The sequence below is a fragment of the Microcaecilia unicolor genome, unplaced genomic scaffold, assembly GCF_901765095.1.
Source record: "Microcaecilia unicolor unplaced genomic scaffold, aMicUni1.1, whole genome shotgun sequence".
Taxonomy (NCBI): Eukaryota; Metazoa; Chordata; class Amphibia; order Gymnophiona; family Siphonopidae; genus Microcaecilia; species Microcaecilia unicolor.
In genome coordinates, this window is record NW_021963233.1 from 1 (window position 1) to 139814 (window position 139814).

At 41.1% G+C, this 139814-nt stretch overlaps 1 protein-coding gene and 1 long non-coding RNA gene across 2 annotated transcripts; both read left to right on the plus strand.

Moving 5' to 3' along the window:
* Window positions 1–260: 260 nt before the first annotated feature.
* Window positions 261–101884, plus strand: LOC115459093 (mucin-5AC-like; the record flags this gene model as incomplete). Its single annotated transcript, XM_030188959.1, has 87 exons — window positions 261–293; window positions 636–668; window positions 982–1014; window positions 1329–1361; window positions 2463–2495; window positions 2733–2774; window positions 3078–3110; window positions 3425–3457; window positions 3773–3805; window positions 4176–4208; window positions 4551–4583; window positions 4897–4929; window positions 5244–5276; window positions 6378–6410; window positions 6648–6689; window positions 6993–7025; window positions 7340–7372; window positions 7688–7720; window positions 8090–8122; window positions 8465–8497; window positions 8811–8843; window positions 9158–9190; window positions 10292–10324; window positions 10562–10603; window positions 10907–10939; window positions 11254–11286; window positions 11602–11634; window positions 12005–12037; window positions 12380–12412; window positions 12726–12758; window positions 13073–13105; window positions 14207–14239; window positions 14477–14518; window positions 14822–14854; window positions 15169–15201; window positions 15517–15549; window positions 15921–15953; window positions 16296–16328; window positions 16642–16674; window positions 16989–17021; window positions 18123–18155; window positions 18393–18434; window positions 18738–18770; window positions 19085–19117; window positions 25875–25907; window positions 30440–30472; window positions 30999–31031; window positions 31607–31639; window positions 32266–32298; window positions 32690–32722; window positions 33842–33874; window positions 35378–35410; window positions 36782–36814; window positions 37183–37212; window positions 37994–38026; window positions 40711–40743; window positions 41861–41893; window positions 42448–42480; window positions 43734–43766; window positions 44476–44508; window positions 44864–44893; window positions 45949–45978; window positions 46429–46461; window positions 46830–46862; window positions 47568–47600; window positions 48041–48073; window positions 48650–48682; window positions 50828–50860; window positions 52243–52275; window positions 53435–53464; window positions 53822–53851; window positions 55585–55614; window positions 57127–57159; window positions 60867–60896; window positions 63310–63342; window positions 67423–67455; window positions 69744–69776; window positions 70962–70991; window positions 76334–76366; window positions 83096–83128; window positions 84820–84849; window positions 87048–87077; window positions 88774–88803; window positions 90920–90952; window positions 99956–99982; window positions 101173–101190; window positions 101838–101884. Coding segments are annotated over 87 exons (2876 nt in total), but the record flags the coding sequence as incomplete, so codon positions are not given.
* A 4357-nt stretch (window positions 101885–106241) lies between these two features.
* On the plus strand, window positions 106242–106589 carry LOC115459095. Its single transcript, XR_003940203.1, has 3 exons — window positions 106242–106276; window positions 106382–106414; window positions 106566–106589. It is a non-coding gene; the product is annotated as an uncharacterized LOC115459095 (long non-coding RNA).
* Window positions 106590–139814: the final 33225 nt, after the last annotated feature.

Sequence of the window (139814 nt, forward strand, 5' to 3'; positions counted from 1 at the left end):
ATTTTTTTGAAATAGAAATTATTTTCTTCAGTTTTATAGATAATTTTGATATTCATTAAAAATTAGCTTTATAGAATAGAGAAGTTGCCATCCAATACTTTACTAATGTTTAAGAAAAATTCTGTATTATTTATATAAATATTAACCATACATTAAGTGGTCTTTAATAGATAATTTGTAAAAAAAAAAAATGTAATTATTGTAAGGTCAAAACATATTTTTGGAATAGTTTCTAATTATCACATCTTTGGTTCTTTTAGGACCAAGTACCACTGCAGGATCTACAACAACAGGTAATATTAAACAACTTCTTTTTAAAACTCTGTTCTCTTTCCTCTTAATGTAGCCCAAAATTCAGAAGCAAAAGGTTCTTTTTCCTTTGCAGATTTCTTATCCTGCTTGAGTTTTAAAAAATATATTCATTAAAAATTCACTCTATAATGCTTTGTAGAATAGAGAAATTACCATTCATCATTTTACTAAAATGTTTGATTGAAATTAACTATGATTTCTATAGATTTTTAAAATAAAGTAAATGGATATTCATTGTTTATTTGAGAAAAAAAAATAATGATAATGAAGAGAAGTAATCATTTTGAAATCAATTCCAATTAATACATCTCTGGTTCTTTTAGGCCCAAGTACCACTCCATGGTCTGAAACAACAGGTAATATTAGAAACCTTCTTTCTTGAAAATTTGTGCTCTTTCCTCTTACTGTAGAGGAAGTGGTGAAATTGTGAGTTATCAAATGCATCTTTAATGCACTCATTTCTTCCTTACAGATTCTTTTAAATTACAAATTGTTTGTTTTAAGTTTAGATACGATTGTGATATTCTTTAAATATTTTACTCCTTAATACTTTCCCAGATAGGGAATTTACAATATATTATTTTATCTATTTGTAAAAAAAATAATTATAGTAAAAACAAAAGATCTTTTGAGAATAAATTCTAAATAAAACATATCTGGTTCTTTTAGGACCAAGCACCACTGCAGGATCTACAACAACAGGTAATATTGGTAACTTTCTTTCTTTAAAATTTGTTCTCTTTTCTCTTTCTGTATAGGAAGTGGTGAAATTATGAGTCATCAGTTGCTTCTTTCATGTACTCTTTTCTTATCCTTACTGATTTTCTTAAATTACAAATTCTTTGCTTCAGGTTTACATAAAATTGTGATATTCATTAATAATTTTAATTCTTAATGCTTTCCCAGATAGAGAATTTCCAATATATTATTTTTTTTATTTGCGAAAAATTAATTATAGTAAAAGCAACAGATCTTTTGAGATTGCATTCTAATTAACACATCTTTGGTTCTTTTAGGACCAAGTACAACTGCAGGATCTACAACAACTGGTAATGATAAATACCCTCTATTTTTTAAATTTGTTCTTTTTCCGTACTATAGACCACGTGGCAAAATTATGAGGCATAAACTCCTTGACTCTATGTAGCGCCACGTAAATTGCACACGCAAATACAGGCCCTGTTTGCTAAGGTGCGCTAGCGTGTTTAGGGGCTCTTTTTTAGAGCGGCGATCATATTCCTTTGGGTGTTTCTAACGTTAGAGTGTGCTAATTATTAGCTCACACTAAAAATGCTAGTGCGCCTATAGCGTGGCTTAGTGAAAAGCGCCCTCATTTAATAATCCATTCAGCATTGGTAATTGCCAGTTAACAATGATTGACACAAATGAGTATTAAGTAGAATTTACGTGTACAAGTCTCTATGCATATTCTATAATGTGATGCACTTAATTTCTAACAGGGCGTGTTATAGTTTTGGAATCGGCGTGTCATGGGTGTTTCTAAAATCAATGCGAACTGTTATTGAATATACCCACCCTGCTCCTAAGTTAGGTGTTGGTATTTACACCAAGTTTTACTTGGCGTAACTGCCCACTACTAAATTTAGTCATGTGGATTGGCCCTCGATTTATTCTATAAACTGCATGGAAATTCAGGCATACTTTAGATATTTTTCATTTTTGCACCAAATTTTAAGGTGTGATATAAAGAATCTATCCCTAAATGACTTTTCATTTACTAGTTTCTAACCATGATTGATTTTCTTCAAATATATTTTGTTTTCTTCAGGTTTACCTATGATTTTGAAATTCCTAAAACTATACTCCATGAATCTTTATGGGATAGAGATGTATCATTTCTCTAATAGTTCATTAATGTTCAGAATGTTGTGTGTAGAGCCTTCTTAAACATTTAATACTTCTTCATATTTTATTTGTGAAAAACAGAGGGGCCCTGTTTACTAAGGTGCGTAAGCGTATTTAGTGTGCGCTAACGTTAGAGACACCAATTTATTGCTTTGAGTATCTATAGTGTTAGCAAATGCTAGTGCGCTTATACCACGGATTAGTAATCTTGGCCCTTAATTATAGTAAATACAAAAGATCTTTTTTGGAATAAATTCTAAATAAATCATCTCCGGTTCTTTTAGGACCAAGCACCACTGCGGGATCTACAACAATAGGTATGAGCCATCAGTTGCTTCTTTCTTGTACTCATTTCTTATCCTTACTGACTTTCTTAAATTACAAATTGTTTGCTTCAGGTTTACATAGGATTGTGATATTCATTAATAACAATAATCCTTAATGCTTTCCCAGATAGATAACTTACAATATATTATTTTTTTATTTGCGAAAAATGTAAATATAGTAAAAACAAAAGATCTTTTGCAAAAAAATTCTAAATAAAATATTTCCAGTTCCTTTAGATCAAAAAACCACCACAGGATCTACCACAATAGGTACATTTAAGAACCTTCTTTCCTTAAAATTTGTTCTCTCTCCTCTTACTTTAGAAGAAGTGGTGAAATTATGAGTCATCAAATGCAGCTATCATGCACTCATTTCTTTTCGTTATGGATTTCCTTAAATTACAAATTGTTTGCTTTAGGTTTACAAACGATTATTTTATTAATCTAAAATTTTAGTAGGTAATGATTTCCCAGATAGAGAATTTACAATATATTATTTTCTTAGTTGCAAAAAAATATTTATAGTATAAACAAAAGAGTAAATTCTAATTAAAATATATCTGGTTCTTTTAGGATCAAGCACCACTCCAGGATCTACAACAACAGGTAATATTGATAACTTTCTTTCTTTAAAATTTGTTCTCTTTTCTCTTTCTGTAGAGGAAGTGGTGAAATTGTGAGTTATCAAATGCATCTTTAATGCACTCATTTCTCCCTTACGGATTCTCTTAAATTACAAATTCTTTGTTTTAGGTTTAGATACGATTGTGATATTCTTTAAACATTTTACTCCTTAATGCTTTCCCAGATAGGGAATTTACAATATATTATTTTTTCTATTTGTAAAAAAAAATAATTATAGTAAAAGCAAAAGATCTTTTGAGAATAAATTCTTAATAAAACATATCTGGTTCTTTTAGGACCAAGCACCACTGCAGGATCTACAACAACAGGTAATATTGGTAACTTTCTTTCTTTAAAATTTGTTCTCTTTTCTCTTTCTGTATAGGAAGTGGTGAAATTATGAGTCATCAGTTGCTTCTTTCATGTACTCTTTTCTTATCCTTACTGATTTTCTTAAATTACAAATTCTTTGCTTCAGGTTTACATAAAATTGTGATATTCATTAATAATTTTAATTCTTAATGCTTTCCCAGATAGGGAATTTACAATATATTATTTTTTCTATTTGTAAAAAAAATAATTATAGTAAAAACAAAAGATCTTTTGAGAATAAATTCTAAATAAAACATATCTGGTTCTTTTAGGACCAAGCACCACTGCAGGATCTACAACAACAGGTAATATTAAGCAACAACATTTTTAAAACTCTTTCCTCTGCATGTAGCCCAATGTTGACATTCTGAGGCACTAGATAGTTTTTTTCTTACCTGATTTCTAAACCTGATTGATTTTTTGAAATAGAAATTATTTTCTTCAGTTTTATAGATAATTTTGATATTCATTAAAAATTAGCTTTATAGAATAGAGAAGTTGCCATCCAATACTTTACTAATGTTTAAGAAAAATTCTGTATTATTTATATAAATATTAACCATACATTAAGTGGTCTTTAATAGATAATTTGTAAAAAAAAAAAAATGTAATTATTGTAAGGTCAAAACATATTTTTGGAATAGTTTCTAATTATCACATCTTTGGTTCTTTTAGGACCAAGTACCACTGCAGGATCTACAACAACAGGTAATATTAAACAACTTCTTTTTAAAACTCTGTTCTCTTTCCTCTTAATGTAGCCCAAAATTCAGAAGCAAAAGGTTCTTTTTCCTTTGCAGATTTCTTATCCTGCTTGAGTTTTAAAAAATATATTCATTAAAAATTCACTCTATAATGCTTTGTAGAATAGAGAAATTACCATTCATCATTTTACTAAAATGTTTGATTGAAATTAACTATGATTTCTATAGATTTTTAAAATAAAGTAAATGGATATTCATTGTTTATTTGAGAAAAAAAAATAATGATAATGAAGAGAAGTAATCATTTTGAAATCAATTCCAATTAATACATCTCTGGTTCTTTTAGGCCCAAGTACCACTCCATGGTCTGAAACAACAGGTAATATTAGAAACCTTCTTTCTTGAAAATTTGTGCTCTTTCCTCTTACTGTAGAGGAAGTGGTGAAATTGTGAGTTATCAAATGCATCTTTAATGCACTCATTTCTTCCTTACAGATTCTTTTAAATTACAAATTGTTTGTTTTAAGTTTAGATACGATTGTGATATTCTTTAAATATTTTACTCCTTAATACTTTCCCAGATAGGGAATTTACAATATATTATTTTATCTATTTGTAAAAAAAATAATTATAGTAAAAACAAAAGATCTTTTGAGAATAAATTCTAAATAAAACATATCTGGTTCTTTTAGGACCAAGCACCACTGCAGGATCTACAACAACAGGTAATATTGGTAACTTTCTTTCTTTAAAATTTGTTCTCTTTTCTCTGTCTGTAGAGGAAGTGGTGAAATTATGAGTCATCAGTTGCTTCTTTCATGTACTCTTTTCTTATCCTTACTGATTTTCTTAAATTACAAATTCTTTGCTTCAGGTTTACATAAAATTGTGATATTCATTCATAATTTTAATCCTTAATGCTTTCCCAGATAGAGAATTTCCAATATATTATTTTTTTTATTTGCGAAAAATTAATTATAGTAAAAGCAACAGATCTTTTGAGATTGCATTCTAATTAACACATCTTTGGTTCTTTTAGGACCAAGTACAACTGCAGGATCTACAACAACTGGTAATGATAAATACCCTCTATTTTTTAAATTTGTTCTTTTTCCGTACTATAGACCACGTGGCAAAATTATGAGGCATAAACTCCTTGACTCTATGTAGCGCCACGTAAATTGCACACGCAAATACAGGCCCTGTTTGCTAAGGTGCGCTAGCGTGTTTAGGGGCTCTTTTTTAGAGCGGCGATCATATTCCTTTGGGTGTTTCTAACGTTAGAGTGTGCTAATTATTAGCTCACACTAAAAATGCTAGTGCGCCTATAGCGTGGCTTAGTGAAAAGCGCCCTCATTTAATAATCCATTCAGCATTGGTAATTGCCAGTTAACAATGATTGACACAAATGAGTATTAAGTAGAATTTACGTGTACAAGTCTCTATGCATATTCTATAATGTGATGCACTTAATTTCTAACAGGGCGTGTTATAGTTTTGGAATCGGCGTGTCATGGGTGTTTCTAAAATCAATGCGAACTGTTATTGAATATACCCACCCTGCTCCTAAGTTAGGTGTTGGTATTTACACCAAGTTTTACTTGGCGTAACTGCCCACTACTAAATTTAGTCATGTGGATTGGCCCTCGATTTATTCTATAAACTGCATGGAAATTCAGGCATACTTTAGATATTTTTCATTTTTGCACCAAATTTTAAGGTGTGATATAAAGAATCTATCCCTAAATGACTTTTCATTTACTAGTTTCTAACCATGATTGATTTTCTTCAAATATATTTTGTTTTCTTCAGGTTTACCTATGATTTTGAAATTCCTAAAACTATACTCCATGAATCTTTATGGGATAGAGATGTATCATTTCTCTAATAGTTCATTAATGTTCAGAATGTTGTGTGTAGAGCCTTCTTAAACATTTAATACTTCTTCATATTTTATTTGTGAAAAACAGAGGGGCCCTGTTTACTAAGGTGCGTAAGCGTATTTAGTGTGCGCTAACGTTAGAGACACCAATTTATTGCTTTGAGTGTCTATAGTGTTAGCAAATGCTAGTGCGCTTATACCACGGATTAGTAATCTTGGCCCTTAATTATAGTAAATACAAAAGATCTTTTTTGGAATAAATTCTAAATAAATCATCTCCGGTTCTTTTAGGACCAAGCACCACTGCGGGATCTACAACAATAGGTATGAGCCATCAGTTGCTTCTTTCTTGTACTCATTTCTTATCCTTACTGACTTTCTTAAATTACAAATTGTTTGCTTCAGGTTTACATAGGATTGTGATATTCATTAATAACGATAATCCTTAATGCTTTCCCAGATAGATAACTTACAATATATTATTTTTTTATTTGCGAAAAATGTAATTATAGTAAAAACAAAAGATCTTTTGCAAATAAATTCTAAATAAAATATTTCCAGTTCCTTTAGATCAAAAAACCACCACAGGATCTACCACAATAGGTACATTTAAGAACCTTCTTTCCTTAAAATTTGTTCTCTCTCCTCTTACTTTAGAGGAAGTGGTGAAATTATGAGTCATCAAATGCAGCTATCATGCACTCATTTCTTTTCGTTACGGATTTCCTTAAATTACAAATTGTTTGCTTTAGGTTTACAAACGATTATTTTATTAATCTAAAATTTTAGTAGGTAATGATTTCCCAGATAGAGAATTTACAATATATTATTTTCTTAGTTGCAAAAAAATATTTATAGTATAAACAAAAGAGTAAATTCTAATTAAAATATATCTGGTTCTTTTAGGATCAAGCACCACTCCAGGATCTACAACAACAGGTAATATTGATAACTTTCTTTCTTTAAAATTTGTTCTCTTTTCTCTTTCTGTATAGGAAGTGGTGAAATTATGAGTTATCAAATGCATCTTTAATGCACTCATTTCTCCCTTACGGATTCTCTTAAATTACAAATTCTTTGTTTTAGGTTTAGATACGATTGTGATATTCTTTAAACATTTTACTCCTTAATGCTTTCCCAGATAGGGAATTTACAATATATTATTTTTTCTATTTGTAAAAAAAAATAATTATAGTAAAAGCAAAAGATCTTTTGAGAATAAATTCTTAATAAAACATATCTGGTTCTTTTAGGACCAAGCACCACTGCAGGATCTACAACAACAGGTAATATTGGTAACTTTCTTTCTTTAAAATTTGTTCTCTTTTCTCTTTCTGTATAGGAAGTGGTGAAATTATGAGTCATCAGTTGCTTCTTTCATGTACTCTTTTCTTATCCTTACTGATTTTCTTAAATTACAAATTCTTTGCTTCAGGTTTACATAAAATTGTGATATTCATTAATAATTTTAATTCTTAATGCTTTCCCAGATAGGGAATTTACAATATATTATTTTTTCTATTTGTAAAAAAAATAATTATAGTAAAAACAAAAGATCTTTTGAGAATAAATTCTAAATAAAACATATCTGGTTCTTTTAGGACCAAGCACCACTGCAGGATCTACAACAACAGGTAATATTAAGCAACAACATTTTTAAAACTCTTTCCTCTGCATGTAGCCCAATGTTGACATTCTGAGGCACTAGATAGTTTTTTTCTTACCTGATTTCTAAACCTGATTGATTTTTTGAAATAGAAATTATTTTCTTCAGTTTTATAGATAATTTTGATATTCATTAAAAATTAGCTTTATAGAATAGAGAAGTTGCCATCCAATACTTTACTAATGTTTAAGAAAAATTCTGTATTATTTATATAAATATTAACCATACATTAAGTGGTCTTTAATAGATAATTTGTAAAAAAAAAAAATGTAATTATTGTAAGGTCAAAACATATTTTTGGAATAGTTTCTAATTATCACATCTTTGGTTCTTTTAGGACCAAGTACCACTGCAGGATCTACAACAACAGGTAATATTAAACAACTTCTTTTTAAAACTCTGTTCTCTTTCCTCTTAATGTAGCCCAAAATTCAGAAGCAAAAGGTTCTTTTTCCTTTGCAGATTTCTTATCCTGCTTGAGTTTTAAAAAATATATTCATTAAAAATTCACTCTATAATGCTTTGTAGAATAGAGAAATTACCATTCATCATTTTACTAAAATGTTTGATTGAAATTAACTATGATTTCTATAGATTTTTAAAATAAAGTAAATGGATATTCATTGTTTATTTGAGAAAAAAAAATAATGATAATGAAGAGAAGTAATCATTTTGAAATCAATTCCAATTAATACATCTCTGGTTCTTTTAGGCCCAAGTACCACTCCATGGTCTGAAACAACAGGTAATATTAGAAACCTTCTTTCTTGAAAATTTGTGCTCTTTCCTCTTACTGTAGAGGAAGTGGTGAAATTGTGAGTTATCAAATGCATCTTTAATGCACTCATTTCTTCCTTACAGATTCTTTTAAATTACAAATTGTTTGTTTTAAGTTTAGATACGATTGTGATATTCTTTAAATATTTTACTCCTTAATACTTTCCCAGATAGGGAATTTACAATATATTATTTTATCTATTTGTAAAAAAAATAATTATAGTAAAAACAAAAGATCTTTTGAGAATAAATTCTAAATAAAACATATCTGGTTCTTTTAGGACCAAGCACCACTGCAGGATCTACAACAACAGGTAATATTGGTAACTTTCTTTCTTTAAAATTTGTTCTCTTTTCTCTGTCTGTAGAGGAAGTGGTGAAATTATGAGTCATCAGTTGCTTCTTTCATGTACTCTTTTCTTATCCTTACTGATTTTCTTAAATTACAAATTCTTTGCTTCAGGTTTACATAAAATTGTGATATTCATTCATAATTTTAATCCTTAATGCTTTCCCAGATAGAGAATTTCCAATATATTATTTTTTTTATTTGCGAAAAATTAATTATAGTAAAAGCAACAGATCTTTTGAGATTGCATTCTAATTAACACATCTTTGGTTCTTTTAGGACCAAGTACAACTGCAGGATCTACAACAACTGGTAATGATAAATACCCTCTATTTTTTAAATTTGTTCTTTTTCCGTACTATAGACCACGTGGCAAAATTATGAGGCATAAACTCCTTGACTCTATGTAGCGCCACGTAAATTGCACACGCAAATACAGGCCCTGTTTGCTAAGGTGCGCTAGCGTGTTTAGGGGCTCTTTTTTAGAGCGGCGATCATATTCCTTTGGGTGTTTCTAACGTTAGAGTGTGCTAATTATTAGCTCACACTAAAAATGCTAGTGCGCCTATAGCGTGGCTTAGTGAAAAGCGCCCTCATTTAATAATCCATTCAGCATTGGTAATTGCCAGTTAACAATGATTGACACAAATGAGTATTAAGTAGAATTTACGTGTACAAGTCTCTATGCATATTCTATAATGTGATGCACTTAATTTCTAACAGGGCGTGTTATAGTTTTGGAATCGGCGTGTCATGGGTGTTTCTAAAATCAATGCGAACTGTTATTGAATATACCCACCCTGCTCCTAAGTTAGGTGTTGGTATTTACACCAAGTTTTACTTGGCGTAACTGCCCACTACTAAATTTAGTCATGTGGATTGGCCCTCGATTTATTCTATAAACTGCATGGAAATTCAGGCATACTTTAGATATTTTTCATTTTTGCACCAAATTTTAAGGTGTGATATAAAGAATCTATCCCTAAATGACTTTTCATTTACTAGTTTCTAACCATGATTGATTTTCTTCAAATATATTTTGTTTTCTTCAGGTTTACCTATGATTTTGAAATTCCTAAAACTATACTCCATGAATCTTTATGGGATAGAGATGTATCATTTCTCTAATAGTTCATTAATGTTCAGAATGTTGTGTGTAGAGCCTTCTTAAACATTTAATACTTCTTCATATTTTATTTGTGAAAAACAGAGGGGCCCTGTTTACTAAGGTGCGTAAGCGTATTTAGTGTGCGCTAACGTTAGAGACACCAATTTATTGCTTTGAGTGTCTATAGTGTTAGCAAATGCTAGTGCGCTTATACCACGGATTAGTAATCTTGGCCCTTAATTATAGTAAATACAAAAGATCTTTTTTGGAATAAATTCTAAATAAATCATCTCCGGTTCTTTTAGGACCAAGCACCACTGCGGGATCTACAACAATAGGTATGAGCCATCAGTTGCTTCTTTCTTGTACTCATTTCTTATCCTTACTGACTTTCTTAAATTACAAATTGTTTGCTTCAGGTTTACATAGGATTGTGATATTCATTAATAACGATAATCCTTAATGCTTTCCCAGATAGATAACTTACAATATATTATTTTTTTATTTGCGAAAAATGTAATTATAGTAAAAACAAAAGATCTTTTGCAAATAAATTCTAAATAAAATATTTCCAGTTCCTTTAGATCAAAAAACCACCACAGGATCTACCACAATAGGTACATTTAAGAACCTTCTTTCCTTAAAATTTGTTCTCTCTCCTCTTACTTTAGAGGAAGTGGTGAAATTATGAGTCATCAAATGCAGCTATCATGCACTCATTTCTTTTCGTTACGGATTTCCTTAAATTACAAATTGTTTGCTTTAGGTTTACAAACGATTATTTTATTAATCTAAAATTTTAGTAGGTAATGATTTCCCAGATAGAGAATTTACAATATATTATTTTCTTAGTTGCAAAAAAATATTTATAGTATAAACAAAAGAGTAAATTCTAATTAAAATATATCTGGTTCTTTTAGGATCAAGCACCACTCCAGGATCTACAACAACAGGTAATATTGATAACTTTCTTTCTTTAAAATTTGTTCTCTTTTCTCTTTCTGTAGAGGAAGTGGTGAAATTGTGAGTTATCAAATGCATCTTTAATGCACTCATTTCTCCCTTACGGATTCTCTTAAATTACAAATTCTTTGTTTTAGGTTTAGATACGATTGTGATATTCTTTAAACATTTTACTCCTTAATGCTTTCCCAGATAGGGAATTTACAATATATTATTTTTTCTATTTGTAAAAAAAAATAATTATAGTAAAAGCAAAAGATCTTTTGAGAATAAATTCTTAATAAAACATATCTGGTTCTTTTAGGACCAAGCACCACTGCAGGATCTACAACAACAGGTAATATTGGTAACTTTCTTTCTTTAAAATTTGTTCTCTTTTCTCTTTCTGTATAGGAAGTGGTGAAATTATGAGTCATCAGTTGCTTCTTTCATGTACTCTTTTCTTATCCTTACTGATTTTCTTAAATTACAAATTCTTTGCTTCAGGTTTACATAAAATTGTGATATTCATTAATAATTTTAATTCTTAATGCTTTCCCAGATAGGGAATTTACAATATATTATTTTTTCTATTTGTAAAAAAAATAATTATAGTAAAAACAAAAGATCTTTTGAGAATAAATTCTAAATAAAACATATCTGGTTCTTTTAGGACCAAGCACCACTGCAGGATCTACAACAACAGGTAATATTAAGCAACAACATTTTTAAAACTCTTTCCTCTGCATGTAGCCCAATGTTGACATTCTGAGGCACTAGATAGTTTTTTTCTTACCTGATTTCTAAACCTGATTGATTTTTTGAAATAGAAATTATTTTCTTCAGTTTTATAGATAATTTTGATATTCATTAAAAATTAGCTTTATAGAATAGAGAAGTTGCCATCCAATACTTTACTAATGTTTAAGAAAAATTCTGTATTATTTATATAAATATTAACCATACATTAAGTGGTCTTTAATAGATAATTTGTAAAAAAAAAAAAATGTAATTATTGTAAGGTCAAAACATATTTTTGGAATAGTTTCTAATTATCACATCTTTGGTTCTTTTAGGACCAAGTACCACTGCAGGATCTACAACAACAGGTAATATTAAACAACTTCTTTTTAAAACTCTGTTCTCTTTCCTCTTAATGTAGCCCAAAATTCAGAAGCAAAAGGTTCTTTTTCCTTTGCAGATTTCTTATCCTGCTTGAGTTTTAAAAAATATATTCATTAAAAATTCACTCTATAATGCTTTGTAGAATAGAGAAATTACCATTCATCATTTTACTAAAATGTTTGATTGAAATTAACTATGATTTCTATAGATTTTTAAAATAAAGTAAATGGATATTCATTGTTTATTTGAGAAAAAAAAATAATGATAATGAAGAGAAGTAATCATTTTGAAATCAATTCCAATTAATACATCTCTGGTTCTTTTAGGCCCAAGTACCACTCCATGGTCTGAAACAACAGGTAATATTAGAAACCTTCTTTCTTGAAAATTTGTGCTCTTTCCTCTTACTGTAGAGGAAGTGGTGAAATTGTGAGTTATCAAATGCATCTTTAATGCACTCATTTCTTCCTTACAGATTCTTTTAAATTACAAATTGTTTGTTTTAAGTTTAGATACGATTGTGATATTCTTTAAATATTTTACTCCTTAATACTTTCCCAGATAGGGAATTTACAATATATTATTTTATCTATTTGTAAAAAAAATAATTATAGTAAAAACAAAAGATCTTTTGAGAATAAATTCTAAATAAAACATATCTGGTTCTTTTAGGACCAAGCACCACTGCAGGATCTACAACAACAGGTAATATTGGTAACTTTCTTTCTTTAAAATTTGTTCTCTTTTCTCTGTCTGTAGAGGAAGTGGTGAAATTATGAGTCATCAGTTGCTTCTTTCATGTACTCTTTTCTTATCCTTACTGATTTTCTTAAATTACAAATTCTTTGCTTCAGGTTTACATAAAATTGTGATATTCATTCATAATTTTAATCCTTAATGCTTTCCCAGATAGAGAATTTCCAATATATTATTTTTTTTATTTGCGAAAAATTAATTATAGTAAAAGCAACAGATCTTTTGAGATTGCATTCTAATTAACACATCTTTGGTTCTTTTAGGACCAAGTACAACTGCAGGATCTACAACAACTGGTAATGATAAATACCCTCTATTTTTTAAATTTGTTCTTTTTCCGTACTATAGACCACGTGGCAAAATTATGAGGCATAAACTCCTTGACTCTATGTAGCGCCACGTAAATTGCACACGCAAATACAGGCCCTGTTTGCTAAGGTGCGCTAGCGTGTTTAGGGGCTCTTTTTTAGAGCGGCGATCATATTCCTTTGGGTGTTTCTAACGTTAGAGTGTGCTAATTATTAGCTCACACTAAAAATGCTAGTGCGCCTATAGCGTGGCTTAGTGAAAAGCGCCCTCATTTAATAATCCATTCAGCATTGGTAATTGCCAGTTAACAATGATTGACACAAATGAGTATTAAGTAGAATTTACGTGTACAAGTCTCTATGCATATTCTATAATGTGATGCACTTAATTTCTAACAGGGCGTGTTATAGTTTTGGAATCGGCGTGTCATGGGTGTTTCTAAAATCAATGCGAACTGTTATTGAATATACCCACCCTGCTCCTAAGTTAGGTGTTGGTATTTACACCAAGTTTTACTTGGCGTAACTGCCCACTACTAAATTTAGTCATGTGGATTGGCCCTCGATTTATTCTATAAACTGCATGGAAATTCAGGCATACTTTAGATATTTTTCATTTTTGCACCAAATTTTAAGGTGTGATATAAAGAATCTATCCCTAAATGACTTTTCATTTACTAGTTTCTAACCATGATTGATTTTCTTCAAATATATTTTGTTTTCTTCAGGTTTACCTATGATTTTGAAATTCCTAAAACTATACTCCATGAATCTTTATGGGATAGAGATGTATCATTTCTCTAATAGTTCATTAATGTTCAGAATGTTGTGTGTAGAGCCTTCTTAAACATTTAATACTTCTTCATATTTTATTTGTGAAAAACAGAGGGGCCCTGTTTACTAAGGTGCGTAAGCGTATTTAGTGTGCGCTAACGTTAGAGACACCAATTTATTGCTTTGAGTGTCTATAGTGTTAGCAAATGCTAGTGCGCTTATACCACGGATTAGTAATCTTGGCCCTTAATTATAGTAAATACAAAAGATCTTTTTTGGAATAAATTCTAAATAAATCATCTCCGGTTCTTTTAGGACCAAGCACCACTGCGGGATCTACAACAATAGGTATGAGCCATCAGTTGCTTCTTTCTTGTACTCATTTCTTATCCTTACTGACTTTCTTAAATTACAAATTGTTTGCTTCAGGTTTACATAGGATTGTGATATTCATTAATAACGATAATCCTTAATGCTTTCCCAGATAGATAACTTACAATATATTATTTTTTTATTTGCGAAAAATGTAATTATAGTAAAAACAAAAGATCTTTTGCAAATAAATTCTAAATAAAATATTTCCAGTTCCTTTAGATCAAAAAACCACCACAGGATCTACCACAATAGGTACATTTAAGAACCTTCTTTCCTTAAAATTTGTTCTCTCTCCTCTTACTTTAGAGGAAGTGGTGAAATTATGAGTCATCAAATGCAGCTATCATGCACTCATTTCTTTTCGTTACGGATTTCCTTAAATTACAAATTGTTTGCTTTAGGTTTACAAACGATTATTTTATTAATCTAAAATTTTAGTAGGTAATGATTTCCCAGATAGAGAATTTACAATATATTATTTTCTTAGTTGCAAAAAAATATTTATAGTATAAACAAAAGAGTAAATTCTAATTAAAATATATCTGGTTCTTTTAGGATCAAGCACCACTCCAGGATCTACAACAACAGGTAATATTGATAACTTTCTTTCTTTAAAATTTGTTCTCTTTTCTCTTTCTGTAGAGGAAGTGGTGAAATTGTGAGTTATCAAATGCATCTTTAATGCACTCATTTCTCCCTTACGGATTCTCTTAAATTACAAATTCTTTGTTTTAGGTTTAGATACGATTGTGATATTCTTTAAACATTTTACTCCTTAATGCTTTCCCAGATAGGGAATTTACAATATATTATTTTTTCTATTTGTAAAAAAAAATAATTATAGTAAAAGCAAAAGATCTTTTGAGAATAAATTCTTAATAAAACATATCTGGTTCTTTTAGGACCAAGCACCACTGCAGGATCTACAACAACAGGTAATATTGGTAACTTTCTTTCTTTAAAATTTGTTCTCTTTTCTCTTTCTGTATAGGAAGTGGTGAAATTATGAGTCATCAGTTGCTTCTTTCATGTACTCTTTTCTTATCCTTACTGATTTTCTTAAATTACAAATTCTTTGCTTCAGGTTTACATAAAATTGTGATATTCATTAATAATTTTAATTCTTAATGCTTTCCCAGATAGGGAATTTACAATATATTATTTTTTCTATTTGTAAAAAAAATAATTATAGTAAAAACAAAAGATCTTTTGAGAATAAATTCTAAATAAAACATATCTGGTTCTTTTAGGACCAAGCACCACTGCAGGATCTACAACAACAGGTAATATTAAGCAACAACATTTTTAAAACTCTTTCCTCTGCATGTAGCCCAATGTTGACATTCTGAGGCACTAGATAGTTTTTTTCTTACCTGATTTCTAAACCTGATTGATTTTTTGAAATAGAAATTATTTTCTTCAGTTTTATAGATAATTTTGATATTCATTAAAAATTAGCTTTATAGAATAGAGAAGTTGCCATCCAATACTTTACTAATGTTTAAGAAAAATTCTGTATTATTTATATAAATATTAACCATACATTAAGTGGTCTTTAATAGATAATTTGTAAAAAAAAAAAAAATGTAATTATTGTAAGGTCAAAACATATTTTTGGAATAGTTTCTAATTATCACATCTTTGGTTCTTTTAGGACCAAGTACCACTGCAGGATCTACAACAACAGGTAATATTAAACAACTTCTTTTTAAAACTCTGTTCTCTTTCCTCTTAATGTAGCCCAAAATTCAGAAGCAAAAGGTTCTTTTTCCTTTGCAGATTTCTTATCCTGCTTGAGTTTTAAAAAATATATTCATTAAAAATTCACTCTATAATGCTTTGTAGAATAGAGAAATTACCATTCATCATTTTACTAAAATGTTTGATTGAAATTAACTATGATTTCTATAGATTTTTAAAATAAAGTAAATGGATATTCATTGTTTATTTGAGAAAAAAAAATAATGATAATGAAGAGAAATAATCATTTTGAAATCAATTCCAATTAATACATCTCTGGTTCTTTTAGGCCCAAGTACCACTCCATGGTCTGAAACAACAGGTAATATTAGAAACCTTCTTTCTTGAAAATTTGTGCTCTTTCCTCTTACTGTAGAGGAAGTGGTGAAATTGTGAGTTATCAAATGCATCTTTAATGCACTCATTTCTTCCTTACAGATTCTTTTAAATTACAAATTGTTTGTTTTAAGTTTAGATACGATTGTGATATTCTTTAAATATTTTACTCCTTAATACTTTCCCAGATAGGGAATTTACAATATATTATTTTATCTATTTGTAAAAAAAATAATTATAGTAAAAACAAAAGATCTTTTGAGAATAAATTCTAAATAAAACATATCTGGTTCTTTTAGGACCAAGCACCACTGCAGGATCTACAACAACAGGTAATATTGGTAACTTTCTTTCTTTAAAATTTGTTCTCTTTTCTCTGTCTGTAGAGGAAGTGGTGAAATTATGAGTCATCAGTTGCTTCTTTCATGTACTCTTTTCTTATCCTTACTGATTTTCTTAAATTACAAATTCTTTGCTTCAGGTTTACATAAAATTGTGATATTCATTCATAATTTTAATCCTTAATGCTTTCCCAGATAGAGAATTTCCAATATATTATTTTTTTTATTTGCGAAAAATTAATTATAGTAAAAGCAACAGATCTTTTGAGATTGCATTCTAATTAACACATCTTTGGTTCTTTTAGGACCAAGTACAACTGCAGGATCTACAACAACTGGTAATGATAAATACCCTCTATTTTTTAAATTTGTTCTTTTTCCGTACTATAGACCACGTGGCAAAATTATGAGGCATAAACTCCTTGACTCTATGTAGCGCCACGTAAATTGCACACGCAAATACAGGCCCTGTTTGCTAAGGTGCGCTAGCGTGTTTAGGGGCTCTTTTTTAGAGCGGCGATCATATTCCTTTGGGTGTTTCTAACGTTAGAGTGTGCTAATTATTAGCTCACACTAAAAATGCTAGTGCGCCTATAGCGTGGCTTAGTGAAAAGCGCCCTCATTTAATAATCCATTCAGCATTGGTAATTGCCAGTTAACAATGATTGACACAAATGAGTATTAAGTAGAATTTACGTGTACAAGTCTCTATGCATATTCTATAATGTGATGCACTTAATTTCTAACAGGGCGTGTTATAGTTTTGGAATCGGCGTGTCATGGGTGTTTCTAAAATCAATGCGAACTGTTATTGAATATACCCACCCTGCTCCTAAGTTAGGTGTTGGTATTTACACCAAGTTTTACTTGGCGTAACTGCCCACTACTAAATTTAGTCATGTGGATTGGCCCTCGATTTATTCTATAAACTGCATGGAAATTCAGGCATACTTTAGATATTTTTCATTTTTGCACCAAATTTTAAGGTGTGATATAAAGAATCTATCCCTAAATGACTTTTCATTTACTAGTTTCTAACCATGATTGATTTTCTTCAAATATATTTTGTTTTCTTCAGGTTTACCTATGATTTTGAAATTCCTAAAACTATACTCCATGAATCTTTATGGGATAGAGATGTATCATTTCTCTAATAGTTCATTAATGTTCAGAATGTTGTGTGTAGAGCCTTCTTAAACATTTAATACTTCTTCATATTTTATTTGTGAAAAACAGAGGGGCCCTGTTTACTAAGGTGCGTAAGCGTATTTAGTGTGCGCTAACGTTAGAGACACCAATTTATTGCTTTGAGTGTCTATAGTGTTAGCAAATGCTAGTGCGCTTATACCACGGATTAGTAATCTTGGCCCTTAATTATAGTAAATACAAAAGATCTTTTTTGGAATAAATTCTAAATAAATCATCTCCGGTTCTTTTAGGACCAAGCACCACTGCGGGATCTACAACAATAGGTATGAGCCATCAGTTGCTTCTTTCTTGTACTCATTTCTTATCCTTACTGACTTTCTTAAATTACAAATTGTTTGCTTCAGGTTTACATAGGATTGTGATATTCATTAATAACGATAATCCTTAATGCTTTCCCAGATAGATAACTTACAATATATTATTTTTTTATTTGCGAAAAATGTAATTATAGTAAAAACAAAAGATCTTTTGCAAATAAATTCTAAATAAAATATTTCCAGTTCCTTTAGATCAAAAAACCACCACAGGATCTACCACAATAGGTACATTTAAGAACCTTCTTTCCTTAAAATTTGTTCTCTCTCCTCTTACTTTAGAGGAAGTGGTGAAATTATGAGTCATCAAATGCAGCTATCATGCACTCATTTCTTTTCGTTACGGATTTCCTTAAATTACAAATTGTTTGCTTTAGGTTTACAAACGATTATTTTATTAATCTAAAATTTTAGTAGGTAATGATTTCCCAGATAGAGAATTTACAATATATTATTTTCTTAGTTGCAAAAAAATATTTATAGTATAAACAAAAGAGTAAATTCTAATTAAAATATATCTGGTTCTTTTAGGATCAAGCACCACTCCAGGATCTACAACAACAGGTAATATTGATAACTTTCTTTCTTTAAAATTTGTTCTCTTTTCTCTTTCTGTAGAGGAAGTGGTGAAATTGTGAGTTATCAAATGCATCTTTAATGCACTCATTTCTCCCTTACGGATTCTCTTAAATTACAAATTCTTTGTTTTAGGTTTAGATACGATTGTGATATTCTTTAAACATTTTACTCCTTAATGCTTTCCCAGATAGGGAATTTACAATATATTATTTTTTCTATTTGTAAAAAAAAATAATTATAGTAAAAGCAAAAGATCTTTTGAGAATAAATTCTTAATAAAACATATCTGGTTCTTTTAGGACCAAGCACCACTGCAGGATCTACAACAACAGGTAATATTGGTAACTTTCTTTCTTTAAAATTTGTTCTCTTTTCTCTCAACTCGTGCACTCGGCACTTGCTCCGCCTCACTCGCAAACACTACACCAAAACACATCTTAAAGAATGTTGGATTTATTTTGGCCGCAGCCAGGAACGTTTTACATTACAATTCAAAACAACATTATAACATATTACAACATAATTATTGTCATAACCACATAACTAACATTTATCATCAATTAATAACTTGGGGGTACACAGCTTCGGGTCTCGCAAATGCTTAGTATGCCCCACAGGTTGCCGCCCAAGCAGCCTGTGGGTTCCCTGTGCCAATTACCAGCACCCGTAGACTCCTGGCGCATCCCGCTTAAGGATGCCCAGCCATAATATCCAAAACGGCGTTCTGGCCCCCCGGCCGCCTAAGCCAGGAGACACGCTGTCCAGATTTTCCTGCTGCCACTATGCAGCCGTACTGTTGCTTATGCTTATCACTTTGCAAGAGGTCTTTCTGCCCCTGTAATCAGCATCTCAGTTAGTACTGTTACTGGTATGTTGCTGTGTACCCCCTGGTGTCATTGCGTCAACCTCTCCTCTTACCGCCTGCTGCGACAATTAGTGCCTTCTAACTGGGTGGGTGGGTGGGAGAACGCTGCTGTCTCCTTGCTGTCCCGAATGGAAAGGAAATTCCCCTTTCCTTCCCTTCCTTTAACTTTTCTTTTCTCTCTGCCCCTCCCCTCCCCTTCCCTGCTTTAACCCTTTGCCTGCCTATCTCTACCTTTCTATCCTCACTGCACCCTCCTCCCGCCTCCCCCCTCCCTCCCCCACGTCGCAGGCCATCGGCCCGGTTGTGCCCAGCCTCCCTTTAGGAGGTGTGGCTGGGTTCTCAACTCGTGCACTCGGCACTTGCTCCGCCTCACTCGCAAACACTACACCAAAACGCATCTTAAAGAATGTTGGATTTATTTTGGCCGCAGCCAGGAACGTTTTACATTACAATTCAAAACAACATTATAACATATTACAACATAATTATTGTCATAACCACATAACTAACATTTATCATCAATTAATAACTTGGGGGTACACAGCTTCGGGTCTCGCAAATGCTTAGTATGCCCCACAGGTTGCCGCCCAAGCAGCCTGTGGGTTCCCTGTGCCAATTACCAGCACCCGTAGACTCCTGGCGCATCCCGCTTAAGGATGCCCAGCCATAATATCCAAAACGGCGTTCTGGCCCCCCGGCCGCCTAAGCCAGGAGACACGCTGTCCAGATTTTCCTGCTGCCACTATGCAGCCGTACTGTTGCTTATGCTTATCACTTTGCAAGAGGTCTTTCTGCCCCTGTAATCAGCATCTCAGTTAGTACTGTTACTGGTATGTTGCTGTGTACCCCCTGGTGTCATTGCGTCAACCTCTCCTCTTACCGCCACTGACCACGGCCACGACACCTCGTTCGCCGTGGTCCCCCATTGTTCCTGACTGCGACCTGCTCAGAACATAAGCGCCTCGATATAACCCTGTAAGTCAGAATTAAATATATCGAGCCCTATGTCTGACAAGTGTACTCCATCTGCCCTGTATAATCCTGCACATGACTCTTTGATCAATTCGTGCGTTATCGTATGCCCTTTAATTGATATCATAAACTTAGCCATCCCAATATTAATTTTCTTTCGCACCCTATCCACTGCCTTGTGTGATCTTTCCTCTCTCCATACCCTCCGTGGAATGATGCTGGACCAGCCCAAACGCAACCGTGGGAACCAGCCTGCCAACTTCGCTAAGTCTTGCTGCATATTTTTCCATAGCAGCACACTATTAACCATGGCCAGATCGTTGCCTCCTAAATGCACAATGAGCACGTCCGGCTGCCCGATGGACCTTAACGTCCACAGCACGGTTGGGATGAGCTGCGCCCAGCACATTCCCCTTTTACCCAGCCAAGTTATCGCTATCTTATTAGTGTTAAAACCCAGATTCAGTCCAGCGGGTCTTGCTGCCGCCCTCTTATGCGCCCAGTGTACATAGGAGTGACCGCATATCCAAATCTGCCGTGGCTCTCCCTGGTGACCTGCAAACGCACAGGGGAGAATGAGACGTTAGCCCAAACTTTAAAAACATTAACATGTGCATACCGAATATACCTACACATTGCCATCTCAAGCGCATCAGAACAGCTGCCTCGGTTGCACCATCTGCGCGGGCCGAACGTATCGCTTATATACGTCTGACCTCCACCGCCCCAGCTGCCTGATGCCCTCCGGGTGCATGCCGCCAGCTGCTGCTTCGGTGGCTGCTCCTATCCGGAATGAGTGTGTCTTAATGACATCCGTTGGCATGCCTGCCCATTGCACACACCGCTTCAAGACGGCTGTGAATTGAAAGCGGGTCAGCGGTGTCATATCTGCGTGAACCAGCAGCCAACCCTCCCCCCTGGGCCTATCTGCTAAGTAGAGGCTCAAATTCAATACTGGACATGTTATATCTTGGCTCTTCCGGCCTAGCCGGATCCGGGTCCCCTGCGCCAGCTGATCGGTCTTGGATTTGCGTATCAGCAACTCAACGTTTGAATCCGTGATGGTGACATCACGCATAAGAAGACCGGTCTCCGGGCTGGCACTCTTTGATCTAGCTACTACCTCGCTGACGCGCAAGGCACCATGGAAAGCCAGCGCAAAAGCACATCTGAACAAGCGGACCTCCGGGGCACTGGCGCAAATCGCCTCTAAAGCAGCAAAAAGACTGACCAGTTGATGATGTAGAATTGGTTGCCTTCTATCGGCTGTCTTCCCTGCTGTCCTGTGCCAACCTCTCATCATCTGGGTTATTGCGAAATGCTTTGTTGGGTTAGCTATTCCCATCGCTTTGGTAAAGAATGTGATGCTAGCTAGAGTGACTAGTACGTGTGTTCTACTGAGCCCCTGTTTGCGTGATGCCATGACAAATTGCACTACCGCTGAGGACGTGAAGAAATCAGCGCGTCCGATCTCTGTCAGCTGCTTAATATAGGACCGCAATGCCGCCATGTACCTCCTCCGCGTGGCATCTGACAAGGATTGCAGAATCAATTCCCAGACGTCCGCGGTCCAAAACTCCATACACTGTCTGGGATCGGGGTCTGGAACGGTTCCGCACCGGGAGCCCGGGATCTGAGGTCGGCGAACTTGAAACGAGAGAGAGCGTCAGCTAGTACATTCTCCTTACCCGCAATGTGTTTTGCTTTTATGGCCACATTATGTACCAAACACTGCAGAACTATCTCCCGAATCAGATTAATGGTAGGGATTGTGTGCGCGGACAGGCCATTTATGGCGTGCACTACCGCCATATTATCGGAATGAAAAATAATCGCCCTGTCCGCCAACTCGCATCCCCAAATGTGGAAAGCCGCCATTATCGGGAACAGTTCTAAGAATGTTATATCGCGAGTAGTCCCAGCTGCCACCCAAGCTTCTGGCCATCGCGCCGCACACCATGCCCCTTGGAAGTAAATGCCGAAACCTTCCCCCCCTGCTGCATCTGTGAAGAACCGTAACGCATCTGCTTGGATGGGGGCATCATGCCAAAATGAAATCCCGTTGAAATTTACTAAAAACCGCCTCCAGACTTCTAGATCCTGCTTAATGGCTTTTGTTACTCTTATGTGATGATACGGGCGCGATACTCCGGCGGTCGCTAAGGCCAGCTTTCTAGCGAATATACGCCCCATAGGCATCACCCTTGTGGCGAAACATAATAGCCCTAAAAGCTCCTGAAACTGCCTCAATGTTGCTTTATTGGCCTGCATCATAGCATTAACTGCGTCAGTCAGCTTAGCAATTTTGTCTATCGGCAATCTAGAGCACTGTTCTCTAACGTCGAGCTCGATCCCTAGGAATGTAATTACCTGCACTGGGCCCACTGTCTTATCTGCCGCTAAAGGGATGCCAAATTTCTGCGCCACCTGCATAAAAACCTGCAACACGGCAGCGCATTCCTGCGCATCCGTGCCGCAGAACAGGAAGTCATCCAAGTAGTGCACCACCGCTCCCTCTGTGGCTATCTGCTCTATTACCCAGTGTACAAATGAGCTAAACTGCTCAAAATACGCGCAAGATATTGAACAACCCATCGGTATACACTTATCAAAGTAGAAGCGGCCTTTAAAAGTAAAGCCCAGCAAGTGGAATGACTCTGGATGCACTGGCAGCAAGCGGAAAGCAGACTCAACATCGGCCTTTGCTAAGTGTGCCTGCCTTCCCCGCTGCCTGACTATTTGAATAGCTTTATCTACTGACGCATAATGAACCGTACAGCTCTCAGGGTCCAAATAGTCATTGACAGAGGTGCCTAGCGGATAAGAGAGATTCTGGATCAGGCGGAACTTTCCCTGCTCTTTTTTCGGAATTATCCCTATTGGAGATATTATCATGGGCGAGAATGGCGGGTCCGTAAACGGGCCCGCCATTCTACCCAGCGACAATTCTTTAGCTATCTTTTCTTCCGCTACCTGTGAATGCGTGTTAATGGAGGCTGCATTCTTCGGGCACGTGATGGACATGGGCTTGGGACCTCTATAAGGAATTACGTAACCTGAACTGAAACCTGAAGCTATGGCTTGCGCACTGGCCTTATCCGGGTAGTGTGATAACCACCACTCCATGGCCTCAAGCCTGATGGGGGATGGTGCCATTTGCGTCTGACCCGTGTCCTGACTGGGAGTTCTGTTGTCTCCTATTTTTTGTGCTCCTGCAGTATGTAGCTGGGTGGCCTCCCCCACAGTTTGTGCAAGCATGCCTGAATTTACAGGGATGCCACGTACACGTCCCACTATTAAATTGCCTGCATATTCTTTTTCCTGCCTGACCGCTATATTGGCGCTGCCCTGATGGAAATGCCTGAAAGGGCTGCCCCTGCCGATTCCCTGTGCTATCGGCCATATTGAAGCCCTTGTCTTGTGCAAAAGGTCTATTGACTGCCATCTCATCCATCCACAAGTCAAATACTCTGTGTTTCCATGAGATAGCGGGGTTTTCTGCCATACTCTTACGAAATTTAATATCATAATTGAGCCAAGCCCAACCCCCATAGCGCTTATGAGCTCTGTTAATGGTATCCATATATCGTACTAAGTATGGTCCCAATTCTGGCTCCCTCTCAATTATAACCGTCATAAATATGTGAAAAGCCGATAACCAATTGCTAATGGATTTATAATTTTTGGCTTTCTTTCCCTCTCCCATGGCGGGATAAGGCTGTCTTTCCCAAGGCTATTTTCTTCGTCGATATCCCGTAGCAACAGAGAAAAAATGTCTATAAACTCATTCCTCCAAATTTTCTCTTTCATAGCCTTGGGAACACAGGTGGAAAGGGTAAAGACCCCACATAAAGCATCACTGCTAGGATTGAATACTTGGCCTACCCCTTCATGTGGGACTATGGACTGTGCCCCAGACTCGGCGGCGCTCGGCGCGCTACCCATCGCTGGGTGCCCGCCCTGCTGCGCCCCAGACTCTGTGGCACCCAGGGCACCCGCTTGTCCACTCTGCACTGTTGCCGCAGGAACGACCAGTGCTGCCTCATAATCTTGTACAGCGTTTCTAATGACCTGTAAGAAGGCCGTGTGTTGGCTCTGTGCCATGTGTAGTACGGCGCTGTCCAGCGACTTACCCCCTGCAGGAATTTGCGGGGCATTCTGAATCGCCGCCGTCTGTGCTGGTGTCCGTGCCTGCATATGCTGCAACCTGGCATCTTGCAGCTGCGATGCCCGCTCCATATCAGCTCTGTCCTCAGTCGACTCCGGTACGCCCATGTCCCTCAATTGCTGCGTAACCGTGGACACGCCATGCTGTTCTATCTGCCTTCTGAGCTCGACCATCAAAGCATCCATGTCTGTTGCTGGTTGTGCTTGTGTTGCTGGCGCCTGCTGCGTAGTTCCTGATCGACTGCTCCGTCGCGGCATCGCTCGGCTCGCCTCTCCATCTCGCTCCTGGATAGCCTTGCTCTTCTTGTGCGATGCTGCCTTCGTGGCGGCTTTCCTCGCTGCCCCTTGCTTCTTGTCGCGTTGTGATGGCATAGTTGCTCGCTCACCACGTCGCGAATCGCGATGTCGGTACTCGTTGCCCGCCTAGAGGAGCGACGACGGGTTTTTTCCAGGCACGCTTGCGCTGCTCCCTGCCTGCCTCGACCTTGTCTACCCACGCGGCGACGGGGGATCAAAAGGAACACAGCGGTACTCTCCGATGGATCAAGGTAAGAACGCTGCTGTCTCCTTGCTGTCCCTGCTGTCTCCTTGCTGTCCCGAATGGAAAGGAAATTCCCCTTTCCTTCCCTTCCTTTAACTTTTCTTTTCTCTCTGCCCCTCCCCTCCCCTTCCCTGCTTTAACCCTTTGCCTGCCTATCTCTACCTTTCTATCCTCACTGCACCCTCCTCCCGCCTCCCTCCTCCCTCCCCCACGTCGCAGGCCATCGGCCCGGTTGTGCCCAGCCTCCCTTTAGGAGGTGTGGCTGGGTTCTTTCTGTAGAGGAAGGAAGTGGTGCAATTATGAGTCATCAGTTGCTTCTTTCATGTACTCTTTTCTTATCCTTACTGATTTTCTTAAATTACAAATTCTTTGCTTCAGGTTTACATAAAATTGTGATATTCATTAATAATTTTAATTCTTAATGCTTTCCCAGATAGGGAATTTACAATATATTATTTTTTCTATTTGTAAAAAAAATAATTATAGTAAAAACAAAAGATCTTTTGAGAATAAATTCTAAATAAAACATATCTGGTTCTTTTAGGACCAAGCACCACTGCAGGATCTACAACAACAGGTAATATCGGTAACTTTCTTTCTTTAAAATTTGTTCTCTTTTCTCTTTCTGGAGAGGATGTGGTGAAATTATGAGTCATCAGATGCATCCTCCATGCACTCATTTCTTTTTTTTACAGATTTCCTTAAATTACAAATTGTTTGCTTTAGGTTTACAAACGATTGTGATATTCATTAAAAATTTTGCTCCATTATGATTTCCTAGATAGAGAATGTACACTTTATTATTTTCTTATTTGTGAAAAAAATATTATACAGTGAAACCTTGGTTTTCATTGACTTTGGATTTCGTCGGTTTCAGTTATCGTCGATTGTTTTTGCGAAATGTTTGTCTCGGTTTTCGTCGATCGCCTCGGATTTCATCGGCGTGCCCACACAGCTAATCTTGCGTTCTCATGTGTCAGTCTTCTTGGGCGTTCTTCTGGGGCGTTGTTTCCGGTTGTGGGATCACACTGCTGCTGTTTTCGGACTCAAATTTTGTCGTTCTGCCACAACTAACTGCTGCTGCTGGTTGAGTGCCTGTATCAAAGTCCCTGCAGGTTTTCGGACCCAAATTTCGTCGTTTTGCCACACTACTGCTGCTGCTGGTTGAGTGCCATGTTAAATGTTCATTTATTCTCAACGCAGGCATTCGGCACACACTCAGACCTACCATCCCATGCCCCCCAATACTACACTGTACACCATGGCTTCGTTCCATTTGGAATTTATTTGGCCGCAGCTGGAACATTGAACATTACAAATTAAACGCAGTACATTACAACTTCCAATATACATTGTGTTACATTTCTACCCGGGTACACAGCTCAACTCTTAACATAGTTTCATCTTCTGAGCCACAGGTCCAGCCCTCACATGCCCCTGTGGCTCCCGTTGTTACTTGGGCGCCTCCCGTTGAAGGAGGCACCTACCACATCACATTACCAGGCTACGCTCTAGGCCTCCTGGCCATCTAAGCCAGGAGACAAACTGTGCCCCCGTTGGTTGCTTGCTTGGAAGCCCAACATTAATATCAACTTTATAACTTTATAACTTTCCACAACAATTGCTAATGCCGCCGTAGTTTCCACACTACTTGTAACTGTTAGCTGTGAAGCTGCTGTGTACCCATTGCTGTCTGTGTGTAACCATTGTAGCTTAAGGCCACTGACCACGGTAGCGAAACCTCGTTTGACGTGGGACCCCATAAATCCTGGCTGTGGCCCTAGCCTAATGTTATGGCCTGTATGTAGTCTTGGATATTGGAATTAAAAATATCTAGCCCAATGTCTGACAAATGTACGCCATCGGCCCGGTATAAGCCAGCATATGACTCTGTCAGCAGGTCGTGCAATATGGTATGGCCCTTTAACGGTGCCATGAACCTTGCCATCCACCTATTAATTTTCTTCCTGGTGTTCTCCACTGCCGTATGTGATCGCTCCCCTCTCCAAACTTTTCTGGGAATGAGGTTGACCAGGCCAAACGCGAGCGCGGCAACCAACATGCTAGCTGTAACATATCGTGCTGTATATTTTTCACTAGCAACACGCTATTCACCAACGCCAAATCATTCCCTTTGAGATGAACTATTATCGCATTTGGCACGGGTGTGGACTGTAATGCCCACAGCACAGTGGGTATGAGCTGTACCCAAGTCATCCCTCTCTTACCTAACCATGTTATGGCTACCCTGTCAGCCTGGAAGCCCAAGTTCTCCCCTTCCGGTCTCATCACTGCCCTTCTATGCGCCCAGTGCACATAGGCGTGACCTCATATCCAAATCCGCAGCTGTTCACTCCGGCTCCCTGCAACAAATGTAAGAGGAAGTGACAAGTTAGTAGTTGCAAGCGGATAATGTTGACCCCTCCAAGTTAGTAGTTGCAAACGGGTAATGTTGACCCCTCCAAGGGACTCGGTAGGTAATTAGTGTGCCCAGCATCAGTTCCCAAATGTCGGGGGGGGGGGGGGGGGGGCAAATTTCCAGACCGAGTCCGGAATCATGGTTGGTGCTGCCTCCGCCCCGGGTGCCCGGGATCTGAATTCTGCAAACTTGAAACGAGACAGTGCGTCGGCTATGACATTTTCGTTGCCTGGTATGTGCTTGGCCCTAAGCCAAACATTGTGCTGGAGACATTGGAAGACGATCTCTCTAAGCAAGTTAATTGTGGGAAGTGTATGAGCAGACAGCCGATTAAGGGATTCCACTACTGCCATATTGTCTGAGTTAAAGATAATAGTTTTATTCGCTAGGGCCTGACCCTATATGTGCAATGCGGCCATTATCGGGAATAGTTCCAAGAACGTGATGTCATGCGTGGTCCCTGCTGTAACCCACGCGTGGGGCCAACGGGCTGTGCACCACGCTCCCTGGAAATAAATCCCGAAGCCGTCCCCTCCAGCTGCGTCAGTAAAGAACTGTAGAGCATCCGCAGTAGTGGGGAAATCGTGCCAGAAGGAAATGCCGTTAAACCGTGTTAGGAAGTTACTCCACACGTCTAAATCTAGCTGAACGTCAAGTGTGATCCTGATATGCAAGTGTGCTTTTGTCAACCCTGCCGTTGCTAGAGCCAGTTTCCTTGCGAATATGCACCCCATGGGGATAACCCTAGTAGCAAAGCTTAGTAAACCGAGGAGTTCCTGCACCTGCTTCAGTGTAGCTTTCTTACAGTGTTGCATGGCAGTCACTGCTCTGCTCAGCCTATCAATTTTGTCTAGCGGCAGCCTGGAACATTGATTAATCACATCTAGTTCAATACCTAAAAAGGTGATGGTCTGATTGGGGCCTACTGTTTTTCCCTCTGCTAATGGGAGGCCAAAGCTGTGAGCCACGCGAGTGAAGGCATCTAAGACCTCGGTGCACGCCGTGGCGTCCCTGCCAATGAAAAGAAAGTCATCCAAGTAGTGTACTAGCGCTCCTGTGTGTGCTAATTGTTCTACCACCCAATGGACAAAGGTGCTGAACTGCTCGAAGTATGCGCAGGAGATCGCACAGCCCATAAGGACGCATTTGTCGAAAAAGAATTGCTCTTGGAACCTAAAATCTAATAAGTGGAATGGCTGCGGGTGTACAGGTAACAGTTGAAAAGCTGATTCTACATCCGCTTTCGCTAAATGTGCCTGGATGCCATGACTCCGGATTAACTTAATGGCGTGATCCACAGATGCGTACTGTACTGTACAGTTAGCCGGGTCAATATAATCGTTAACTGAGGTTCCCGTGGGGTAAGACAAATTATGGATCAGTCGAAACTTGCCCGGCTCCTTCTTTGGTATAACGCCAATCGGAGACACTGTCATATATGTGAATGGCGGGTCGGTGAATGGTCCCGCTATTCTGCCTAACACCATGGTAGCATCGCCTCAAGCTTAATTGGGGGTGGGGGCCAGTTCCCTCAAGACCCTGTCCTGTGTGCATGGCCTGCTGTCTCCCATCCCTGGGGAGTCTGCATTGCACGGATGCATGTCTGCCCCCACACGCCGAGCAGGCGTGTCGGAACTTACATGGGTGCCAGGTGCAATGGCCGTTTACAACCACCACGCATGTACCATTCCCCCGTAGGCGCGGGCAAGGATGGCCATTATTGCAGCGCTCGGTGCTCCCTTAAACTTTGGGATGGCCAGCCAACATGCTCACTTGCCCTTCCAAAACCATGTTGACGCGTCCTGGCACTATCCTGCAGGCTCTGCTAATGCAGGATAGTGTGGCCGGCCAATTGCTAAGGCGACTAAACCTAATTTGTGCGGCCAGCCAAAAGGAAGGCTTTTGTGCCGCCGTTAATGCGGTATGCGCGGCTTATATGGATCACATTTTTGGCCCCTTTTTCTGGCGGCTAAACCGCCATACACGTCCGCACTCCAGGTGCGGGCGACCGACGGTGGCTGTATGGGCGACGTAAGGGGGTGGCTTGTACAGTCTTTGTTTTTCCCCTTTGTAGCATTATTAATAGTCGGCCTTTAAGGGCGGCTAACCCGCCGTGGACGGCCTTTAAAGGCGGCTAACCCGCCGTAGAGGCAGGAGAAGAGCGAAAGGTAAGATCGACATACCGTTATAACGTTGGTTGTGTTGCTCCTGATGTAGCTTGGACTGCTGTGCCGTGCTATTTTCTGAATCGACCAAAAGGGAAGGATTCCAACACGTTTGCACTGGAAAATTCAGGAGCTGCTAGCCAACGCTGCTCTTCTCCTGCCTCCAGATTCAAAATGCTTCCCTCGTGTCTCTCTTTGTTCTCATTTCACCTCACTTCCTCCTCCCTATCCCCTCCCCCCCACCCCTGTCGTTGCCTCACTTCCTCCTCCCCTTTCTCCTCCCTCCCCCCTCCCTTGTCTTCGCTGGCCTTCAGCCCTGTTGTAGTCGGCACCCCTTAATGTAGAGCCTGGTTCTATACACTAGTCTTTTTTATTCATTTAAAAGAAAAATTGCTTGTTGCCTCGGTTTTTGTCGGTTTCAGTTTTCGTCGATAGTTTTCGGATGAATTATCGACGAAAACCGAGGTTTCACTGTAGTATAAACAAAAGAATAAATTCTAATTAAAACATATCTGGTTCTTTTAGGACCAAGCACAACTGCAGGATCTACAACAACAGGTAATATTAAACAACTTATTTTTAAAACTCTGTTCTCTTTCCTCTTAATGTGCCCCATAGTTGAAATTCTGAGAAAATGGACAATTTTTCTTTGCTGATTTCTAAACCTGATTGATGTCTTAAAAAGAAAAAAGTATTCTTCAGTTTTCTAGATAATTGTGAAAGTCATTAAAAATTCACTCTATAATGCTTTGTAGGATAGAGCAATTACTATCCATCATTTTACTAATGTTTGAGTAAAATTCAGAATGATTTCTATAGACCGTTACAATTTATTAAATAGTTCTTCATAGTTTATTTGTAATATATATATATATATATATATTTTTTTTTTTTAACAAATAAACTATGAAGAACTATTTAATGAATAGGGGTCTATAGAAATCATTCTGAATTTTACTCAAACATTAGTAAAAAAAAAAATATATATATATATATATATATATAATTATTATTATTATTATTTTTGTACAGACAAAGATCTTTTTGGAATAAATCCTAATTAACTCATCTCTGATTCTTTTAGGACCAAGTACTACTGCAGTATCCACAACAACAGGTAATATTAAGCAACTTCTAATTTCTAAAACTCTGCTCTCTTTCCTCTTAATGTGCCCCGTAGTTGAAATTCTGAGACACTGGACAATTTTTCTTTGCTGATTTCTAAACCTGATTAATTTCTTTAAAAAAATTATTATTCAGTTTTATAGATAATTGTGAAAGTAATTAAAAATTCACTCTATAATGCTTTGTAGGATAGAGAAATTACCGTCCATCATTTTCCTAATGTCTCAGTAAAATTCAGAATGAGTTCTATAGACCCTTACTATTCATTAAATAGTACTTCATAGTTTATATGTAAAAAAAAAAAGAAATTAAATACTATTATTATTATTCTAAAGACAAAGATATTTTGGAATAAATTCTAATTAACACATCTCTGAGACACTGGTAGTCCCGGAAGAGCGAGTGGTATGCCCAAGTAGGGCTTACCGCTGCTTTGTAAAAGGCCCCATAGATCCTTCTTAAACACTAAATAGTTCTTCATATTTATTGGCAAAAAACGTTTTGATATTAAAGGCAAAATATTGTTTTAGTATAAATTTTTAATTACAGCCTTTCTGGTTCTTTCAGGACCAAGTACCACTGCATGGTCTACAACAACAGGTAATATTAAACTTTATTAATTATTAAAATCTGTCTTGTTTCTCTGAATATAGCCCAAGTGGTGCAATCAAGAGGCACCAGGTTTTCATTAACTGCTTACTAACCCTAATTGATGTTTGTAGTGTAAGGAAGTGCTTGCTTCTTGTTTACATGTGCTTTTAATATTCATTAAAAATTCACACAATTAATCTTTTCATGACAGAGGATTACTACCCAAAAATCTTACAAATATAAATATAATATATTTATATAAATTAGCTATATTTTGTAAGCCGCATTGAGCCTGCTGACAAGTGGGAAAGCGTGGGTTACAAATGTTACAATACAATACAGTACAATATTGATTGAAATGTATAATGATTTTGAAGGATCTCTACTAATATTATTCAGTTTTTCATTGTTTGCTTCTGTAAAGCCTAAATACGTTTTCATAGTTTATTTGTGAAAAACTTAATTATAGTAAAGACATCTCCCCGTTTACTAAAGCTTAGCTCAAGTTATCTGCAGCAGGGTCCATTTTAATACTATGGTCCCTGCTGCAGATAACTCAAGCTAAGCTTTAGCAAACAGGGGGGAAAAGGTCTTTTTGAAATAAATTCAAATGAACACATCTCTGGTTCTTTTAGGATCAAGTACCACTGCAGGATCCACAACAACAGGTAATATTAAGCAACTTCTAATTTCTAAAACTGCTCTCTTTCCTCTTAATGTGCCCCGTAGTTGAAATTCTGAGACACTGGACAATTTTTCTTTGCTGATTTCTAAACCTGATTAATTTCTTTCAAAAAATTATTATTCAGTTTTATAGATAATTGTGAAAGTAATTAAAAATTCACTCTATAATGCTTTGTAGGATAGAGAAATTACTGTCCATTTTCCTAATGTCTCAGTAAAATTCAGAATGAGTTCTATAGACCCTTACTATTCATTAAATAGTAAATCATAGTTTATATGTAAAAAAAAAAAAAGAAATTAAATATTATTATTATTATTCTAAAGACAAAGATATTTTGGAATAAATTCTAATTAACACATCTCTGGTTCTTTTAGGACCAAGTACCACTGCTGTATCCACAACAACAGGTAATATTAAGCAACATCTAATTTCTAAAACTCTGCTCTCTTTGCTCTTAATGTGCCCCGCAGTTGAAATTCTGAGACACTGGACAATTTTTCTTTGCTGATTTCTAAACCTGATTGATTTGTTAATAAATTTAGGGCATAAGTATCTACATGTGCCAAAATCGACTTACCACAGTGTGGCTCTTATGGTAATTTAATTTTGGCGTGTGTATTATATGTGCGTCTGAAAAATAATTTTTACTTTCAGGCGCACATAGTAGAAGCATGCCAAGTGGCATATGACACGCGTAGGTCCTTACTGCCCAAATTCTTTACTGGTAGGTCTACTAAGCCATACTGTAGGCGCACTATTTAGTGCACGTTAAAAATTAGCGCATTCTAATCTCTAGTATTAGTGCGCACTAAGTTTTAGTTGTTTTGAGGACACTGTTTATACTCTAAAGAAATGATTGCTTATTTTCTACATATGATCTTAATATCCATTCACTTAATCAATTTTTTCAAGATAGAATATTACTATGCAAATAAATTACAAATATTCGAGTGTAATTTAGAATGATTAGAATGGATATTTTGGTAAACTTCATTAAGGAGTTCTTTTACTAAGTCATGCTAAAATGTGGCTGGTGCTGTTGTCATCATGTTGGTTTCCCATGCACTGTGGCTACTTTTAGTGTGGCAGCAAAATGACTGCATTTCCATATTTTGATTTAATGCTTTCACTCTAATTTCCCAATTAATATGTAGCCATTGCCATGGGACCCTTATCAACATCTACTTTGCAGTTGCTGAGGGCTCCCATGCTAACCCTGCGGTATTTGGGCAGTGTGCAGCAACTGGTGCAAGGCACACCTACTCTCTGCCTTTAGTCACCCCTCCAGTGCTGAAATATAAAAAATACTGAAGGACACCTCAGCTCATCCTATGGCACTCTTTTTTTCAATGTGGTAGGCACACGCTAGTGCTTAGCAGGGGTTAGTGGCACTCTCCCCCCCCCCCCTAGTTTTGAGTGAAAACATTAAATAGTTGTTCTTATTTTATTTGCTAAAAACTTTATTGTAGCAAAGACAAAATATCTTTCTGGAATAAATTCTAATTATAATATCTCTGTTTTTTTAGGACCAAGTACAACTGCATGGTCTACAACAACAGGTAATATTAAGCATTATTAAATATTAAAATCTATCTACTTTCCTCTGAATGTAGCCCAAGTGGTTCAATCATGAGGCATCAGTTTTTCATTTAGCAATTACTAACCCTATCCATGGCATTCACATGTGATCATCCCAAAAACATAACTCAACCATGCGCTGAGGGGGTCTTTTACTATGCTGCCGTAGCATTTTTAGCTCACAGTGCTAAAACTGTGCCAAAACATTTCATAGGACCCCACAGTCATTCACAAAGGAAAAACATTCAACATAAAGGAACCTTTCACATGCTCATCTTCCAATGTGGTATATATCATTCAGTGTAAAAAATGTAACGAAGGATGCTATATTGGAGAAACAGGCCAGATGCTTAAGACAAGATTCAATTTACATAGACACAACATGAAGAAAGCTGGTGCCAGTCAGGTTCCTACCCCTGTTGGCCAGCACTTTACAGGACCAGGACATTGCACCAGTGATTTCACAGTAAGAATCCTGAAAGGTAACTTTAAAACAATACAGGAGCGCAAGACCTTTGACGTCAGAATGATTGAATATTTTGACACCCAACAGACAGGACTTAACAAGGACCTGGGTTTTCTAGCCCATTATAAACCATAAAGTTGTATTTCTCTGTTTATCACCCTCCTCTCACCTACCCACACCCATCCTGTTAGACTATGAATGAAATGAAATGCTTTGATGTCCCCATGCATACCTCCTACCCATCCCCACCCTGCTAGACTGTCATTGAAATGCTTGGATGTTTCACATATATTCTGATTATACCATATTATGAAGGAAATCTCCTTCTCACTCTTCTATCAACATCGACAATCACAATAGTGAAGGAGATTATGGAAATTCACTTATATATTCTATCAGCTAACACATTTGCTTATTTCTGATCTGACGAAGAAGGGCAACCTTCGAAAGCTAATCAAGAAATGTGTTGTTATGTCCAATAAAAAAGGTATCATCTTATTTTCTTTTCCATGTTTTATTTTGTTTGATTTCTATTGCTAACCTAGCTCACAGTAGAAATCAACTGGCGGTAAACGCCAAGATGTTCCTTATATTCCCATGTGCATCTTGGCACTTACCACCATTCAGAGATTTCTTACCACATGGCCATTTTGTTTTTGGGGCTTTTTACCCGCTGCATTAAAAAGGGCCCTGGAGCATGGGAAAAATGGTCCCTGCTGCTTCCGCAGGGCCCTTTTTCCTGCAGCTTGGTAAAAGAACCCCTTAGGACCAAGTACCATTGCAGGATCCACAACAACAAGTAATATTAAATGCTGTCTTACCTCCGAATGTAGCCCAAGTGGTGCAATCATGAGGCACCAGTTTTTCATTTACTGATTTCTTGCCCTAATAGATGTTTGTAGTATAAGGAAGTGCTTCTCCTTGTTTACATGTGAGTTTAATATCCATTAAAATTTCACTCAATGAATTAAGGACCTTTTATAATACATTCTAATTAAAGCATCTCTGGTTCTATTAGGATCAAGTACCACTGGAGGATTTACAGTAACAGGTAATGTTAAACACCTTCTATTTAAAATTTACTCTCTTTCCTCTGAATGTAGCCCAAGTGGTGAAATTAGGGGGCACTGCTTTTGAACCCTAGTTGATTTTCTTTATATCAAGAAGTGTTTGCTTCTTGTTTCCATGTGATTTAAATGCCATTAAAAATTACTCAATAAAGCTTTTCTTGATTGAGAAAATTGGAACTGACCATTACTAAACATTACGTGGAGGGGCATAATTGAACGGAAACGCCTATCTCCATGGGCGTTTATCTCCAAGAATGGGTCCGTGAAGGGGCGGACCGAACCTTATTTTCAAAAAAGATGAATGTCTATCTTTAGTTTCGAAAATACGGTTTGTGCCAGGCAAATGCTTTGGATGTGGGCGTTTTTTGAGCTGGGCGTTTTCGTTTTTCAGTGATAACTGAAACCGAAGTGGACCAGCTCAAAACCGACCAAATCCAAGGCTTTGGGTCGTGGGAGGGGCCAGGATGCGTAGTGCACTGGTCCCCCTCACATGCCAGGACACCAACCGGGCACCCTATGGGGCACTTTTAAAAAATAGAAAAAAACATTAAATTACATCCCAGGTGCACAGCTCCCTTACCCAAAACCCAGTCCCCACAACTCTACACCATTACCATAGCACTTAATGGTGAAAGGGGGCACCTAGATGTGGGTACAGTGGGTTTTGGGGGGGGGTTACACGGCTCCCATTTACCACCACAACTGTAACAGGTAGGGGGGGTGGGCCTGGGTCCACCTGCCTGAAGTCCACTGCACCCACTAAAAACTGCTCCAGGGACCTGCATACTGCTGTGATGGAGCTGGGGATGACATTTGAGGCTGGCATACAGGCTGGCAAAAATTTTTTTTAAGTTCTTGTTTTTGTGGTGGGAGTGGGTTAGTGACCACTGGGGGAGTCAGGGGAGGTCATCCCGATTCCCTCCGGTGGTCATCTGGTCATTTAGGGCACTTTTTGGGGACCTGTTCATGATAAAAAGGGTCCAGAAAAAGTGACCTAAATTCTTGGTAAAAACGCCTTTCTTTTTCGATTATTGGCCGAGCGCGCCCATCTCTGTTCAGCCGATAACCACGCCCCAGTCCCGCCTTCACCACGCCTCAGACACGCCCCCATCAACTTTATTTGTTCCCGCAACTGAGTGCAGTTGAAGACGCCCAAAATCGCCTTTCGATTGTACCAATTTGGGCACCCATGCAAGAAAAACGCCCATCTCCCGATTTGGTTCGAAATATGGGCGTCTTTCGAAAATAAGCTGGATAGTTCTTCAATTTTTGTTTGGGAAAATTCTAATTTTTGAAAACACAAATGATCTTTTTGGATTAAAATGTATCTAAAACATCTCTGGTTCTTTTAGGAGCAACTACTTCTGTAGGATCTACAACAACAGGTACTGATAAACCTCTTGTGTTTTAAAAATATGTTGTTGTTTTTTTTACAGCTGAATGAAGCATAATTGTTTAAATTATCAGGCACCAGATGATTCTTCATTTATTGGTTTAATAGAATAAATTGCTTTACATGTACATGTGATTATAATATTCAATATTAACTCATTCTATAAAATGTATTGTGATAGAGAATGAGCCACAAATGATATTACTAATATTAAAGTCCTATACAGAATGATTAGAACAGATCCTTGCTAATCATTACCTTGTTGTTGATTAGTTTTTTGTTTGGGAAAAGCCTAGTCTTTCTAAAGCAAAAGGATCTTTATGTAATAAATTCTAACTTAAACGTCTCTGGTTCTTTTAGGACCAAGTACTACTTCAGGATCTACAACAGGTAATGTTCTGCTCTCTTTCCTCTGGATGAAGATCAAATGTAGAAAATTTGAGGTACCAGATAGTTTTTCATTCTTGTTTACATGTGATATTAACATCCATTTATAATTCAGTCAATGAATCTTTTCCTGATGGATTGTTAAAACCCTATGAAATTACAAACATTTAAATGAAATTTAGAATAGTTAGAACTGATCCCTACTAATATTACGTAGGGGCCCTTTTACAAAGCGGCAGTAAGTCCAACGCAAGCTTACCACTCGCTAAAAAGAAGTACCGCTGGGCAACCGCAACCGCCCAGTGGTAGTTCCCACCTCCAGCACACCATCATATCCAGCTCGACAAAAAATGTTTATTTTTGTAGTGCCAGTGTGTACCCGGTGGTAATTGGGCAGTGCTGCATGCTGTCCGGTTACCACTGGGTTAGCGTGGAGGCCCTTACCGCCACCTCAATGAGTTGCAGCAAGGGCTCCCCCCGAAATGGCCATGCTGCAAGTGTTTCACTTGCTGCACGGCCATTTCCTGAAGAAAAGAAAGACCTACCTTTTACCCGCTGCAGTAAAACAGGGCCTCAGTATACATCAAAGACATGCAATGACGCCAGCGCAGGCCCCCTTTTGTCGCAGCTTGGTGAAAGGGGCTCTTAGTTTTTCATAGTTTGCTAGTGAAAAGGGTCCTGTTTACTAAGCTGCTTTGTAGGCATGCAAACCTTTAGCCCTAAATTGTGTAAAGGGAATGAATCTATTAGTCATAAATGGTAAATAAAACATCTATTTTTTTAGGACCAAGTACCACTTCAGGATCTGCAACAACAGGTAATATTGAACAACTTATTTTTAACAATTCTGTTCTCTTTCCTCTAAATGGAGTCTAAGTGGTGAAATTATCAAGCATCAACCAATTATTGAGGGGCCCTTTTACTAAGCCGCGTGGAGGGGCATAATTGAACAAAAACGTCTATCTCCATGGGCGTTTATCTCCGAGAACCGGTCCGTGAAGGGGTGGACCGAACCGTATTTTCGAAAAAAATAGACGTCCATGTTTTATTCGACAATTTGTGAGCTGGGCGTTTTTGTTTTTCAGCGATAATGGAAAATGAAAGCGCCCAGCTCAAAAACGAATAAATCCAAGGCATTTGTTCGTGGGAGGGGCCAGGATTTGTAGTGCACTGGTCCCCCTCACATGCCAGGACACCATCCGGGCACCCTAGGGGGCACTTTTACAAAGACAAAAAAAAAAAGGTAAAAGAGCTCCCAGGTGCATAGCACCCTTCCCTTGTGTGTTGAGCCCCCCAAATCCCCCTCAAAACCCACTGCCCACAAGTCTACACCATTACTATAGCCCTAAGGGGTGAAGGGGGGCACCTACATGTGGGTACCGTGGGTTTGGGGGGGGTTGGACGACTAAGCATTAAGCAGCACAATTGTAACAGGTAGGGGGGGATGGGCCTGGGTCCACCTGCCTGAAGTCCACTGCACCCCCTAACAACTGCTCCAGGGACCTGCATACTGCTGCCAGGGAGGTGGGTATGACATTTGAGGGTGAAAATAAAAAGTTGTGAAACATAATTTTTTGTGGTGGGAGGGGGTTAGTGGCCACTGGGGGAGTGAGGGGAGGTCATCCCCGATTCCCTCTGGTGGTAATCTGGTCATTTAGGGCACTTTTTGGGGCCTTATTCGTGAAAAAACAGGGTCCAGGAAAAGTGCCCTAAATTCTAGCTACAAACGCATACTTTTTGTCCATTATCGGCGAAAGGCGCCCATCTCTCCTCGGCCGATAACCACGCCCCAGTTCCACCTTCGCCATGCCTCCGACACGCCCCTGTCAACTTTGTACGCTTCCGCGACGGAGTGCAGTTGAAAACGTCCAAAATCGGCTTTCCATTATACCGATTTATTCGTTTTTGTGAGATAAACGTCTATCTCCCGATTTGGGTCGAAATCTAGGCGTTTTTCTCTTTCAATTATAAGGTGGATAGGCACCTACACGTGCCCAATGTGTTCCAATTCAGAATTACCGCCCAGCTACCGCATGGCCCGTGCTGTAATTTCATTTTTTATGCATGTCCACTATGCAGAAAATCGGGTGGTAACTCCAACTTGACGCATGTAGGTGATTACCGCACAGTTAACGCAAAAGACCTTACCGCTGTCAATGGCGGTAAGGTCTCAGACCCAAAATAGATGTCAATTTTTACAGGCGAGCTGAAAAAAATGGATCTGCGCATGCCCAAAACCCACACCTACATTACCACAGGCCATTTTTCAGCGCTCCTTAGTAAAAGGACCCCTGTATGTAATTTTAATATCCATTTAAATCACTCTATAAAAATTTTCTTGATAGAGAACTAACACTAAGGCACTCATTTTTGAAAGAGAAAAATGTCTAAAAAGTGGCATAAAAGCAGCATTTGGATATTTTTCTCACAAAAAAGTCCAAATTTGTATATTTGAAACCTGTTTTTTTACATATTTTTCTATGCTGTTCATCTGTAGTGCATCCAAATCTCATGGGTGCATGTCAGGGCACGGTGAGGGCAGGATTTGGGTGTTCCTAGGACTTTTTCAGCCATAATGGTGCAAAACAAAATCGTTCAGGACTGAAACATGTTTTCAGTTACACCTGTTTTTATAACGAATAAGGCACAAAAAGGTGCCCTAAATGACCAGATGACCACTGGAGGGAATCAGAGATGACCTCCCCTTCCTTCCCCAGTGGTCACTGACACCATCCCACCCCCCAAAAATTTGATTAAAATCATTACTTACCAGCCTGTATGCCAGCCTCAGATGTATTACTCAGTTCCATTACAGCAGCATGCAGGTCTTTGGAGTAGTCTAGTGGTGGGTGCAGTGCACTGCAGACAGATGGACATAGGTTTATATGTCCTCCTACCTGTTACACTTGTGGTGGAAACTGTGAGCCCTCCAAATCTCACCAGAAACCCATTGTACCCACATAGAGGTGCCCCCTTTGCCTATAAGGGCTATTGTGGTACGTTTTGGAGGGCTCAACAGACAAGATAAGGGAACAATGGTGAGATGTGTATCTGGGAGCATTTATAAGTAGTCCACTCCAGTGCCCACAAGGGTGCCTCATTGCTCTCCTGCGATGTTTGGGGGACCAGTCTAGTAAAAATGCTGCCCCCTCCTACATCCCAATAGGATGATTTTTTATGTTTATCATATGGACCTTTTTTTGAAAAAAATGTACACAGTACGAAACCTTGTTTGAAATAGTAGTTTTGAAAAAAAGAAAGCCATTTTTCTTTTTTTTGAAAAGGGCCTTCTTTTCTATTCAGATTTTGGACGTTTTGTGCAAAACGTCCAAAGTCAGACTTATACGTCATATCGAAAAACCTCACCAAATAATTTTACTGAGTGAAATTCAGAAAATATTACATAGTTCTTTGTTTTTTTATTTGGGAAAAGCATAATCTTTAAAAAGATAAATGATCTTTTGGAATAAAATATATCTAAAATATTTCTGGTTCTCTTAGGATCAACTACTCCTGTAGGATCTACAACAACAGGTAATATTAAAACCTTTCTTTTTTCAACATCTGTTCTCTTTCAACTGAATGTAGCCAAAACATTGAAATTATCAGGCACCAAAGAGTTCTTTATTAATTGGTTTTATAGCATAAAGAAATGCTTGATCATGTGTACATATGATCTCAATGTCCATTATTAAATCATTTTATAAAACTTTTCTTGATAGGATAGTAGCAACAAATAATGGGCCCTGTTCACTAATGAAGAAAAGGCTAGACGAATTTCATATTTAATATAAAAAGTTTATTTACAATTCTACCGGGTACCTTCAATGGAGGTATCCAGGAAGCATATCTAGACAAAGCAGAATGCTTAATACATATTCCTTTCATCCTGCTTAAATACTGTTTTTCCCTGCTCTTTTTTCTAACATCACGTGCAGGCTATATCATACCATAAATCCTTTAACTTAAAGCAGAACATATGCCGCATCTGCTTCCCATTATTGCTCACTTTTCTTTTCTCTTACAGACACTCAGGCGCCTTGCCCTTGCCCGTTCTGCAGCACTCTCGCTCAAGACATGGGGGGGAGGTTGCATTAATCAATCACTGTCAGCACTTCCTGCTGCTGTGAACTTTTTTCAACTCTTTATATTTCTTACACTAAGCCACACTGGAGGCGCACAAACATTTTAGCGCGCGCTAACATTAGAGACCCCCATAGGAATATAATGGGTGTCTCTGTCGTTAGTGCGTGCTAATTTTTAGGTCTTGTTCAGAATGTTTAAAATACATCCTTGATAATGATTACCTATGCTCTTCTCCTGCTTCCAAATTCAAAAGGACTTCCTGTGCAGTTCAAATTCCTCTCTCCTCCTCCCTTGCTCCTCCCCTTTTTTCCTGCCCCCTCCCCTTGCTACCCCTTGTTTCCCTCCCACTACTACCTCTGCTCTCTAGCTAGGCCCTCCCCGTACCCTCCCCCACACTTCTGTCTTTGCTGGCCTTCAGCCCGGTTGTGGTCGGCCCCCTTTAATGGGTGTGCCTGGTTCTTTCTTGATTTTTTAATTTTTTTTCTTTTGGGAAGAGACTAATCTTTCTAAAGAGAATGGGTCTTTTTGTAATAAATTCTAATTTAAACATCTCTGGTTCTTTTAGGACCAAGTACCACTGCAGGATCTACAACAACAGGTAATATTAAACATTTTCTTTCTTTAAAATCTGTCCTCTTACCTCAGAATGAAGCCCAAGTGATGCAATGATCAGGATCCAGCTTTTCATTTGTACCCTGTGCTTTCCCACTCATTGCAGCTTAGGTACTTATTTGTACCTGGGGCAATGGAAAGTCAAGTGACTTGCCCAGAGTCACAAGGAGCTGCCTGTGCCTGCAGTGGGAATTGAACCCAGTTCCCCAGGACCAAAGTCCCCCACTCTGACCACTAGGCCACTCCTCCACTCCAATTTACTGATTTCTAACCCTAATTGATGTTTGTTATATAAGGAAGTGCTTGCTTCTTGTTCACTTGTGAGTTCAATATCCATTTAAAATTCACTTAACCTTTTCATGATAGAATATTACTACTGCAAAACATTATAAACATTTAGGTGAAATTTAGAATGATTAGAATGGATCCCTACTAATATTATTTAGTTTTTCATACTTTGCATGTGAAAAGCCTACATTGTATAAAGGAAATGAGTGTATTAGTTATAAATATTAAATAAAACATCTCTGGTTTTCCTAGGAACAAGTGCCACTGCAGGATCTACAACAACAGGTAATATTAAACACCCTCCTTCTTTAAAATCACATCTCTTTCTTCTGAATATTACTCAGCTTGTCAAATTATGAGGCACTAGCTTTTCATTTACTGATTTCTATCCCTAATTGATGTTTGTAGTATAAGAAAGTGCTTGTTTCTTGTTTACATGAGATTTTCAATATCTAACAAATATTCACGCGGGGGTCCTTTTGCTAAGCTGCAGTGAAAGGGGACCTGCACTAGTGTCAGTGTTAGTTGTTGATGCTCACTGAGGCCCCCTTTTACTGCAGTGGTTAAAAGGCTGCCTTTTTTTCTCGTAAAGAAATGGCCTGGAAAGTGAACCACGGCCATTTCGGAGGGACCACTTACCGCCACTCATTGAGGTGGCAGTAAGGGCCAGGGCAGGGGTGACAGGGGAGATTGCACAGGGCTTCACGTTCCTAGAGGCCCCACATCTCTGGCATGTCTGTCCTCCTGTCTCGGAACACCTCTCTGCTCCATAACTTAATGAGCATCCACATTTCAGTAGAGAGCATCAGGCAGCGGCAGCGATTTTCATATCCTGTCAGCTGCCAAGCCCAGAGCCTCCTCTCTGCTACGTCACACCCCCTTTTGATGTAACTTCCTGCTTCTGCAAGGGCAGGATGTAGCAGCGAGAAAGCTCTGGTCTTGACAACTGAAGGGATATGAAACTTGCTGTCACTGTCTGCCGCTCTCTACTGAAACGTGGTGGATGCATATCAAGGTATGGGGTGAGGTGGCTTATGGTGGCGGGCACGGGTGGATGGACACGGGCAGAGGGGGCCCACGGATCTGGTCTGCACAGGGCCCTGCAATTACTAAGACCAGCCCTGGTAAGGGCTCCCGCACAAACCCTACGGTAACGGGACAGTGCTTTACTGCCGGGTATGCACCATCACTACAAAAATAGAAAATATTTTTGTAGTGCCGGAAATGGCTTGTGTTGGGGGTAGGAACTACCACTGAGCTCATGCGGAAGCCCGGCGGCAGTCATGAGTTGGCGTGCAGCAAGCCCATTGCCGCGCGTCAACTCTTTAGTATAAGGGCCCCTCAATGAATCTCCTCATGATAGAGTACTAAGAAAAAAAAATTACAAATGTTTTAGTGAAAGTTAGAATGATTAGAACAGATTCTTACTAAATATCACATTAGTTTTGCATATTTTGCTTGGAAAAACGCATAAACATAGTAAAGAGAAAGGACCTTTTTATAATACATTGTAATTAAAACATCTCTGGTTCATTTAGGGCCAAGTACCACTGCATGGTCTTCAACAACAGGTAATATTGAACAATTTATGTTTTTAGGGCCTGTTTTACAAAGTGGCGGTAAGCCCAACGCGGGCTTAGTTTGCTAAACAAAAAGTACTGCCAGCGCACCGTCATATATTTTGTTGCGCCAGGGTGTACCGGCGGTAATCGGGCAGTGCTGCATGCTGCCCAGTTGCCGCCGGGTTAGCACAGGAGCCCTTACCACCATGGCCATTTCCTGCAGAATAGAAGGACTACCCTTTTACCAGCTGCGGTAAAAGGGGGCCTCGGCGCATGTTCAAAACATGCGCTGACGCCAGTGCAGGCCCCCTTGTGCCGCAGCTTAGTAAAAGGGGCCCTAAAATTCTTCTATTTTTCCTCTGAATGTAGCTGAAGTGGTGAAATTAGGAGGCACCAGATAGATCTTCTTTAACTGCTTTTGAGCCCTGGTTGATTTTCTTCATCTAAGGAAGTACTTGCTTCTTGTTTCCAAGTGATTTAAATATCCATTAAAAACTCACTCCATAAAGCTTTTCTTGATTAAAAAAAAAGACTAACACCCAATAAATTTACTATTTCAAATACAATTCAAAAAATTAGTACTGACCCTTCTGAAACATTACATATTTCTTTTTTTTTGTTTGTTTGTTTGATTGTTTGCTTGAAAAAAGTGTAATCTTTAAAAAAACAAACAATCTTTTGGAATAAAATATATCTAAAACATCTCTGATTCTCTTAGGATCAACTACTCCTGTAGGATCTACAACAACAGGTAATATTAAAACCCTTCTTTTTTCAACATCTGTTCTCTTTCAGCTGAATGTAGCCAAAGCATTTCAGTTATCAGACACTAGATAATTGTTAATTTATTGGTGTTGTAGCTTGCTTCATGTGTACATGTGATTTTAATATCTAGTATGAAATCATTCTATAAAACGTATCTTGATATAAAAGTAACAACAAATAATATTAATAATATTTAAGTCCTCTTCAGAATAATTAGAACAGATTCTTGCCAATCATTACCTTGTTCTTAATTAGTTTTTTGTTGGGAAAAGCTGAATCTTTCTAAAGCAAAAGGATCTTTATGTAATAAATTCTAACTTAAACGTCTCTGGTTCTTTTAGGACCAAGTACTACTTCAGGATCTACAGCAGGTAATGTTCAATCTTGCTCTTTTAAAAAATTCTGCTCTTTTTCCTCTGGATTTAGACCAAATGTAGAAATTTAGATATTTTGAGGTACCAGATAGTTTTTCATTTTTGTTTATATATGATATTAATATCCATTAAAAATGCAGTCAATGAATCTTTTCCTGATGGATTGTTAAAATCTACTACTACTACTACTACTATTATTTAGCATTTCTATAGCGCTACAAGGCGTACTAATATCTGAGTAAAATTTAGTATGGTTAGAATAGATCCCTACTAATATTAATTTATTTTTTCATAGTTTGCTTATTGTAAGCCACATTGAGCCTGCAAATAGGTGGGAAAATGTTGGATATAAATGCAGCAAAATAAATAAATGAATAAAAGTCTAAAGGCCCTGTTTACTAAGGTGCGCTAGCATTTTTAACGCATGCTAAAAATGAGCTCACACTAACACTAGAGACACCCATATATTCCTATGGGTGTCTCTAGTGTTTTTGCATTCTAATTGTAGCACACACTAAAATTGTTAGCACACTTAGGGACCCTTTAACTAAAGCTCATAGGTGCCTACGTGCGTATAACATGTGTCAAATTATAACTACCACCCGATTACTGCATGCCCCTGGTGGTAATTTTAATTTTGACTTGTGTCCAAAACACATGTCAGAAAATAATTTCTATTTTCTACCGTATGGAGCTAACCGGGCGGTATTCAGCAGTGTACACACGTTGACAATTACCTCCTGGTTAACATATGAGACCTTACCGCTAAGTCAATGGGTGGCAGTATGGTCTCAGGCCCAAAATAGATGTACGCCAATTTTTATTTTGCCGCATGACCATTTTCAGCCACAAAAAGTCCTTTTTTGCAGGCGCACTGAAAAATGGACCTGCGCGCATCTAATACACGTGCCTACACCAGCACAGGCCATTTTTCGGCGTGCCTTAGTAAAAGGGCTCCCTATAGTGCAGCTTAGTAAACAAGGCCTTAAATTGTAGAAAGGGAATGAATCTATTAGTCATAATTGGTATATAAAACATCTGTGTTTTCGTAGGACCAAGTACCGCTGCAGTATCTACAACAGGTAATATTGAACAACTTCATTAAAAAAATTCTGTTCTCTTTCTTCTGAATGTAGTCTAAGTGGTGACGTTAGTAAGTACCAGCTAGTTCCTGCATGTGATTTTAATATCCATAAAAATCACTCTATAAAAATGTTCTTGATAGAGAACTAACACCAAATAATATCACTATTTGAGTGAAATTCAGACTGCTGGTACTGACCCTTCCTAAACATTACATAGGGCCTCTTTTATTAAGTCGCACAAGGGGTTCCCGTGCGGCAATGCTAACGAATGCATTCAATGCATTCAAAGTCAATGGGTTTTCGGCATTACCGCAGCAGGAACCGCTAGCATGATTTGATAAAAGAAGCCCATAGTTCTTTATTTTTTCTTTGGGAAAAGCATAATCTTTGAAAAGATAAATGATCTTTTGAAATAAAATATCTCTAAAACATCTCTGGTTCTCTTAGGATCAACTACTCCTGTAGGATCTACAACAACAGGTAATGCTAAAACCCTTCTTTTCTTCAACATCTGTTCTCTTTCAGCTGAATGTAGCCAAAGCACTGAAAATTACCAGGCACCAGAGAATTCTTAACTTATTGGTTTCGTAGCATAAGAAATGCTTGATCATGTGTATATGTGATTTTAATATCCATTCTTAATCATTCTTTAAACCTTTTCCTGATAGAGTAGTAACTGTGAATAATGATACTAATATTTAAGTCTTATTCAGAATGTTTAAAACAGATCCTTGCTAAATATTACCTGGTTTGTGATTTTTTTGGTTTGTTTTAGAAAAGCCTAATCTAAGAGAATGGCTCTTTCTGTAATAAATTCTAACTTAAATGTTTACCTCTGGTTCTTTTAGGACCAAGCACCACTTCAGGATCTACAACAACAGGTAATATTAAACGCCTTTTTTCTTTAAAATCTGTCTTCTTACCTTAGAATGTAGTCCAAGTAGTGTAATCAAGAGGCACCAGTTTTTCATTTACTGATTTCTAACCCTAATTGATGTTTGTTGCATAAGGAAGTGTTTGCTTCTTGTTTATATGTGATTTTTATATCCATTAAAAATTCAATAATGAATCTTTTCATGCTAGAGTATTACTACCCAAACAAATTACAAACATTTAGGTGAAATTTAAAATAATTAGAATGGATCTCTACTAATATTATTTACCTCCCTGTTTACTTAGTCTTGCTAGCGGCCGCCTCACAGCAATGCCAACACAGCACATCCAAAGTGAATGGTCTGTGTTGGCATTAGTGCACAGCAGCCGCTAATGCAGTTGTTCCCAAGCCTGGCCCTGGAGGCACCCCAGCCAGTCACGTTTTCAGGATACCCACAATGAATATTCATCAGAGAGTTTTGCATGCACTGCCTCCACCTCATGCAAATCTATCTCGTGAATATTCATTGTGGATATCCTGAAATCCTGACTGGCTGGGGTGCTTTCAGGATAGGTTTGGGAACCACTGTTCTAGTGTAACTTAGTATACAGGGAGGTTAGTTTTTCGTACTTTGCATATGTTAAGCCTACATTGTGTAAGGAGAATGGATCTATTAGTCATGTGTTAAATAAAACATCTCTGGTTTTCTTAGGACCAACTTCCACTGTAGGATCTACAACAACAGGTAACATTAAACAATCTTGTTCTTTAAAATCACATCTCTTCTGAATATCGCCCAAGTGGTGAAATTGTGAAGCACTAGCTTTTCATGGAAATACTTGCTTCTTTTTTACATGTGATTTCAATATCTAACAAATATTCACTCAATGAATCTATTAATGATAGCGTGTTAAGAAAAAAATTACAAATATTGTAGTGAAATTTAGAATGATTAGAACAGATCCTTGCTAAACATCAATTTTCCTCCCCCCCCCCCCCCCCCCCCCCCGTTGACAAAGCCATGCTAGCGGCTGCCGCACATTAATTACTAAGCAGTAGCCGCTAGCTCGGCGTTGCATAAGTGAGGGTTAGTTTTGCATATGTTGCTTGGAAAAACCTAAACTGTGTAAAGAGAAAGGATCTTTTTATGATAAATTCTAATTAAAACATCTCTGGTTCATTTAGGACCAAGTACCACTGCATGGTCTTCAACAACAGGTAATATTAAACTTTATGTATCAACATTTTTATTGGAGTCATTTCAATTCTGTCACAATTAGACTAATTACATACAGCAGTTAAAGAAACAGTTATACAATTTTCTTTCCATACTCCCCCAACTTTATTCCTCCCCCCCCCCCCCCCCCCAGGTTATTTCAACCTCCCAGCTTCAATACCAACTCCCACCTTAATATATGTACCTGCTCATCCTCGGCTGAACTCCTGTATTAAACCTCCTTTAATTATTTTAACAACATCTTCCCCTTCCTCCCAACCCTTCTCCAATGGTCAACGAGCAACAGGTTAATATTTTAATTCTAACAGAACAATACCTGCCCACAAATCATATCACACCAGGTAATATTAAACTTTATTAAATATTAAAACTGGTCTTGTGTCCTCTGAATGTAGCCCAAGTGGTACAAATAGGAGGCACCAGTTTTTCATTTACTGCTTACTAACCCTAATTGATGTTTGTACTATAAGGAAGTGCTTGATTCATGTTTACATTATAGTAAAGACAAAAGACATTTTTGGAATAAATTCTAATTAACACATATATGGTTCTTTTAGGATCAAGTACAACTGCAGGATCTACAACAACAGGTAATATTGAAAAACTTTAATTCTTCTTTCTTTGCTCTAAATGTAGCCCAAGAAGTGTAGTCAGGGGGCACCAGTTAGTTTGTTATTTACTGCTTTTGACCCCTGGTTGATTTTCTTCTTATAAGGAAGTGCTTGCTTCTTTTATCCAAGTGTCCTGTTTATTAAGGCGCACTAGCGTTTTTACTACGTGCTACAAATTAGCATTTGCTAACTGTGTAGATGCCCGTAGAAATATTATGGGCACGCACTAAGGGGGTTGTTTACTAAAGCTTAGCTCGAGTTATCTGCAGCAGGGCCCATAGGAATAAAATGGGCCCTGCTGCAGATAACTCGAGCTAAGCTTTAGTAAACAACACCCTAAAAACGCTAATGCACCTTTAGCGTGGCTTAGAGGGGCATAATCAAACGGCGCTGGCGAAATTGATCGCCGGCGATCTATTTTGGCGGCGCCGCAACAGCTGGCCGGAACCGTATTATCGAAAAAGATGGCTGGCCAACTTTTGTTTCGATAATACGGTTGGGTCCGGCCAAATGCCACAGATCACCGGGTTTGAGATGGCCGACTTTGTTTTTCAGCGAAAATGGAAACTGGAACCGGCCATCTCAAACCCGGCCAAATCCAAGGCATTTGGCCGTGGGAGGGGCCAGCATTCGTAGTGCACTGGTACTTCTGGATGTTTAGATCTTGCTGATCAGTTATGTTATGACTTACTTGTTCAGGAGTGCTGTATTTTGTGATATTGTTTTGAGAAATGTCCAAGAAATACTTTATACATATGAAAAAAGTTCCTGCCATGCATTTTCCCTTGATGACCGTCCCTGACGTGCACTTCCCTTAATAGCCGTCTTTCTCTCTGAAAGTGCACTTCTCTTAATGGCCGTCTTTCTCCCTGAACAGGGAAATCAAAAGTTTTTGCATACTGCTTTTTTTGTAGTAACAGTGGGATTTGAACCAGCCACCTCTGCATTACAAGACCAGTGATATAACCACTTGGCCACAGCTCCACTTACTTGGGTGTCCCTCCCTTTTGATTATACCCATCCAGGTCTCTCTCAGCCACTCACAGACAGCTTAACGCGCTGTGATTGGCTGAGAGAGACCTGAAGGGGTATAATCAAAAGGGAGGGACACCCAAGTAAGTGGAGCTGTGCCCAAGTGGTTACATCATGGTTCTTGTAATGCAGAGGTGGCTGGTTCACATCCCACTGTTACTACTAAAAAAAAACCTGCGAGCAAAAACTGTTTTGATTTCCCTGTTTGGGGAGAAAGCCGGCCATTAAGAGAAGTGCACTTTTGGAGAGAAAGACGGCTATTAAGGGAAGTGCACGTCAGGGACGGCCATCAAGGGAAAATGAACGGCAGGGACTTTTTTCATTTGTATGAAGTCTTTCTTGAACATTTCTCAAAACAGTATCACAAAATACAGCAGCACTCCTGAACAAGTAAGTCATAACATAACTGGTCAGCAAGATCCTTTTTTTTTTTACGAGCTGGCCGACTGCCTTTCCCTCCTAGGAAGGAAATGTTTTAAAGTTTTTTTTTGGGTGGGAGGGGGTTGGTGACCACTGGAGGAGTATGGGGAGGTCATCCCCGATTCCTTCCGGTGGGCATCTGGTCAGTTTGAGACTTGGTCATGAAAATAAATAGACCAAGTAAAACCGGCCAAATGCTCGTCATCGCCGGTTTTCTTTTTTCCATTATCAGCTGAAGCCGGCCATCTCGTAAGCACGCCCACATCCCGCCTTCACTACCCTGACGACATGCCCCCTTGAAGTTTAGCCGCCTCCGCAACGGAATGCCGGCGAGTGTGTCCAAAAATCGGCTTTCGATTATACTGATTTGGCCGGCCATCTCCCGATTTGTGTGGAAGATGGCCGGCTATCACTTTCGAAAATAAGCTGGTTAGTAAACAAGGCTCCAAGTGATTTAAATATCCATTTAAAAATCACTCCATAAAGATTTTCTTGATAGAGAAATAACACCCAATAAAATTACTATTTTAATAAAATTCAGATAATTGGTACTGACCTTTCTTAAACATTAGATAATTCTTGATTTTTTGTTTGGGAAAAGTGTAATCTTTAAAAAAAAAAAAAACAATCTTTGGGAATAAGATATATCTAAAACATCTCTGGTTCTCTTAGCATCAACTACCCTTGTAGGATCTACAACAACAGGTAAAGTTAAAGCTCTTCTTTTTCTGCAATCTGTTCTTCAACTGAATCTAGCCAAAGCATTTAAATTATCAGACACCAGGATAATTCTTCATTTGTTGGTTTTGTAGCAGAAAGAAATAAATGCATGCTTCATGTGTACGTGTTTTTCTTGATAGCGATGTAACAACAAATAATGGTGTCATTTTACTAAGGTGTGCTGAAAAATGGCCTGCAGGAGCATAGGTGCGTGTTTTGTGTACGCACAGATCCATTTTTCAGCGCGCCTGCAAAAAATGCCTTTTTAAAATTTTTACCGAAAATGGACATGCAGCAAAATCAAAATTGGCGCGCGTCCATTTTGGGTCTGAGACCCTACCGCCAGCCATTGACCTAGCCGTAAAGTCCCAGCCTATATGTCGGATTTAATAGACTTACCACCAAGAAACGCCAAAAGATCATCCAGAACTTTCCTCAACCTCCACTTCCCTAATTGCAAAGGCTTGAAATACAAAACACTGCACGCGTCAACCTTTTCCTACATGAGCACGCAGTACTGGAATTCATTGCCACGCAACCTGAAAACGATTCAAGAGCAAAAAACCTTCCGCAAACTACTGAAGACCCACCTCTTTGAGGAAATTTACGGAAAGAACCATAACACATAAAACCGCACTCACTGTCCAACAATGCATCACTACAGCCACTCCGAATTCCCTTCCCCTACCTCACCTTCTCATCTCCCGCAAACTTACCTCACTCATACCTGTTTCCCTCGGGTTCCCTCCAGTGTATCGCCCCTCTTAGTTTCCCGTTCTTTCCTTCCAATGTCTCAATGATCTTTTCCATTATTATATTCCTTGTTAAAAAACTTGTCTCATAACACCTCATAATGTAATCCATAACTGAGCTGTAACAAAATGTACTTCCAGTCTTCATAACGTAATGTAAGCCACACTGAACCCGCAAAAAGGTGGGAAAATGTGGGGTACAAATGCAATAAATAAATAAATAAATAAATAAATCACATGGTAACTGGGCGGTAATGACCTACACACGTCAAATGCCACTTGGTGTGTGTCCAATACATTCATGCAAAAATAAAAATTATTTTTTGGACATGTAAATCAGACATGCGCCAAGAATAAAATTACCACAAGAGCCATGCGGTAGCCAGGCGGTAACTCCATTTTGGCGCGCGTTGGGCGCACATAGACACTTACGCAGCTTAGTTAAAGGGCCCCAATATTACTAACATTTAAGTTTTATTCAGAATGATTAGAACAGGTCCTTGCTAAGTATTACCTCATTCTTGATTTTCTTTTTTTGGAGAAAAGCCTAATCTTTATAAAGAGAATGGATTTTTTTGTAGTAAATTCTGATTTAATCATCTCTGGTTCTTTTAGGATCAAGTACCACTGTTGGATCTACAACAACAGGTAATGTTCATTCTCGCTGTTTTTTAATATTCTGCTCATTTTCCTCTGAATGTAGACTAAGGGGCCCTTTTACAAAAAGGGGGCAGATGTAGTGTTGGTTTCGCGTGCAGCAATTCAGCTCTACCGCCAGGCTCCTGGGAAGCTGAGCGGTAGTTCCAACTCCCGCCACAAGCCAATTCCTGTACAAGAAAATATTTTTAAAAATTTTCTAGCAACAGGGGCATACCTGGCGGTAATCGGGTACTTCCACGTGCTGCTCGTTTACTTTCAGAGCCCCTTACCTCCTCCTAAATAGAGGAAGTACGGGCTCCCCCAAGAAATGGCCACACAGCAAGTGTTTAATTTACTGCATAGCCACTTCCTTTTTTATTTTAAATAAGGAAGTGGCTATGCCACTGGCAGCAAAAGGGGGCCTCTGCGCAGAGCAAACCCGCATGCCCACCATTTGGTAAAAGTGGCCCTAAATGTTGAAATTAGGATGTACCAGATAGTTTGATTTCTAACCTTGACTGATTTTCATATTATAAAAAAAAGCTTCCTTCTTGTGTACATAAGAATTTAATATATCTTAAAGATTAACTAAATGAATGTTTTTCCTGATAGAATAGTAACAATCAATAAAATTATAAATATTTAAGTAAGATTTAAAATGATTAGAATGGATCCCTGCTAACATTACTTAGGGCTCCTTTTACAAAAGGGCAGTAGATCTACTGCCGGCTAAGTGCTCTTCAAATCGGCCCTACCACTGGGCTCGCCCAGCGGCAGTTCCAGGTCTTCTGAGTGCCATTTCCAGCATTAGAAAATACCGTTTTATTTTCTGGTGCCAGGGGGCATACCTAGTGGTAATTGAGCACCGCGTATGCAGTTCGATTACTACCGGGTTACCGCCAGAGTCCTCACCGTCTCCTGAATATTTAAATTCCCACTGCCATTTACTGGCCCTTTTAAAAAAAGGCCTTTTTACCAGCAGCAATGCCAGATGGCCTCGGTGTACAGCAATCCCACGCACCAACGCAACTGCAGGCCACATTTTATAACCGTTTGGTTAAAGGGCCCCTTAGTTTTTCATAGTTTGCTTTTGGAAAAGCTTAAACTTTGTAAATGGATTGAACCTATTAGTAGTAAATGGTAAATAAAACATATCTGGTTTTCCTAGGACCCAGTACCACTGGAGGATCTTCAACAGGTAATATTAAATAATTTTTTTTGAGAATCTGCTCGCTTTCCTTTGAATGTAAACCCAGTGTTGAAATTATGAGGCACCAGATAGCTTTTCATTTATTGATTTCAACACCTGATTGATTTTCTTAGAATAAAAATTGTTTGCTTCAGGTTTGCAGATGATTCTAGTATTTATGAAAAATTCACAGTATAGAAGAATAAAAACCTTTCATTTTACTAGTGTTTGAGTGAAATTTTGAATGTTTTGATCCTTGCTAAACATTACATAGTTCTTCATATTTGTTTATGAAAAGCTTTATGTTTGTAAAGAAAACTATCTTTCTAGAATAAATTCATATTAAAACATCTTTGATTCTTATAGGACCTTCTACCACTGCAGTATCTCCAACAGGTAATATTAAACACCCTGTTTCATTAAAATCTGTTGTCTTTTCTCTAAATGTAGCCCAGGTGATGAAATTATTTGAGACACCGGTTCTTTATTTAGGGCCCTGTTTACTAAGGTGCACTAGTTTTTTTAGCGCATGCTAAAAATTAGCACACACTAACCGTGTAGACACCCATAGGATTATTATGGGCATCTACATGGTTAGCACATGCTAATGCTTAGCATGCACTAAAAATGATAGTGCACTTATAGCACGGCTTAGTAAACATGGCCCTTACTGATTTCTAACCCTGATTGAGGGGTCCATTTACAAAGGTGATTAACATGAGTTAAATGCTAGAGATGCCCATAGAAATATATGGGTATCTCTAACATTTAGAGCCCTGTTTACTAAGCCGAGCTGTAGGCGTGCAGACTTTTTAGCGCGTGCTAAAAATTAGCTAATGCTAGAGACACCCATAGGAATATAAAGTTAGCACACCTACAGCGTGGTTTAGTAAACAGGGCCCAGAGTATGTTCTTATTTTTAAGTAAAAAGAATTATTTACCTGTGATTTTTATATCCATCGGGCCATCGTTAGTTAACTTTAAAACTTCAATAAAATTGAAGTTTAAAAAAAAATTCAAACAATGAATCTTTTCATGATAGACTATTTTCACCCAATAAAATGCTAATATTTGAGTTTTATTCAGAATGATTACAACAGATCCTTGCAAAACATTACCTAGTTCTTGTTTTTTTTTTTAATTAAATCATTCTGTATAACTTTTCTTGATAGAGAAGTAACAACAATAGCTACTAATATTTGAGTTTTATTCAGAATGATTACATCAGATTCTTGATAAAATTAACTTGTTCTTGGGGGGGGGGGGTTTGTTTGGGAAAAGCCTTGTGTTTGTGAAGGGAAAGCGTAATTTTTCTAAAAGAAAAGGAGCTTTTTTGTAAGAAATTCTAATTAAAACATTCTGGCTGTTTTAGGGGTCCATTTACTAAGCCATGCTAGAAAGTGGCCAGTGCTGCAAGTAGTGCAAGGGTTTGCCACGTGCTCTGGCCACTTTCTAACGTGCCTGAAAAATGGCCACGGTCAGGGTTTTTTTTAATGGACACCCACTAATTTTCCCATTAGCAAATTGTCTTTATAGCCTGGAGCCCTTACCACCACCTATTTAAGAGGGAAAAAGGGCTCCCATGCTTCTCCTGCACTAATTGGGTAGGCAGTGGGCTCAGGCCCATCCAACAGTAACACATGGTAATGAAAATGCTGCTGTCCACAATACTGGCACCTTCGCATGCTCAGTTTTCAGCGCATGCCTGCTGCAGACTACCAAGATGGAGACTGGAGAGAAGCATTTTCCCACCAGCTGAGATATTTTTTTAATGTGGTAGTGGGGGAGAGAACATTTTGTGCCCACCCACTTCTTGCCTAGGCCCACCCAAAATCTGCTGTCTGGCTACGCCCCTGTGGGTAGCACACGGTAACGTGTCCATGCGACCCGATTAGAGCAGGCATACCTACTCTTCACCCCCAGACATGCCTCCCGTGGCAAAAAAATATATATATTTTTTACCACGGGAGTAGCAAGCACTTCTACCCAAACTACCATGGGATACCTCAGTGCAGGCCTACCCCGTGTTAGGCCTAAGTTATGTGCATTGTTATTTTAGTGCGGATCTCTAGGGGGTGCTACATAGAATTTTGGGGAAAATGTAACTAAAACATCTCTGGCTTTTTTAGGATCAAGTACCACTTCAGGACCTACAACAGGTAATGTTAAATACCTTCTTTTTTAAAATCTGTTCTCTTTTTCATGAATGTAACCGGTGGCGAAATTATGAGGCCGCAGATAGATCTTCATTTACTGGTTTCTAACCCTGATTGATTTTCTTAGTAGAAAGAAGTGCTTGCTTGATGTTTACATGTGATTTTAATGTCTATTAAAAATAACTTTATCAAAACTTTTATTGATAGAGAAGTAAGTAAGGGGCCCTTTTACTGACGGGTTGCCTTGTGACAATGGGCTTGCCGTGTAGCAACCTGGAACTACTGCAGGCCCTACGTGGTTGGTGGCAGTAGTTCTGCCTCAAGCATGCACCATTTCTAGCGCCACAGAAAATAATTTCATAATTTCTAGAGTGGCACTAACCTGGCAGGAATCGCATCCTGGTTACCGCTGGGGTACCACAGGAGCCCTTACTGCCACCTCAGTAAGTGGTGGTAAGTACTTCCACCCCTCCCATGGCCATGGTAAGAATAATCTTACCATATGGCTACGTCTTTTTTAGGGGCTTTTTACCCGCTGCGGTAAAAAGGACCCTTGTGTGTGGCAAAAACGGCCCCCGCCACTATTGCAGGGCCCTTTTACTGCAGCTTGATAAATGGGCCCCTAATAATATTACTAGTAAAAGGACTAGTCTTTGAGTCTTATTCAGAATGATTAGAACAAATCCTTGCTAAACAGTACCTAACTCTTGGGAGAGATTGTTTTGTAAATGCTAATCTTTCTAAAGAGAAAGGATCTTTGTAGAATAAAATCGAACTAAAATATTTCTGGTTCTTTTAGGACTAAGTAGCAGTGCAGGATCTGTAACACATGGGCATTCTAAAATTTGCATGCATAGTTATAGAATATATATATATATATATATATATATATATATATATATATATATATATATATATATATATATATATATATATATATATATATATATCTTGACCTTATAATTAAAAAAACGCAATATAGTTTTTATGCAGTAAAAATCAGTAGTCTGTAACTCTAATATAAACCAAACTATACTCTGTGCTAAAAGAAAAGAGATGGCAGGTGCTTACATACAAAAGAAAAAAAGTAGAAAAAACAAGAGCCAAGCATAGTTTTTAACATCAAAATGAAATTATCAAATCGTTTATCATATATTTGTATTTGCTAAAATCGCCTTTATTATATTGCAAATCAACATGATGTACAACAAACTACATGAATTTTGGTTTTATAAATTGCACTGTTCTCACTTTTTATTTGTTGAACATGTTTTCCGCCCATCATTGTATCTAATTCTCTAAATGTTTCACTAGTCTTCTAGTTCTATAAAACTCAGCCCCCCCCCCCCCCCCCATTTACTAAGTCATGCACAAATGCCGACATGGCCCATTCACTTTGAATGGGCTGTGTTGGCATTGCCGCGCGGCTTACTAAACGGGGGGAGGGGGGGGGGGTAATCCTTTCAAAACATGTGTTCTGATTAAATTTATAATAATACTGTCTGATTTTCATAGGTTCAGAAACCACCACAGCAGTAACTACACCAGGTAATTTCAATTTATCTCTCAGGATCCTTTTTCCATTCTCATTCTTCCTCATAATTTTGATGATAGTGCTTAAAGGTTAAACTGAAATAGATTTTTTGAAATGTAAACCTTTTGATTTTCTCACAACAAACTACCTTGTATGGAGCTTCAGCCTCAGGTATTTTAATTTCCATTTCTGATCTGTTTTCAAATGCTGTCATATGACCGCAAATCAGGCAATCGTGTTCATTTCTCTAATGAGGGATACTTTCTCTTATTAAAATTCTATATGCTAAGACATCTGCTTTGTATAGATTCACCATCCAGTTCACAACTGGTACAGCGAGAAATTCTATATTGTGATTATTTACAATCTCAATGTACTGGACCAGCTCAAGTGGTTTTAGCAGCCAAACCCAACTTTTGCTTTGGTGCTCACATCTTGAAGCCAATCATCTAGAATGAACCACACAGATATTTGGTCTTCTGTGGCAACTAAAAGCATTCTGGGGCCCTTTTACTAAGGTGCGTAGGCACCTATGCACATATAACATGCGTCAAATTGGAACTACTGCCCGGCTACCGCGTGCTCCAGGCGGTAATTCCATTTTTGATGCACGTCCAAAACACACGGTAGAAATTTTCTACTGCGTGGCGCTTACCCAGCGGCAATTGGCAGTGTACATGTGCTGACAATTACCGCCCAGTTAACATGTGAGTCCTTACCGCTAAGTCAATGGGTGGTGGTAAGGTCTAGGCCAAAAACAGACGTGCGCTGGTTTTAATTTTGCTGCACGTCCATTTTCGGCCACAAAAAAGGCCTTTTTTACAGGTGAGCTGAAAATTGGACTTGCGCACATCCAAAACACGCGCCTACACCAATGCAGGCCATTTTTCGGTGTGCCTTAGTAAAAGGGCCCCTTTATTGCCTGAGGTTAGGGATGAGCTGATGCACTTTCTCCCACACCATGGCATCCAAAATAGGGGGGGTGGTCATTCTCAGAGTTCCAATCAAAGAACAAGGGACCCCTGTCACTCAGAGCATTGGTCTACTGGTTGTCCCAAGAACAAAGAAAGTAAAAACATTCCCAGGCTACACAGAGGTAAATTTTCCAAAGGTACTTGTATCATCAGCATATCACAAAATGCCCAAGCATTTTTCTATAATCCTTTTTTGCAAAAGTAACACATTGAGTATCAAATGTCAGGAAAATGTGGCATGGAAGGGCAGTTCTAGGGGGCACCAAATACAAGTATACTCTATACGTGTAGACACTAATACTCAGACTCTACACATGTAGCTTAAACGTTTGGCATGGACATGCCAAACTCCAACAAAACTAGATATAACCTGAAGCATCTGCACCAAACAAATAAGCTACAGATACAGGTGCTGAATAATGGTGTCTACACATGTAGGGCTAGATTCTATATATGGTGCCTAAAAAATCCACACAGAAATAAGTGTATTCTATAAAATTAAGGCATGATATATAGAATACGTGTTATCAATACTGCAGCACCTAAAGCTATGCGCTTTCATTTACGCCAATAAAAACATGGTGTAAATCCATGTGCGTATTTAGGCGTACTGAGGTGTATTCTGTAATTGCGCCTGTAACTGTTGGAACGCCCATAAACATGCCCGTAATCACACCCCTTTTCAGCTTCGCGTGTTTATTTTGAACTGTGCGCTTTGCAATTTATTCACAGTTCTTTATAAAATACGCTTACTGATTTCCACACATAAATTGTAATTATTGCCAATTAGCACTCGTTATTGCTTGTTAAATGCTGTTATAAATGCTAATTTATCTTGTTCCGCCAAATAAGTTACGTGCTTATCTCCACCTGAAGTTAGGCACCATATATAGAATCCATGGGATAAAGTATATGTGTAAATGCACATGTAGCTTATGTGGTTATTTTCAGTGGCACAAACTACACAGACAGTGTCACTTCAAACACACCTAAGCTACACACGTACTTTCATGTATATATTGACCTCATAATTTTAAAAAAGAAAACAATCCACAATACTGTTTATATGAAGCAAAATCATAGGAGTATAATTATGCAGCCTGTGACTCTAATATAATACGTTGAGTTGGTCTTTTACATATGTGTGGTAGTGTTTTTAGCGTGCACTAATGATGAGCGCATGCTAAACACTAGAGATGCTGATAGGAATATATGGGGAAGCCAAATTCAGTTAGAGATAGAGGTGTACAAGAGAGAAGCAGCAAGTCTACTACTACTACTACTACTTAACATTTCTAAAGCGCTACTAGGGTTACGCAGCGCTGTACAGTTAAACAAAGAAGGACAGTTTCTGCTCAAAGGAGCTTACAATCTAAAGGACAAAAGGATAAAAAGTGCAGTCAATCAAAATTGGGGCAGTCAAGCAACACAGTGCACTTTGGAGAGAACGTTAAGAGATACGTTCACGTTTTGAGTTATTTGGATTAAGCACTATACTATAGGCTATAGCACATCCTATATAATAATTCTCACCTCCAATGTTCTGAAGCTGCCTGGGACCATGGCTTCTGCCGGAGGTGGTCTGCATCATAGAGTAGATAACACTGACGTCACTGGCCTGGAAGCATTGAAGAGCGAGCAGGCTCAGCGAGTCTGCTGCTTTCCCTTCTCTTTGAGCTGTGACTCTGGTCCCGCCCTTGCGGAAACAGGAAATGAGGGCGGGACCAGTCACAGCTCAGAGCAAAGAGAAGGGACGGCAGCAGACTCGCTGAACCTGCTCGCTCTTCAATGCTGCCGCCGGGACCCTGGTAAGAGAGGGGGAGAGGGGGGTTGGCGATTTTGGAGGGGGGGGGGCGATGTGCACATTGGGGGATGGGGAGGGAGGGATGGGGACTGGAACTCAGAGGAAGGACTGGAACTTGGAGGGAGGACAGAGTGAAGGACAGTGACAGAGGGAGGGAGGAAGCCATGGAAATCGGAGGGGAGGAAGGGGGCCGTGGGACTTGGAGGGGACACAGGGAGAGAGCGAGGGAGAGAGCAAGGGGGGGGGGGGAGGAAAACCTTGCTAGCGCCCGTTTCCTTTCATACAGAAACGGGCCTTTTTTACTAGTAAAAAATAAGAGTGACCCGATGAAAGAAGTGCTAGACCACTTGGCATTGAAAATATATTCAGTGGCTTTTTTGCGGACAGCACTCTGTAATATAAGTAAGAAAAAAGAAAAAGAAAAAAATGACATACTTAAATGCTGGTAGCCTTATTTATATTTCAGCATATTCAGTCTTGGTTTTAGTAGTTTATGATAGGAATATATGGGCATCTCTAGCATTTAGCGCACACTTATTTTTAGTGCACCTTTGTAAAGGGCCCACTGAATATACTGCACACTTAACCACGAAGGTGTTATATATAAATATATATTCTGCAAAAGGAAAAGAGATACACGGTGGTCTCATACCAGGGACCCAAAACGATAAAAGCAAGAACTAAGAACAGTTTATAATACCAACATGAAACTATTAGAACTATTTGAATATTGGTGTTATATAACCTGCACTAAAGATTCTTACTTTTTCATTGTGAATGTATATTCTGCACAGTATAGTACACAAGAGTGTGGATTCCAGATGAACACATCTATTCTCTAAATATTTCACAGCTTTATTTGTCTATTACTGGACAAAACCTAATCCTTTCAAAACATATATTCTTAGTAAAATTATAATCTAATTGTCTCTGATTTTCATAGGAGCACCCACCACTGGAGTACCTACTTCAGGTAATATCAATTTATCCCTCAGGATCCTTTTTCTCTAATCTTTCTAACTAATAATCAGATGGTTATGCTTAGTTACATTTTGCTAAAAAGGTTAATTCTAAATAGAAGCTTTGAAATGTAAAACTTCTGATTCCCCAACGACAATCAACGCCTCAGGCATTTCCATTTCTGTTTCTGATCTTTTTTCAAATGCTCAGTTATATGACTTCAAATCAGGAGGTAATTTTCAATTATAATGAGGAGTACTGTTTGATTAAAATTATATATGTTTATTTTCTATAGATTCACCAAACATTTCAGGAACTACCACAATAGTAATTGTATATCTTAATCAGATTATTTGTAAATTCAACATACGGGTTCGGCTTAAGGGGTTGTGGCTCCTTGAGCCAAGCTTTGCTTTGGTGTCCCCATCTTAGGACAATTCTGGTATGAACCACGCATATATTTGGAACTTAGTGGCAACTGAAGGTAATCTACTGCCTGAGGAGAGGAATGAGCTGATGCAGCCCCTCCCTCACCAAAGCATCCAAAAGTGAAGAAGCTAATGAGAGTTCCAATCAGGGAGCAGAGGGATCAACAATAACGACTCTGGACAACATAATGACTCAACACAGTCTGTTTCGGCCCATCGGCCTGCCTCGGGTGTCTTCCTGTGTTGTACAGATGAGTACATAGATGTTGTTAGCTGTATATTTTTCTCAAGCAAAATTGCTATGGAGCTGCTCAAATCTCATAGAAACTGACAGAATCTAGTACCAGTTTCTATGAGATTTGAGCAGCTCCATAGCGATCTAGCTTGAGAAAGATACATAGCTAACACGTCTATCTACTCATTTATACAACACAGGAAGACTCCTGAGGCAGGGCAATGGGCTGAAACACGGCTGTGTCAAGTCGTTGTGTTGTCCATAGAGTTGTTATTGTTGATCAATAAACCTTCTAGACCACATACAGCATCATCATCTCTTTGATTCACCTTCGCTGTTCTCTGTCTGGATATAGGAAAACCACATATAACCTGAAGCATCCGGGCCTAACATATGAGCTATACATATAAATAATGGCACCCTTACATGGGTATTTTCAGCAACCCGAAGTGGCAAATTAGACGTGTATTTACGTGTATATATTGCCCTCATATAATAAAAATCAAACTGTACAATGATGTTTATGTGCAGCAGTGAATCATAGCAGTTTAATTAAGTTGTGTCTCTAATTTAAACTGCACTGTGGTTCTCACTTTTTCTTTCTGAACATATATTCTGCACAGCATTGTACATAAGAGTAGATTCCAGCTTATTTTCGAAAGAGAAGGGCACCCATCATTTGACACAAATCGTAAGATGGGCATCCTTCTCACAGGGTCGCCCAAATCAGCATAATGGAAAGCCGATTTTGGGCATCCTCAACTGCTTTCCATCGCGGGGATGACCAAAGTTCACGGGAGCGTATCGGAGGCGTAGCGAAGGCGGGACTGGGGTGTGCCTAACACAATGGAAAAAAGAAGGGCATCCCTGGCAAACACTTGGACGACTTTACCTGATCCTTTTTTTCTTACAACCAAGACACAAAAATGTGCCCTAAATGACCAGATGACCACCAGAGAGAATCGGGGATGACCTCCCCTTACTCCCCCAGTGGTCACTAACCCTCTCCCACCCTCAAAAAACATTTTTAAAAATAATTTTCCAGCCTCTATGCCAGCCTCAAATATCATACCCAGCTCCATGACAGCAGTATGCAGGTCCCTGGAGCAGTTTTAGTGGGTGCCGTGCACTTCAGGCAGGCGGACCCAGGCCTATCCCCCCCCCCCACCTGTTACACTTCAAAACCCACCACAGACCCACTGTACCCACATGTAGATGCCCCCCAATGGTAGTGGTGTACAGTTGAGGGGAGTGGGTTTTGGGGGGCTCAGCACACACGGTAAGGAAGCTATGCTCCTGGGAGCAATTTGTGAAGTCCACTGCAGTGCCCCCTAGGGTGCCCGGTTGGTGTCTTGGCATGTCAGGGGGACCAGTGCACTACGAATCCTGGCTCCTCCCACAACCAAAGGGCTTGCATTTGGTTGTTTCTGAGATGGGCGTCCTCGGTTTCCATTATTGCCGAAAATTGGGGACGACCATCTCTAAGGTCAACCTAAATTTTGTGATTTGGGCGTCCCTGACCATATTATCAAAACGAAAGATGGACACTCATCTTGTTTCGATAATACGGGTTTCCCCGCCCCTTCACCGGGACGTCCTGAGAGGATGTCCTCAGGAAAATTTTGGCAGCCCTTTTGATTATGCCCCTCCATGTGTTTCCTCTAGATGTTTTACTAAATTCTTCTATTACTGGAAAACACCTAATCCTTTCAAAACATGTGTTATGATTAAAATTGTAATCTAAATGTCTCTGATTTTCATAGGAACACAAACTACCACAGGAGTAACTCCAACAGGTAATTATCTCTCAAGATCCTTTTTCTTTCCTCTTTCTTCCTCATAATCCTGATGGTTATGTTTAGCTCTGATTAAAGAGATTAATTCCAGATAGAATTTTTTAAATATAAACTTTCTGATTTTCTCACAACAAACAACTCTGTATGGAGTTTCAGCATCAGGCATTTTCATTTCTGTTTCTGATTTGTTTTCAAATGCTCAGTTATCTGACTGCAAATCAAGATGTAATGTTGAATTATAGTAAGGATTTCATTTTAATTAATATTATAATGCTTAGACATCTGTTTTATATAGATGCACCAACCAGTTCAGGAACTATCACAGTGAATAATTTTATATCTTGATCAGATTATTTATAAACTCCATGGGGGGCACCCTGAGCAAACATTTGCTCTGATACCCCCCCCCCCCCCCCCCATATTGGAGCCAATCTTCCAGTTTGAACCACTCAGATATTTAGACTTATTGGCAACTGAAGGCAATCTGAAGGAAGAACGGATGCACCCACTCCCCCTCCAAAACACCCAAATTGGGTGGCCTAATCAGAGCTCCAGTCAAGGAGTAATGGGTGCCCTCACTCAGAACATTGGTCAATTGGTTCTCTGAAGAAAAAGGAAAGGAACATATTCTCAGGCTGCCCAGGAGTCAATTTTCAAAAGGTTCTTTAGACAGTCAGCACAGTGACAAAGGTCCAAGTACCTTTGTCTAACCATTTTTGACAAAAGTACAAACAGAAGTGGCATAGCCATGAGGAGACCTGATGGACCTGGGCCACACCACTTTGGTGTCACACACTCCTTCAAGCCTGCGACACCTTCTCCTGCTGTGTCTGGCCAGGGTCCCAAAGTTCTACCCACAGCATAGTTCCTCCAGCTGCAGCCTGACAGTTGTCAAATCTTTTCATGGGCTGCTGCAGCATTGCTCCCTCCCCACTCGTGCTTGCTTGAGTTTTACTTAAGCATTAAAACTGAGCGTGTGCAGGAAGGATCCAGCCAGCAGCGGCCCATCAAAAGAGCCGCCGACAGCAAGTCTGCCAATAGAAAACTACTTCCACTGGCAGGGATTCAGGAACCCTACCATCTGAGATATTTGGGGGGTCACGGGGGAGATGGAGAGCAGGGTGGGGTGAAGAACGGGGTTTGGAAGCAGGGCAAAATTTTGTGCCCCTCCTCCCACTATGAGCTCAAGTCCCACCCAAAATTTAAGATTATAGCTACTTGACTGACACTGTTTCATATGTCGAGAAAATGAGAAATGGTAAGGGCAGTTTAAGGGCAACACCAAGTTCACACGTGTAGGCACCGCTATTTAGCATCTATCACCTGGATTCTATGTAAGGCTCAGTGAGTAGTGTGCATTAAATTGGGCATGCACCCAATTTATGCGTACTACTTAATTGAGTAACGCGCCAATCAGTGATGATAATTGACCGATAACGACCAATTATCATCATTAATAATTGGAATTTGTGTGTGCTTCTTTTTAGGCATATTCTAATAAGTGGTGCATTAATCAGATGCATCTAGATTTTAGACGCCATTTACAAAATCTGGCCTTATATGTGTGAATAGATATACAGCTTACATAGGTATTTTCAGCAGCAGTGTGAAGCACATTTGCAGTACCATTGAAAATACAGCTAAGCTACATGTGTGCTTACATGTGTACATTTGCCTCAGAATTAAAAAGAAAAAAACCCTCCATAATGGTGTTTATATGTACCAAAAATCAGCAGCTTAATTATGTAGCCTGTGATTCTACTTTAAACATTCCGTACCCTGCACATTGAAGCAGGATGATGTTAAATATTAATATATATTCTTCCAATTCTTCTAAAAGAAAGGAGATGCAAGGTGCTCACACACCAAGGAACCAAAGCACAGTTTTTAACACCAAAATGAAATAATTATAACTATTTTAATCTTGCGGGTCATGTTATTAAGCTGTGGTAGAATCTGGGCTTAATGATGATTAAGAGAGTACTTTAAACTAAATAATAGTTTCGGGGGGTGAGATACCCATGTCTGCCATCATGTACAATCAGTATATGGGGTTCTCTTAATAAACAATGGATGCACAGATTGTTACTGGAGGAAAAGCCTTGAGAAGCTCCTAGACTTTTAAAATGTCTTCAAGGAGCAGGACTTCCTCATCATTGGCAAAAACCTCCGTATAGCTTACTGCTTACTGCTATCAGAGTAAAGAACTTAGCTTAGTAATAAACTTAGCTTAAATTGACAGGGTCCCTGAGAAGAACACAGAGACCTGCCAATTTAAGCTAAGTTTATTACTAAGCTAAGCTCTTTACTCTGATAGCAGTAAGCTACACAGAGGTTTTTGCCAATGATGAGGAAGTCCTGCTCCTTGAAGACATTTTAAAAGTCTAGGAGCTTCTCGAGGCATTTCATCCAGTAACAATCTGTGTGTTCATTGTTTATTAAGAGAACCCCATATACTGATTGTGCATGTAAGAGGGTACTTTCACATGCGATAAGCCCAGATTGAATACGAGATACTTGCTTTTCTCCTTTGTTTCAACTGCAAGTCATGTGCTAATTTTCCAATTAGTGAGGAATACCTGCAAGGAATTAACGCAAGAGCATGTACCACCTCTTATTTAGGAGGCAGCAAGTGCAGCCTCGTTAAATTTGTGTTATCTCTTTTGAGCACCTTAATCATAATGCCTTAATCTCAGCACTTAAAACTATGTGCATCCATTAATACCAGCAAAAATGTGGCGTAACTCCCAGCATATAGATTTAGGCGCACTGAGTCACATTCTATAACTTTGCACATAAATTTCAGAATGCCCACAAAAGGCCCATTTTTTTGTTACATTTGTACCCCACGCTTTCCCTCTCATGGCAGGCTCAATGCGGCTTACATATTGTATAAAGGTACTTATTTGTACCTGGGGCAATGGAGGGTTAAGTGACTTGCCCAGAGTCACAAGGAGCTGCCTGTGCCTGAAGTGGGAATTGAACTCAGTTCCTCAGTTCCCCAGGACCAAAGTCCACCACCCTAACCACTAGGCCACTCCTCCACTCCACGCCCCCTTTGCCTGCATGTGTTAGAAGTTTGACACACTTTGTTACAGAATATGCTTAGCGAGTTGTGCACGTAAAATTCTAATCAGGGCAAATTAGTGCTCATTATTGCTTGTCGAATGCTGTTATCAGTGCTCATCAGCTTGTCAAGTTATGTGCATTGTTATAGAATCCAATTGGATTTCTGAGTGGATCTGTAGGTGCGCTATATAGAATCTGGAGGTAAGGGCTTAAAGTCCCTTACTAAAAGGACCCGTTGGTGTTATAAACTATACTGTGGTTCTCACTTTTTCTTTATTAATATACTGACACAAATGAAACGGGCGCTAGCAAGGTTTTCCTCGGAGTGTGTATGTTTGAGAGAGTGCATGTGAGAGTGACTGTGTGTGAGAGAGAGTGAATGTGCGAGTGTGTATGTGTGTGAGAGAGAGAGTGAGTCTGGGTGCAAGTGTGTCTGTGAGAGCGAGTGTGTGTGTGAGAATGAGAGTGTGTGCAAGTGCGTATGTGAGACACACTGTGAGAGAGAGAGAGAGTGTGTGAGAGATAGTGTGTGTGTGACAGAGATACCTCCCCCCCTCTCTGGTGTCAGGCCCCCCTCCTCCCTCTCTCTGGTGTCAGGCCCCCCCCCCCCCTCTCTCTCTCTGGTGTCTGAGCGTTACTGTGCAGGACGCTGAGCTATGGCTGTGCTTCAAGGAACTGGCCAATCCTATTTAATAGAATGCACCTCCAACATTCTGAAGCTAAGAAACCTCGTGTGGTTGGTCACTTTTGCTTGAGACAAACCTGGAAGTACGTGATGTCAATTCAGGAGATGGATACAGAAAGCAGGAATGCCTCAGCCATGCAGTCAGCTTCAGAATGTTGGAGGTGCGTTTTATTATATAGGATATTCTGTACAAAATATATTGGATTCCAGGGGAACATGCGTTTCCTCTAGATGTTTCACTACATTCTTTTTCTATTGCTAGAAAACACTTTAATTCTTTCAAAATATGTGTTCAGATACTATTAAATTGTTTCTGATTTTCCTAGCACCAAAAACCACCACAGGAGTAACTTCACCAGGTAATTTCAATTTATATCTCAGGATCCTTTTTCTCTTCTCTTTCTGTCTCATATTTGACCCAAATACTTCCAGTTATACATTGTTTTGTCTTTGGTTATGCTTAGCTATGCTTAGTTAGAGAGGTTATTTACAAACACAATTTTTGAAGTGTAAACCTTCTAATTTTCTTTCAAGAAACAACCATGTATTGAGCTTCAGACTTTTGTAGTTTCAGTTTCATTTTCATTTCTGATTTGTTTTCAAATGCTCAGTTATCCGATTGCATTTCAGAAGGTAATGATATATTTGAATAAAGAATTCATTTTAATTAAAAATCTATACACTAAGACATTTGTTTTATATACATTCACCAACCAGTTCAGGAACTACCACAGTGAATAATTCTGTATCTGGATAAAATTACTTGTAAACTCCATATACAGAAGTACTACTCTACTACTACTACTACTCATCATTTCTATAGCGCTACTAGACGTACGCAGCGCTGTACACCTGAACATGAATAGACAGTCCCTGCTCGACAGAGCTTACAATCTAATTAGGACAGACAAACAGGACAAACAAGAGATAAGGGAATATTAAAGTGAGGATGATAAAATAAGGGTTCTGAACAAGTGAATAAGGGTTAGGAGTTAAAAGCAGCATCAAAAAGGTGGGCTTTTAGCTTAGATTTGAAGACGGGCAGAGATGGAGCTTGACGTACTCAGGAAGTCTATTCCTGGCATACAGTGCAGCAAGATAAAAGGAACGGAGTCTGGAGTTAGCAGTGGAGGAGAAGGGTGCAGATAAGAGAGATTTACCCAGTGAACGGAGTTCCCGGGGAGGAATGTAGGGAGAGATGAGAGTGGAGAGGTACTGAAGAACTGCAGAGTGAATGCACTTATAAGTCAATAAGAGGAGTTTAAACTGTATGCGGGAACGGATAGGAAGCCAGTGAAGTGACTTGAAGAGAGGGCTAATAGCTGAAGGGGTTGTTGCTACCCTGAGCCAATTTTTGCTTTGGTGCCCGCCATCTTGAGACCAGCCATCTAGAATGAACCATGCAGAAATTTAGGCTTCAATGGCATCTCAAGGCAATCTGCTACCTGAGGTGAGGAATGAAATGATGCAGCCCCTCCCACATCAAGATTCCCCAAATGGGGGGCTTACTCGGAGCTCTTGTCAGGGAGCAAGAGATTCCCTCACTCAGAAGACTAGCCATGTCCTTGCCCCATGGACGGTTGGCATAGTGCCAAATAGCCAATGAGCTTTGTGTGGCCATTTTTGGTAAAATTACATGTAGCATTTCATATGTCAGGAAAATGAGGCTTAGAAGGGGCTATTCCAGGACAGCATCAGGCTCACTTATAGTCTAGGCTGAAACAAAAAAATTGAAGACCAGATAGATATTCACCAAAACAGGAAATTTATATAAAAGTAATAGCACCTGGAAAGTAAATAAATTCATGCATATGGTTGGCAAAGCGGAAAAGGTCTCATCAATTGCCCAGTGGATTACTCCATTCTTTCAACTTAAGGAGCCAGATTCAAGACTATGGGTGATAAATGTAATCATTGACCAAATACCTCCACCGTCCTATAAATCATTTGATGTGCACAAAGTGTTAATTAGACAAATGAAAAGCTGTGCAAAATAACTAGCGGTGCATAAAAAACAAGACAATGTGGTACTTAATTCCAGCTCAGACACTCCCAACGGACATCAGTTTCATCGTCGCTTTATCAAGGGAAAGAGCTTAACAGTCGCTTCACATGCCTGCTATTGCCACCGCACTTATAGTCTATACATGTAGGCACCAATATTCAGCTTCTATATATGTAGCTTAAACATTTGGCCTGGACATGGCAATACCAGATGTACCCTGAAGCAACTGCACCAAAGGAATAAGCTTCACTATAGGTGCTGTAGAGTACATGAGCTGTGCCATGAAAATAAAGAAAAGCTACATGAGTACTCATATGTATATATTGACCTCATAATAATAAATAAAAAAAAACACCATACTGTATACAGCAAAAATTATTGCAGTTTAATTATGCTGTTACACTAATGTAAAACACTACATACTCTGCACATTTAAGCAGGATGATGTTAAAAAGAAAACAACAGGAACAAAGCACAGGTTAGAACACCAAAATGAAAGAAGAGGGGGGTTTTCAGATGAACACGTGTTTCTTCTAGATGTTTCATTAAGTTCTACTAAAGGAAAACACCTAATCCTTTCAAAACATGTGTTCTGATTTAAATGTTATTGTAACGTAATTTTATTGTCTCTGATTTTCATAGGACCAATAACCAGCACAGCAGTAACTACATCAGGTAATTTCAATTTATCTCTCAGGATCCTTTTGCCCTTCTCTTTCTTCCTCACAATTCCAACGGTGATGCTTAGCTAAGGACGTTAATTTTAAATAGAATATTTGAAATGTAAACCTTCTGATTTTCTCACAACTATCAATCGTGTATGAAGGTTCAATGCAGGTATTTCCTTTTCATCTCTTAGTTCTTTTCAAATGCTCAGTAAATATTTAATTATTATAAGGCCATTTATATTTGTTTAGCTGGCTCTAAAGAACTCCTGATGAAGGCTTTTTTATGTCAAAACATGGCCCGTGTTGGGTTGCTGTGTCAGCACATCTCTTTTGAAGAATAAGCTTTGGTCTTCTTGGACACTGTGGTTGCCTAATTCAACTCTTTTTGCAGTCTGTGCAATGTTGTGGAAGATTTGTGTTCTCTGTTTTTTAATCTCTTAGGGGCCCTTTTGCAAAGGCATGTAAGGGCCTTTGCGCATCCAGCATGCGCCAAATCGGCATTACCGCCCGGCCACCACATGCCCCAGGTGGTAATTCTGAATTTGGCATGTGCTGAAAACACGCGGTAGAAAATATTTTCTATTTTCTACTGCGGGGCGCCTAACTGGCGGTAAACAGCAGTTGGCACACACTGCATGCTTACCGCCCGGGTAGCACATGAGACCTTACCGCTAAGTCAATGGATAGTGGTAAGGTCTCAGGCTGAAAATAGGCACGCGCTGGTTTTTATTTTGCTGCATGTCCATTTTCCGGCCCATTAAAATAATCCCTTTTTTCCAGACACGGTACAATTAGGGTCCAGCGCACACCAAAAACACATGCCCACACTGCCGCAGGCTAGTTTTTGGTGTGCCTTTATAAAAGGGTCCCTTAGTTTTTCATTGTGAACATATATTCTGCAAGTATTAAGTATACTTCATTTCATCATGTTAGTTTACTGTTATGTTTTATTTTGTCTGTGTATATATTTTATTATGAGTGTAGTTTGGAAACTGCTCAAAATGGTAGATGATGTGAGACAGACATTTTTTAAATAGATAGATAAGTATGGTATGAAAAAGAATGTATTCCAGATGAACATGCTGATCCTCTAGATGTTTCAATAAATTCTTCTTCTATTAGTGGAAAACACCTCCTTTCAAAACATGTGTTCTCATTAAAATTATAATCTAATTGTCTCTAATTTTCTTAGGAAAACCTACCACAGGAGCGACTTCATTAGGTAATTTCAGTTTATCTCTTGGGATCTTTTTTCCCTTCTCTTTCTTCTTCATAATTCTGACGGTTATGTTTAACTAGGCTTAGTTAAAGATAGAATTTTTCAAATATAAACCTTCAGATTTTCTCACAACAAAGAACCATTTCTGATTTATCTTCAAATGCTCAGTTATCTGACTGCACATCAGAACGTAATATACTGCGCCTAAATCTAGATGCTGCTTATAGAATACGCATAGTTGGAAATGTTTACCGCATGAATTTTTAAGGTGCCATATACAGAGTCTGGCCTTATCCACTGGATTCTATATAGTGCGCTTAGATTTAGGCACCAAAATCGGTACGGATTCTATAGCCCCGCATGTAACTTAATTGGCTTAACAAGCTGAGTGCTGGTAACAGCACTTCAGTAACAATGAGCACTAATTGGCACTGATAAGAATTTAGGCGCACAATTCGCTAAGCATATTCTGTAATGATGTGTGCGGAACTTCTAACACACAGAGGCAAAAAGGGGAATGGTTATGGGCGGGAAAATGAACGTTTCATGTGCATTCCAAAATTTAGGCGCCTAGTTATATAATATGGCCCGTTGTGGCTAAATCTACATTATGAGATTTACACCAGGTTTTCGTTGGCGTAAATGAATGCATGCAGATATCGGTGCTGAAATATCAACTAAGCATATTCTATAATCAACGCTTAAATCTAGGTGCCAATTATAGAACTACTACTACTACTACTATTTAGCATTTCTATAGCGCTACAAGGCGTACGCAGCGCTGCACAAACATAGAAGAAAGACAGTCCCTGCTCAAAGAGCTTACAATCTAATAGACAAAAAATAAATAGAGTAAGCAAATCAAATCAATTAATGTGAACGGGAAGGAAGAGAGGAGGGTAGGTGGAGGCGAGTGGTTACAAGTGGTTACGAGTCAAAAGCAATGTTAAAGAGGTGGGCTTTCAGTCTAGATTTAAAGGTGGCCAAGGATGGGGCAAGACGTAGGGGCTCAGGAAGTTTATTCCAGGCGTAGGGTGCAGCGAGACAGAAGGCGTGAAGTTTGGAGTTGGCAGTAGTGGAGAAGGGAACAGATAAGAAGGATTTATCCATGGAGCGGAGTGCACGGGAAGGGGTGTAGGGAAGGACGAGTGTGGAGAGATACTGGGGAGCAGCAGAGTGAGTACATTTATAGGTTAGTAGAAGAAGTTTGAACAGGATGCGAAAATGGATAGGGAGCCAGTGAAGGGTCTTGAGGAGAGGGGTAGTATGAGTAAAGCGACCCTGGCAGAAGATGAGATGGGCAGCAGAGTTTTGAACCGACTGGAGAGGGGAGAGGTGACTAAGTGGGAGGCCAGCAAGAAGCAGATTGCAATAGTCTAAACGAGAGGTGACAAGGGTGTGGATGAGGGTTTTGGTAGAGTGCTCGGAAAGAAAGGGGCGGATTTTACGGATGTTGTAAAGAAAGAAACGACAGGTCTTGGCAATCTGCTGGATATGAGCAGAGAAGGAGAGAGAAGAGTCAAAGATGACCCCAAGGTTTCGAGCTGAGGAGATAGGGAGAATGAGAGAGCCATCAACAGAAATAGAAAACGGGGGGAGCGGGGAGGTGGGTTTGGGGGGGGAAAATGAGAAGCTCGGTTTTGGTCATATTTAATTTCAGGTGGCGTTGAGACATCCAGACAGCAATGTCAGACAAGCACGCTGAAACTTTGGTTTGGATGCAAGGTGAGATATCAGGGGTAGAAAGGTAGATTTGGGAGTCATCAGCATAGAGATGGTAGGAAAAGCCATGGGATGAGATTAATGAACCAAGGGAAGAAGTGTAGATAGAAAAGAGGAGGGGACCAAGAACAGAACCCTGAGGTACGCCGACAGGCAGAGGGATAGAAGTAGAAGAGGAGCCACCAGAGTGAACACTAAAGGTGCGGAGGGAGAGGTAGGAAGAGAACCAGGAAAGGACAGAGCCCTGGAATCCAAGTGAGGACAGGGTATCGAGAAGTATGCTGTGATCGACAGTGTCAAAAGCAGCAGAAAGATCAAGAATGAGGATGGAATATTGACGTCTGGATTTAGCCAGTAATAGGTCATTGGAGACTTTAGTAAGCACAGTTTTGGTTGAGTGGAGAGGGCGAAAACCAGATTGTAGTGGGTCAAGAATAGCATGTGAGGAGAGAAAATCAAGGCAGCGGCGGTGAACAGCACGCTCAAGTAATTTGGAGAGAAAAGGAAGGAGGGAGATGGGTAGGTAATTAGAGGGACAAGTAGGGTCGAGTGAAGGCTTCTTAAGGAGAGGTGTGACCACAGCATGTTTAAAGGCAGCAGGGACAGTCGCAGTGGAAAGTGAGAGGTTGAGAATGTGACAGATAAAAGGAATAAGAGCAGGAGAGATAGCATTAAGAAGGTGGGTGGGAATGGATCAGAGGAACAGGTGGTACATTTTGAGGAAGAAAGGAGAAGTGTAGTTTCCTCAATAGTAACTTCAGGAAAGGAGGAAAGGGAATGAGGGGAAGGAGAGAGAGGGGAACGGACTAGTGGAGGGAGAGGTGGTGAGGTAGAGAAAGCAAGGTTTATCTTTTGAACCTTGTTGCGAAAAAATTCAGCAAGGGTCTGAGGAGATACCTTGAGGAGAGAGTTCAATGTGGTGAAGAGAAGTCGAGGATTAGAGCCAAGAGAGTTGGTCAGTTGGATATAATAATCCTGTTTGGCACGTAAAAGAGCAGATTGGAAGGAGGTCAGCATGAACTTAAAGTGTAAGAAATCAGCAAGGGCCCGAGATTTCCGCCAGAGGCATTTGGCGGAGCGGGTACAGGAACGTAGGTAGCGGATATTAGAAGTCAGCCAAGGTTGGGGTTTTGTACGCCTTACAGGGCGGGTCATCAAAGGTGCAAGAGTGTCTAAGGCAGAGGATAGAGTATTGTTGTAAGAAGAAACAGCCTCGTTGACAGACGTGGATGGTGCCACAGTACGGAGGAGGTTTGAAACATGGGAGGATAGAGATGAAGGGTCAATATCGTGAAGATTCCTAGATAAATTAGATAAGATAGGACGGGACTGGGAGGGAGGAGATTTAAGTGTGAAAGTTATAAGATGGTGATCAGAGGAGAGAAGATCAGAGGCAAGGAAACTAGAGGGTGAACAGTTGGAGGAGAAGATGAGATCAAGACAGTGACCATTTTGATGAGTGGGGGAGGTGGAGCATAGTTGGAGATTAAAGGAGGACGTTAAAGCGAGTAACTTGGAAATATAAGAGTTGGAAGGATCATTAGCAGGAATATTAAAGTCACCAAGGATGAGAGAGGGGGAGGAAGGATCATGGAAGAAGGCAAGCCAGGCGTCAAAGTCACTGAGAAAGGATGAAAGGGACTTATCAGGGGGACGATAAATGACCGCTATTCGAAGAGGCAGAGGAGAGAAAAGGCGGATACAGTGGACTTCAAAGGAGGAAAAACAGTGAGACTGAGGTGGAAGAAGGGGTTGAAATCTGGAGGAGGGAGAGAGAAGTTGTCCAACACCGCCCCCACGGCCAGCAGGGCGAGGAGTATGTGAAAATAGATAACCGCCATGGCACAGGGCTGCGACTGAAGCAGAGTCATCAGGGCAGAGCCAGGTTTCTGTTATGGCGAGCAGATGGAGGTGACGCGAGATAAAGAGGTCCTGGATATAGGCAAGTTTGTTACAGATAGAGCGGGCATTCCATAGGGCACAAGAGAAGGGCAGAGAAGAGGAGGGGAGTAGAGAAATAGAGATGAGGTTAGAGAGGTCGCGGTGAGATCTGTAGAGTTGGGATAATAGTTGGTGAGGGGGGGCCAGGATTGGGATTGATGTCACCGGCTGAGAGTAAGAGAAGGAGTAAAAGAGAGCGGAGGAGAGTAGGAGAGGTGTGGCCACGAAGGCGTCGAAGGCGAGAGGTATTTAGGTGGAATGGGGGAAGGCAAAATGGACGGAAGAAAGAGGCGGAGATTAAAAGCCAAGAGGGAGGAAGAGGGTAGGAGAGAAGGTGAGGTGATGAAGTCGATGGATGGGCAGTGAGTTCCTGTAGCGGAGAGAGGTAGGGGGTGAGGGAAAAGATTAGGAAGAGACAGGGCTAGGAAGAGAATGTGAATAGGGGCCATAAAGGACTGAGGTACTTTAGCAGCTGGGAAGAAGATTAGATGTAAAGAGAAAAATGCCCAGTGCGCCGTTAGGCACGCGGCACCTAGAGCGGAGGCCCTGAGTGGATCGGAGTGGACCTGGGTGTTACCCCGGAGAAGGCTGTAAGGATATGCAGATGAGCTGCAAGTCCTCCATAGCACCTGAAAGGCAGCCAGTGGTAGAGCTGGGCACCTCTCAGCTGAAGAAAGGCTTACCAGGGGTTAGGCCGAAGCCAGCATTCCTCCCCCTGAGGGTCGCCTGAATACAATTAGTTGGCACAGCGCCAATTTTTTAGGCGCCATATATAGAATTTCCTATATGTGTAAATGCACATGTAGCTTACAGGGGTATTTTCAGCGCCATGAAGTACGCTTGCAGTGCCATTGAAACTATAGCTGAATTACACGTATACTTATCTGTATATTCTGACCTCATAATTTATAAATAAAACTCCGTAATGCTTTACCTATTGATGAATGTTGTTACTAAGGCTTCAGAGGGCAACCCTTCTGGTCTCATTAGTGGCTGAATCTGATAAGAGTGTTATAATAAAGGCTTATTTTCAGAAGAAAGATGTTGCCTTTTGTAGTAAAAGGGTACAGCTGTTCCCAGATGTAACCCAAGTAATTCAGTTTAGGCGAATGCCTTTTTGGCTTTGAAACCTCAATTGATTTCAATAGGTGTTATTTATTTATTTATTTATTTTCATGGGCATTCCAAAATTTACGTGCGTAATTATAGAATATGGCCCAGCGAGTGTAAATCTACGCACTTGTTATGTCAGATTTCCCTGTAAGTGTTTAATTACATATTCTGGGAATCAATTTGTGTTTTTGAACCACATCAGTTAGAGTTCTTTATTGCTAATAAGGGGAAATAATGGAAAATTAATATTATGATTAATTTTGGTGTTATAAATTTCACTGTGGTTCTCACTTTTTCTTTTTGAACACATATTCTGCACATTATGGAGTGCAGCCTGGCTTTCCTGTACATGTTTCACTTAATAATTCTTCTATTACCAGAAAACACTTACCCCCCCCGTTTACAAAGCCACGCAGCAATGCCGACACAGCCCATTCAAAGTGAATGAACTGTGTCGGCATTACCATACCGGCTGCCGCTATCATGGCTTTGAAAATGGGGGAGAGGGGTTAGTTCTTTCAAAACGTTTTCTGATTCTATTAAATTCTTATTGTCTCTGATTTTTATAGGACCAGTAACCACCAAAGGAGTAACTTCATCAGGTAATTTCAATTTATCTCTCTCAATCATCTGATGGTTATTCATAGCATGGCTTAGTTAAAGAAGTAGAACAGAAATAGAATTTTTAAAATGTAAACCTTCTGATTTTCTCACAACAATCAACCATGCATGGAACTTCCACCTCAAATATTTCCATTTCTTATTTGTTTTCAAATGCTCAGGGCCTCTTTTACAAAGCCACGCTACCAATTATCGGTGCGGCAAATGAGAGGAAGCCAATTCCATTCCTATGGGCTTCCTCTTATTTGCCACACGGGAATCGCTAATGTGGCTTTGTAAAAGAAGCCCTCAGTTATCTGGCTGCAAATCAGGAGGTAAAGATAAATTTTAATAAGGAATCCATTTTGATTAAAATTCATTGTGGTAAAATATCTGTTTCATGTAGATTCACCAACCAGTTCAGGAACTTGTAGGTATAATAAATAACTCTTATGGGAACAGCTCCCCACAGATTACTTATGCCAAGGTCCTAATGTGCAGAAATCTGGCCAAGCAAATTTCCAGACTCAGTCTAGGGGAATATACAAGAACCTTGCTTCTGGCAGCTAGCCAGGTTTCCATTAGAGAAATGAAACCAAAGTCACAGCTGATATATATATTAGCTTTATTATAGATAAGAAAATATACAGATATAGAAACTCTGCAACAAGGCTTAGCGAAGTACAAAAATATAACTTGCTGATAATAATAACTAGATTGCTACTGAATACAGACTATACACAATGATTCTTATTAGAATACTAGGTAACCTGATTTGTAACTGAACATTCTTACGCCAAATACACAACGGTTAGCAGCTTATTCTATGACCATGAGTTATGACGTAACCAGTCTTATTTCTGATCACAACCAATCACTAATCCCAGATCTATAGAAGTAAATTCTGTTATCTCACCATGTGGTCTCTGAAGCAGACTCTCGATAGTAAGTGCAGATTTCTTCTTAGACTCCAGCTGTCTTACAGCGAGTCAGTCTTGGATTTAGTGCCGGGTCTCTCTCTGCAGAAAGCAGGTGTCCGTCACTCAGTGTTGCTTCACAGAGCCGATATATCTGCCACCCGGTATTTGCACCAGTTATGCAGGACACAAGGTTAGCACCACACACAGTCTCTGGCTCTCCCCGAGCCTTGCTGGGTTTCTCCGGTCTTCTTGCCAGTCCCCCTCTTCCGATGGTCTCCGACTTTCTTCAGTTCCCGCTTTCTTAGTCCCTCTCCCTCAGGTGACACAAGGAACCAATCCTGAAACCTGTCCAGCTCACTGCATGGGCAAGAAGCGTCTTTTGTGTGACCCTGAAGTGGATACTTTGTGGTCTGCATCTCTGTCTCTCACCAGGCTTTTTGGAGCCATGGGTCTCACTCCCTTTTCAGCTTCTCAGGGAGACAAAGGGGTGGTTATAACACAGAATGTCCTTGGATGAGACATGCCAGCTAGTGATTTTCCAAACTGAAAAGCTGGATCTTGCTGACACAGAGATGTTCAGGTCAGAGGTTATAGAATCCATCTTGATGTATTGTGATGAATTAGGCTTGTATGAACCAAGACCAGCTCAGGTGCGATCACAGGGAAATACCCCTACAAACTACCATAGCAAGTCATTTTATATCTTGATCAGATTATTTGTAAATTCCATATATGGGGTCAGCTCAAAAGATTTTAGTATCCTGAGCCAACTTTTGCTTTTGTGCCCTATCTTGGAGCCAGTCTTCTGGTATGAACCAGGCAGATATTTAAGACTCAGTGGCAGTTCAAGGCATTCTTTCTTACCAAGGCCCCCAAAATTGAGGGGCCTAGTCATAGCTTCAGTCAGGGAGCAATGGGTCCCCTCACTTAGAAGACTAGTCAAGTTGTTGTACCAATAAAAAAAAAAAAGCAACAGATTCTCAGGCTATCTAAAGGTCAGTTTTCAAAATTCACTTATACAGTCAGCATAGCGCCAGATGTCCATGGACCTTTGTGTAACCATTTTTGGCAAAAATACACATAGAGGGGTCCTTTTACAAAGATGCGCTGAAAAATGGCTTGTGGTAGTAGAGGCGTGGATTTTGGGCGCATGCCAATCCATTTTTCAGCGCGCCTGTAAAAAAGCCTTTTAAAAAATTTTGCCAAAAATGGACGTGCGGCAAAATGAAAATGGTTGCGTGTCCATTTTGGGTCTGAGACCTTACTGCCAGCCATTGACCTAGTAGTAAAGTCTCACGCTGGAACCAAGCTGTAATGACCTATGCGTGTAATGACCTATGCGTGTCAAATGCCACTTAGTGCGCAGCCAGTACGCTTGGCCGAAAATAAAAATTATTTTTCAGATGGGCGTATCGGCCATGCGCCAAAAATGAAATTACTACTACTACTACTACTACTACTTAACACTTCTAAAGCGCTACTAGGGTTACGCAGCGCTTTACAGTTTAACAAAGAAGGACAGTCCCTGCTCAAAGGAGCTTACAATCTAAAGGACAAAATGTGCAGTCAATCAAATTGGGGCAGTCTAGATTTCCTGAATAGAGGTATAATGGTTAGGTGCCGAAGGCGACATTGAAGAGGTGGGCTTTGAGCAAGGATTTGAAGATGTGCAGGGAAGGGGCTTGGCGTATGGGCTCAGGAAGTTTATTCCAAGCATAGGGAGAGGCGAGGCAGGAAGGGCGGAGCCTGGAATTGGCGGTGGTGGAGAAGGGTAAAGAGAGGAGGGATTTGTCCTGTGAGTGGAGGTTTCAGGTAGGAGCATAAGGGGAGATAAGGGTAGAGAGGTAATGAGGGGCTGCAGATTGAATGCATTTGTAGGTTAGTAGGAGAAGCTTGAACTGTGTGTGGTATCTGATCAGAAGCTAGTGAAGTGACTTGAGGAGAGGGGTGATATGAGTATATCGGTTCTGGCGGAATATAAGACGTGCGGCAGCGTTCTGAATGGATTGAAGGGGGGATAGATGGCTAAGTGGGAGGCCGGTGAGGAGTTAGTTGCAGTAGTCAAGGCGAGAGATAATGAGAGCGTGGACGAGAGTTCGTGTGGTGTGCTCAGAAAGGAAAGGGCAAATTTTGCTGATGTTATAGAGAAAGAAGCGACAGGTCTTGGCTATACCGCAAAAGCCATGCAGTAGCTGAGCAGTAACTCCATTTTGGTGCGTGTTGGGCGTGCGTAGACGCTTACGTGGCTTAGTAAAAGGACCCCAACATTTTTTATGTCAGGAAAACGGAGCATGGAAGGGGTAATTCAGGACAGCATCAAGTACACCTATTGTCTACACTTGTAAGCTCCAATATTCAGCAGCTATACATATAGGGCTAGATTCTAGAAATGGTGCCTAAAAAATTGGCGCTGAAAAAAACCTACGTAAGATGTATTCTATAAGCCACGCCTAAAATTCAGCACGGTTTATAGAATTAACGCTTACTACTACTACTACTACTACTACTTAACATTTCTAGAGCGCTACAAGGGTTACGCAGCGCTGTACAGATTAAGAAAAGGACAGTCCCTGCTCCAAGGAGCTTACAATCTAATGGGTGAAATGTCAAGTAGGGGCAGGCCAGATTTCCTGAATAGAGGTAAGGTGGTTAGGTGCCGAAGGCGACATTGAAGAGGTGGGCTTTTAGCAAGGCTTTGAAGATGGGCAGGGAGGGGGCTTGGCGTATGGGCTCAGGGAGTTTGTTCCAGGCATGGGGTGAGGCGAGGCAGAAAGGGCGGAGCCTGGAGTTGGCGGTGGTGGAGAAGGGTACCGACAGGAGGAATTTATCTTGAGAGCGGAGGTTACGGGTAGGAATGTAAGGGGAGATGAGGGTAAAGAGGTAGGGAGGGGCTGTAGATCGAGTACATTTGTAGGTTAAAAGGAGAAGCTTAAACTGTATGCGGTACCTGATCGGAAGCCAGTGAAGTGACTTGAGGAGAGGGGTGATATGGGTGTACCGGTTCAGGCGGAAGATAAGACGTGCAGCGGAGTTTTGAATGGACTGAAGACAGGATAGATGGCAAAGTGGGAGGCCAGTGAGGAGTAGGTTGCAGTAGTCAAGGCGAGAGGTAATGAGAGAATGGATGAGAGTTCGGGTGGTGTGCTCAGACAGGAATCAGGACTGGAACCCAGAGTGAACTTAGCATCTTGACTGGACTCGGAACTCGACCTGGACTCAGCATCTTGGCTGGAACTGGAACTCGGCTTAGGCTCAGCATCTAGGCTGGAACTGGAACTCGGCGTGGACTCAGCAGCTTGGCTGGAGCTGGAATTCGGCGTGGACTCGGCAGCTTGGCTGGAGCTAGAACTCAGCTGGGACTCAGTATCTTGGCTAGAACTGGAACTTGGAGAAGACTCAGCAGCTTGGCTGGAGCTGGAACTCGGCTTGGACTCAGCATCTTGGCTGGAACTGGAGCTTGGCTTAGACATAGCTTCATGGCTGGAACTGGAACTCGGCATAGGCTCAGCATCTAGGCTGGAACTGGACCTCGGAATGGACTCCGTATCTGGGCTGGAACTCAGTCTGGACTCAGCCTCTTGGCTGGATCTGGAACTCGGCATGAACTCAGCATCTGGGCTGGAGCTGGAACTCGGACTGGACTCAACGTCTGGCTAGAACTGGAACTCAGAGAAGACTCAGCATCTTGGCTAGAACTGGAACTCAGAGTGGACTCAGTATCTTGGCTGGAACTGGAACTTGGCGTGGACTCCATATCTGGGCAGAAACTGGAACTTGGACTGGACTCAGTCTCCTGGCTGGACCTGGAACTCGAAGTAGACTCAGCATCTTGGCTGGAACTGCAACTCGGAATGGACTCAGCATCTTGGCTTAAACTGGAACGTGGAGTGGACTCAGCATCTTGGCCAGAACTGGAGCTTGGCTTAGACTTAGCCTCATGGCTGGAACTGGAACTCGGCATAGGCTCAGCCTCTAGGCTGGAACTGGGATGAAGAGTGGACTCAGCAAGAAGTGCCACTTGGACAGAACTCCGAGGCTTGGCTGGAAGCACCACTCGGACTGGACTCGGAGGCTCAGTTAGAAACGCCACTCGGACTGGACTCAGAGGCTTGACTTAGTAGTTTCCTGTGCCAATGGGCATAGAATAGGTGTGCCTGCACTAATTGGGTAGCGTTGACATATTACTCTGCTACCTGATTAGCACGGGAGTTCTCTAAACGCGAGACGCTGACCGGAGCTTAACTCAACGATATAGCTTGAACGGCACCTTGAACGGGATACATTTTTATGTGAAACAAGATTTTCTGTATGGTGAAAAGATTCCTGATGCAGGCCTGACAGGCCGAAACACAGCTGTGTCAAGTCTCAATCACCTACCCCTTTTTAATTTAAATTTTTATAATCAATAAAATGTTTTAAATATTGATTTCTGCAGGTCGTCTTTTTTCACTTTCAATTTTAGTCATCTTCGCTGTTTTTTGTTGTTTTATCTGTTTTCTGCGAAGACTGGTTTCTTCTGTTTTTTTGTACTAATACCCAGCTCCATGACACCAGTATGCAGGTCCCTGGAGCAGTTTTTAGTGGGTGCAGTGCACTTCAGACAGGTGGACCCAGGCCCATCCCCCCCCTACCTGCTACACTTCTGGTGGTAAATGGGAGCCCTCCAAAACCCACCACAAACCCACTGTACCCACATGTAGGTGCCCCCTTTCACCCCTTAGGGCTATGGTAGTGATGTACAGTTGTGGGCAGTTTTTTTTTGGGGGGGGGGGGGTTGGGGGGCTCAGCACCCAAGGTAAGGGAGCTATGTACTGGAAGCCATTTCTGAAGTCCACTGCAGTGCCCCCTAGGGTGCCCGGTTGGTGTCCTGGCATGTGAGAGAGACCAGTACACTACAAATCCTGGCTCCTCCCACAACCAAATGCCTTGGATTTGCCTGGGTTTGAAATGGCCGGTTTCAGTTTCCATTATCGCTGAAAATCGATGCTGGCCATCTCTGACATTTGGTCGGCCCCAACCGTATTATCGAAACGAAAGATGGCCACCCATCTCGTTCGATAATACGGTTCGTCCCGCCCCATCGCACCGATGTTCTCTGAGATGGCCGGTCGCATTCGATTATGCCCCTGCAAGTGACCTGTGACTCTATACTCCTTTATTTTTTCCTGATTTCCTCCTCTCCTCTTATTATTGTGGTCTAAGAAGAATTGAAATATTTTCTTTAAATGTATAATTTTCTCCTTTAGTTAGCTATTAATCGATTTTCTTTTAGCAAGTGTATTTCTATAATTTGATAAATAATAAAAAATACTTTCCCATACTCTGCACATTTCACTGGGATGGTGTTAACTATTCCTGATGAACATCTATTTTCTAGATATTTCACTACATTCTTCTTCTGTTGCTGGAAGACACCAAGGGGCCTTTTTACTAGGGGCACTACAGTGGGATGCGCTGAGGTCCCATGGTAGTTTCCTGTGCCAATGGGCGTAGAATAGGTGTGCCTGCGCTAATTGGGTAGCGTTGACATATTACTGTGCTACCTGATTAGCACAGGAGTAGCGCAGGAGCCCTTACCGCATCCTATATAGCAGTAATGGCTATGCACTATTGGGGAAATAAGCACATGGCCATTACAAAATAAGTATGGCAGAGTGGCCATTTTACCACCTTGTTAAAAGTGGCCGCAGTATGCGGAAAACTCATGCACTGACACCAGCACTATTCACTTTTAGCATGGCTTGGCAAAAGGATCCCCCTAATCTTGTGTTCTGATTACATTTTTAATCTTATTGTCTCTGATTTTTATAGGATCAGGCATCACAGGACTAACTGAAAAACCAGGTACTTTCAATTTATCTCTCAGGAATCGTTATCTCTTCTCTTTCTTCTTAATAGTTCCAATGGTTATACTTAGGTAAACTTAGTTGAAGCGGTTCATTCCAAATAGAATTTTTGAAAAGCAAACCTTCTGATTTTCTCTCACAACAGATAACCATGTATAGAGCTTCAGCCTCAGATATTTTCATTTTCATTTTTGATTTCTTTTCAAATGCTGTTATCTGACTGCAAATCAAGAATGTTAAACTATAATAATGAATACATTTTTGATTAAAACTCTATCTGCTTAGACATCTCTTTTCTAAATTCACCAATGAGTTCAGGAATGACCACAGCAAATAATTCTATATCTGTGTCAGATTATATGGAAACACCATATTCAAGGCCAGCTGAAGGGGTTGTGGCAGCCAGAGCCAAATTTTGCTTTGGTGCCACTATCTTGGGCCAGTCCTCTGGTATGAACCATGCAGATATTTGGGACTCAGTGGCAGCTCTAAGCAATCTGCCTCTAGAAGTAAGGGTGAGCTGATGTAACCTTCCCCCACCAAGGTACCAAAATTTGGGGGGCGTCTCAAAGCTCCAGTCAGGGAGCAAGCAGGTCACCTCACTGAGAACACTGAGCAGGTGGTTTTCCCCAAGAAAAAAAAAAAGCAACATTCCCCCAGGCTAATTTTGAAAGGCACTTGGACAGTCACATAGCACCAGCTGCTTATGCACCTTTGTGTAACTATTTTTGGCAAAAGTATACATAGAGCTTCGTATGTCAGGAATATGGGGCATAGAAGGGGAAGTACCAGGGCTAGTACTGCGAGGCTTCTGCTAGAGATCGCAGCAGCGATTTTGCTGTAGCTACCACAACGAGCAGCAGTGAGTGGGCATAGCTCCAGTCCATAAGACCTCACTGGACCACCAGGCATTTAAAAAGTAGGCCCAGGAGACCACAGGGGTGGGAGTTGGGGGGAGGGGCTCAGCTGGCCCTTATCTATTTCCAGGGTGGGGTCATGTGGAAGGAGGATTGGGAAGAGCAAAGGATATCTTATGTGGGTCCTGGAAAAATATTCAACCGAGGCCCATATAAGTGTCTTATTTGGATACTGGCTGAATATCAGGCTGGGCTCATAGAAGTCCCGGCAGATTCCTTATCTTGAATTATCCCCCAATATTCAATGCCAGTGCCCGGACATTGCCTGGCATTGAATAGCCAGGGCTAAATCTGTCTGTAGCAGTCAGAGTTTAAAAAAAAAAAAGGATGACTACCAGAGGCTGAACATAGTACCTGACAGTTTATGACACCAAAATGAAATTATTATAACTACTTGAATTTTGGTGTTATAAATTGCATTGTGGCTCTCACTTTTTCTTTTAGAATATATATTCTGCATGTTATGGTATGCAAGAGAGTAGATTCCAGATGAACATCGATCCTTTAGATGTTTCACTAAATTCTTCTTCTATTACTGGAAAACACCTAGGGCCCTGTTTACTAAGCAGGGCCAAGGGCGCTCTAGCGTTTTTAGCATGCATTAAACGCTAAAGGCACCCATAGGAATATATGGGTGTCTCTAGTATTTAGCGCATTATAATTTTAGGTGCACGCTAAAAACACTAGCACATCTTAGTAAACAGGGCCTCTAATCTTTTCTAAACATGTGTTTTGATTCAACTTATAATCTAATTACCTCTGATTTTCATAGGAGCAGAAACCAAATTTGTAACTACATCAGGTAATTTCAATTTATATCTCAGGATCCTTTTTCCTTCTTCCTCATAATTCTGATAGTTATGCTTAGCTAAACTAAGGGCCCTTTTAATAAGCAGCACTAAGGGTGAGCTAGCGTTTTTAGTGCATGCTAAATGCTAAAGACACTATGGGGTGTCTCTAGCATTTAGCATGCACTAAAAAAGCTAGTGTGTCTTAGTAAACAGGGCCCTTAAAGAGGTAAATTTTTAAAAGAATTTTTGAAATATAAATGTTATGATTTTTTTTCACAACAAAGAACCATGTATGGATAATCAACCTCAGGTATTTTCATTTCCATTTCTGATTTGCTGTCAAATCTTTAGTTCTCTGACTGCAAATCAGGAGGTAATGATAAATTATAATAAGGAATACATTTTGATTAAAATTCTATATGCTTACACATCTGTTTTGTATAGATTCACCAACCAGTTCAGAAACTATCACAGCAAGTAATTCTACATCTTGATCAGATTATTTGTAAACTCCAGATATAGGCTTGACTCAAGGGGTTGTGACATTCTGAGTTAACTTTTGCTTTTTGCCCCTGTCTTTGTGGCAATCTTCTGGTATGAACCACAGAGATATTTGGGACTCAGTGGCACCTCAAGGCAATCCGCTGCCTGAGGTGAGGGATGAGCTGATGCACCCTCTCCCCCACCAAGGCATCCAAAATTGAGTGGGCGTACTCAGAGCTCCAGTCAGGGAGCAAGGGGTCCCTTCATTCAGAACACTGGTCAAGTGGTTGTCTGAAGTAAAAAAGAAAACAATAGATTCCCAGGCTATATAGGAGTCAGTTTTTAAAAGGTACTTACATGGTGAGCATAGTACCAAAATTTCAATAACTTTATGAAACCATTTTAGGAAAAGTACACATAGAGCATCATATGTCAGGAAAATAGGGCATGGAAGAGGAAGTTCCAGGGTGGCACCAAATACACATGTAGGACTAGATTCTATATGTCATGGCTAAAATATCAGTGCTGACAAGAAATAAGCCTAAGTGTATTCTATAAAATATGCCTTAATTTAGGCGTGCTTTATAGAATAAGACTACATTTCCATGCAGTTTATAGAATACTAGTAAAAAAGGCCCGTTTCTGACACAAATGAATGGGCGCTAGCAAGGTTTTACTCGGAGTGTGTATGTTTGAGAGAGAGTGTGTGTGAGAGATGGAGTATGTGTGTCAGAGAAAGAATGAGAGAGAGAAAGAGACAGAGTGTGTGTGTGTGTGTGTGTTTGTGTGAGAGAGAGTGTGTGTGGGAGACAGAGTGTCTATGTGTGTGAGACTGTGTGTGTGTGACAGAGAGATAGAGTGTGATAGACAGAGAGTGTGTCAGAGAGAGTGTACGTGAGAGACAGTGAGTGAGTGGGTGTGTGCCCCCACCCCCCCTCTTGCAGGGGCCCCCCTCCCCACCCCCACCTCTCTGGTCTCAGGACCCCCTCCCCACCTCCCTCTCCCCTCCAGCCATCCATGTCCAGCGACCCTCCTCTCCCCCTGCCCCCCCTGCAGCCACCCATGTCCAGCGACCCTCCCCTCCCCCTCCCCCTCTGGCGCATCAAACCTCCTCGCCACCTGCAGCTGCCACTAGTAACGCTGTCCGGCCGCTGCTGCTTCTCCTGTTGAGCAGCAGCAGTTGCTACAAAAAGCAAAAAATGTTTTTAAACCTCAAACGCAGCACCGTAGACAGCCATCAGGCATTGGCTGTCGGCTCTGCAGCCGCTCCTTCTCTTGCCTCTCACATTGCTGTGCTCCTCCGGGGTCTTACTCCAGGGGCAGTGACATGGAGGCGAGACGAGAAGCGGCTGCAGAGCCGACAGCCAATGCCTGATGGCTGTCTATGGTGCCACGTTTGAGGTTTAAAAACATTTATTTTTTTTTCTTTTTGTAGCGGCTGCTGCTGCTCAACAGGAGAAGCAGTAGTGGCCGGATGAACACGCCTAACTTCTAGATATTTTACTAAGGGCTTCTTTTATCAAGCCGCACCAGCGGTTTCCGCGCAGCAATGCTGACAAAGCCCATTCAAAGTGAATGGACTTCGTCAGCATTACCACACCAGGGACCGCTAGCGTGGCTTGATAAAAGAAACCCTAAATTCTTCTTCTTTTACTGGAAAACACCTTAATCTTTTCAAAGCATGTTCTAACTACAATTATGATCTTATTTTCTCTGATTTCCACAGGACCAACCACGAAAGGATTAACTTCAACAGGTAATTTCAATTTATATCTGATGATCCTTTCCCCCTTCTCTTTCTTACTCATAATCCTGATGATTATGCTTATCTAAGCTTAGCTAAAGAGGTTAATTCCAGATAGCACTTTTGGAATGTAAATCTTCTGATTTTTTTCACAACAACCAACCATGTGTAGAGTTTCAGCCTGAGATATTTTTATTTCCATTTCTGATGATTTATCTGACTGCAAATCAGGAGGTAATATTAAATTATGTAAGGAATACATTTTCATTAAAATTCTGTAAGTCTTTATATCTGTTTTATACAGATTCAACAACCAGTTCAGGAACTACCACAGCAAGGAATTCTGGGGGTCTTTTACTAAAGGTTAGCTCGAGTTATCTGCAGCAGGACCCATTTTTTCCTATGGGCCCTGCTGCATATAACTCTAGCTAATCTTTAGTAAAAGACCCTCTCTATTTGTTGATCAGATTATCTGTAAACACTATATATAGGAGGGGGCAACTTGAGCCAACTTTTGTTTTGATGCCGCCTCCATATTGAGTCCAGTCTTCTGGACTAAAAAAACACACAGATATTTGGAACTCAGTGGCAGCTCAAGGCATTCTGCTGCCTGCTGTGAGGGATTAGCAGATGAAACAGTTCCCTAACAAGGCACCCAAAAAAAAGGTGGACATACTCAAGCTCCAGTCAGGGAGCGAGTGGTCCCCTCACCCAGAACACTTGTCAAATGGCTGTTCCAAGAACAAAGAATGTAACGTATTCCCAAGCTATGTAGGAGTCAGTTTACAAAAGGCACTTGAGCGGTCAGCATAAGGCCAAATTTCCAAATAGCATTGTGTAAACACGTGTGACAAAAGTAAAGATCGAATTTCTTATGGGACATGGCAGGAGCAGTTCCAGGGTAGCACAAGTACACATATATTCTACACATTTTGGCACCAATATTTAGCACTTATCCATGTACCTTAAACATTTGGCCTGACCTTGGGCAGCACCAAATACTCATATACTCTACACATGTAGGCTTATTCATCACCTACACAACAAGGAAGAACTAACCCTTGCAAAAAAACAAATAGGATCACAAACAGCAAAGGTGACAAAAAAGCCCCAAACCAAATGGTGCAGTACAGACATTTATTGGTAGGTATCAATGACTCAACACGAGCCATGTTTCAGCCATAAGGCCTGCCTCCGGAGTCAATACCAGCAATTGCACAATGGTATATAATCTTGTAATGAACATGAACAACTGTGCATCGAAGATATCCTGCCTAATGGTAGTGCTGTGTAAATTCACCAACCAATTCAGGATCTACCACAGCAAGTAATTCTATATAACAGTTTATAACACCAACTGCATGAATATTGGTGTTATAAACTGCTCTGCGATTCTCACTTTTTTCTTTTTGAACACATATTCTGTACAGTACGGTACAAAATAGAGTGGATTCCAGATGAACGCACCTAACTTCTAGATATTTTACTAAGGGCTTCTTTTATCAAGCCGCACTAGCGGTTCCCGCGTAGTAATGCTGACAAAGCCCATTCAAAGTGAATGGACTTCGTCAGCATTACCACACCAGGGACCGCTAGCGTGGCTTGATAAAAGAAACCCTAAATTCTTCTTCTTTTACTGGAAAACACCTAATCTTTTCAAAGCATGTTCTAACTACAATTATGATCTTATTTTCTCTGATTTCCACAGGACCAACCACGAAAGGATTAACTTCAACAGGTAATTTCAATTTATATCTGATGATCCTTTCCCCCTTCTCTTTCTTACTCATAATCCTGATGATTATGCTTATCTAAGCTTAGCTAAAGAGGTTAATTCCAGATAGCACTTTTGGAATGTAAATCTTCTGATTTTTTTCACAACAACCAACCATGTGTAGAGTTTCAGCCTGAGATATTTTTATTTCCATTTCTGATGATTTATCTGACTGCAAATCAGGAGGTAATATTAAATTATGTAAGGAATACATTTTCATTAAAATTCTGTAAGTCTTTATATCTGTTTTATACAGATTCAACAACCAGTTCAGGAACTACCACAGCAAGGAATTCTGGGGGTCTTTTACTAAAGGTTAGCTCGAGTTATCTGCAGCAGGACCCATTTTATTCCTATGGGCCCTGCTGCATATAACTCTAGCTAATCTTTAGTAAAAGACCCCCTCTATTTGTTGATCAGATTATCTGTAAACACTATATATAGGAGGGGGCAACCTGAGCCAACTTTTGCTTTGGTGCCCCCTCCATATTGAGTCCAGTCTTCTGGACTAAAAAAACACACAGATATTTGGAACTCAGTGGCAGCTCAAGGCATTCTGCTGCCTGCTGTGAGGGATTAGCAGATGAAACAGTTCCCTAACAAGGCACCCAAAAAAAGGTGGACATACTCAAGCTCCAGTCAGGGAGCGAGGGGTCCCCTCACCCAGAACACTTGTCAAATGGCTGTTCCAAGAACAAAGAATGTAACGTATTCCCAAGCTATGTAGGAGTCAGTTTACAAAAGGCACTTGAGCAGTCAGCATAAGGCCAAATTTCCAAATAGCTTTGTGTAAACACGTGTGACAAAAGTACAGATAGAATTTCATATGGGACATGGCAGGAGCAGTTCCAGGGTAACACAAGTACACATATATTCTACACATTGTGGCACCAATATGTAGCACTTATCCATGTACCTTAAACATTTGGCCTGACCATGGGCAGCACCAAATACTCATATACTCTACCCATGTAGGCTTATTCATCACCTACACAACAAGGAAGAACTAACCCTTGTAAAAAACAAATAGGAACACAAACAGCAAAGGTGACAAAAAAAGCCCCAAATCAAATGATGCAGTGCAGACATTTATTGGTAGGTATCCATGACTCAACACGAGCCATGTTTCAGCCATAAGGCCTGCCTCCGGAGTCAATACCAGCAATTGCACAATGGTATATAATCTTGTAACGAACATGAACAACTGTGCATCGAAGATATCCTACCTAATGGTAGTGCTGCAAAACAGCTCTATTTTCCACCTATTGGGTCATTGATACCTACCAATAATTTCCTACACCACACCATTTGCTGTTTATATTCAGCACCTACACATGTAGCTTAAATGTTTGGCCTAGATATGGCAAAATCAGATATAACCTAAAGCAACAAATAATCCCAACGAATAAGTTACACATGAAAGTGCTAGATAATGGCACATAAATGTGTAGAGTACATTTGTAAATGCATATGTGGCTTCCATGAGTATTTTCAGCGGCATGAAGTGTACATGCAATGCCACTGGAAATACAGCTAAACTATAGATGTACTTACATGTATATATTGACCTCATAATAAAAAAAAATCTCCACAGTGTCATTTATATGTTCTAAAATTCATAGCACTTTAATTATGTAGATTGTTACTGTAATAGGAAATATTCCATACTCCATTAGTTGGGAGCAAAGACCAGTGGCCAGACAGACTTCTACGGACTCTGTCTCACAAATAGGAAAAGACAGATGAAGCTTGTCCGCATATTGTATATCACTTTAATATCATAAGCTATGAGTGAGGGTACTGGGTATCTCAAGGGGGAAGGGAAGACATCTTACTGTTCAAATTAGCAAGTTAAATACTATTAGCAATACATTTGATATAAATGTATATTGTGCCATGACTGCATTATATTTAAGTGTGTATATGTGGTTGGCATGATGACATACAGTATGGTACTGAAGAGGGTGGATTTCACATGAACATGCCATTGCCTATCCACTAAAGTCTTCTTCTACTGGAAAAAGTCTAACCCTTTTAAAACATACTGATTAAAATTATAATCTGTTTTTCATTGCCATAGGACCAAAAATCACCACAGCAGTAACTACACCAGGTAATTACAATTTATCAGGATCCTTTCTCTTTCCTCACTGTTTGTCATAATTCCAATGGTTGTGCTTAGCTGGGCTTAGTTAAAAAAGTTAATTTCAAGTAGACATTTTGAAATGTAAACTTTTTGATTTTCTCACAACAAACAAACATGTATGGATATTGAGCCTCAGGTATTTTCATTTCCATTTCTGATTTGTTCTCAAATTCTCAGTTATCTGACTGCAAATCAAGAAGTAATATTAAATTTTAATAAGGAATTCATTTTGATTAAATTTCTAAGGGATTGATATTAAAAAAGGTTTAAGCTAGATTAGGGATGAGCCGGGGGAAGGGCAGAGTTAGGACAGACTACCAATTTAGGGGGTCTTTTACTAAATCGTAGCTTGAATTATCTGCAGCAGTGCCCATAGGAATAAAATGGGTCTTGCTGCAGATAACTCAAGCTAAGCTTTAGTAAAAGAACCCCTTAGTTGGCTAGCAAGTCAGTTCGATAACTGGTTAATTAACCACATAAAGTTAGGACAGCAAAACAGCTGTCCTAACTTTGGGGCCCTTTTACTAAACCACGGCAAAGAGTGGCTCGCGGCAGTGCGAGTGCATCTTTTAGGTGCATGCTGGGCCACGTTTTGCCACATCTCGGAAAAAAGTCCTTTTTTAAGCGGCCAGAAAATGGACTTGCGGCTAAATAAAAACCAGTGCACGTCCATTTTCGACCTGAGAACTTACCTCCACCCATTGACTTAGCGTTATGGTCTCACGTGCTACCCAGGCGGTAAGCATGAGGCACGCACACCGCTGTTTACCGCTGGGTAAGCACCACATGGTAGAAAATAGAAAATATTTTCTACTGCGTGTTTTCAATGCATGCCAAGTTCAGAATTACTGCCCAGGGCATGTGGTAACCGGGCGGTAATGTTGATTTGGCATGTGCTAGACGCGCGTAGGGCCATACCCACCTTTGTAAAAGGGCCCCTTTATGCAGTGAGTTAACCTGGCACTGGTTTGAATATCAGCTAGTGCTAGGTTAACTTTCAAGTTAGTGGACAAATCCAGATATTCAATGCCGGGAGCTACACATGCCTCTGCATTGAATATCCAGGGTTATTGTATGCTGCTTATCGACGTGGGCTGAATATGGACCCATAAATTCTTAGAAAACGGTTTCTTATAGATTCACCAGCAGTTCAGGAACTATCACAGCTAGTAATTGTGCATCTTGATCAGATTATCAGTAGACTTCATATGTTTTCTAAAGATACAGAGAGGTTCATTTTCAAAGCACATAGATTTACAAAGTTACAAAGGTTACTATGGAACTTTCTAAGTCTAAGTGCTTTGAAAAAGAGCCCCAGAGTGTACTACCTATAGGCCCCTTTTACAAAACAGCGATAAGCCCAACGCAGGCTTACCACTCGCCCCAGCATGCGTCATATCTGACGCTACAAAAGTGTTTTTATTTTTGTTGGGCCAGTGTGTATCTGGCAATAATCGGGCAGTGACGCACGCTGCCTAGTTACCACTGGGTTAGCACGGGAGCCCTTACCCACCACCTCAATGGTTGGCGGTAAAAGCTCCCCCCACAAAATGGCCGCGTGGCAAGTGCTTCATATGCTGCACAGCCATTTCCTAAAAAAAGGAAAGACCTGCCTTTTACCCGTCGCAGTAAAAGGGAGCCTCGATACGCATCAAAAACACATGCCTTATGTCTTTTAATGCAATTTACATTTTTAAAACAATAAATGCTGTATAGAAATTCCATTCATGAGAAATTACAACTACAGGAAATTTTAGTTTTTCTTCTAGTTTATCTTTTCATTTTCCTCTATTGCATCATAATTAAGATCAGAGAAAGAGAATGCATGAAAAAATTTCAGAATGTTAATCTTCATGTAGTGTCACATTGAAAGGTCCCTACCATGAATTTAACAAGTGGATAACGATCTTCCTACCAATTTGAAGTCTTCAGCTAAATCAAAATGGATCTGTAGTAAACTCTATCACACCTTTTATCAGTAAGGAAATAAGAAATAAGTCCCAGGGCTGGCCAGGTCCCTCTTCTTAGTACCTCACACACTCAGGGTGAGGAAGAAAAATAAATATATGTTCTCATGCAGGAACAGTACCTTAAGAGACAGCCAGCCTCTTTCTCCTCATGTAATTTTTATATGGACTAACTTTATTTTCCACCTTCTTCTAATAGTGAACTATATAGTGGGCAGTTCTTTATGCAAATTAGCTCTACCTCTGTTTGACTGGAGCTAGGGAATATGCTGCTCAGGTCATCTCAGCAAACACTCCTCTCACAGTTGAGTTTAATTATCCTCTTTATCCTCCCTAGTCTCTCTCTCTCTCTCTCTCTCTCTCTCTCTCTCTCTCTCTCTCTCTCTGACTCTCACCAGGAGACACAGATAATGACAACAATGGGATTTTTTACCTTAATTAACCCTTTAGTGTCCAATGTTCCCATCAATCTGTTCCCATGTGGCTTATTACAGGAACATTGGACACTAAAGGGTCCAAAACAAGAACAAGGCTGCCTCCTTGTCACTGACTTGAGCTTAGCCTTCAAGAGCCTCCACACCCTGGATGACCACACCCTCTTCAACATTTTTAACCACTTTGGTTCTTATCCTCCACCCCCTGTTGTTAAACAAAAACCAGTAGTAGGTATTGTAATCCAAATCAAAGGACAAACAAAATACCAGCCAATTCACTCTGCTAGCTTCCCTCATCAGTTTGTCTTTAAGTTTGCACAAACAGCGCCTTATTCATTCCCTTTCTTTGATTCTAGGCTAACAAGCTTCCTTCCTAGAGCTTTTCTGCCATTGTCCTTTCTTGTCCTGTACTTCTCACAAGTTGTGGGCTCCTCCCCCTTCACTCATCCAGGGAGGTTTATATGCTGCACCGGGGAACTAACTGTCAGGTTCTCAGGTTCAGAGCCCGCGGAGCTGGGCTCTGGAGCAAACGTGAGCCCTTGGGCTGCTGACGAGGAGCGACAGCAGCAGGCAAAACCCACCAACCAACACTGGGTAAGCACACCGGCAGGGACTGCAGGCACTTCCCAGCGAACCGGAACACACGGACTGGAATCCCCCGGACTGGAGGACACAGGACTGGAACACTGGACTGCAATCCCCCGGACTGGAACACACACCGGACCGGAACACACTGGACTGGAGCACACTGGACTGGTCCCCCGGACTGGAGGACACAGGACTGGAACACGGGACTGGCGCACACTGGACTGGTCCACACAGCTTCACCTGCACTTAGCTACTAAGCCCCCCAAGAGTTGAGCTCATGGATTCGAGTAGCCGGCAGGACTTACTGGATGACACAGGGACCAGGACTAGAACAAGCTGTAACTGAAGTGCACCTAACTCCTAAATTGACCAAAAGTGTTCCTAAGCCCAGCACCAACAGAGAAAGCTCCTAAGCCCTCCACTAACAGGAGTGCTCCCAACAGAAACTAACAGGGGTGCCCCTACGCCCTACACTAACAGAAGTGCAGAGAAACCACAAGGGAAAAGGAAGGGAAGACAAATGCCAGACCTAACACTGGTACTTCCTAAGCACCAAGCTGCAGCAGCTAAACATGGGTTATGAGGAAAGCGGGGCAAGCACAAGGAAACAAGCAGGAAAGCCAAATACCCCAACAACAAAAGGTGCTTCCTAAACCCTTACTCACAAGGGAGCTCCCAGCACCAAACTCCAGCACTGCACTAACAGCAGTGCTACTCACCGTAACAAAAGGGAAAAACAGGGAAGTCAAACACACAAGTCTCAAGTGCACACTGCACTAAACTAACCTGGACCTAAAGCAAGTAGCCAGAAGCAAACGTTGCGAAGGCCCTGAAGGAAAGAACCCACTTCCTTATCAAGGCCCTCCCTGATGATGTCACACTCCCTAGACCCAGGCAACAGCACACTAACCCAGAGAGCACACTGAAAACCATAGAGGCCCAACCCACACCAATGCAACACCGTGAAACACTTGAAGCCAGTACACCCAAAGAGAGTTAGAGCAACTCAGACTACCCACACAGGTGCAGTATAGTGAAACAATTAGAGCCCTGCTGCTGGAAGCTGCCAGCACAGAGAGACAGAGCCAGCTCAGAAAGGACAAACAAAGAAACAGAAGCCAGCTAAGAAGCTGACCCCCAGGAAAGAGGTAAGTTTGAGAGGGGTTCAGACCCCAATCATAACACTAACACTTCCCTCCCCCAGCTCATCTGGGCCACTCAGCTGGCTAATCCCCAGGTCATGTGGTTAGGCTGCCTGAATGTGAACTTAACTCTACCCAGTCTTGCTCCATGTACATAGCTAGCTTGCATGCCTTAGATACCAGAGTAGTGCATTCTTCCTCTACCCAATATTTAAAATGACATTCATGTTCCTTTTCTTTGAACCTCAGCTTCCTTCTTGGGCTCCATGGCTGTCCTGTGGCAGGTTTGGCACACTGTCACAGTACTCTACCCAAATTCGTTCCTACTGCATTTTTCAGACACCTTTTGAATAATAACTTTCCATGTGTTCATATATGTCAGTACTTGGCTTTTAAATCGTGGCACCCTTTTTATAGAATTACCCTGTCAGTGTGTTCTAATTCTTGTGTTAACCGATGGATTCAGTAAATGGCGCTGAAACATTCAGCCTTATCTATATACGTAGTACAATACAAGGAATTAACAGTTAACACAGTAGATAAGGTAGAACAGTTAATGACACTGGATTAGGTGAAATTAAGGGCCCCCTTTACAAAGGCATACTAGCATTTTTAATACGCGTTAAAAATCAGCATGCACTAAACACTAAGACACCCATTATGTTCCTATGGACATCTTAGCATTTAGCACATGTGAATTTTTAGCACGTGCTAAAAACTCTAGTGCGCCTTTGTAAAAGACTACCTAAATGAATTCACATTATCTACAATGCAGTTTATGCATAGTCAGTGCATTGGGACTGTGCTAACTGTGTGGAAAGATGTTGGAACAGTCCCTCAACAGTTAACATAGTTCTGAATATACCATTGAAAAGGGGGGTCTGTGTCAATCTGATGAAATGTATTTATTGTTTAAGAATGATAGAAATATTATGCTTTTGATAAATTAAATAAAAAGCTTAAAAAAAGATATGGTATGACACTCAAATTTAATTTACACTTTAGTAACATTAGAAAATACTTCCCTAAGAAACTAGTACTACTGGTCTGAAAAGAAAGTTTTCCAGTAGACTTGCTGAAGGCAGACATATGGCTCTTTTACTAAGCTGAGTCTAGCAGGTAGTCTGGGTTTTACCACACGCTAAACATTAGCTACGGCAAGTGCTAACGATTAATGTGCATTAAAAAAAAATTCAGCGCAGTAAAACAGCACTGCTGGCGGCTTAATGCAGGAAAGGGCAGTGCAAGGGCACCTCAGGGGCAGAAGGAAGGAATGGCTGGGGATGACAGCGAGTGTATGAACTGGTACCATGCACTCGCTATCACAACTACAGATAATACAACTGCACTTAGGGCTTCTTTTACAAAGCTGCACTAGTGAGTCCCATGTGGCAAATGAGAGGAAGCCCTTCTCATTTGCCGCACCGAGAATCAGTAGCGTGGATTTGTGAACGAAGCCCTTAATGCTACCACAAGAAAATTTTCTTATATAGAAGCAAGCCCCTAGTGATACTACCACGAGACTTCTGCAAATAATAATTTACTGCACAAGCTTCACACTGTGCATTATTTTTTGATAACGATGCACGGTAAATACAAATCTGATCTGCACTTTAGTAAAAGGGTCCCATAGTATAGAAATTCACGGAAACAGTAGTAGCTAAGACCAAAGAGTTAGGAGGGACATTATCAAGGTGAGCCTCTTTGCGATCCTGTAGGTTGCTGACTACCGTGGTAAATTAAAAATGCCTCTTACGAGCCACCTCAGTGTTATTCCAGCTGCCGAAGGAGGAATCAGTCCTCAAAGCCTGGCCTGATGCTTCTGGGCCCGATGTCATTCCCCCAATCCCCTAAGGAAATTCTCCAACACCCCCCCCCCGAAACATGACCCTCTAGTAGTATTCATGAGACTCTGCTAGGGGTGCCATTTTGGAAACAGTACTGGCATCACAGGAGCAACTGGGGATTCTTCCTGCCTTAACACCATTGGACCACCAAGTAATGGGCTTTTATACTCACCATGATGGTGGGGTGCCCTTTGGGGGATGGAGGGATCTCCAACAGATGGAGTTTGGGTTTGGGGGCTATCCACGGAGGGGGTTCAGGGGTTCCCTTGGGCAGGAAGGGATGTTTTCAGAGGGTCGGGGGAATGGTGTCAGGCCCTGGAGTATTGAACCACAGCTTTGAGGTCTGATGTTCATGGCACAGTAAAATAACCCTGGATTTTGGCTGGGGTTATTTCACAGTCATTTTAAGCCCAGAATGCAACTTGTAGTGTGCATCCAGTGCACACCACAAGTCACGTTCTGGTTTTTAAATAGTAATGAGCTGCTTTATGTGCATTTGTATGTTTTGCATTTAATTACTGTGTAACTCGTGGTGACCTAAATATTATCGCAGTAGGGCAAGGTGCATTAAAGTCCTTCATGTCACCTTATGGGGCAAATAATGGGGCCCTTTTACTATGCCGCATAAGCATCTACGTGCACCCAACGTGCACCAAAATGGAGTTACTGTACCACTATCACGTGGCTCTTACAGTAATTTAATTTTTGCCGCACATCCGATACGCGCGGCCGAAAAATAATTTTTATTTTCTGCCATGCATAGTGTAAGCGCGCCAAGTGCCATTTGGCGCGCGTAAGGTCATTACCGCCCAGTTACCGTGTGAGCCTTTACCGCTAGGTCAATGGCTGGCGGTAAGGACTCGGACCCATAATGGACGCGCAGCAATTTTCATTTTGCCGCACATCCATTTTTGGCAAAAATTTTAAAAAGGCCTTTTTTACAGGTGCACTGAAAAATGATTCTGTGCATGCCCAAAACCTGTGCCTACACTACCACAGGCCATTTTTCAGCGCACCTTAGTAAAAGGACCCCAATGTGACATAGGGCCCTAATGCAGCTTGATAACTTATCCCCTTTAATGACTGAATGGAAAGCAGGACAACATCTACAGTGTGCGTACACTCACATCTTGTGTGTGTAAGTGGAGCTTTAAAGTAGCTATAAAGTAGCGCATACATGCTATAGAGTGTAACTGCAAGGATTGGTCATGGAGTGTTGCCAAGTGATGTGTATAACTGATAGAATACTATCAGTTATGCACATTGCATGACACATTTAGATGTGCAAACTTTCACCAGCTATTGACCTGGCGTACGTGTTTGCACCTATAGTTCAGCACACCAATGCAGCTTTATAGGCATGCCTAGATGACACTATATGCTGGTATCATCAATTCTCAGATAAAACAGTTCCAGGCATTATAGAACTCTGCAATTTGGTTGCTCTGTGGGGCCTGGAGTAGGGACCATGTCTCTCTGTTGTATCATAGGTTACATTGGCTTCCTGTTTGTCAGTTTTGGCGGTATATCAAGTCTTAGATAAATAAATAAATAAATATTGCCTGTCAGATTAGTTTTAAGATTTTGTGTTTGACGCATAGAGCATATAATAATAATTCACCATCTTATCCTCCACAGACTGTAATCCCTTACACATCGACTTGGACTTTAAGGTCCTTAGGGGCCTTTTTACTAAGCCGCATATGCGCCTACGCACACCAAATTGGAGTTACTGCCCAATTACCGTGTGGCCCTTGCGGCAATTTCAATTTTGACACGCGTAGCTGCCATGCGTCTGAAAAATATTTTTTAATTTTCTGATGCATGGCAGCTACACGCATCTAGTAAAAATTGATGCACGTAGACCATTACCACCCAGTTACCACGTGAGACCTTACCGCTAGGTCAGTGGCTTGCGGTAAGGTCTCAGACCCAAAATGGATGTGCAGCAATTTTCATTTTGCCGCATGTCCATTTTCGGCAAAAATTTAAAAAAGCATTTTTGTAGGTGCGTTCAAAAATAATTATGTGGGCCCAAAACACGCGTCTACACTACTGCAGGCCATTGTTCAGTGCACCTTAATAAAAGGACCCCTTAGATTCTCATAGACTAGTACTGCCTGACCCTAAGCAGGCCAGATTTGAATACACGGAATGCTGATTTTTTTTTTTTTTTGGGGGGGGGGGGGGCTCCCTGTTTATGGAATGACCTGCCCCCATGTATTCGAAATGAGGAATCTTTTATCAGATTTAAATCTTCTTTGAAGACTCACTTGTTTACGGTAGTTCATGACTCTTGACTGAGGTTTTAATGTCTCAGCTGTACATTTGAATTTTTCTTTTTGTGTTTACATTTCTGATTTGGTGGTTTGCACTGCTGTGTAGAGTCTCTTTCCTGTTTTAAAATGGTGTTCTTTTGAATGATATGTTCTTTTTTAGATTTGTACACTGCTTTGATCTGCTAGTCAGAAAAGGCAGCTTTAGAAATACATAATAAAGATAAATATAAACATTATGGAATTGGCACTCATGTAAGTCGATATGCCAAGTTATAGAATTGCCCCATACTAAATAATGCAGCAGAACGGGAAAATGGGATTACTGCATAAGCCTAATATTCATTATCTACATTTTTTGTTTCTGTCCTGACCCCCAAAGCCCTGCCCGTCCCCTCTTTTCCTGATTCCATGCCTTCCTCTTTTGTTTCCCTTTCTTTTCAGCATCTTCCTTACCTTCTTCCTGCAGCACCACCCTATTTGTGTTAACCCTTTTGATCCTCTCGGGCTCCCTACCTTTTCTGTTTCTGTCCTCTTCTAAACTAGAAAAGACTTTTTCTTGTATACAAGTTGCAACTTTAGATTATTTTCCTTGGTAGTTCTGATTTTTCATTTGTTTGTTCACCATTTGGGAGTTAACATCCAAATACTGTAAGGTAAAGCTTTTTTGAATAAAATTCTAAACTGTAACCCCTCTGTTTTTTTTATTATTCCAGCAGTCACTTCAAAAACTACAATACCAGGTAAAGATTTTTCTTTATCGTACTGTTTTTAAACTCCATGAATTTCATCATAAAATAGAAGGCACTGCAGGTAAAGTTTAACAGTAATTTTAAATAAAGTGTAAATCTGTCTGCATGTTTACTCATAAATCGAGAATAGTGGAACCTATCTACTTCCTTGTAATAAAAATTATTGGTTGGTTATGCTTTATCTGACCCCTTTTAGAGCTTCTATTGACCAGAATTATTTCATTTTCTTGTTTTTTATTTGTGAAAAAAAAAAAGAAATGGTTCACTGCAAATATGTGGCTTACTGAGTCACTGGCTAGAGTGAGAGGGCAGCCAGGGTGGGTAAAAAGCAGGCTCTTTGCTTCTCTACAGGAAGAGACAGAGAGAAAGGCAAGTCTTCCCTTCGATCTTTAGAGTCAGACAGGGAAGAAATTAGATTTTCCCAGGTCCTGCAGGGCTAGAATGGGAGATCCCCTCAGAATCGTGTTGGAATAGAGACAGTTCTTTCAGACCCTCAGTGTTGGCCGGGAATGCAGGCCAGCCTTCTCTGCTTCTTCAGGGCCACACAGGGAGGGAGGCAGACCTTCCTGTGTCTCCTCAAGATGGGAAAAAGATGGAGGCAGGCCTTTCCCTAGCTCTTCAAGGATGGGCAAGTAGGAAAACAGGACATCTGCAACTCCTTGGGGCCACACGAAGGAGGAGTGAGGAGTGAGGGGTAGGAGATCGCTTTAGGTGGCTCCTTAGGGTAGTGAAGTAGTATATCTTTGTCTCTTTGTGGCCAGATGAAGATGTAGAAATGCTATTTGTGGCTCCTTGTACCCAAGCGGGAAGGAAGGCAGGCCTTCCCATGGATACTTGGGGCCAAGCAAGGAGGAATGCAGACTTTTCACTGCCTCCTAAGGAATGAATGGGAAAGAAGGCAGGCCTTCCCATGATTCCTTGGAACTGAGCAGAAATGATTCACACTTTCATACAGTCCCTAATGTTTTTTAAATCAAAGAGGTTTTTATCACTTAAAAATATTATGTTCCTGAAGATGATGAATGAGAGCATAACACAAACTATAAGCTATCACTGTTTGTTCACAAAGAAAATTTTAAAACTTCAAACTCTTTGCATAATCTTTAACTGGACAAGGTATAAGTGTTTCTATTAGTATATTTCAATAAAAATAATATATATCAACCTTCTTCTTTTTATAGGAACAACAACCATTCCAGGTATTACAATATCAGTTAAATTATATATGAAAATAACAGATTGTTTATAAACACTTCCCAGTTACTTCATATTGTACGTAGAAAGAACTTAATATTTCAAAGAATTATCAGGACAATATTCAGTTGCTTCAGTCTGAATTTTTTTTAAACACCACCTGCAGCGGTAAAAAAAATATCTGGATATACAGTGCCACTATTTACAGTAGATAGTGGCTGGTACTGAATATCCAGATAAGGTGGTCTGTTCTGTTACAATCTGGATAAATTCTGAGACTAAGGGGCCCTTTTACTAAGCCGCGTAAGGCTCTACATGCACCCGTGCGCCAAAATGGAGCTATTGCCCGGTTACTGCATGGCTCTTGCGGTAATTTCATTTTTGGCACGCGTCCAATTTGCGCGACCGAAAAATAATTTTCATTTTTGGGCGCGCGTATCGGAAATGCATCAAGTAGCATTTGGCGCGTGTAGGTCATTACTGCACGGTTACCACATAAGACTTTACCGCTAGGTCAATGGCTGGTGGTAAGGTCACACACCCAAAATGGATGCACGGCAATTTTGATTTTTGCCGCACGTTCATTTTCGGCAAAAATGTTTCTGAAACTAGTTCTTTATTTTTTGTTTTGCTCTATTTCCTCATAATTCAGATGGCAACAATTGTATTAAAGTTATTAATCCCAATTCTAATTTCTGAAATTGAAGCAGTCTGAATTTATAGGACAACCACAGGTCATTTCCTTTTCAGTTTGTGATGTTTTTTTCTTTAACATAAGTTATTACCTCACAGTGCATGGAGGAGCATCAAATTACTGGAAGGTAATTTTTTTCTGATAGAAGTTCTAACCTTTAAGTCATTTGCTTTCTATAGGTTCAACAACTCCTTCAGTAACTACTACATCAGGTATGTTTATTTTTTTATCAGACTGCTGGAACGTTTTCTTCATAATATATAATAGGGTCCTTTTACTAAGCTGCATTAGGTGCTGACAAGTGCATATTGCACCAAAATGGCCTAACATGATATGCTCTAATGCAATTCCACATTAGTTTTGAGATATGCGCATGTTAACTGTGTGCTAATTATTTGGGGGGATTTTTTTGAGGGGGGCATGTCAGGGGCAGAGAGGAGGTGTTCCTCCACTAACTGCATGATAACTGGTTTGTGTATGAATAATACGGGAGAGTTTACCATCTACAAAATGGGTAGCATTACTTACTACAAGAATTTGGAATCTGTAGAACTTAATATCAAATTGTAAAAAAATTTTGTTTCCACAATTGTCTTAAGTATCTCAAGGTGCATCTTATGTTATGTAATGAAAAATAGTGGAGAAAAAGACCCCAATCTCTTCGAAGAACACCTCAGTTTGAATGCTCAAAACTTTCATAAACACTGAGGGATCCTCTTAATCATAGGTCTGAAAAAACTCCACTAGTCCCACTAGATACCCTTTTTAAAGATACCAATTTGACTGGAGACAATAAAGTGCTGTTTATAAACACACAGTACTTATCTTGGATGACACTTCATATTCATCGAGTAAATATCCACAAGTAAATGTCCACATGTATCCCAACAGGGGAATCCTATTTTGCCTTGACCTGGCTGCTTCAGGGGACAAAACTGTTTTTAACTATAATCCATCCAAGAACGAAATCTCAGCTGACAAGCATCTCCGCTGGCTCCAAAACTCAAAATGGCAATTAGCTTCTTAAGAACGCCGAGATTTAAACTTCCACGTACATAGCAGAACGTCTAGGCATCTAACATGGCAATTATGCAAATTCACAAAAAGGCTTTCCATTCGATAGCCACATTCAAGCCTTCTGGCGCTACCGTTTGAAGTGTAAATATCCATCTCTGCTCTCTCTGTCTGAGTGATCTTCGTATGTCGCCTCTCCGTTCTGTGATTCTTATTTGCTCCAGTACTATACATCGTAATTCTGAAAACTTATGATTCCTTTCAAGAAAATGAGATACCAAAGGTTCATATGTTTTTTGGGCTTGTATACAATGTCGATGCTCTAAAAGATGAGTCTACAAAGGGCTAGACGTTTGACCGATGTAATATAATTTGCAGGGGCACATCAACAAATATATAACATTTTCAGACACACAGGTGGTTCGGGCTGTTAAAGGATATTTTTTACCAGTATGTACATCCAAAAATTGGTTAGAAATCCACATCACTGAGCATGTTAAGCAGGAGCTGCAGGGGCTATGATAACCCTGTCCTTTTGGTGTCCCCAGTTGTCGATTCCAGACTTCTGCTGCACACAACATATCTCTTAAATTATTGTTTCTTTGAAAGGAAAAAAGAATCCTTAAATCCCGAAAACAAGGGTACACTTTAAGCATTGGTGTATGTTTTTATTGCTTTCTTAGATTATTAGTATGAATATTGTATTTAGTTACAAATGTCAAAGCCTCCTCTGTTTTTCCATTATTTATAGGTCGTTAACAACCATTCTCGATGGTTATGAAAGGCTCTTTTTTTCGCCTTCTTAACTAAAGTTGCTGGATATCCCCTATCTATCAGTTTTTCTTGTAGTACTAAAAATTGGTGCTGATATTCTTCTGTAGATGAACAGATCTTTCTATAGCTTAAAAACTGAGCAAATGGAATATTTGATCTACAATGACTAGGGTGCATGCTAGTATAGTGTAATACTGTATTCCTATCAGTAGGGTTCACATATATTGAAGTTTGTAATATGCCCTTCTCATTCCTAACCCAAATTTCTAAAAAGGGGATACCTACGTAGCTGCTCTGAATATGAAATTTAATGGTACTATGACAACTATTTAATAGGTGTACAAATTGCTCCAATTGTTCTTCCATGCTCTTCCATACCATAAAGATGTCATCTATGTAGCGCCACCAACATAATGCCAACTGAAAAAGAGCTAAAGTGTAAATCCATTTTGTTTCAAACACTCCCATGAACAAGTTAGCAATTGTGGGTGAACAAGCCGCTCCCTTCGACACACCTGTCTTTTGACGACATCTAGATCCCTTTCTTGGTCCGTGACTCCTAACATGGAACCTTGCATGACGTAGCATTATCATTTAGCACACACTAATCGTTAGTCCATGCTGGATCTGTTAATGCGCCTTAGTAAAAGGACTTCTATATTTCATTTCAATATTACCCTAAATATTTCATATTTTCCACATCTGTAACAGTAACTCCAATATCATTTAATATTGGTTTCTGTACCTAGATCTTTTTTTTTCACATGCTTTGCTTGTTCTGAAGTGGTAGAAGAAATGCTGCTCATGTTATTAGTACTTAGGGCCCCTTTTACCAAACAGCAGTAGGGTTACCGCGGGCTTGGCATGCACCAATTCAGCCCTACCGCCGGTTTATCACGGAAGCCCGGCAGTAGTACCAACTCCCACCATGCAGCATTTCCATCGCCAAAAAATGATTTCCCATTGTTTAGCGCCAGCTCAGCACGCGAGTCCTTACCGCCTCCTAAATAGGAGCTGGTAAGAGTTCCCAGCAGAAATGGGCTCAAGATAAGTGTTGCACTTATTGGGGCAGCCATTGCCATTAAAAAAAAAAGTCCTTTTACTGGCGTGGTAAAAGGAGGCCTTGATGAGTACCAAATCCACACACCAACACCACCGCAGGAGTCCTTTTACCACCTCTTGGTAAAAGGATGCTTTAATTAATTGCAATCCATGACATATATATATTTTTTAAATCATTTCTGGGAATCCCTGGAACTTCTGGATCAAGAGAATCAGGTAAACATGTTTTTCCCATTTTCTTGTTTTCAAAGAATAGTGACAATATTGACAATAAAAAGAAAACAACTTTCAGAAAAAGTTCTTTCATTAAATATTACCCTAATCATCCCTATTCTTCACAGTAACCACAACTGGAGTAGAATCTTATCTCACAGCACTTTTAATTTCTGCAGCTGGGTCTTCTTTTCATATGTAATCTGAACCGGTAAACACAGCTCAAGTTATTATTACTTATTCAAAATGAATCACTGATGTGTATGTTTTTTGTACCTCATCTAGGAATTCCTGTATCAACAGTACCAGGTAAAACTATTTTTCTCCATCTTGGTTCTTAGTTAGGGGCCCTTTTACAAATGGGCGGTAAGCCCAATGCAGGCTTACCGCTCGCTAAAAAGGATGTACCAAGTACCACCAGGCTACCACAGCAACCCAGCAGTAGTTCCCACCCCCAGCGCACTGCCATATCCGGTGCTACAAAAATACTTCTATTTTTGTAGCACTGGTGTAGTATACCACGCAGTAATCACCAGGTTAGCGCAGGAGCCCTTACTGCCACCTCAATGGGTGGCGGTAAGGGCTCCCCCCAAAATGGCTGCGTGGCAAGTGTTTCACTTGTTGCACGGCCATTTTATGAAGAAAATAAAGACCTACTTTTACCCACTGCGGTAACAGGGGGCCTCAGTGCACGACAAAAACACACACTGACACCAGCACAGGCCCCTTTTTGCTGCAGCTTGGTAAAAAGGGCCCTTCATTTTTTTTGAAAATTACTTTTACTAAGGAGAGGTAGGCCTAACAAGGGCCTACCACATGCTAAACACACACTACTGTGGCACGCATTGAGGTATGCTCAGATTAATCTGACCTGCTACACTAAGAGGCCCTTTTACGAAATGGCAGTAAGCCCACCAAACAGAAACTACCGCCAGGCTAACGCAGGAGCCTGGCGGTAGTTCCCATCCCAAGCGCTCGCCATTTATGGTATTCGGGCAGCGGTGCGTGCTGCCTGGTGATCGCTAGGTTAAACACCCTCAATGGGTGGTGGTAACTGCTCCCACCTAAAATGACCATGCACTAAGTGTTTCACTTACATCATGGCCATTTCTTAAAAATAAAAAGACAGTCTTTTACCATCTGCGGTAAAAGGGGGTCTCAGCGCACATAAAAAATGCGCTGATGCTAGCGCATGCCCCCTTTTACGGCAGCTTAGAAAAAAGGCCCTTTAATGCTGATCAAGAAATTATTACTTAATCAAAAAGAATCACTGCTGGGCATCTTTTTTCTAAATCCTCTAGGATCCACTGGGATTCCAGCATCAACACTATTAGGTAAACATATTTTTCCCCAATTGAAAATTATTTCCAAATAATTATTTTAAATTATGCAGAAAGAACAACTAGTATCAAAAAATGTTCTTTAACTGTTTTGCACAGGATCAACAGCGGCAACCAAAGCTCAAATATCAGGTAATTTTAATTTCTGTGACTAGTTCTTTTTTATTTTAACGTGCTCTGCTTAATCTGAATTGACAGAAAAAAATGCAGCTTAACCTCTTCATACTTACTCAAAATCACTACCTGATGCATACCTTTTTTTTTCTAATCATATCTCTTATAGAAACTACTGGATCAACAGTACCAGGTAAACATATTTTTTCACTTGTTGCTTTTTGATGTAACCTTTGCCCCCTGTTTACTAAGCTGAGCTAACAGCTGCCACGTGGCAAAGTTGACACAGACCATTCAAAGTGAATGGGGCTTTGTTGGCATTAGTGCATGGCAGCCGCAAGCGCGGCTTAGTAAACATGAGGGTTTATTTGAAAATAATAATGAAATTAGGGACATGTTTGCTAAGGTTCGACAGTGTTTTTAGCATGGGCGACTTTACCATTTAGCGCGCACTAAAAACGCTAGTGCGCCCTTAGTAGCATCCTGTTTACTAAGCCATGCTGTAGGCACACTAGCCTTTTTAGCACGTGCTAAAAATTAGAGCGTGCTAACGCTACAGACACCCATACTCCTATAGCTGTATCTAAAGTTAGCACGCACTAAAACACTAGTGCACCTTAGTAAAGAGGGCCCTTGGTGTAAATGGTAAAGAACACACTTAAAAAAAGGTTCTTTCATTTAATATCAATCTCAATAATCTCTAATTTCCACAGGATCTACAACTGGAGCAGAAAGTCCAATATCAGATAATCTTAATTTCTGAACTGGGTCTTCTTTCAACATTCACATTTTTAAATGACCTGGTAGAATAAATGCTGCTCCAGTTATTATTACTTATTCAAAAAGAACCTCTGATGTATATCTTTTTTGTACCTCTTCCAGAAACCCCTGGAACTCCTGCATCAACAGTATCAGGTAAACATATTTTTTGATTTGTTGGTTTTTAATTTAGGTTTATTTACAAACAATAATGATATTAGTGTGAATGGAGAACTAAACACTTTCCAAAAAATTTCTTTGTATTAAATATTAACCTCAATAATCACTTTTTTCCACAGGATCTACACCTGTCCAATATCAGGTCATTTTAATTTCTGTAACTGGGACTCATCTTAACATACACATTTTACTATGAACATTTAGGGCCCTGTTTACAAAGGTGTTAGTGCACTAACTGTGTAGATGCCCATAATATTTCTATGGTCATCTTCACAGTGTCATAATAACCCTGGGTCCCATGCTCTTCCAAGTCGTTTATTGCTTGCGCAACACTCTCAGCCTTGTAGTTTACATGAGTTCAGGTGTGTGGAGGGGCATTTTCAAAAGAAATGTCTAAGTTGGAATTTGGACGTCTTTGTAAAATGTCCAAATTCGTAGGCGGGGAGAAGGTCATTTTCAAAAAAGATGGACGTCCATCTTTTGTGTTCGAAAGTACCATGATCATCCTAGGATCTGGACGTTTTGCAATTTGGACGTCTTTGATTTTCAGCCATTTTCGAACACAAGGATGTCCAAGTCTAAAACGTCCAAAGTCAAGACATTTGGACATGGGAGGAGCCAGCATTTGTAGTAGACTGGTCCTCTTGACATACTAGGACAGCAATCAGGCACCCTAGGGGCGCACTGCAATGGACTTCATATAATGCTCCCAGGTACACAGCTCCCTTAACTTGTGTGCTGAGCCCTCTAACCCCCCCCCCCCCAAATCCCACTACCCCCAACTGTACACCACTACCATAGTACCATAGTCCTTACAGGTGAAGAGGGGCACTTATATGTGGGTACAGAGGGTTCTGGTGGGTTTGGGAGGGCTCGCTGTTTCCTCCACGAGTGTAACAGGTAGGGGGTATGGGCCACATGTCTGAAGTGCACTGCACCTACTACTAAACTACTCCAGGGACCTGCATGCACTGTAATGGACCTCAGTATGACATCTGAGGCTGGCAAGTAATGTTGTTCATCACAAGTTTTGGAGTTAAGAGGGGATTAGTGACCCTGGGGAGTAAGGAGAGGTCATCCCCAATTCTTTCCAGTGGTCATCTTGTCATTTCAGGCACCTTTTTGTGCCTTATTCGTAATAAAAACAGGTCTAGCTGAAAACGTCCAAGTTTTAGTCCTGGACGTCTTTGCTTTGTTTCATTATGGCTCAAGGACGTCCAAGTCTTAGGAACACCCAAGTCCCGCCTCGAACACGCCTCCGACATGTCCCCTTGAGATTTGGCTATCCTTGCGACGGACTTCTGACAAAGATGTCCAAAATGTGGTTTCGATTATAAAGATTTGGCTGTCTCTGTGAGAAGGACGTCCAGATGCCGATTTATGTCACTTTTTGGATGTCCTTCTCTTTGGAAAATGTGCCTGAAAGTGATCCATCCGGGTTTTCTTCCTTTATTCCAACCAAGCAATTTTAACACCACTGTAACAAACAAAAGGAAAACAGCAAACTGATAGTGTCCAAACCCAAACGACTCCTAAAATTCTTTGTCCCCTTTTCTCGCTCACCAGGTGTATCTAATCCCACTTCAAAGGTGCTCAACAAGCTTCTTTCTACGGTATGCCCCCTTCCCGATTGAGGGCTGGTAGCTTCCTGCTCCAATAAACTTCTTTATGTGGCTTCTCACATCTGCCTTTTGCAGTACCTGGATTCCTTTAGCAGGCTTTCTATTCCAGTTCACTGCCATCTGCTTCACAGCCAGTTAGGGTTACCTTTCTCCCTACACTCCATAACCTCCGGACTGGAGAGCACAACTCCTTCCTCTTCCCACATGCTTTCTTTTCTCTCTGCCCTTCTGGCTCAAGCATGCCTATTTTCAGCAGGAAATGGCTCCTCCCCCCACCCCAGCTTCCCCTCTTGATGAGGCATGTCTTGCTTTATCCACCCAGGGGAGCTGGACTTTCTCATTGAGGCTCTCCCTGGCTGCCACACAAGGTAACTCCACCTCTAGTGTAGGAGGAACAATACTAATCCTTTCTTCCCTTGTCTTTCCCTCTAGTTGGTCTCAGGCCAGAAGATTTATCCCTAAGTGTTGTTTTGCTGGGAATCCACCCCACCATTTCGAAGGGGAGCCCTTACCGCCACCCACTGGGATGGCAGTAAGGACCCCTGCACTAAATCGGCGATAACCAGGCAGCGCAGGGCACTGGCCGACTACCGCCAGGTACACACAGGTGCTACAAAAATAAATATATTTATTTTTGTAGCACTGGATATAACAGCGCATTGGGGGTGGGTAGTACCGCCGGGCTGCTCTGGTAGCCCGGCAGTACTTCCTGTTCAGCGAGTGATAAGCCCGTGTTATGTGGCCCTGAATGAATAACCCATTTTGATTAAAGAAGTCAACGAGTTTAATGGAAGCCAACTTTTCAAAACTTTTGGAATAAATACTTAATTAAAACATTTCTGGAATAATTAGGATCCAGGACCATCAACAACAGATAATATTAAAAAGCCTCTTTGAAAAAAAAAATATATATATATATATAATCTTTTCTGTTTGCTATGAATGTAGCTGGGGTAAAAATTATGAAGCATTTGATAGCTCTGATAGCTCTTTCTTGACTGGATTATATTCTTGAATGATTTTATTATTTAATATTCATTCTATAAACATTATGTAACTCTTCATATTTGCTTCGGGAAAGTCTAATCTTTTCAGACAGAAGGGATCTGTTTGGAATGTCCTCTGATAAAAAACCCCTCTGGTTCTTTTAGGAGGAAGTACAACTGTTGGACCTACAACAACAGCTACTATGATAAAGATATGATTCTTGCTAAACAACATTATTCTTAATAATGGGGTTGTACAGGTTGAACCATCACTTTCTCTAGCTGGCCCAAACTGTTTTTAACTTGGGCCCTGGCATACTGCATATAATTGAAAAACCAGGTTTGAATGGAGGGGGTCTTTTCCAACATAGTCAAATTAAAATGTCTCAAGATAACATGCATGGGGTCAAGGGAAACAACCACTTTCTGAGTAACAATCTGTGATTGGGCAGTCAAGAAGCCAGGGGTATCTTGTAGGATGACTCCCGACATGGGACCAGGTTCAATCATCTTGGACATGGATCCCATCAGCAGAGTGATCAGGAACACAGTCATCAAAGTTCTTTCCTGCATCTACAAAAACAAAGAAAACAGACTATGCATGGGATAAGCATAAAGGAATCCTGTGCCGAAGGAATGGATCCTCAGGAGCTTAGTCAAGATCGGGAGGCGGGGCTGGTGGTTGGGAGGCGGGGATAGTGCTGGGCAGACTTATACGGTCTGTGCCAGAGCCGGTGGTTGGGAGGCGGGGCAGACTTATACGGTCTGTGCCCTGAAAAGCACAGGTACAAATCAAAGTAGGGTACACACAAAAAGTAGCAAATATGAGTTATCTTGTTGGGCAGACTGGATGGACCGTACAGGTCTTTTTCTGCCATCATCTACTATGTTACTATCCTGCTTATAATCGAACGAGAAAAACGCTCAAGTTCCGACCTAAATCGGGAGATGGACGTTTATCTTACAAAAACAAATAACGCGGTATAATCGAAAGCCGAACTTGGACGTTTTCAACTGCACTCCATCGCAGAAGCTTACAAAGTTGACGGGGGCGTGTCGGAGGCGTGGCGAAGGTGGAACTGGGGCGTGGTTATCGGCCGAGGAGAGATGGGCGCCTTTCGCCGACAATGGAAAAAAAGTATGCGTTTGTAGCTAGAATTTAGGGCACTTTTCCTGGACCCTGTTTTTTCACGAATAAGGCCACAAAAAGTGCCCTAAATGACCAGATTACCACCAGAGGAAATCAGGGATGACCTCCCCTGACTCCCCCAGTGGTCACTAACCCCCTCCCACCGCAAAAAATGATGTTTCACAACTTTTTATTTTCATCCTCAAATGTCATACCCACCTCCCTGGCAGCAGTATGCAGGTCCCTGGAGCGGTTGTTAGAGGGTGCAGTGGACTTCAGGCAGGTAGACCCAGGCCCATCCCCCCCCCTACCTGTTACAATTGTGCTGCTTAATGCTTATTCGTCCAACCCCCCCAAACCCACTGTACCCACATGTAGGTGCCCCCCTTCACACCTTAGGGCTATAGTAATGGTGTAGACTTGAGGGCAGTGGGTTTTGAGGGGGATTTGGGGGGCTCAACACACAAGGGAAGGGTGCTATGCACCTGGGAGCTCTTTTACATTTTTTTTTTTTTTTTGTAAAAGTGCCCCCTAGGGTGCCCGGTTGGTGTCCTGGCATGTGAGGGGGACCAGTGCACTACGACTCCTGGCCCCTCCCACGAACAAATGCCTTGGATTTATTCGTTTTTGAGCTGGGCGCTTTCGTTTTCCATTATCGCTGAAAAACAAAAACGCCCAGCTCACAAATTGTCGAATAAAACATGGACGTCTATTTTTTTCAAAAATACGGTTCGGACCCGTTCTCGGAGATAAACGCCCATGGAGATGGACGTTTTCGTTCGATTATGCCCCTCTATGTTACAGTTCATATCAACAATGCACACATCCGGGACAAAATGTCTGGGATGACGTGGAGGGGCATAATCGAACGTGAATGCCCATCTCCATGGGCGATTAGTTCCAAAAACGGGTACGTGAAGGGGCAAACCAGACCATATTTTCGAAAAAAATGGGCGTCCATCTTTCGGTTCAAAAATACGGTTTGTACGGACCAAATGTGCCATGGATTTAGTCGTTTGTGAGCTGGGCGTTTGTTTTTTTTTAGTGATAATGGAAACTAAAAACGCCCAGCTCACAAACGTCCTAATCCAAGCCATTTGGTTGTGGGAGGGGCCAGGATTCGTAGTACACTGGCCCCCCTGACATGCCAGGACACCAACTGGGCACCCTAGAGGTCAGTGCGGTGGACTTCAGAAACTGCTCCCACATGCATAGCTCCCTTACCACGGGTGCAGAGCCCCCAACCCCCCTCCCCCCAAACCCACTACCCATAAATGTACAACACTACCATAGCTCTTAGGGGTGAAGGGGGCACCTACATGTGAGTACAGTGGGTTTTGGAGGACTCCCATTTACCAGCACAAGTGTTACAGGTGGGAGGGGGATGGGCCTGGGTCCGCCTGCCTGAAGTGCACTGCGGTACCCACTAAAAGTGCTCCAGGGACCTGCATATACGCAGGCCTCTAGGACTTGTTGCTGCTGTATAACCTTGGCACACCAGTTGACACCTGGACTAATCTCTCCGAAAACGTCCTTTATTGAAATAAGCACATTTACTCACAGTTAACTGCAGATCAGAGGTTGTGCCCCACTGGCAACAAGTCTCCCTGGTACTGAGATTAGCAGTAGGTCAGAATGCTGTACAATGCCCTCTTTCAGCAACATTCAAGGTAAGAACTGTAACGTGGCTAACACATGAAAGGGATCTAAAACTGGCTTACAAAAATGGCCACTACCTCATGGACTACTGGAAACAAAACAGGGCACACTCTGACCCAGTAGGCAGGGGGAAAAGCACCATGGGAGTAGAGCCTACCATCTACCAACATCGTGAACATTTAACACAAGCTAGTGGAATCACGGTGCCTAATACCCTATACCCACCACAATGCATTGCTGATGTGACTCTGCAGTGCACATAACAGAAAAGGTGTCACACTCACCCGAGAGCCACATCAGAACCAGGGAAAGGCTGTCACAGGATACAATACATTCTGCTGTCATGGAGGTGGGTACGGCATTTGAGGCTGGCATAGAGGCTGGCATAAAAGGTTTTTCAAGTGGATTCTTTTTGGTGGGAGGGGGTTAGTGACCACTGGGGGAGTCCGGGGAGGTCATCCCTGATTCCCTCCGGTGGTCATCTGGGCAGTTGGGCCACTTTTTGTGGACTTGGTCGTGAAAAAACAGGGTCCAAAAAAAGTGACCCAAATTTGCGCTAAAAACGCCTTTCTTTTTTCGATTATTGGCCGAGGACGCCCATCTGTCCTCGGCCGATAACCACGCCCCAGTCCCGCCTTCACCATGCCTCCAACACGCCCCCGTCAACTTTGGTCGTTTCCGCGACAGATTGCAGTTGAAGCCGCCCAAAATCGGCTTTCGATTATACCGATTTGGGCACCCAAGGGAGAAAGACGCCTATTTCCCGATTTGGTTTGAAATATGGGCGTCTCTCTCTTTCAAAAATAAGCTGGATAGTCTCAACTGATTGATGTGGACCCATTTAAGGTTATCTTCACCTTGAGAATTTTTCTTGAGGCGAATTTGGTAAGCCACAGGTGAAGCTTTTTCCACAATAGGGAAAGGACCATGCCAACTGGGCAGAAATTTCTTTTCTTTTACCTTGTTTCTGGCAAAGTTGAAATAGAATACCTTGTTGCCAATTTGGTACTCTTTGGAGGTAGACCCTTGATCATGGTAGGCTTTCCTACCTCTAGCACTACTTTCCAAGTTCTTTTGGGCAAAGGCAAAGGCACTTTGCAAATGTTGACGCAAATGGTTGACATACTCATGAGAGGAAGTAGCACTGGACAAGTTCACATCATTAGTCCTGTAAAGCAAATGAATTAGTAACTGATACCAAACTGATGGCAAGCACACAACCTTTTAAGGAAATCATTAACAACACATCCCTTGCAGAACTGGAGAAGTGTTTAAAAGAAGCCCCATTCAAACCTCCTACAGTTGAAAGTACAGAAAGGTTTCCAAGTTACGACACGGCTTCTGAACAGCTTCATGAAGCGGGCTACAATGCATACATCACAGGACTCTGCTTCATCTCCATGGCAAATGTCTTAGGTTCCTTCCTCAACCCTCCCAAGCTCAATGTCTCTGCTCGATCAAAACTCAATGAACCTTTTCATAACAAGTTATTTCTTATAAGGGTTATGGACATACCATATCTCAATCTACAAGGGCCAGACTTCAACCAAAACGAGATCATGTCCTTCATGTTACCTTTCCAAGAGAATGGAAGACAGGTGATCTGTATCAGCTTTTCAGTGCATTTGATAACATTCAACTTTCCTGGATTGATGATCCATCAGCGTTTGTGTCACTTAGCCAGCCTGAACAAGTTCAAATAGCCGTCAACACCAGCAAGTATGTGGAAAGCTATCGGATTCAAACCTACGTAGAGTATGTGGAGAAGACGTATGAGCAGAAACAGCCAAAGAGAAAATGGTCTGGAAAGAAATAGAGAGGAAGGGAGTCTCAGCAACTGGAATTTCCCTCAGCCTGGCCTCTCTCGGAAAAGCCAACTACAGAACTGCCACATACTACCTACAGTCCATCCTAACATGTCCATGGACCTTTTTAGTCTCTAACTACCTTTCCCTTTTTCTTCTTCCCAGTTCCTTCTATCCTATTTTATGTAATCGCTGCCTGCTGTTTCAGTTCTAAGCCTCCAGTCCGGCTTTCCTGTCCTACCTGTTGTTTAATACCTCAGTCACCACATATGCACCCGTAAACACCTCAGTCACTACTCATGGCCCCCTTACACATTCTCTTCCTTGCCCTGTCCCTCCCTAATCTTTTCCCCCCTCCCACCGCTGTATACCGCTCAAATTCACTGCCCATCCAAGTCATCTCCCATCCTGTTCACTACTGCAATACCCTACCCACCCCTGTCCCCCACCACCTCACCTTCCTTACAGTCCTCCTCCTCCTTCCTAGCTCTCAACCTTCAACACCTCCTTCCTGCCATGAACCCTTCCCCATTCCTCCTAAACGCACCCCGTCTTCGTCGCCCTACCTCCCCCACCCTCTTCCGCACTCTCTTGCTCCTTCTCCTGCTATCTGGGGAGACATCAATCCCAACCAGGTCCCTCACACCTGTCCTCGTCTCATCCATGCAAACGTTTCCGCGATGTCTCCAATCTCATCTCTATTCCCCTCCTCCCCCCCTCCTCCCTTCCCTTCTCGTGTGCCCTGTGGAATGCCCGCTCGGTCTGCAACAAACTTTCCTTCACCCATGATCTCTTCATCTCCCGCTCCCTTCAACTGCTCGCTCTAACTGAAACCTGGCTCACCCCTGACGACTCTACCTTAGTCGCGGCCCTATGCCATGGAGGTTATCTTTTCTCCCATTCTCCCCGCCCAGTTGGCCACGGTGGCGGCGTCGGGCTACTATTTTCGCCCTCCTGCAGTTTTCAACCTCTCCTCCTACCGCAGTCTCACTGCTTCTCATCCTTTGAAGTTCACTCCATCTCAGAGTTGCAGTCATTTACCGCCCCCCTGATAAGTCCCTCTCTTCCTTCCTTACTGACTTCGATGCCTGGCTCTCCGTCTTTCTTGAGCCCTCATCCCCATCCCTCATTCTTGGCAACTTTAACGTACACACTGATAACCCATCCGATTCATACGCTTCTCAGTTCCTCACTCTAACCTCCTCCTTCAACCTCCAACTGAGCTCCACCACCCCTACTCACCAATCTGGCCACTGTCTTGACCTTGTCCTCTCCTCTACTTGCTCACCCTCCAATTTCTGCGCCTCAGTTCTTCCTCTTTCTGATCATCACCTGCTCACCTTCACACTTCATCACCCTCCCCCTCAGTCCCGCCCAACACTAACCACTACTTCCAGGAATCTCCAGGCTGTCGACCCTCCCACCTTATCCTCTAGTATCTCTGATCTCCTCTCTTCCATCATGTCCTCCGAGTCTGTCGACAAAGCTGTCTCCACTTACAATGCTGCTCTCTCCTCTGCTTTGGACACCCTTGCACCGTCCATCTCCCGTCCCACAAGGCGTACTAATCCCCAGCCCTGGCTGACCCCTTGTACCCGATACCTTCGCTCCTGCGCCCGATCGGCTGAACGCCTCTGGAGGAAATCTCGCACCCATACTGATATTATTCACTACAAATTCATGCTATCCTCCTTCCAGTCCTCCCTATTCCTTGCCAAACAGGACTATTACACCCAATTGAGTAATTCCCTCAGCTCTAACCCTCGTCGTCTCTTCGCCACCCTTAACTCCCTCCTCAAAGTGCCCTCCGCTCCCCCCCCCCCACTCTCTCCTTAATCACTGGCTGACTTCTTCTGCGACAAGGTGCAAAAGATCAACCTTGAATTCACCACCAAACCATCTCCTCCTCTTCACCCTATAACCCACTCCCTCAACCAACCAACCAACCAACCAACCCAGGCCTCCTTCTCCTCTTTTCCTGATATCACCGAAGAGGAAACCGCCTATCTTCTCTCCTCCTCAAAATGCACCACCTGTTCCTCAGACCCCATCCCCACAAACTTACTTAACACCATCTCTCCTACTGTCACCCCCCCATCTGTCATATCCTCAACTTCTCTCTCTCCACTGCAACTGTCCCTGACACCTTTAAGCATGCTGTAGTCACACCACTCCTCAAAAAACCACCACTTGACTCTACCTGTCCCTCCAACTACCGCCCCATTTCCCTCCTACCCTTCCTGTCCAAGATACTTGAATGCGCCGTTCACAGCCGTTAACTTGATTTTCTCTCCTCCCATGCCATCCTTGATCCTCTTCAATCCAGCTTTCGCCCCCTACACTCGACAGAAACGGCACTATCTAAAGTCTGCAATGACCTGTTCCTTGCCAAATCCAAAGGTCATTACTCCAGCCTCATCCTCCTCGACCTATCCGCCGCTTTTGACACTGTCAATCACAATTTACTTCTTGCCACACTGTCCTCATTTGGGTTCCAGGGCTCTGTCCTCTCCTGGTTCTCCTCTTATCTCTCCCACTGTACCTTCAGAGTACATTCTCATGGTTCTTCCTCCACCCCCATCCCGCTCTCTGTTGGAGTTCCTCAGGGATCTGTCCTTGGACCCCTTCTTTTTTCAATCTACACCACTTCCCTGGGCTCGCTGATCTCATCTCATGGTTTCCAAGATCATCTTTATGCTGATGATACCCAGCTTTATCTCTCCACATCAAACATCACTGCGGAAACCCAGGCCAAAGTATCGGCCTGCTTATCCGACATTGCTGCCTGGATTTCCAACCACCACTTGAAACTGAACATGGCCAAGACCGAGCTTATTGTCTTCCCTCCCAAACCCACTTCTCCTCTCCCTCCACTCTCTATCTCAGTTGATAACACCCTCATCGTCCCCGTCTCATCTGCCCGCAACCTCGGAGTCATCTTTGACTCCTCCCTCTCCTTCTCTGCGCATATCCAGCAGATAGCCAAGACCTGTCGCTTCTTCCTCTATAACATTAGCAAAATTCGCCCTTTCCTCTCTGAGCACACCACCTGAACTCTCATCCACTCTCTCATTACCTCTCGCCTTGACTACTGCAACCTACTCCTCACTGGCCTCCCACTTTGCCATCTATCCCCCCTTCAGTCCGTTCAGAACTCTGCTGCACGTCTTATCTTCCGCCTGGACAAGGTACCTCATGAAAGGCTACAGAGGAAATTGGAGGGTCATGGGATAGGAGGAAATGTCCTATTGTGGATTAAAAACTGGTTGAAGGATAGGAAACAGAGAGTGGGGTTAAACGGGCAGTATTCACAATGGAGAAGGGTAGTTAGTGGGGTTCCTCAGGGGTCTGTGCTAGGACTGCTGCTTTTTAATATATTTATAAATGATTTAGAGATGGGAGTAACTAGCGAGGTAATTAAATTTGCTGATGACACAAAGTTATTCAAAGTTGTTAAATCGCGACAGGATTGTGAAAAATTACAAGAGGACCTTACGAGACTGGGAGACTGGGCGGCTAAATGGCAGATGACATTTAATGTGAGCAAGTGCAAGGTGATGCATGTGGGAAAAAAGAACCCGAATTATAGCTACGTAATGCAAGGTTCCACGTTAGGAGTTATGGACCAAGAAAGGGATCTGGGTGTCGTCGATAATACACTGAAACCTTCTGCTCAGTGTGCTGCTGCGGCTAGGAAAGCGAATAGAATGTTGGGTATTATTAGGAAAGGTATGGAAAACAGGTGTGAGGATGTTATAATGCCATTGTATCACTCCATGGTGCGACCGCACCTTGAGTATTGTGTTCAATTCTGGTCGCTGCATCTCAAGAAAGATATAGTAGAATTGGAAAAGGTGCAGAAAAGGGCGACTAAAATGATAGCGGGGATGGGACGACTTCCCTATGAAGAAAGATTAAGGAGGCTAGGGCTATTCAGCTTGGAGAAGAGACGGCTGAGGGGAGACATGATAGAGGTATATAAAATAATGAGTGGAGTGGAACAGGTGGATGTGAAGCGTCTGTTCACACTTTCCAAAAATACTAGGACTAGGGGGCATGCGATGAAACTACAGTGTAGTAAATTTAAAACAAATCGGAGAAAAGGTTTCTTCACCCAATGTGTAATTAAACTCTGGAATTCGTTGCCGGAGAAAGTGGTGAAGGCGGTTAGCTTAGCAGAGTTTAAAAAGGGGTTGGAGGGTTTCCTAAAGGACAAGTCCATAAACCGCTACTAAATGGACTTGGGAAAAATCCACGATTCCAGGAATAACATGTATAGAATGTTTGTATGTTTGGGAAGCTTGCCAGGTGCCCTTGGCCTGGATTGGCCGCTGTCGTGGACAGGATGCTGGGCTCGATGGACCCTTGGTCTTTTCCCAGTATGGCATTACTTATGTAGTTATGGACTGATACACTCATATCACCCCTCTCCTCAAGTCACTTCACTGGCTTCCGATCAGGTACCGCATACAGTTCAAGCTTCTCCTATTAACCTACAAATGCACTCTATCTGCAGCCCCTCCTTACCTCTCTACCCTCATCTCCCCTTACGTTCCTACCCGTAACCTCCGCTCTCAAGACAAATCCCTACTTTCAGTACCCTTCTCCACCACCGCCAACTCCAGGCTCCGCCCTTTCTGCCTCGCCTTATCCCATGCCTGGAATAAACTCCCTGAGCCCAAACACCAGGCCCCCTCCCTGCCCATCTTCAAATCCTTGCTCAAAGCCCACCTCTTCAATGTTGCCTTTGACAACTAACCACCGTTCCTCTATTCAGGAAATCTAGACTGCCCCAACTTGACATTTTGCCTGTTAGATTGTAAGCTCCTTTGAGCAGGGACTGTCCTTTTTGTTAAACTGTACAGCGCTGCGTAACCCTAGTAGCGCTCTAGAAATGTTAAGTAGTAGTAGTAGTAATTATAATTGTATATCCACTGGTCTGGCGATCGCCTTATCAGTACATTGTAAGCTACTTTGAGTCCGATGCATGTGGAAAAAAGTGGGGTATAAATGTGCATAAATAATAAATAAATAAACATAATTTCCCTACCTGTCATCATCTCAAAAGGTGACACTCCTGTAGACCGATGGGGTGTGGCACGAATAGCCATGAGGACCAATGGTAACTTCATGTCCCAATCCTTACCTGAAGATGACACAAACTTCTTCAGAATGGTGATGATGGTACAATTGGCTCTTTCCACGTCCCGAGGACTGAGGTCAGTAGGCAATGTGCAATTTACTCTTCATGCCGAGCATCTTCCACATATGTTGGATTTCTTCTGCAGTAAACTGAGATCCTTGGTCTGAATCCACTTGCATCGGCAAACCCCACCGGCTGAACACATGATTCAGTAGTATGGTAGCCGTAGTTTCAGCGGTGCAATTGGGTGCAGGTATGCACTCCACCCACTTGGTGAACAGGCAGTAAGCATATACTTGTTGCCATGGGTGGATCGAACCACAGGTCCAATCCAATCAATCTGGATATCTGACCAGGGCATAGCAATACCCTTCTTCCTGAGTGGTGCTCGATGGGATGGAGAAGATGGCTGGAAATGACAACAGGTCAGACAATCTCGAGTATACAGCTGCACATCCTGACACATGTGGGGCCAATAAGCCACTTGCTTCAAGGTCTCATAGGTGATGACTTCACCTCGATGTCCTGCACATGGTTCATCATGAGCATGTTGCAATATGATGCCACGATATGCCTGAGGCACAACCCATTGCTCAATGCCATGCTTACTTGTCTGAATAAGCAGGTCCTGGCGACTCTTGAACTTCTCTCGGGATGTATAGAGTATCCTGAGTTCTTCAGCTTGACACTCCTCTTCTGTCAATGGATGTTCTTGCGGATTCTGGATGTACTCATAAAATCATCCCACAACTGGATCTGCTTTCTGAGCCGTGACAAGATCAAATGAGGGGGTGTCACTACACCACTGGAACACTGGAGTCTCACTCAGCTGTTTCGTATGTTGTCGAGTGACAGCATGAACGGCCAGTGTCTCAGACTCTGAGAACTGCCATAATTCTCCTGTAAGCGCACCTTCCTTGGCGAGTTGATCTGCTAGGTCATTCCCTATCTTGTCAGGACTATCAACTTTTGCATGACCTTTGACCTTCTTCCAATAGATGGTCATGTCATGGTTCCGCACCAGTTGATCTAAGGCCAGAATCAAATTTCCATGATGTACCAGTTTTCCTCTAGAGTTTAACATGCTGTTCTGCTTCCAGTTGGGCAGATGAGAGACAAAGTTCTGGCTCACATAATCTGAATCTGTACAGATGGTTAATTCTCGAATTCCTTTCTGAACTGCAGACTGTACCGCCACCAAAGCTGCAACAATCTCAGCATACTGGTTTGTCTGAGAACCCAAGCTGCGCTTCAAATTCTCTTCAGGAAAGGTTGGATTCCATACCACTCCCACACCTGCAACCAACTCATGGTCTGTGTCACGGTGGAAGGCACAACCATCCACATAGACCTTAGGCATTGTAGCACAAACCTTCTCATCATACAGATGGTGTCGATGGGGTTCTTTTTCTTGCGGTGGAACATCTGTTTCAGGAATACCTGCAAGGGAATCCTGTCCTGCACATATCTTGGGTGACTACATTACGATATTTCTGAGCATACCTTACCTCTAAAAGCCATCTTTGAAGAGCCAATGTCCAGGAGACTATCCTGCTGTTGGACACTCGACCGGATTTGATTCGGTCACTACCCAGAAAACTGATGGGTTGGTGACAAGTCTCCACGATTAGCTTCTCGCCTTGAATATAACTCGAGAAATGTTGCAGAGCCCACACAGTGGACAAAAGTGCTTTCTCACAGTCAGAATACTTCTTTTCCACATTGGATAGGCCTTCATAGGAGCCAACTTTTCGAAATGATTGGGGGTGCTGAATTTTTCTTTTCTTTTTTTTTTTACAGGTGGTGCATTCCCCTGCCCCTCCTCCTCCCCTGTCCCCTCCCTCCCCTGTCCCTCCCTCCGAGTTCCAGGCCTCCGAGTTCCAGCCCTCCCTCACTCTCCCAGTTCCAGGCCAGGCCCCCTCCCCTCCCCCTCTCCTCCCCCTCCGAGTTCTAGGCCTCCCTCCCTGACTCTGAGTTCCAGGCCCCCCCTCTCACCCTCCCAGTTCCAGGCCTCCCTCCCCCTCCCACCCAATTCCAGGCCCCCCTTCTCACCCTCCCAGTTCCAGACCCCCCCTCACCCTCCCTCCCAGTTCCAGGGTGGCCCCCCATCTCCCTCCCTCCTTCCGAATTTAAAAGTCACTCATCTTACCTCCTCGTTGGAGGAGTTACATCTGCAGCAGCAGCAGCCCAGGAAAAAGCATGCAGGCAGGAGACTCAGAGCTGTTCCGTCTGCTCTCAGCTCTGGTCCTGCCCTTGCATAAACAGGAAATGAGGGCGGGACCAGAGCTCAGAGAGACCAAACGAAACAGCTCTGAGTCTCCTGCCTGCACGCTTTTTCCTGGGCTGCTGCTGCAGATGTAACTCCTCCGACGAGGAGGAAAGATGAGTGACTTTTAAATTTCGGAGGGAGGGGGGACGCCCTGCAGGGAACTTCCGGTGGGTGACTATTGGGGTGCTCGAGCACCCACAGCACCCATGGAGTTGGCGCCTATGTAGGCCTTTACTGGCATAGGCCATGACCTTCTTATCAGAATCATATTTCTGATATAAGACAGCGCTCATGGAATGCTTGGAGTATCCCAGGTCAACATAGAACTCACGACCCCCCTCAGGATACGCGAGGCATGGAAAGTGGCTAAGCTGATCCTTCAGCTTCTGCATAGCAGATTTCTGCTCTGGACCCCCAAGCCCAGGGCGCATCTTTCTTCAATAACTTGACCAAGGGTCGGGTGGTCTCCGAAACTCATCTATGAACTTTCAGGAGTAATTGCATATTCCCAAAAAGGAACAAAGTTCTGTGAGATTGGTAGGTTGTTTCAGCTGTTGTAAGGCCTGCATCCGCTTCTTCTGAGGTCGCAGACCATCAGCAGAAATTTCATACCCTAGGTAGTTCAGCGATTTCCTGTACCATTGTCCTTTGGCCAGTGTTAGATTAGATCCAGCATTTGTCAACTGTAAGAAAACATGCTCAATCTCTGCCAAATGTTCTTGAAAAGTAGGGCTTTTGATCAGAATGTCATCCACATAGACCACAGTTCCTCGAGCTTCAGCATCTGGAAGTGCTTTGTGTAGGAAGATGTTGAGTTCAGCAGGGGAATTGAGAAAACCAAAGGGTGTTCTGTTCCACGTATACTGTATCTTCCCAAATGTAAAAGGCAATTTATACTGATCATGAGGATGGACAGGAACTGTCCAAAACCCTGATGCCAAGTCTAAGCTTGTGAAATACTTAGCCCCTTTGATGGTAGCAAGATTCTGATCCAAAGGAGCCATAGGCCACCGGGACAAAGATACTTGCTTATTCAGCTGATGGTAATCCAGGGCGATTCTCCAACTGTTGTTCTTTTTCAAAATGGGCCACAGAGGGGAGTTGTATGTGTTGTTGCATTGCCTAATGATGCCCCTGGCCTCCAAAGTGTTGAGAATCTCTTGCACGGATTCGTAGGAAGCCAATGGAATCTTATACTGGCGCACAAAGACAGGCTTGTTATTTGGTTCCGTAGGTACTCTGGTGACATGCAGGTCTGTAAGCCCACAACCATATGAGTCCACAGCAAAAAGGTCCTTGTATTTGTACAGCAACTCTGTCAACTCTGTATCAGTAGTACAAGCATCAGCCTGTTCCACTTGATCTTTCACCATAGCATCAAACTCTGAGAAAGGCTGGTTGGATGGAATTTCCACTTGCTCTTCAATTTCCTCCTGCAGAGATGAAGTTTCAACAGAATTCACCACTCTAGACTTCTGGGGTAAAGCCATCCTCCTAGACAAAATCAAACAGTCGTCTTCCAACTGTACTTGTGAACACGTTGCATCATTTGGCCAAACAAACTCCAGAGAGATGAGGCCTCTGGGAAAGGTAGACATTCAGGTGTATCCCCCCCCCCCCCCCCCCCCCCGCAGGTGTTCCAAGAGGAAGGCAGCCTGCCAATAATAGGCAAACTTACCTCGACATCAGGAAAAGACTCTCCCACCAGAAATCCAAAAGGGTCTGCTGCAGACACAACCACTTCATCTGACTGCGGATTGGTGTCAGCTATCCGTTCCCTCTGGACTTGGATTACTTCACCATGCTGCTTCCCCCCCTCGGGAGTAGCATCCCACTGGAGCTCCAAAATGTGAGGGTCCGCTGAATGCTGGAAATTAATTCGAATAGAGGCGTCCATAAGCTCCACGGAGCTGGAACCACTGACTCTGCTCGTGCTTTGTTCTCCCATAAGGAATGGGCTGGGTGACTTGGGACCAGATAACTTCTTGGACATAATCCAAAATAGGCTCACTCTCTTCAAAAAATCATTTCCAATCAAAAATTCTTCACCAACGCTGGTAGTAATGATGGCAGGGTGTTTGACAGTCATCCGACTGAGCTGCAAGGAAAGCCAAACCTGTCCCACAGTACCAATGCTCTGATTGCCATAGGCCACCAGTGACAAGTCGCATGGAGTGACGCGCAGCGCATCCCTACCTCCCCCTAGAAATGCCTCGTTTCTTAAACAGGCCCTGGGTAATCAACGTCACCTCTGAGGCTGTATCCAGTAGATCCTGACAGGAAAACTTCCATTGAATCAACAGATCTGTAACCTTTCGGAATAAGTTTACCTAGAAAATACCTGTTTTCCTTTATTGAGTCCTGTAAAAGAGGCCCTTCCAGGTTCAACAGCTGGGAAATTAGACTAATAATCCTTTTTTTCTGCAGTATCTACACTTGGACCAGAAAGTACAATATCAGGTCATTTTAATTTCTGTAACTGTGTCTTCTTTTATCAAGCTCACTTTAATCTGGACTGGTAGAATAAGGGGTCTTTTTACAAAACTGCAGCAAAAGGGGATCATTGCTGGCATCAGCAAATTTTTTTGATGCGCTGAGGCCCCCTTTTCCCGCAGCACGTAAAAGGTTGATTAATAAAAAAAGAAATGTCCATGCTTCAAGTGCACCACTTGCCGATAAGCCATTTCAGGACATTGCTTTTACCAACATCTATTGAGGTGGTGGTAAGGGATCTCTTGTGCTAACCCTGCGGGGAAACCCCAGATCTACAAATATACAGATATTTGTTCATATTTTAGTGTAGATTCTTCTTTTAAGAGACTCGGATAGTTCTTCATATTTGGTTTACAAAATGAAAGGTGAACTTTTGTAGAGATAAAAGAGATTTTGAATAAATACCTAATTCAAATATTTCTGGTATTCTTAGAATCAAGTACCACTGCAGGAACTTCAACAACAGGTAATATTAAAAATCCTCTTTGCAAAAAGATATATAATCTTTTCTGTTTGCTCTGAATGTAGCCAGTGGACAAATTATAAGGCATCTGATAGCTCTTTTTTTGACTGGTTTCTATTCTTAAATGGAGGCGGTGTTGGGCTACTACTTTTGCCCTCTTGTAGATTTCAACCTCTCCTCCCACCTCAATCCCACTGCTTTTCTTCCTTTGAAGTCCATTCCATCTGCTTATTCGCTCCTCTGCTTCTCCGAGTAGCAGTCATTTATCGACCCCCTGATAAATCCCTTTCTTCCTTTCTCATCGACTTTGATGCCTGGCTTTCCTTCTTTGTTGCACCCTCATCTCCTTCTCTCATTCTAGGGGATTTTAACATTCATGCTAATGATCCCTCTGACTCTCATACTTCTCAGTTTCTTGCTTTAACATCTTCCTTCAATCTCCAACTGTGCTCCACTGCCCCAACTCACCAGAATGGTCACTGTCTCGAACTTATCCTCTCCTCAAACTGCTCACTCTCCCATTTCTGCGCCTCAACTCTTCCCCTCTCCGACCATCATCTGATAACTTTCACAATTAAACACCCTCCTCCCCAGGCACGTCCAATCCTAAGCAACACATTTAGGAATCTTCAGGCTATCGACCCTATCCTCCAACGTCTCAAATCTCTTCTCTACCACTATGGTATCCGTCAATGAGGCTGTCTCTGCCTATAACACTATTCTCTCCTTTGCACTGGACACTCTCGCTCCTTCCATGCCCCGTCCTATAAAATGTACCAAACCCCAGCCTTGACTGACCTCTACAATCTGCTACTTACGTTCCTGTGCCCGCTCTGCTGAATGCCTCTGGCTAAAATCTCATGCCCATGCTGAATTCATACATTTCAAATTGTTGCTGACCTCCTTCCAGTCTGCTCTTTTCCTCACCAAACAGGACTATTACATCCAGTTGACAAATTCTCTTGGCCCAAACCCTCGACGCCTCTTTGCCACTCTCAACTTTCTCTTAAAAGTGCCTTCTCCTCCAACACCCCCCTCACTTTCTCCCGAGACTCTAGCTGAGTACTTCCACAATAAGGTCCACAAGATTAAACTTGAATTCTCAATCAGTTCACCCCCACCTCTCCCTCCCTTAGTACATTCTCTCAACCTCCCAACCCCCGCCTCCTTTTCTTCCTTTCCTGAAATCACTGAAGACGAAACTACACTCCTTTCCTCCTCAAAACTAACCACCTGCTCCTCTGACCCTATTCCCACTCATCTACTCAACACTATCTCACCCACTGTCATCCTTTTCATCTGTCATATCCTCAATCTTTCACTTTCCACTGCAACTGTTCCTGATGCCTTCAAACATGCCGTAGTAACACCACTCCTAAAGAAACCCTCATTGGACCCTACCTGTCCCTCCAACTATCGCCCCATCTCCCTCCTCCCTTTCCTATCCAAGATGCTTGAACGTGCTGTTCACCATCGTTGCCTCGACTTCCTTTCATCTAAAGCAATTCTTGATCCACTTCAATCTGGCTTTCGCCCCCTTCATTCAACTGAAACAGCGCTTACTAAAGTCTCCAACAACCTGCTCCAGGCCAGATCCAAAGGGCTCTATTCTATCCTCATCCTCCTTGATCTATTTGCTGCTTTTGACACAGTCGATCACAGCTTACTCCTTGATACACTATCCTCACTTGGATTTCAAGGCTCTGTTCTTCCCTGGTTTTCTTCTTATCTCTCTCAACGTACTTTTAGCGTACATTCTGGTGGATCCTCCTCCTCTTCTATCCCGCTGTCAGTGGGTGTACCTCAGGGATGCGTCCTGGGACCTCTACTCTTCTCTATCTATACTTCTTCGCTTGGTACTCTGATCTCATCCCATGGTTTTCAGTATCATCTTTATGCCGATGACTCTCAGATCTACCTCTCCACACCAGAAATCTCAGCATGCTTCCAGGCCAAAGTTTCAGCCTGCCTGTCTGACATTGCTGCCTGGATGTCTCACCGCCATATGAAGCTAAACATTACCAAGACTGAGCTTCTTATCTTTCCACCTAAACTGACCTCTACTCTCCCCACATTCTCTATTTCTGTGGATAATACGCTCATCCTTCCCGTCTCATCAGCACGTAACCTTGGGGTCATCTTCGACTCCTCCCTCTCCTTCTCTTCACATGTTCAACAGACTGCTAAAACTTGTCGTTTCTTCCTCTATAACATCACCAAAATTTGCCCTTTCCTTTCTGAGTACGCAAGTAGAACCCTCATCCACACTCTTATCACCTCCCGCTTAGACTACTGCAACTTGCTTCTCACAGGTCTCCCACTGAGCCATCTCTCTCCTCTTCAATCTGTTCAAAATTCGGCTGCACACCTAATATTCCGCCAAAGCCGCTATGCTCATATTAGCCCTCTCCTCAAGTCACTTCATTGGCTCCCTATCCGTTTCCACATACAGTTCAAACTCCTCTTACTGACTTATAAATGCATTCACTCTGCAGCTCCTCAGTACCTCTTCACTCTCATCTCTCCCTATACTCCTCCCTGGGAACTCCGCTCACTGGGAAAATCTCTCTTGTCTGCAGCCTTCTCCTCCACCGCTAACTCCAGACTCTGTTTCTTCTATCTTGCCGCACCGTATGCCTGGAATAGACTTCCTGAGCCGGTACGTCAAGCCTCATCTCTGGCCATCTTCAAGTCTAAGCTAAAAATCCACCTTTTCGATACTGCTTTTAACTCCTAACCCTTACTCACCTTTTCAAAACCCTCACCTTTTCATCCTCCCTTCAACTGTCCCTATCACTGATATGTCCTGACTGTCCTAACCCTTATCCCTCACTTGTCCTGTCTGTCTGTCCTGATTAGATTGTAAGCTCTATCGAGCAGGGACTCTCTCTCTATGTTCTAGTGTAAAGCGCTGCGTACGTCCGGTAGCGCTATAGAAATGATAAGTAGTAGTAGTAGTATAGAAGTCCTTTCTTCATGGTTTCCTATGGTTTTAGTATCCATTCAATATTCATTCTATAAATATTACATAGCTCTTCATACTTGCTTCGGGAAAGTCTAATCTTTCCAGACAGAAGGGATCACTTTCGAATGTCCTCTGATAAAAACTACTCTGGTTCTTTTGGGGGGAATTACAACTGTTGGACCTACAACAACAGCTAATATGATAGAGACATGATTCTTGCTAAACATAACATTATTCTTAATAATTCCCATGGGGAATCCTCGCCGTTTTCTAAAGAGAAATATTATTTTCAATTAAATATTCATTAAAAAGTTTCTGAAGAACAAAGTACAGTATCAGGTAATTTTAAGTTCATCAGTTCAGTTTAAGATCTGATAAAACAAGAGTGCTTGCTCCATAACATTGACATTCGCACCTCAGTCAGTCCTTTCAACACACTCCCCTTAGAAATCAAATAACACCATAACACTTTCATTGGAATAAAATTTGGCTGCAGCTTTATTCACCAAACATCAGTAAATATCTCAACATCTCTTAACATTGTCTTTGTAACATCTAAATCTTTTAATCCAGGTTAATTGCCCATAGCGGTTCCATAGTGTTAAGCCATTCGGTAACGAAACTGGCTCACTTTTCCCCCATATTATCCCCCTTCTCCCCATGTGACTTACGGTGCCGTCAAGCCACATCTTACTCGTGGCGGTGCCGCCCCCGAGTTCTTTTCATTCCATATATTTCACAATATTCCTTTAACCGCCTCCGGGCCTTTAACCCCTCAAACAGGCCACAAGCGGTGACAGATTCCATCTTGTCACCGCTCCCCCCCCCCTCCCATTTAAGCTGCAGCCAAATCCTTGGTTAAACAATCCTCCAAGAGATCCTGGAGTGTACTCAAAAATATATCCATCCCAATTTCTGAAAGATGAACTCCATCTTTTCTATATAATCCTGCGCAATCCGCAGAAATCAACTCATGCGCTAACACCAAACCCCCCATTCTTCCCATAAATTTAGACACTTCCTCATTCACACTACGCCGCAAACGTTCAACGCCCTTAGGGTTGTGAGCCCCCCTCCACACTCGTCTGGGAATTATATGTGACCATACAATCATCGCCTCTGGGAAATAGCACATTACATCTAATAATTCTTTTTTCATAACCCGAATTAATTCAACTCCTTTGATATTACATAAATCATTACCCCCCAGATGAATACAAATTAAAACTGGGGATGAAAATCTCCGGGCTTGTAGCAATGCTGGCACCAACTGCTTCCACATCATACCACGTATGGTCAACCATCGAATCCGAATACCGAATTCCACCAGTCCCAAGTTGGATCCCCACTTGGACTCCAGAGCCTGCTTGTGCGCCCAGAAGACGTATGAATGACCACAAATCCACACACAAATGTCAGGAGGCAATCCATCTGCAAAATAAACTAAAACAATTAACATGCAATATTCACTTTCCTTCACGAATATATCCTTTATATCTGTTAGAACGCCAACGCCCCAAACGCTGTATCAAAACACCCGAACCCCCTGCCTGAGCTGCATTAGATGCCGCTCCAATTCTAAACGAGTGCGTCCCATACTCCTCAGGCTCCAAACCCATCTGTTTAAGACCCTTTTTGAGCACAGCTGCAAACTGATACCTAGTCAATGGGATACCGTTTTTATGCACCAACCACACCTCCCCACCCACCATCCTTATCCCATTGTAATCCACTGCACATTGCACCAGACAAAATTCCAAACCCTTAACTGCCCTCAATATAATCCACGTGCCCTTGCCAGCCTGATCAGTCTTTGACTTACGCAAATACAAATGCAACACTCCCTTCTCTACAATCACATCTCTGTGCTGCAAACCCTCAATACCCTGCGCCCTCCTAGAGGAAACCACCAATTCCCCCACTCTGCAAGCAGCAAAGAAAGCCACCACAAATGCCACTTGAAACAACCTCACTTCGTATTCCGAGAAACAAATCCTCCGTAAAACTTTACACAGCTGCACCACTTGTACATAGAACAGTGGCAGCCTCACCCTCTCCACCCGTGAAATCTGTTTCTTCCTAGAATAACCGCACAACAATTTGCGGACCAAATATGTTCGAGCTGGATCCTTCCAACCCAGCAATTTAGCAACAAATGCTAACGCGGCAATAGCCTGGGAAATCATCCCAAACGACCATTCTTTTTTGTCCGCAAAAGCAATAAATCTAGCAACTCTCTCTTCTCCAATCAGAAAAACCAAATCCCAATCCTGTTCTTCCAAAAAGGTTAAGAATCGACGCCAACCAACTCCATACGCCTTCCACGTATTTGCAGCTAGCACCCTCATCAGCAGCGTCTCACAACCTCTCGAAAATTGCGCCACAAATCTTCGGACATCCTTGTAGGCTCCCAATCGGCTGACGGGGCCAAAGCTCTGAAACGATGTAGCTGCAAACGAGATAAAGCGTCAGCGATCTCATTTGACACACCAGGCACATGTCTAGCAGTTAACCATACATTCAACTGTAAACATTTTAACACGATTAACCGCAGCAGCTCGATCAACAGCGGACAACGCGAATATTGCTTATTAATGGCCCATACCACTGACATATTGTCCGAATAGAAAGCAATCCTCCTATTCCTCAATCTCCGGTCCCATAGACACAATGCCACCCAGATCGGAAATAATTCCAACAGAGCAATATTTGCACACCATCCCATCTCTTTCCACCATTGCGGCCAGGCCTCCGCACACCAGGCACCTCCAAAGTAAATCCCAAATCCTATCTCCCCTGATGCATCAGTAAATAATTGCAAATCCACATTGGAAACTATTACCTCCTGCCAGATACATATACCATTAAATACCGACAAAAACTTTCTCCACAGCTGCAAATCCACCCGCACTGCTTGTGTCAGACGCACCTTAAAGTGCTTCCGTCTTAGCCCCACTGACAACAAAGCTAACTGTCTGGAAAATACTCTACCCATGGGAATCACCCTCGTAGCAAAATTAAAATGCCCCAGCAAGCACTGAATCTCCTTCAAAGTCACCTTACGCTTGGAATACACCCGATCAATCTCCTCAAGTAACGCAATAATCTTTTTGCTGGGCAAACACGACTCCATCCTCACTGAGTCTAGCTCGATTCCCAAAAAAACCAACCGAGTAACCGGGCTTTCACTTTTATCCGCTGCCAAAGGTACACCCATCTCCTTTGCCACCGTACCAAATGCTGACATTAACGCAGCACACTCATCAGAATTCGCTGGACCAACAAAAAGAAAATCATCTAGATAGTGCACCATAGAATCCAAACCACTAACTTGTTGCACTACCCACTGTAAAAATGTAGCAAAGGCTTCAAAATAATTACAAGAAATTGAACACCCCATAGGCAAACATTTGTCAAAATAAAACTTGCCTGCAAATTTAAACCCCAGCAACCTGAACGCCGTTGGGTGCACTGGGAGCAAACGAAAAGCTGCCTCAATATCTGCTTTCCCCATCAAGGCACCCTGACCCATCCTCCTCAACAACTCCACCGCCCGTTCAAAACTTGCATATTGCACTGAACAGAATTCAGGATCAATAAAAGTATTGACCCCATAACCCTCCGGATAAGACAAATTATGAATTAACCGGAAGGAAACTGGTTCTTTCTTCGGTATCACCCCCAATGGAGATATCACCAAGTCCTGAATTGGAGGGGCCACAAAAGGTCCTGCAATCCTACCCAGACTCAACTCCTTCCCCAACTTTTTCTTAACCACCTCCGCATGCTGAACCACTGATACCGAATTTTCACAATTATGCACCAACAGTGGTCCTTCATATGGAATTGGAAAACCTTCAGAAAACCCAACCCAGATCAAATATGCCTCCCCACCAAGCGGATACCGGTGCAACCAGGTTTCCAAAACCGACAAGTTAATGGGAGAAGGGGCCTTGCCAGCCCAAACCGGGCCCGCTTGGAATTCCTCCTCGATCCAACCTCCCCCTACCTGTGAATCCACCTCTGGTACATTTAAACGCTGGGTGAAGTCCCTGACAGATGGTGCAACAATGCTTAAATCTGCAGGCACCCCGAGTACATCTTCCTGCGTTAAATTGGAAACACGCATTACCGGGAACACTCCCCCTACTTCCGAAGCCACTCGAGCCCAATCCTCCTCCTCCTGCCGAAGCGAAATTACCTGCTCGCACCACCCCCAGTCCCCCGGCAAATCCAATTGAGCCACTACCATACCCGGGCACTCCAGCAGAGGCTCCCAAACGAAAGGGAACATTAACCGTGGGTGTAAAATTCGCAATCCACAAATCCACATCACGTACACCCCAATTCTCAGACTTGTCATGTGCTAAACTCCGCCTAAACTGCTCATCATAGTTAACCCAACCCCAACCTCCATACATTCTATATGCTCTTAATATTAAATCACAATATTTCCACAAACCTGGATACAACTCAGGCTTCTTATCTCCCAACACACTTGCAAATACATGAAAGCTCAGCAACCAATTCATAATCGTCTTCGCAACTCTCCCTTTCTTCTTTTTTCCTTCTTCTTTCCCCCCATCCTTCCCTCCATTACCATCCTTATCCTGCGCCAGCAATGCAAATAAATCAATAAATTTACCCTTTAAAATTCGCTGCCGCCACTTCACCCTGATATAACTATCCAAAGGTGCAATATTACATAACGTATGACCCAGCCTTGAACCAGCACCCACACCTGCAATCTGATTATTCCCCACACTCATCACCCCAGCTCCTACATCCTCTTCCCCTTCTTCAGAAGAGGAGGAAGATGACCCCGATGAATCCCAGGAATCCGACGATTCCCAAACCTGCAATGGATCCCTGATCACTCTCTTCCGATGCCTTTTGTCCTTCTCCAATCTTTTAACCACATGACACAAATTACGCAAAAGTTTTTTATTCTTTAACTTCTTCCGCAAACCCCGACCATGCACGCTTTTTTCCCGACCACTCCTCCCCCAAATCCCCTCCCGCAACTGCACTCCCTCCCTCCCCACTCCATACACAGCTGCACCAAACTCCTCCCACTCACCAGTAGCTCTCCCCATAGAAGGCCCCTCCAGTGGATCTTCACCAGCTTCGACACCGCTTAGTCCTGCATCTCGCAGCCGAGCACCACCACTCAGGCCAAGTCCTGCAGGAGCACCTACTTCCATCCATGCAGCTCTCTCTTGCTCCAGGCTCTAGCCCACTTGACACCCCATATCCACTAGCGGTCCCCCACGGGCCCCTACTACACCCTCCACCTCTCTCACCATATGCATACCCCTACCCCCAGAAACTGCCCCTCCCATACAATTTTTCTTCTTGCCACTCACTTTTCCCCCACCTTTCCCCACTTTCTTGGGACCCATCGTCACCAACACACCCAAAGTATCCCAATCACACCACCGCACTGTGCCCCACACACCCTGCCCAACCGCCCCTACTCCACTTCCCCAATACTCAAGTCTCCCAATCGCACCACTTAAATTTTCAAATAAACCCCATACCTTCCCCTTTATGTTTACCCCACACTCAAGCCCCCTTTTTCCCCTACAATTCACCTCTTGTGACAATTCCCTCTCCAAAGTACCACCATACACCTCCACACTCTAAATTAATCAATTAATGCAGCTCCCACTACCCGACAGCATTACTGTCCACTGCACCCCACTCTGGCCCCGCCCCCCCCAATCGTGTCGCCAACACCTGCCCAAACCTTACCCGAACTCTCCGATCTTCACCTTACCACGACCCCCACTTCCCCATGCAAAATCCAATCGCCACTGCCCTTTCTTCCTCCCCTACTCGTACCACAATCGCCAAATTAGCCCTCCTCCGTTCTCCCCGCTCCACTTCCTGCTTTATTCGCGTCACCGCCCACTCCTTCACCTCTCTCCGTAGTCCGACCCCCTCCTGCTTGTCCTTACCGCCATCTCCTCTTGCCTCTCAGCGTCCTGCAACTCCGCACCGGTTTCCCCAGCGCGAAACCGGAAGTAATCTCGCGCTTCGCAATTCCACCTCGGAGCCTCTCTCCGGCTCCTTCCCGGTCACCCCTCAGGTAAGAAACGGTTTTTCTTTCACCAAAAATCATCAAATTCCCCTCTATCCACCCTCACCCTCTCCTACCCTCCCACTTAATACCTTTTGCGCGCCAAAACCTCTTTGCCCTATCTCAGCCTCTCCCTCTTCCCACCAATCCCCTTTCTTCCTATTTAACCAATCTTTTCCTTTCCCTTCTGTTGCTAACCTGCCTACCCTCTTCTGCCCTGCCCACCCCCCTTTCCTTTCCAAGCTTTTCTCTTCCTATTTTGACTGACTTTGCCATCAGTCAATGTTATTACCCCCACAGTTTAGGCTGTGAGGGTTCCCTTATTCCAAGTTATTCTAATATCCAGGAAAAATTCAATGTATCACTTATTTCATGATAAATAATCCTCAATAATAATTTTTCCACAGAATCTACAGCCTGGTCAGAAAGTACAGTGTCAGGTAATTTTAAGTACATCAGCTCATTTCTAATCCAGATTGAACAACAGTGCTTACTTCATTATTCCAGGTTATTCTAATATCCAGGAAATTTTCAATTTATCACTTATTTCATAATAAATAATCCTGAACAGAAAGTCCAAAAACAGGTAATTTTAAGTTCATCAGTTCAGATTAAGCTCTGATAAAACAAGAGTGCTTGCTAGATTATTCCAAGTTATTCTAATATCCAGGAAAATTTCAATGTATCACTTATTTCATAATAAATAATCCTCAATAATCCTTTTGTTCCACAGGACCTACAACTACTACTACTAAACATTTCTATAGCGCTACTACACTTACGCAGCGCTGTACAAATTAACATGAAAAGACAGTCCCTGCTCAACAGAGCTTACAATCTAAATTGGACAGACGAACAGACAGTTAGGGGTGGGGAAATTGCAGTGGTAGGGGTGATAAGTGAGGGTGTTGAGTAAGAGAGTCATGGTTAGGAGTCGAAAGAGGTGGGCTTTAAGCCTAGACTTGAAGACAGCCAGAGAGTGAACCTGACGTACTGGCTCAGGGAGTCTATTCCAGGCATAAGGAGCAGCGAGATAGAAGGAACGGAGCCGGGAGTTAGCAGTGGGGGAGAAGGGGGACGACAGGAGACATTTACCCTGTGAACGGAGTTCACGGGGAGGAGTGTAGGGAGAGATGAGAGATAAGAGCGGAAAGGTACTGAGGAGCTGCTGGAACAGAAAGTCCAAAAACAGGTAATTTTAAGTTCATCAGTTCAGATTGAGCTCTGATAAAACAAGAGTCCTTCCTACATTATTCCAAGTTATTCTAATATCCAGGAAAATTAATAATGTGTCACTTATTTCATAATAAATGATCCTCAATAATCCTTTTGATCCACAGGACCTACAACTGGAACAGAGAGTCCAGGAACAGGTAATTTTAAGTTCATCAGTTCAGATTAAACTCTGATAAACAAGAGTGCTTGCTCCATTATTCCAAGTTATTCTAATATCCAGGAAAATTAATAATGTGTCACTTATTTCATAATAAATAATCCTCAATAATCCTCTCTTTCCACAGGACCCACAACTGGAACAAAAAGTCCAGAAATAGGTAATTCTAAATTCATCAGTTCAGATTAAGATCTGATAAAACAAAAGTGCTTGCTCCATTATTCCAAGTTATTCTAATATCCAGGAAAATTAATAATGTGTCACTTATTTCATAATAAATAATCCTCAATAATCCTTTTGATCCACAGGAGCTACAACTGGAACAGAAAGTCCAGGAACAGGTAATTTTAAGTTCATCAGTTCAGATTAAACTCTGATAAAACAAAAGTCCTTCCTACATTATGACATGTTATTCTAATATCCAGGAAAATTAATATAGTGTCACTTATTTCATGATAAATAATGCTCAATAATCCTCTCTTTCCACAGGACCCACAACTGGAACAGAAAGTCCAACAACAGGTAATTTTAAATTCATCAGTTCAGATTACACTCTGATAAAACAAGAGTGCTTGCTCCATTATTCCAAGTTATTCTAATATCTAGTAAAGTTTGAATGTATCTCTTGTTTCATAATAAATAATCCTCAATAATCCTTTTGATCCACAGCAGCTACAACTGGAACAGAAAGTCCAGGAACAGGTAATTTTAAGTTCATCAGTTCAGATTAAACTCTGATAAAACAAGTGTGATTGCTCCATTATTCCAAGTTATTCTAATATCCAGGAAAATTAATAATGTGTCACTTATTTCATAATAAATAATCCTCAATAATCCTCTCTTTCCACAGGACCCACAACTGGAACAGAAAGTCCAACAAGAGGTAATTTTAAATTCATCAGTTCAGATTACACTCTGATAAAACAAGAGTGCTTGCTCCATTATTTCAAGTTATTCTAATATCCAGGAAAATTAATAATGTGTCACTTATTTCATAATAAATAATCCTCAATAATCCTTTTGATCCACAGGACCTACAACTGGAACAGAAAGTCCAGGAACAGGTAATTTTAAATTCATCAGTTCAGATTACACTCTGATAAAACAAGAGTGCTTGCTCCATTATTCCAAGTTATTCTAATATCTAGTAAAGTTTGAATGTATCTCTTGTTTCATAATAAATAATCCTCAATAATCCTTTTGATCCACAGGACCTACAACTGGAACAGAAAGTCCAGGAACAGGTAATTTTAAGTTCATCAGTTCAGATTAAACTCTGATAAAACAAGTGTGATTGCTACATTATTACAAGTTATTCTAATATCCAGGACAAAGTTCAATATATCACTTATTTCATGATAAATAATCCTCAATAATCCTCTCTTTTCACAGGACCCACAACTGGAACAGAAAGTCCAACAACAGGTAATTTTCATCAGTTCAGATTACACTCGGATAAAACAAAAGTACTTGCTCCATTATTCCAAGTTATTCTAATATCCAGGAAAATTAATAAGGTGTCACTTATTTCATAATAAATAATCCTCAATAATCCTTTTGATCCACAGGAGCTACAACTGTTACAGAAAGTCCAGGAACAGGTAATTTTAACTTCATCAGTTCAGATTAAGATCTGATAAAACAAGAGTGCTTGCTCCATTATTCCAAGTTATTCTAATATCTAGTAAAGTTTGAATGTATCTCTTGTTTCATAATAAATAATCCTCAATAATCCTTTTGATCCACAGGACCTACAACTGGAACAGAAAGTCCAGGAACAGGTAATTTTAAGTTCATCAGTTCAGATTAAACTCTGATAAAACAAAAGTCCTTCCTACATTATGACATGTTATTCTAATATCCAGGAAAATTAATATAGTGTCACTTATTTCATAATAAATAATCCTCAATAATCCTCTCTTTCCACAGGACCCACAACTGGAACAGAAAGTCCAACAACAGGTAATTTTAAATTCATCAGTTCAGATTACACTCTGATAAAACAAGAGTGCTTGCTCCATTATTCCAAGTTATTCTAATATCCAGGAAAATTAAAAATGTGTCACTTATTTCATAATAAATAATCCTCAATAATCCTTTTGATCCACAGGACCTACAACTGGAACAGAAAGTCCAGGAACAGATAATTTTAAGTTCTTCAGTTCAGATTAAACTCTGATAAAACAAGAGTGCTTGCTCCATTATTCCAAGTTATTCTAATATCCAGGAAAATTAATAATGTGTCACTTATTTCATAATAAATAATCCTCAATAATCCTCTCTTTCCACAGGACCCACAACTGGAACAAAAAGTCCAGACTTAGGTAATTCTAAATTCATCAGTTCAGATTAAGATCTGATAAAACAAGAGTGCTTGCTCCATTTTTCCAAGTTAATCTAATATCCAGGAAAATTAATAATGTGTCACTTATTTCATAATAAATAATCCTCAATAATCCTTTTGATCCACAGCAGCTACAACTGGAACAGAAAGTCCAGGAACAGGTAATTTTAAGTTCATCAGTTCAGATTAAACTCTGATAAAACAAAAGTCCTTCCTACATTATGACATGTTATTCTAATATCCAGGAATATTAATATAGTGTCACTTATTTCATAATAAATAATCCTCAATAATCCTCTCTTTCCACAGGACCCACAACTGGAACAGAAATTCCAACAACAGGTAATTTTAAGTTCATCAGTTCAGATTAAGATCTGATAAAACAAGAGTGCTTGCTCCATTATTCCAAGTTATTCTAATATCTAGTAAAGTTTGAATGTATCTCTTGTTTCATAATAAATAATCCTCAATAATCCTTTTGATCCACAGGACCTACAACTGGAACAGAAAGTCCAGGAACAGGTAATTTTAAGTTCATCAGTTCAGATTAAACTCTGATAAAACAAAGTCCTTCCTACATTATGACATGTTATTCTAATATCCAGGAAAATTAATATAGTGTCACTTATTTCATAATAAATAATCCTCAATAATCCTCTCTTTCCACAGGACCCACAACTGGAACAGAAAGTCCAACAACAGGTAATTTTAAATTCATCAGTTCAGATTACACTCTGATAAAACAAAAGTACTTGCTCCATTATTCCAAGTTATTCTAATATCCAGGAAAATTAATAATGTGTCACTTATTTCATAATAAATAATCCTCAATAATCCTTTTGATCCACAGGAGCTACAACTGGAACAGAAAGTCCAGGAACAGGTAATTTTAACTTCATCAGTTCAGATTAAGATCTGATAAAACAAGAGTGCTTGCTCCATTATTCCAAGTTATTCTAATATCTAGTAAAGTTTGAATGTATCTCTTGTTTCATAATAAATAATCCTCAATAATCCTTTTGATCCACAGGACCTACAACTGGAACAGAAAGTCCAGGAACAGGTAATTTTAAGTTCATCAGTTCAGATTAAACTCTGATAAAACAAGTGTGATTGCTACATTATTACAAGTTATTCTAATATCCAGGACAAAGTTCAATATATCACTTATTTCATGATAAATAATCCTCAATAATCCTCTCTTTTCACAGGACCCACAACTGGAACAGAAAGTCCAACAACAGGTAATTTTCATCAGTTCAGATTACACTCTGATAAAACAAAAGTGCTTGCTCCATTATTCCAAGTTATTCTAATATCCAGGAAAATTAATAATGTGTCACTTATTTCATAATAAATAATCCTCAATAATCCTCTCTTTCCACAGGACCCACAACTGGAACAAAAAGTCCAGAAATAGGTAATTCTAAATTCATCAGTTCAGATTAAGATCTGATAAAACAAGAGTGCTTGCTCCATTTTTCCAAGTTATTCTAATATCCAGGAAAATTAATAATGTGTCACTTATTTCATAATAAATAATCCTCAATAATCCTCTCTTTCCACAGGACCCACAACTGGAACAGAAATTCCAACAACAGGTAATTTTAAGTTCATCAGTTCAGATTACACTCTGATAAAACAAGAGTGCTTGCTCCATTATTCCAAGTTATTCTAATATCCAGGAAAATTAATAATGTGTCACTTATTTCATAATAAATAATCCTCAATAATCCTTTTGATCCACAGGACCTACAACTGGAACAGAAAGTCCAGGAACAGGTAATTTTAAGTTCATCAGTTCAGATTAAACTCTGATAAAACAAGTGTGATTGCTACATTATTACAAGTTATTCTAATATCCAGGACAAAGTTCAATATATCACTTATTTCATGATAAATAATCCTCAATAATCCTCTCTTTTCACAGGACCCACAACTGGAACAGAAAGTCCAACAACAGGTAATTTTCATCAGTTCAGATTACACTCTGATAAAACAAAAGTACTTGCTCCATTATTCCAAGTTATTCTAATATCCAGGAAAATTAATAATGTGTCACTTATTTCATAATAAATAATCCTCAATAATCCTTTTGATCCACAGGAGCTACAACTGTTACAGAA